This window comes from Salvelinus alpinus, chromosome 16 (genome assembly GCF_045679555.1).
Source record: "Salvelinus alpinus chromosome 16, SLU_Salpinus.1, whole genome shotgun sequence".
Taxonomy (NCBI): domain Eukaryota; kingdom Metazoa; phylum Chordata; class Actinopteri; order Salmoniformes; family Salmonidae; genus Salvelinus; species Salvelinus alpinus.
Window position 1 is genome coordinate 33,420,177 of NC_092101.1, and position 144,179 is coordinate 33,564,355.

A 144,179-nucleotide genomic window follows, 5' to 3' on the forward strand; every position below is an offset into this window, starting at 1 on the left:
TGGAAGCTGAAAATGTCCAAGTTCTTCAAGAGCCTGCATACTCAACAGACATGTCACTCATTGAGCATGTTTGGGATACTCTGGATCGACGTGTACGACAGCGTGTTCCAGTTCCTGCCAATATCCAGCAACTTCTCACAGCCATTGAAGAGGAGTGGGACAACATTCCACACGCCACAATCAACAGCTTGATTAACTCTATGTGAAGGAGATGTGCCGGGCTGCATGAGGCAAATGGTGGTCACACCAGATACTGACTGGTTTATGACCAACAAATGCATATCTGTATTCCCAGTCATGTGAAATCCACAGATTAGGGCCTCATGAATTAATTTCAATTGACTGATTTCCTTATATGAACTCTAACTCAGTCAAATATTTGAAATTGTTGCATGTTGCATTTATATTTGTGTTCAGTAGAATAATTTTCCTTAAATGAAGGAGATGGTCGATTGTTTTGATTAGTGTAGGCTACTGCACTGGGATAAATCTGCTTCTTGGCAACAGGCAGAGGATTAAATGGACTGGTGTGGAGAGAAAGTGTTGATGCTTGTGTGGTCAGAGGGGAAAACTACCGCAGACCTCTTGTGTCAACCCACTATTATTTATTTGTAGTTTAGGTTCTATCCATCACATGGTTGCCACTCTGAACTGTCCCAGTGCTTACAGCTGGCCACATCTCCTAGCTTTGCTCCTTCACACAGCGCTATGATTGACGTTTCACGAGAGGCACCTCAAGGTGGGGCTAAATGGTCTCTATTCCCAATCATGTCGCGTAGGCGGAGTCTGACTTTTATACTCTCGCTATGTGCTGCCTTCCAGTGACTGCCGTTCCGTACTGTATGCAACAAAAGCAAGCGGATGGAATAAATCGAAATAGCCTGCAATTCAGGTTTCCATAACTCACCTTAGATACGGCGCTGTCTCTCGGAGAAAAGGGGATTGTGTTTCGGGAAGACACAGGCTCTGACACGTGAAAGGAAGAAGCGTCCAGATTCATAGTTGTTGTTGAAGTCTGCTTATCTTTTACACGCAGTCTGATCTGCACAAGGCAGCATTTCAGATCAGATTTCAGATTAACTTCAGACCAGCTGGAAGAGCAGAGAGAGCGAGAAAGAGGGCTTCCCCTCTGACTCTGTGTCTTGGAGAACACCGGAGCGCGAGAGTGCGAATCAAAACGTGGAACCCCAAACCCGGGTGGGAAGGTCGGAAATTGGTCAAGGATTCTCTTTTGGGAGATTGACGCGGAGGTGAGAGTTTATAAATAGATCGGAAGAAATGGACGAGCAGCCGCGGTTGATGCACTCTCATGCGGGAGTAGGGATGGCAGGGCACCCCGGCCTGTCGCAACACATGGAAGGCACGGGAGGAACGGAAGGCGATGGGAGAAAACAGGACATTGGAGACATTTTACAGCAAATAATGACCATCACAGATCAGAGTCTGGACGAAGCTCAAGCCAGGTAAGGTGCCAGATGTGCGCAGTAGCCTACCTTGTCAACACGGACAAGGAATGTGTGGCAAACTACTGTATGCATTAAATTACGATGGATAATAAGACGTTTCAAGTCAGTCAGATTTCTAGTGAAAAATATTATATTGATGAAATGGAGAAGAATTACGCATTCGAGCCCAAGCGGGCGAGCGCGCATTTGGAGAAATAATAACATCCACAGTGTAGCAGACTACATTTCAACTTTGAAGTTATCTTATTATTAGTATAGTGGACATATCAATTTTTCCTGAATTTCCAGAAATTATATAATATTGCAGCAGTATAACGTATAACGTAGATTCAAAGTGTTTTCACTATAGATTCGAAGTGTTTTCACACTTCTGACAAATCAATAACGACGTACAAATCTGACATCTCAAGTTTGTAGATGCGATTTGTCATAAAAATAACCAGCATCACATTGATTGACAACATCATAATTTCGATGAACTTTTGTGCAAGCACAGCTCTCTCTCTCTCTCTGTCACTCCAGTCAAAATACAACAACTGATAAGGCATAGCCTACATTTTATAGAAATCTAGAATACGCTATTATAGACTATCATTTGTTATTTACATGGGCTATACAATGGGCCATTCATAGTAATTTAAGATAAATCATTTACATCCAGTTATTAGATATCCAGTTGACTCTAAAGCGAAGTGCTTTGACGCGCGGCGCGCGTAGGCTGTGTTTAGCCTTCACGGTGGAGGGCGAGCAGCAGAGAGGAATCTTTCAAAATACAATGAAACTCTATGGACAACGTTTTTCCACTGTCCTGTGTTGCACTGCGATGAACATGACTGTAATTTATACAAATTCAACAACAAACAAGACATTTCATAATTGTTGAGAATACTTAACCATTCTAAACAACAAAAATACATATGCAAAACTGTTTATAAATTATTGTACCCCTATTGTTGCTCAATCAGTCCAGAACATAAAAATGTGTTGCATTACATTTTTAGGCAGTAACAAGTAGCTATATTTATTTATTTATTTATTTTATTTAACCTTTATTTAACCAGGTAGGCAAATTGAGAACACGTTCTCATTTACAATTGCGACCTGGCCAAGATAAAGCAAAGCAGTTCGACACATACAACAACACATAGTTACACATGGAGTAAAACAAACATATAGTCAATGATACAGTGAAAAAAAACAAGTCTATATACAATGTATTCCAGTTTACTTTCTTTACTTGCTTCCAATAATAATAATATAAATATTAACATGTCATTTTAAATATTACATATGCTATCTTACTTTCGAGATTAAGCACGCATATACAAATACAGCAGGTTAGCAATAAAAGGTTGACGTGATCCGCAACATTTGCATCACATATTTGCCTGTCTACATAATTTGCGTCGTAGGCTACATGCTTCAATAAAACCATTATAACTATGTTATTAGGCTAACGCTTTTAGGATTGATGTGAATTGTTGAAGTTACTTTTTTTTGTTTTATAGGAAACACGCCTTGAATTGCCACAGGATGAAGCCTGCTCTCTTCAACGTTTTGTGTGAAATCAAAGAAAAAACAGGTAGGCCCAATGCGTTTTCTAAAGTTATCTACTGGGCTATTGAATGCACGTCAAATACAGACCTACACAATTTGAACGAAAAACTATAGGTCTACTAACTACCTAGAAATACTAAAAGTGCCTTCTTCTTCGGCTACAGAAGCCCACGTAAAGGGGACATTGTATGCGCTCTGTGTAGGACTCATTAATATCTTCAGAGAAAGCGCGTTTTAGCCTACAATTCACAGCCATTCACATAGATGAACTTGTTGCAGCCAGGGCATGCATGCATGTTTTTCAATGTGACTTGAATTACATTCTTATCTGAGAAGAGAAAAACAAATTTGCCTATTTTTCAGACCTGTGTTTTTACAATTTGCACATGTTTTGGGAGTGCAATCCATTTTGTGCTATTACACAGCGCTACAGTCAGTGCTACTTCATTGAACATCTTTTCCAATTATAGTGTCAAACATCTAAAGGTTTGATGGTGTTGATGATGGAAAGTGTTGAAAGCTAAATTACCGTCTTCATCATAATGTTTCGCCCTTGTGTGCTAGCTGTCAAACCTCTCTGCTGTGTGTCTCATTTAATTCACTTGTGTGTGTCTCTCCATTTGTCTGTGCTGTTGTGAGAGACCTTGTCGCCAGAATAATTGCACTAAGAGCAGATGTAGTGACATCAGACTTAGGGAGAGGCATAACATACCTCGTCTTTCCAGAATACAAACCCCTTTTCCCTTTGACATTTCTGAAATTGTCACAGATAGAATTCAGAGCTGCTCAGGGGCGATAGTGTGTATACATCTCCTCTATCATGTCCCCGTTCTAAGATATGGCGTGGAATGAGGACTCCTTTAAATTTGTACTTGTGAAATATTGAGATGCTATCGCTGTCTGGGTTTGATGTGGAGGTGACTCCACTGTGTTTCACAGTCATTAGTGCATGAAATAAAATGGGATAGATAGATAGAGGATAAAAGAGATATCATTTTTATTATCTCTCCGCTCTCACTTGGTCCATACTTCATGCTTCACTGCTGTGGAGCTGTGTGTGGAGGTGATGGGTTGTGTTGTATATTTTATTCCCTGTGTGTATGTAATTCTACTTTTACATGACGTTTTCATTTTCAATGAAGTTCAACCCCCCGCCACCCTCCACCTCCACTCCCCAACGACCCAGTCCTCCTGCCCCATGTAGCGCACCCTCAATTGGGCCAGTGTCTAAGGGGAGCAGGGGGCCTTTTGAAGCCCGCTGGCTCTCTTTCCTTTCTCTGTTGTCTTGGTAGGGTTTTGGAGGGGGAGTGAGTGACACAGTTATGCATAGTGTGTTACTCCCTGGCGTTTTTCAGAGTTCATCCAAAGTTTGTCTCCACATGGAGTACAAAGTCACTTGGATCTGGTCCTGTCTGGGAGTGCTGTGCTTTCTCTCTCATCTCTCTCAGCTGGCTACGACCCGACCATCCCAATAGCCTAGGTTTCTGTTTCTCCTGAAGGAGAATGTCTCTTGAGTCTGACCACCTCTTTTCAGAGGAGGTTTAGTTACACATACCTGCTGTGTTTGAAGGAAATTAAGTTCATTATATCAATTGAATATAGATGTATGATATACTACTGTAAATACAGCACATGGTTCTGAACATCTCTACCCTTTCATATACTGTATGAGACATCGTTTCATCCACCCTCTAATGTTGCTGTATAAGGTGTTAGAATTAACTTGTCAGAGGTAGTTTTGAAAATATTTTTGAAAGGGGTTCAGCTGCTGAAGTCTAGAGCACATCTCTGTTAAAGAAACCTCGACTGGGTCCTCTCGTCTGGGTGCCAAAGTATTAAAAACCTTATGATGATTCTCTCAGTAAAAAAACTTATCTGTTTTTTAAACATTATTACAACTCTGCCTGCCACAGTACAGACTACAGACTAGCCCCAGTGAAGCTGTGTTGAGTTGAGCACGGTTTCTGTTAGGTCTTAAAGTAAATAAAGCTCAGAGCAGAACTCACTGACTGCACAGACCTCTGCTGCTGCTACTGCTCTGGAATCTGTCTTGTTTTTAACCATTAAATATGTCTGAATGCACCAGAGACATTAAGGCTATTTCTAGAGTGTTTTTTACACCACATGATATTCACTTAGGATAACTGTGTTGTTAATGGCTTATTGTAACATATATGTTTTTCTTTCTGATAAGACTATCATTTGCCATTTGTATTTATTTGTATAATTTTGTCATAGCAACATTTGAGAGCTGTGAATTGATATAATAACTGCATATAGTACATTCAAATATATATATATTTTTTATTAGTAGTATTATTTTTATTAAATGAAGTAGCTTTTATTTCAAAACCTTAATTTACAGTTTTTTGTTTTTACAAATATATATTTTTTTGAATTTGGTTTTAGTAAACGGGATTATCTCTCCCCTCCATCTCCACTACGCAATTTACGTCTCTGACTGTCCCCAGTACTAGAAAAACTGACATCACCTGCGGGCGTCAGGAAATGATATAATGCCATGCTCAGGCAGGCAGGACAGGCAGGCAGCGTTGAGTAACTCCTGAACTCCTGACCCACTCTGTGTATTTGTACTGGGATACTGTGGTGTGGTGAGTGATCGGTGCCCAGCAGAACGACTACTCACTATAAACAAGCACACTGCTGTGCACTGCTCGCACCCCAGAGGAAAGGAGAAGGGACACTTTATTTCCACCCAGGGTAGGCATCTTTCTTTTCTTTTCTTATTTCAGACACTGGTTTCTTTTTTCCATCCTTGACTGCTTAGTTTCATCGCGATCATATTTTGGTTGTCTTTCTCGACTTAAAAGAATGTTACTTTTCACTCAGAGGCGTACGGTGTGTGTGTGTGTGTGTGTGTGTGTGTGTGTGTGTGTGTGTGTGTGTGTGTGTGTGTGTGTGTGTGTGTGTGTGTGTGTGTGTGTGTGTGTGTGTGTGTGTGTGTGTGTGTGTGTGTGTATAATACTTGATAAAAATAGATTTACACCTCACCTGTATGGATTATTACATTTAAAAACAGTTAGATTTTGACACACACTCCAAAGATTACTGTTGGATAAGTGGATTAGTGTTCACTGTGAGAAGAATAAGAAAGAGAAGTTGAACTCAGTGTTAAAGGTCTTGTCTGTGACAGTAGGCTACAAAGTATCAAGCCTGAGCCACATTATAAGAGGTATTGGCACAGGGTGCTTTCCAAAAATACACCCAAATAATTTGACTCCAATGCTACTGCGCCATGAAACCTTAACCTTCTGCAAACTCAACGCATTATAGAATATAGAATGTGACACAACTCAATCTTACATCATGTTTATAAAAATATTTCTAACTTTATTAATCATGAGATGAATGTGTCAAAATGGGAGATAAGTGTAATTAAACCCTAACCATATCTTCAACACAACATTATAAAACTAAATGTAAAGGATTGTAAAAAAAATATCTGTTTTAATCATGCTTTTAAAAACATTTCACAGGTGGTTTTTGGAACTGGTCTAAAGGACCTTGCTTCTCCTTTTGATGAGAAAACTGTTGACATCATCCAAAATGGTGCTTAAGAAAATTTGCTAAAATGAATTGACTTCTATAAACACCTCGTCAACATCATAAATCTCCAACAGTGTCAAACATAACCTCTCTGCGACACTGAGACACTTGCTCAGTAAATGTAGGCTATGTCCCAAATGACACCCTATTCCCTATATAGTGCATTACTTTTGACCAGAGGCCTATGTGCCCTGATCAAAAGTAGTGCACTATATAGGGAATAGGGTGCTATTTCGGACGCATTCCTGCTGCTCTGACTGGCTGTTTAGTTTTTTTTCTCTCAACCTCAACAAAAGGCCAGTTTTCTGGTGGCCTTGTTTGAATAGTGTAAGGTTTCACGCCTTGGGCATGCTCCATTTATAAAAATGACTAGCGGAGTGATGTAATGTTGTTTTTTGAATGGTGAAATGTAGTTTTTTTTCAGAGGGCAGCCGAGTAATATTTAACACGGGTGAAATTAGCCAGAGATCTGATTACAGAGGATGTGTCTCAAATGCCGACCTATTCCCTATATATAGTGCATTACTTTTGACCAGAACCATATGGCCTCTGGTCAAAAGTAGTGCACTACACAGGGAATAGGGTGCCATTTGGGATGCGTATATTGGGACGCAGTCAGAGAGATACAGTACACTACACTACATTGAGTTGTCAGTCCATTCAGATGGCTTGGAATCTGCATATTTTTACTCTAAGTCCAGTCAGAACCCTACAAACCACAGCACACCATCGTAATATAAACAATTTATGTTAGCCGTCATTATCCGCAGAAGCAAACCTGTTTTTAGAAACCCATAGGGATAGAAACCCATAGGGATTTACAGTTTGACTGTATATACAGTATATATATATTTTTTATAGATTAGCACATTAGTTTTATTTTGAGAGTGCATTGCCAATGCCAAACTGCTGGTAGTCAAAAGGCTAATATTGACATATCAGTACGCTCTCTATCTAAATCCCTCTGGTGTCACTTTAGTAGCATGATTTTTGTAAGTAGCAGGGAACATTTACTATATAGTGCACAATGGTCCCTATGGGCCCTGGTCAAAATAGTGCACTATAAAGGGAATAGGGTGCCATTTTGGGACGCAAGCATAGGCTTGGCCGGGGCCTGTTCAGAGCTAATGTAAACTATTCATTTTATTTATCCTTTATTTAACTAGGCAAGTCAGTTAAGAACAAATTCTTATTTACAATGACGGCCTACCCCGGCCAAACCCAGACGATGCTGGGCCAGTTGTGTGCCACCCTATGGGACACAAGCAGTGACACCTCTTGCACTGGGATGCAGTGTCTTAGGCCACTGCGGCACTCGGGAGCTGAGCGTAACAGCTTATTTCCATCGAATCAAAACAGGAGGAAGTCTACTCAGATATAGAATGTTGTGTCGCAGTGATATGCATCCCCCTCCTGTCCTTGTCTGTTAGTGCACTGACTGGGAGTGTTGATGTTAATACATGCAACAGCTTTTGTCTTTTATCCAGCCTGCTCCTCTATGCTGACGCAGCAGTATTCAGAGAGAGAGAGAGAGTGTGTGTGTGTGTGTGTGTGTGTGTGTGTGTGTGTGTGTGTGTGTGTGTGTGTGTGTGTGTGTGTGTGTGTGTGTGTGTGTGTGTGTGTGTGTGTGTGTGTGTGTGTGTGTGTGTGTGTGTATGTGTGTGTGCATGCGTGCGTGTGTGTGTGTGTGTATGTGTGCGTGTGTGTGTGTGTGTGTGTGTGTGTGTGTGTGGGTGTGTGTGTGTGTGTGTGTGTGTCTATGTGTGTCTCTCTGTGTGTGTGTGTGTGTGTGTGTGTGTGTGTGTGTGTGTGTGTGTGTGTGTGTGTGTGTGTGTGTGTGTGTGTGTGTGTGTGTGTGTGTGTGTGTGTGTGTGTGTGCGTGCGTGCGTGCGTGCGTGCGTATGTGTGTCTCTGTGTGTGTGTTTCTGTGTGTGTATGTATGTGTGTCTCTGTGTGTGTGTCTGTGTGTGTGTTCTCCACAGCTGTTTCCCTCCTATCTCTCTGTTTAATCATCCAAATATCTCTCTGTTTAATCATCCAAATATCTCTGTTTAATCATACCCTTGCAACCACTGCTGAAAAAATGGAAAAAATCCTGATGGTGGTGACCGTGAAATTGATCTAGCGGTTTCGCGTTGAGGTGTTGTTTTTCCCCCTCAATGTTTTCCTGTGATGTTATCCCAGTGATGATGACAGGGAGCAAGTGTCTATGTTGCGTGTGAAAGCGAGTAAGACAGAAAGACAGCGAGGACTGAGAAATAAGAAACACAAGAGGAAAGACCCATGTAAGTCAAATTCCTCTTTCATAGGCTGGTGAGCTAGCTACTAAAATTACTGTCATTTTTCCTGTTACGGCATCAGGGCAATGTTAAATGCTATTCATTAAAAATGAAGATTATGCGCTTGTGGTCTCCAAAATAAAGCATATCCCAGTCATTGTGGTGAATGAAATGTATAAAATGTATAACTGGTTGGATTTAGCCCTCATGCCTCACCAGACAGAATTAACAGACCACAGCATCCACTGCTGTAAGATGGGATATGGTGGTGTACATCTGACTCTGCTTGCTTTTTTTACTCCTTTTTTCAATAATGATCTCTGTAAAGATGTGGTCTGCCTTGGCTCTTTTTTGTGTGCTGCTAGCTTTCTCTAATATTTATTGAAATCCGCAAATGTGTTATGTACATTAAATTGAACATGCAACGGCACTTTCGAATGTGGTTGCCATACCAACCCCCCAGGAGTTAATTTTCCTTAATGCAGGGCTTTGAATCTCATTTCCTACACACTCCCCTGCTGCTCCGAGCTGCTCCGAGCAGGCGCTACCTCCAGGCTTCCCCTGTACCGCTGACAGAGCGCCGCTCCACCGACACAGCCTTCAAACGCTAGAGCTTTTATCAAGAGAGATGGAGAGAGGGAGGGAAAGAGGGAGAGTGGGAAAGAGAGGGGGAGAAAAAGAAAGCAGAGAGAGAGAAAGAGAGCAGGAGAGATTGAAAAAGGGAAAGAGAGAGCACGGGAGAGAGGTAGACAGAGAGGGAGAGGCCTCTTTCCGCGTAGTGGAAATGACACAAATTAATATACACTACTTAAACCAGACTAAGATTAATGGTTGCCTTTCGCGGCAGCTTAGTCCCACTGTCAGTTGCCGGGTGCTCGTTGGATAAAATCAACACTAATCAACATTTATTCCCCTTTTGCCCTGGGCCCTCAGGATTCTGGCGGGCGGCAGGACTGTGTTACCCCCATCCTCCTCCCCCTCTCTCTTCCCCTCGCCTCCCCCGTCTGTCTCGCTACGCTTTTCACCTCCCATCCAGCTCCTCCATACATCACCCTGCTCCCTCCCTGCCTCTTTCCGGCCCCCGGCCTGGCTCCTCACAGGGGAGAGCCCACTCCCATCAGGACACATTACAGTCATGATAGATGTTCTCTTTTCATTTGCATCTGATATTTAACACTAAAGCAGTTGCTCTGGCACTTTACAGTACAGGAGCTGCGTGTGGTCTGCGTATGGTGTGTACGGTGTGTATATTTTGTGTGTGTGGGCATTATCTGTCCTCAATCTGCTATTGCATTATCACTAACAAGATATGTGTTGTGTTGTGTGAATGCATTATGTACATATCTGAGTGGGTTTTCCTGAAAGCAGAATTATGTATGTGTGTGGCCCATTACTAGGAAACGGAGCTCTTTCTCTCCCAATAGGCTTGTATTTCCTTCAGGGAGAAAGACAAGGCAATTACCATTGTATATTTTTGTCCTCATTTCAAAGAAACATAATATATTATACATTTCTGTGAAGTTTATCAGATTATGATGCTTTTATTGTAGTGTTGACACTATTGTGTTGTACTACATATTGTACATGTATGTAGAACTAGACCAAAGATCTGGCCGTGTTTGACTAAACTGGAATTATTGTAAGATTATTGATTATTTTAGCATTCAGTAGATTAACCACAACCAGACTGCCTCTTACATCACCTGTATCATTAATCATTGTACAGATAATATTTGTACTGTTTCATCTGTGTTAATGTGTAGCAAAGATGAAGAGATTCAGCCTAAATATCCTCCTTGGAAGAACCCACCCGTCTAACGTTATGCAAATCTCATAATTATACAGTCTAATGTATGGCGGTAATCAGCTTCTGTTGCTCATTATATCTTCCTCGACTCCCACTGTGTCACTGGGAAGCATTCTCACAAGAAACATTTTATCTCTACATTTCAGTCTGTAAATATGCTGGAGGATCATTTCAGTCTCCAAATATGCTGGAGGATCATTTCAGTCTCCAAATATGCTGGAGGATCATTTCAGTCTCTAAATATGCTGGACGATCATTTCAGTCTCCAAATATGCCGGAGGATCATTTCAGTCTCTAAATATGCTGGAGGAACACTTCAGTCTCTAAATATGCTGGAGGATCATTTCAGTCTCTAAATATGCTGGAGGAACATTTCAATCTCTAAATATGCCGGAGGATCATTTCAGTCTCTAAATATGCCGGAGGATCATTTCAGTCTCTAAATATGCTGGAGGATCATTTAAGTCTCTAAATATGCTGGAGGGTCATTTGAGTCTCTAAATATGCTGGAGGAACATTTGAGTTTCTAAATACGCTGGAGGATCATTTGAGTCTCTGAATACGCTGGAGGATCATTTGAGTCTCTAATTAGGCCGGAGGATCATTTGAGTCTCTGATTAGGCCGGAGGATCATTTGAGTCTCTGATTAGGCTGGAGGATCATTTGAGTCTCTGATTAGGCTGGAGGATCATTTGAGTCTCTGATTAGGCTGGAGGATCATTTGAGTCTCTGATTAGGCTGGAGGATAATTTGAGTCTCTGATTAGGCTGGAGGATCATTTGAGTCTCTGATTAGGCTGGAGCAAAATTGTAGTCTCAGAAAATGCTGGAGGAACATTTTTGTCTCTAAATATGCTGTATTTGCTATAAAACAGAAAGGAATCCAAGTGAATTAAGGCTGATAGTACACCTGAATGTCATTTTATTTTCTTACATATTCTTTGATTACAAAATACGTTTCTCTAAGACAATGACATACAGTGAACAAAAATATAAACGCAACATGCAACATGCAATGAGTTACAGTTCATATAAGAAAATGGATTTCACATTACTGGGAATACAGATATGCATACTGTATGTTGCTCACAGATACAGTACTTAATAAAAAGGTAGGGGCATGGATCCGAAAACCAGTCAGTTTCTGGTGTGACCACCATTTGCCTCATGCAGCGAGTTCGCATAGAGTTGATCAGGCTCTTGATTGTGGCCTGTGGAATGTTGTCCCCCCTCCCATTCAATGGCTGTGTGAAGTTGCTGGATATTGGTGGAAACTGGAACATGCTGTCGTACACATTGATGCAGAGTATCCCAAACGTGCTCAATGGGTGACATGGCTGGTGAGTATGCAGGCCATAGAAGAACTGGGACATTTTCAGCTTGCAGGAATTGTGTACAGATCCTCGCGACATGGGGCTGTGCATTATCATGCTGAAACAGGAGGTGATGGCAGCAGATATACGGCACGACAATGGGCCTCAGGATCTCATCACGATATCTCTGTGTATTCAAATTGCCATCGATAAAATTCAATTGTGTTTGTTGTCTGTATCTTATGCCTGCCCAAACCATAACCCACGCCACCATGTGACACTCTGTTAACAACGTTGACATCAGCAAACCGCTCACCCACACTACGCCATACACACTGTCTGTCATCTGCCCGGTACAGTTGAAACCAGGATTCATCCGTGAAAAGCACACTTCTCCAGCGTGCCAGTGGCCACCGAAGGTGAGCATTTTCCCACTGAAGTCTGTTACAATGACGAGCTGCAGTCAGGTCAAGACCCTGGTGAGGACAGCGGACATGCAGATGAGCTTCCCTGAGACAGTTTCTGACAGTTGGTGCGTAAATTCTTCAGTTGTGCAAACCCACAGTTTCATCAGTTATCCGGGTGGCTGATCTCAGATGGTCCCGCAGGTGAAGAAGCCGGATCTGGAGGTCCTGGGCTGGCATGGTTACACGTGGTCTGCGGTTGTGAGGCCGGTTAGACGTACTGCCAAATTCTCTAAAACAACGTTGTAGGCGGCTTATAGTAAAGAAATTAACATTTAATTCTCTGGAAACAGCTCTGGTGGACATCCCTGCAGTCAGTATGCCAATTGTAAGCTCCCATTTTAGAGATGCATTTTATTGTCCCCAGCACAAGGTGCACCTGTGTAATGATCATGCTGTTAAATCAGCTTCTTGATATGCCACACCTGTCAGGTGGATGGATTATCTTGGCAAAGGAGAAATGCTCACTAACAGGGATTTAAACTAATTTGAGAAAAATACGCTTTTTGTGCGTATGGATTTCAGCTCATGAAACATGGGCCAAAACTTTACATGCTGCATTTATATTTTTGTTCAGTGTACATTTTTGTATATGAGCCTCCGTTTAGGATTGTTTCCATGTTTCCGGCAGTGTGCTGCTGGTATCTATCATTTCTATAGTCCATCAACACTACACCATACACACTCTCAGCTGTAGTGATATGATTGAATACAACCATACTCATTGTTGTGCCACCAGTTGGGATCCTTGTAGCGACACCAACCAAGCGCTTCTCTATGGATATGTCCCAAAAGGTACCCTATTCGCTATATAGTGCACTACTTTTGATGATGGCCCTGGTCAAAAGTAGTGCACTATATAGAGAATAGTGTTCCATCTGGGACACGGACACTATCTCAGGTGCCAATCTGGGCACCCAGAATAGATCAGCAAGCTTCATGGCATGGCCTCCTAGCAGGCGAGACGTTTATGTGTGTTTGTGTGTGTAGAAAAGTAGAAGGTGCATGTTGGTCCTCCTGCCCCCTGAAAGGAAACAAATGTTCCGGAGCAGAAACGCAGCGCCGTGGTGGTTTTGGATGGCTTCCCTGTACACAGACCACAGACACAAGTGACATTGCGGGTAACTTTTAGAACTGGAAGAGGGGGAGGAGGATGGGGGGGTGCTTAGTGGAAGACTGGATAATGTGGTAAAGGAGGTTTCTGAAAAGTGTGTTTGAGGATATGTAGCTCATGTAATCATAATGTGATAATAATGTAATAATAATATGATAATAATGTCATCATAAAGCTCACTGACCAGGGGAGGCATTTTGGGCATTTTAGGCTGACCAATTTTATTTTTAATAACGTATGCATGTCATTTCTGATTGTGGATTTTATCCTTAAGATTTTGACTGTGAACTTGTAGCCTTATAGAAGCCTCAGACGCCTTTTAAGAGACTCTTTACAGTAAGAGACTACGTATACTGTACATTATAACCTCTCTGATGCTATGTTTACTGTAGCTTTCTAGATTTCTCCCAGTGCTGAGGAGTAATATTTGCTTGTTTAACAGGTATTGAATGTTATGTCAGAGGCCCTATACATTTAATGACAAAACCTACAATTAATTTCTGCAATGTAGAATTTAACATTTTTACTCAGGGCTGGTGTAAGCTCTGCTTTGTCTAGAAAGCTGTTGTCTTGTTGTATTTTTCTGAACATGAGATTTTATGAAATCAAATCAAATCAAATGTTATTACCTTACGGTAAATAGTAAATAGTCCAGGTGGCCATTTGATTCATTACAAGCCAACCTTGGCCCTGTTAAATTATTTGACAGGTCTTTGTTATCCACACACGGAGGGCCTTGTACAGTAATATGACTAGTTAGTTTTACTGAAGTCCTCTTTGTGTTCTATAAATGGCCATTGTTTCCTTTCTGTGATGCTGTGCAGTAATACACACCAGCACCTTTGGCCCGGAAGGAGAAAGAAAAAAAGCGGATGTATGATTTGATTGATGACTGAAGTCACATTCAGTGCTCGTCCCAAATGCACCCTATTCCCTTTATAGTGCACAACTTTCAACCAGAGGCCCTGGACAAAATTAGTGCACTGTAGGGAATAGGGTGCCATTTGGAAGGCACTCTCAGACTTCCTTGTGGGAATGGTTGGGATGGTGTGTCATATTTGGAGACTGTCAGTTGGCACGTTTACAAATTGCAACCACTGCGGCCTCACCTCTTTTCCCCGGACATGTGGCCTTGAGCGTGTGATTCCTGTTAGAATTGAGGATAGCATCCCAAATGGCACCCTATTCCCTATATAGTGCACTACTTTTGACCACGGCCCATAGGGAATACAGTAGGTTGCCACTGAAGGTACAGGGAGTCAGACTGAGGGTCTGAAATGGAGGAAGTGTAGTTCTATAGCTATATCTATAACAATGATGGCCAAAGGACTAATCATACAGACAAAGGATAATACTGCTCTCTGTGGACTGTCTATGTACTGTACTGTATGCAACTGTACTCTATGCCACATTTCATTCTACATACATGTGAACTAGAGATCTGGTCAGGGAGGTAGACTTTTTGTTGGTATTGTATGTCATAATGTAGATTTTGTTGTTAGAGTTCAGATGGATGGATCATTGGAATTTCATCACCCCTGCATATGTCAAGACATGGCATGTGTGAGTGTGGTGAGATTCCCAATGGGTTGGACAATATTATTTTTGTCACTTATATTGAAGAAGCTATTACTTAAATACTGGAAGTCAAATCATACTCCAACGTTAAGAGAATGGAAGAATCAAACGCTTTATGATTTAAATATTGAAAAAAATCTGTCTACAGACAGAAACAACATAACACAATTTAAAGTCATATGGGGCAGAGTCCTACAAGCATTACAGACAACATTGAGTGTGGATACTGTCACGGCCCCTCCTCTGCAGTGCAGGGGGCGGTTCCTCCTGCAGGCAGAGGAGGGTCGTTAGTGATTGGAGTCACCTGGGCTCAGGGTATTTAAACTGCTGCTTCACTAATCTCTCTCTCTCTCTCTCTGCTCCTCCAGGTATGATCCTGTTTTGTTTTTTCCTTTGTAGTTTTGCATAGTTCTCATTCAGTCATATTCACACACACAGATTCACGCATCCATGCACTTTACATACACCTTACATTATGATACTTCCACACCTCATTCCTTTTTCTTTGTTTAAAGTTAATAGTTTTGTTTAGAATAAAGAACCTTTTTAATTGGCCTATACCTGTTGTTCGTGTCCCCTCATTTTTGTCACAGGCTATGAGCCGGCCTGTGACAATACCGTGGGAACATGTGGGTCTGAGCAAGTGTGATGTCATTCATGTTTGTGAAAATGTATGTAAACGTTAAGTTGTTTATGTTTTTTTTGTCTAGGTACGTTTTTTATTGTTTGTTAACAACAAAACAGTACTGCCCTGTACTGTTTGTATTAATATTGTTTCACTCAAATAAATGAAAGTGTCAATTGACAACAACATTGTCATTGGTCGTTTGCTCCTCTGACATTCATTCACATCACCACTCCAGTGTTTTCATATTTCCCTTCGCTATGTAGCAATTGTGTTGATAGCCTAATATTCTGTCAACAGAGGCGAGATAAAGAGGGTTTTAGGAGTTTGGAGGATAGGATAACCTTGATAAAACGGTCATCTCCATCTGTCTTCATCCGTTATGAAGTATGCAAATGACCTGTGGGATGGGAGCGGATGGGAGTACAGTACGGTGCTGTAAAATGGGCCATTTCAAGTGTTCTGTGTACCATGCTGACTTCCAAATTTACCACCATCCAATCCAGTGCATACTCGTGTTTTTCCCCTCTCACTCTCTCTCCTACCCCTTCACTCTCTCCTTTATCCTTTATCTCCCTCTCTCTCCCGTTCCCATGGTCCGGTCTTCTCTTCCCCCATCACTCTGTCTTTCCATTTCTCCTCCATGCTCCCCATCTTTTTCTCTCCTACTTTGCCTTGCTATACAAAATAGCAATGTACTGCACAGGTTCAGAGGGGCTAGCCATAAAATATTAACAGCATGTAGATGATTGTACATTGCCACTTACATTTTTTTTAACTGTGTCAGCACAAGCTGTGGCACAGTTATTTGTGTGTTCATCTGTTTTGATACTGGCTATATATGAGTCCATTGTTTTCTTCTACATTGTATCCATTCAGTGGTAAGACATTATATGTTATCTATTCATCAAAATGTGGGCTCACTTCAGCTTAGCTGTTTAGTATTTTAGCATTTTATTCGGATCCCCATTAGCTAAAGCAGCAGCTGCTCCTCCTTGGTGAAAATATTCCAATGCTCCCTAACTTCTGAACCGTAATAAGCTTTATCAACAGATATGAATGTGTTAACTTGTCCTTTTCATTGTACAACATCCAGTTAGTTAGCAGTTGGACAAAGAGACAGCTAATGCTATATATTCTCCAGTTATACTCCATATTTCATCACTTCTATTTACACCCATCTGATGAACATAAACGATATATATATACAGTTGTAGTCAGAAATTGACATACACTTAGGTTGGAGTCATTAAAACTATTTTTTCAACCACTCCACAAATGTCTTGTTAACAAACTACAGTTTTGGCAAGTCGTTTATTAGGACATCTACTTTGTGCATGACACAAGTAATTTTTCCAACAATTGTTTACAGACAGATTATTTCACTTATAATTGACTGTATCACAATTTCAGTGGGTCAAACGTTTACATACACTAAGTTGACTGTGCCTTTAAACAGCTTGGAAAATTCCAGAAAATTATGTCATGGCTTTAGAAGCTTCTGATAGGCTAATTTACATAATTTGAGTCAATTGCAGGTGTACCTGTGGATGTATTTCAAGGCCTACCTTCAAACTCTTTGCTTGACATCATGGGAAAATCAAAAGAAATCAGCCAAGACCTCAGAAAAAAAATTGTAGACCTTCACAAGTCTGGTTCATCCTTGGGAGCAATTTCCAAACGCCTGAAGGTACCACGTTCATCTGTACAAACAATAGTACGCAAGTATAAACACCATGGGACCACGCAGCCACCATACCACTCAGGAAGGAGACGCGTTCTCTCTCCTAGAGATGAACGTACTTTGGTGCAAAAAGTGCAAATCAATCCCAGAAAAACAGCAAAAGACCTTGAGAAGATGCTGGAGGAAACAGGTACAAAAGTATCTATATCCACAGTAAAACGAGTCCTATATCGACATAACCAGAAAGGCTGCTCAGCAAGGAAGAAGCCACTGCTCCAAAACCGCTATAAAAAAAGACAGACTACGGTTTGCAACTGCACATGGGGACAAAGATCATACTTTTTAGAGAAATGTCCTCTGGTCTGATGAAACAAAAATATAACTGTTTAGTCATAATGACCATTGTTATGTTTAGAGGAAAAAGGGCGAGGCTTGCAAGCCGAAGAACACCATCCCAACCGTGAAGCACGGGGGTGGCAGCGTCATGTAGTGGGGGTGCTTTGCTGCAGGAGGGACTAGTGCACTTCACAAAATAGATCATTAGGGAGGAAAATTATGTGGATATATTGAAGCAACATCTCAAGACATCAGTCAGGACGTTAAATCTTGGTCACAAATGGGTCTTCCAAATGGACAATGACCCCAAGCATACTTCCAAAGTTGTGGCAAAATGGCTTAAGGACAACAAGTCAAGGTATTGGAGTGGCCATCACAAAGCCCTGACCTCAATCCTATAGAAAATCTGTGGGCAGAACTGAAAAAGTGTGTGCGAGCAAGGAGGCCTACAAACCTGACTCAGTTACACCAGCTCTGTCAGGAGGAATGGGCCAAAATTCCCCCAATTTATTGTGGGAAGCTTTTGAAAGGCTACCCGAAACATTTGACCCAAGTTAAACAATTTAAAGGCAATCCTACCAAATACTAATTGAGTGCATGAAAACTTCTGACCCACTGGGAATGTGATAAACGAATTGAAAGCTGAAATAAATCATTCTCTCTACTATTATTCTGACATTTCACATTCTTAAAATAAAGTGGTGATCCTAACTGACCTAAGACAAGGATTTCTTACTTGGATTAAATGTCAGGAATTGTGAAAAACGGAGTTTAAATGTATTTGGCTAAGGTGTATGTAAACTTCTGACTTCAACTGTATATATATGTATATGTTATGGGCCCTAATAATTTTATATTTGTGGCCATTTGTGATTTAGGATACGTGTTTATTGGGAGTTTAATTATCTCCGTATTTATGCTTTTGTGAGAAAGAATAAGACCAGACCGTTTTAGAAACGTGTGGCTGGTAGTTGTTAAAACGTCTCCATGATGTGATACTGTTGAACAGATGGGATTCGACATATTATGATACACATAACCTTTAATAGCCATTATAAACAAATATATGGGCCCAATTAAAAGTTGTGCATGCATAATTGGCAACAAACCTATAAGGAGGAAGATATTACACAATATAAAGTACTGTGATGGTGCTCGATGCTCGTGGATGTTTCAGGAATTGTATTGTACTGAGCTTCAGTTTAAGCTGAGTATAAATCCCAAATGACACCCTATTCCCACAAGCCCTATTTATATAGTGCACTACTTTGACCAGAGCTCTGAGGGCCCTATGGGCACTATAGGGAATAGGTGCCATTTGGGACATATCCTGAGTGTCTGTGAGGGAGGTTGGACTTTTATAGATTTATCTGCTCAAGCTAAGATGATTGATTCAGCGTCTCTATTTTATCTCTGGTTCATGACTGGCCTTCCAGCACATTGGCCCTGTGGGCGGGTCGAGGGGATGGCCTCTGTGTCTGACTCTGCTGCTTTGTTGGATGGTGGCCTTCTGTAAAAACAGAGCTGTCAATCAAATGAAGGGATTCCCAAATCCTATATGCATTCCAAATAGCACCCTATTCAGAAAATAGTGCACTATGTAGGGAGTAAGGTTGCATTTGGGACACATCCCTAGACAGGAGTGCAGCTTTGTTCTGAGGCTGTTCATTGCTGAGGCAAGTATAGCATAATTGAGAGAAAGACTGGAACAGAACAATGACTAGTGTTGCCACCAGTGCATATCTGTATCAGTCTGATGGCTTATATGACCATGTCAGAGGGTGCTATGAATGTATCATTTCAATTCAAATGTATCATAATATCGCAAAGACAGACAAAAAGGTTGGGGGATAGAGTTACAGTATATGGATGGAGGTGATATAGCAATGTAGATTTAGTCAATACATTAAGATGTAATGACATTCATTCGTTTTTTCATTTATGTTTTTTACGGAGGAAAAGGAATGAGATTTTGTTTTTAGCCAAGGTGTGTTTAAAAATTCATAATAATGCTTGATGCTTGGTAATCAGTTGTGTTTGTGCCGTAAAAATGGCATGATTTATTTAGTCACTCCAGTGCCTGTAGTTAGTTGATGCCTGAATGGATTGCATGGCTAGAGAAGTGACCCTTTAAGCCCAAGATGTCAGAAGACATATGACCATGGCACACAATATTGCAATGGGGATGATAGGATGAACTTTAATGTCCCCAAGGGGAAAATTGCTTAGACACAGTACTGCAGTATACTTTTTCAAAAGTAGTGCACAATATAGGGCATATGTTTGGGTGGCGTAGATATCGGCAGCGCGGTGCGAAGGGGAGGCAGTGCAACATGTCTTGCTCTCTGACCTGCCACACAGAGTCACAGGAAGAGTTGTCCTTTTAATTAATCATAGATTCCTGACAGCTACCTATGCTACACATCATCATTAGCAGAGAAGAGAGAGAGGAAGACCTGTCCACACATCCAGATACGAGAGGAGGATACACCTCGTTAACTCATTCCTCTGTTTTTTGGCTTTATGTATTATTTTACAGCAACACACTAATCACAGACACAAGATTTTCTAGGGCTGCAGTGTCATTATAGCGTGTGATTTGATTAGCTTTCTTATGCATCACTGGAGAAATGTGGCTAGGTCATATGAGACCATAGCATAGCATAGCATAGCACTTATCCCACTAATTCCCACTAATCATGGGAAAAACACATACGTACAGTACCAGTCCAAAGTTTGGACACACCTACTCATTCCAGGGTTTTTCTTTATTTGTATTATTTTCTACATTGTAGAATAATAGGGAAGACATCAAAACTATGAAATAACACATATGGAATCATGTAGTAACCAAAAAAGTGTTAAACAAATCAAAATAGATTTTATATTTGAGATTATTCAAAGTAGCCACCCTTTGCCTTAATGACAGCTTTGCACGTTCTTAGTATTCTGTCAACCAGCTTCATGAGGTAGTCACCTGGAATGTATTTAAATTAACAGGTGTGCCTTGTTAAAAGTTAATTAGTAAAATGTATTTCCTTTTTAATACGTTTGAGCTAATCAGTTGTGTTGTGACAAGGTAGGGGTGGTATACAGAAGATAGCCCTATTTGGTAAAAGACCAAGTTCATATTATGGCAAGACCAGCTCAAATAACAAAGAGAAACGACAGTCCATCATTACTTTAAGAAATGAAGTTCAGACAATTCGGAAAATGTCAAGAACTTTGAAAGTTTCTTCAAGTGCAGTCGCAAAAACCATCAAGCGCTATGATGAAACTGGCTGTCACGAGGACCACCACAGGAAAGGAAGACCCAGAGTTACCTCTGCTGCAGAGGATAAGTTCATTAGAGTTAACTGCACCTCAGATTGCAGCCCAAATAAATGCTTCACAGAGTTCAAGTAACAGACACATCTCAACATCAACTGTTCAGAGGAGACTGTGTGAATCAGGCCTTCATGGTCGAATTGCTGCAAAGAAACCACTACTAAAGGACACCAATAAGAAGAAGAGACTTGCTTGGGCCAAGAAACACGAGCAATGGACATTAGACCAGTGGAAATCTGTCCTTGGTCTGATGAGTCCAAATTTGAGATTTTTCCAACCACCGTTTTTTGTGAGACGCACAGTAGGTGAACGGATGATCTCTGGGTGTGTGGTTCAAACCGTGAAGCATGGAGGAGGAGGTGTGATGGTGTGGGGGTGCTTTGCTGGTGACACTGTCAGTGATTTATTTAGAATTCAAGGCACACTTAACCAGCATGGGTACCACAGCATTCTGCAGCGATACGCCATCCCATCATCCCACTTAGTGGGACTATCTATTTGTTTTTCAACAGGACAATGAACCAACACACCTCCAGTCTGTGTAAGGGCTATTTGACCAAGAAGGAGAGTGATGGAGTGCTGCATCAGATGACCTGGTCTTCTAGGCAGAGTTGCAAAGAAAAAGCCATATCTCAGACTGGCCAATTAAAAGAAAAGATTAAGATGGGCAAAAGAACACAGACACTGGACAGAGGAACTCTGCCTAGAAGGACAGCATCCCGAAGTCGCCTCTTCACTGTTGACGTTGAGACTGGTGTTTTGCAGGGTACTATTTAATGAAGCTGCCAGTTGAGGACTTGTGAGGCGTCTATTTCTCAAACTAGACACTCTAATGTACTTGTCCTCTTGCTCAGTTGTCCACCTGGGCCTCCCACTCCTCTTTCTATTCTGGTTAGAGCGAGTTTGCGCTGTTCTGTGAATGGAGAAGTACACAGCGTTGTACGAGATCTTCAGTTTCTTGGCAATTTCTCACATGGAACAGCCTTCATTTCTCAGAACAAGAATAGACTGACGAGTTTCAGAAGAAAGGTCTTTGTTTCTGGCCATTTTGAGCCTGTAATCGAACCTACAAATGCTGATGCTCCAGATACTCAACAAGTCTAAAGAAGGCCAGTTTTATTGCTTCTTTAATCAGCACAACCGTTTTCATCTGTGCTAAGATAATTGCAAAATGGTTTTCTAATGATCAATTAGTCTTTTAAAATGATTTGAATTAGAAGTTTGAAAAACTTGAATTAGCTAACTCAATGTGCCATTGGAACACAGCAGTAATGGTTGCTGATAATGGGCCTCTGTACGCCTATGTATATATTCCATAAAAAATCAGCCGCTTCCAGCTACAATAGTCATTTACAAAATTAACACTGTGTTTCTGATCAATTTGATGTTATTTTAATGTACAAAACATGTGCTTTTCTTTCAAAAACAAGGACATTTCTAAGTGACCCCAAACGTTTCAACGGTAGTGTATATTTAACCTTTATTTAACAAGGCAAGTCAGTTAAGAACAAATTCTTAATTATAATATCGGCCTACCCCGGCCAAACCCGGACGACGCTGGGCCAATTGTGTGCTGCCCTGTGGGACTCCCAATCACAGCCGGATGTGATACAGCCTACATGCTGTTTTCTGAAGTAGTAAACGATTGTGCATACCACAGCAGTCAAATCAATAAGGATAGTTATCATCAGTGCCTATCGATGACTCATCTCAACACACACCTGATAACAATTAGTAGCCGTCCGCAGCCAGGGTCACACAGAGATGGCACTGTGAAATATGTCTGCCACGTCAGGGATGTCAAAATGAAACCAGCTATCTCACAGTAGTACGGTGGGAGGAAGGGAAACACAACCAGCTGAGATGCAAGGAACCCCGTTCTGAATCCAATTTAAACTCTCTGGAGGGGGGTGGTGGAGTACACAGAGGCACAGAGGCACTGAATTCAGATAGGGACTTGACATTGAAATATAGATGAATGGGATGCTAGCTAGTTATTTGCATAAATTCTTAAATTGAGTAGCTGGCTAGCAAAGGCAATATTTGGTTCTGGGTTCTGAGATTAGGTATTCAAAGGGATACAAATGTTGTGATCACAGTCATTGGCTAATTTAGTCCATAAGCAACACTCAGAGCAAGGCTATCAAGCTGCACAGTTTGAAGATAACTATCTAATGTTCAGCCAACAACGTCAGAAGAACAAGTCGTTTTCAGCACAGTGTTCTGCAGTTTGAAGCTAGACAACGCAGAAGGAAGGAAAATACTTCATACATCTCAGTGTTTGTCTTGGACTGCAGCGTCCTAGCTTCCCTTCTCAGCACACAGCCTGGACCCTTTCATCGGCACTGTCATATCTGTCTCAAGTCTGTTCCGATAGCCAGCGTAACGTAGGCCCCCAGCCCTCCTCCCCGGCCCCACACGTTGCAAAGGAGGACTCGTCCCAGGAGAGACAGGTGCTTGTCCCCCCCAACCACCACACTCGACCCCCCTCTGGTCCAGCCAGATGCCTGCCCTGCCGCAACAGTACTGCCACACCATTTAAAGCTGAGCTACTCTGAAAGAAAGGGTCATCTCTGTCGATGTTCCACGGAGTACGCCATATCAGAAGATGCCAGTTCCATCATTGTGTGGGACTTGCTTATGTCAAATAGGAAGATACAGAGTGTCTTGGAGATGAGAGAAGTGCTCTCTCTTCCAGTCCGAAAGCATTACGTAGCCTACATGGCAGCCATACTTGGGAACACTCTGACATTGTTTTCTTCTCCCAGACACAGACACTGTCAGAGGAGAGCAGCACTGTTGGGAAGAGCCAACGGATGCCATTGATGGCTCAGAAGACAGTGAAGGATGCAGATGAACTGTTGGACCTAGTGCTTGGATGGAGATGTTTTATTTTATTTCATTTCACTTTTCAACAACCTGCCTTTTTGTGAGGAAAAAGAAACACCCCAAAAAGGGTCCATCATTTTAGAAGCAATTTCATCCACATCTCCCTGCTGCTCCACCCGCCAGTACCTGACACGTTTATTCAAAGAGGTGACATGAAATAGTGAAAGCCAAAATGACTAATGCTATTCACCCCCTCAACCCCCTCCACAGCCACTTCATGTTTTTGATTTAACCGACCTGGAAGACCAGGTGTGTTGAATTTAGGCAATCACTGAACTGATGAATTAGCTAAGTAGCTCAGTGTGGTACCTAGTTGGGACAAAATCCTGCAATACCTGCGGCACTCCAGGAACAGGGTTGCCTACCACTGATATAGGGAATAGGGTGCCATTTAGGCCGCAGTCATACACTCACATTTTCTTATTCTGTGGCTAGTGGTCCTCTTACCTCTCCACCTATTATTTTTGGAATCATTTGAATTGATCTTTGGTGAAGCCAGACAAAGCTTGCAATACTGTATATTTAATGTCTTTGACCAGGTAGGCATGTTGAGAGCTTTCAGATGAATAGTGGGGTTACGGGACATTCATGAATTGCAGCCGTGTATCTGAATGCTGCTGGAGTGCAAAGTGATGGATATTTGTTATTATTTAAATGAAGAACGAAGGCTGAGTGGATCAATGACTGCGCATGTCAACACACACACACACGCGCACACACACACACACCACTATCGGTACATATTTAAGGGCCTGAAATATGAAGAGAAAAAATCTCCAAGAATGTATTGTTTGGGTCCTTCAGCCGTCTGCCGTGATCTTTGAGACTGATGGTCTGAAGGTCTTCAGCTCAAATGACTCTGTCCCCTTAGCTGCTGCTGTCAGAGACTGACAGACCTCATGTTTATTTCATCCTGCGTCTGCCTGGGCTGTCTCCTTTCCCTATCCTCCCATGTCATTAACGCTGGGAGCAAAGAGGATCAGGGTAGGAGGAGGAGGAGTGAGGAGGAGCAGGGTTTGAAGAGGAGCAGGGAGGGAGCGGAGGGGAGTAAGGAGGATCAGGGTCTCTGCAGTGGCTGGTCTAATGAATTCCACCCCCAACTAGTTACCCAGGCTCAAGGTGTCAAATTAAAACAGCCTGGGAAAAGAGAGAGAGAGAGAGTAGTGTGTGTGTGTGTGTGTCTGTGTGTTCACATTTGTATGTTCACATTTGTGTGAATGTATGCTTGTGTATACACCAGAAATGGTTGAACCTGTAACGGCTGTCGCTCTCCTCATCCTCGGATGAGGTGAGGAGAGAAGGATCTTCAGACCAAAATGCAGCTTGAGGGAAATAAGCCATCTTTATTATAAATACGACGATGGCAACACGAAAACACAAACACTTTCAAATTTACAAAATAACAAAACGACGTATACGAAACCTGAACATAAACTTACATAACTAATACGTAACACTTACGGACAGGAAACATACTACATCGAAACACACGAACAACCGAAACAATCCCGTATGGTGTAAGACATAACACAGACACAGGAGACAATCACCCACAACGAACACTGTGACAACGCCTACCTAAATATGACTCTTAATTAGAGGAACGCCAAACACCTGCCTCTAATTAAGAGCCATACCAGGTAACCCAAAACCAACACAGAAACAGAAAACATAGAATGCCCACCCAACCTCACGTCCTGACCAATTAACACACAAAAACTAACAGAAATAGGTCAGGAACGTGACAGAACCAAGCCGTTCCAGGGGTTAGGATTTGGATTAATAGAATGAATGGCTACAGCCTGTTGACCAGTAAGTTGGTGGGAGTGACAGAGGATATACATATATGCAGGTTAGCATATTATTCTTCTATTTTGTTTCAAATGTCTCAGTCTTACTTCCTCGTCACATGCCTGGGAGGCTGGAACACAGTCAGAGACAACATATGCAGGTTGTTATCTGTTATTTTTTGTCATCAATCTTGTTCTGGAGGCAGAGTTGTCACTAGCTGACACAGCCACAAAGTCATAAAATCTGATTTTAAACCTAACCTTAACCACACTGCTAACACTAATGCCTAACCATAACCTTAAATCAAGACCAAAAAAGCAAATTTTTGTTTTCATAAATCTTTACAATATAGCCATTTTGACTTTGCAGCTGGCCTATCTAAGGGGTAATCGCTGAAAATCTGCCTCCAGAACAAGACTCATGACAATAAACACCACCCTGCATAAAACAGTCGTGGCCAAAAGTTTTGAAAATGATACAAATATTAATTTTCACAAAGTCTGCTGCCTCAGTTTGTATGATGGCAATTTGCATATACTCCAGAATGTTATGAAGAGTGATCAGATGAATTGCAATTAATTGCAAAGTCCCTCTTTGCCATCCAAATGAACTGAATCCCCCCCAAAAAATTCCACTGCATTTCAGCCCTGCCACAAAAGGACCAGCTGACATCATGTCAGTGATTCTCTCGTTAACACAGGTGTGAGTGTTGACGAGGACAAGGCTGGAAATCACTCTGTCATACTGATTGAGTTCGAATAACAGACTGGAAGCTTCAAAAGAAGGGTGGTGCTTGGAATCATTGTTCTTCCTCTGTCCGCCATGGTTACCTGCAAGGAAACACGTGCCATCATCATTGCTTTGCACAAAAAGGGCTTCACAGGCAAGGATATCGCTGCCAGTAAGATTGCACCTAAATCAACCATTTATCGGATCATGAAGAACTTCAAGGAGAGTGGTTAAATTGTTGTGAAGAAGGCTTCAGGGCGCCCAAGAAAGTCCAGCAAGCGCCAGGACCGTCGGGATCAGGGCACCACAGGTACAGAGCTTGCTCAGGAATGGCAGCAGGCAGGTGTGAGTGAATCTGCACGCACAGTGAGGCGAAGACTTTTGGTGGATGGCCTGGTGTCAAGAAGGGCAGCAAAGAAGCTACTTCTCGCCAGGAAAGACATCAGGGACAGACAGATATTCTGCAAAAGGGACAGGGATTGGACTGCTGAGGACTGGGGTAAAGTCATTTTCTCTGATGAATCCCCTTTCCGATTGTTTGGGGCATCTGGAAAAAAAGCTTGTCCGGAGAAGACAAGGTGAGCGCTACCATCAGTCCTGTGTCATGCCAACAGTAAAGCATCCTGAGACCATTCATGTGTGGGGTTGCTTCTCAGCCAAGGGAGAGGGCTCACTCACAATTTTGCCTAAGAACACAGCCATGAATAAAGAATGGTACCAGCACATCCTCCGAGAGCAACTTCTCCCAATCATTCAGGAACAGTTTGGTGACGAACAATGCAAATTTCCAGCATGATGGGGCACCTTGCTATAAGGCAAAAGTGATAACTAAGTGGCTCGGGGAACAAAACATCAATATTTTGGGTCCATGGCCAGGAAACTCCCCAGACCTTAATCCCATTGAGACAAACAAAACCCCACAAATTCTGACAAACACCAAGCATTGATTATGCAAGAATGGGCTGCCATCAGTAAGGATGTGGCCCAGAAGTTAATTGACAGCATGCCAGGGCGGAATGCAGAGGTCTTGAAGAAGAAGAGTCAACACTGCAAATATTGACTCTTTGCATCAACTTCATGTAATTGTCAATAAAAGCCTTTGACACTTATGAAATGCTTGTAATTATACTTCAGTATTCCATAGTAACATCTGACAAAAATATCTAAAGACACTGAGGCAGCAGACTTTGTGAAAATTAATATTTGTGTCATTCTCAAAATTTTTGGCCACGACTGTATATGTGTGCAGTGGTCAGAATACACCTAAAATGAAAGATTATGGCTGTGTACTTGGACAAAGGAAAACATTTTACAGCTGAACTGAAAAGCATGAGTCTGTTGTCAGAGGCTCCTGGCATAAAATTACACTGCTTCAGATTATTTATGTATTTTTTTTAACCTTTTATTTAACATGGGATGTCAGTTAAGAACAAATTCTTATTTACATTGATGGCCTTACGCCGGCCAAACCCAGACGACGCTGGGCCAATTGTGCACCTCCCTATGGGACTCCCAATCACGTCCGGTTGACGACCTGTATTAACGTTCCCTTTATTTATGCCCTGTGTGCTTACCATCAGTTATATGATGATGAAAGCAGGGAGTTGCAACCAACAGTTGTATCTCTCAGAAAATCCCATAGATTAAATCATAAGCATCGACAGCGTCTTAATGATGGTTATTTAGATGTCATTGTGATAAGCGTAACGAGGGCAGACGTGTGTTATTGAGCTGTGAGCTGCCTGCGACAGGCGGTTCCTCTGGCTGGGACCACCTACTACAGAATAGGGTTACTTATTGGAAGGTTGCTAGTGCTTTGTACAGTACATAAGTATCTCTACTTGCACATCATCATCTGCACATCTATCACTCCAGTGTTAATTTACTCAATTGTAATTTCTTGCTACTATGGCCTATTTATTGCTTTACCTTCTCACGCCATTTGCACAGAATGTATATAGACTTTCTTTTTTTCTATTGTGTTAATGACTGTACATTTGTTTATTCCATGTGTAACTCCGTGTTGTTGTTTGTGTTGCACTGCTTTGCTTTATCTTGGCCAGGTCGCAGTTGTAAATGAGAACTTGTTCTCAACTAGCCTACCTGGTTAAATAAAGGTGAAATAAAATTTAAAAAATAAATAGTCTGTTTATGATAGGGATTGCTATTCTTATAATACCAGGTAGCGCTTGCTATTCATGATATCAATCGTTCACAAGGGAGCAAAGTTGCACAATTCTATTAACTTTCTCACAGGTTTTCCACAAATCCCAATTGGAATCAGGAGGGAAGAGGCTAACCTGGGTACCAGTCTGTTAAGATATCATTCCACTCTTTGGTATGCCAAACATGGCTTGAAAAGGAGTCGAACGTTAGCACAAACAGACTGGATTTCTGTTACCCTATAAACACATCTGGCTGCTTGTTGTAGCTACACATAAGTGAGGCTAGCTCTATGAAGTCTGTGCATTTCCCAGGCTAGCTCTGTGAAGTCTGTGCATTTCCCAGGCTAGCTCTGTGAAGTCTGTGCATTTCCCAGACTAGCTCTGTGAAGTCTGTGCATTTCCCAGGCTAGCTCTGTGAAATCTGTGCATTTCCCAGGCTAGCTCTGTGAAATCTGTGCATTTCCCAGGCTAGCTCTGTGAAGTCTGTGCATTTCCCAGGCTAGCTCTGTGAAGTCTGTGCATTTCCCAGGCTAGCTCTGTGAAATCTGTGCATTTCCCAGGCTAGCTCTGTGAAGTCTGTGCATTTCCCAGGCTAGCTCTGTGAAGTCTGTGCATTTCCCAGGCTAGCTCTGTGAAGTCTGTGCATTTCCCAGGCTAGCTCTGTGAAATCTGTGCATTTCCCAGGCTAGCTCTGTGAAATCTGTGCATTTCCCAGGCTAGCTATGTGAAGTCTGTGCATTTCCCAGGCTAGCTTTGTGAAGTCTGTGCATTTCCCAGGCTAGCTCTGTGAAGTCTGTGCATTTCCCAGGCTAGCTCTGTGAAGTCTGTGCATTTCCCAGGCTAGCTCTGTGAAGTCTGTGCATTTCCCAGGCTAGCTCTGTGAAGTCTGTGCATTTCCCAGGCTAGCTCTGTGAAGTCTGTGTATTTCCCAGGCTAGCTCTGTAAAGTCTGTGCATTTCCCAGTGGACTGAGTTAGTACCCATCAGAAATGACTGCTACTGCCATCTGAGGGGGAGGAGGCCTCCCTGTGTGTGTTTCCTTCTCTGACAGTACCAGCCGATGGACAATGGTGTCAATCAATTCAACAGAGGAGCATGGCTCTGGCTCTGTCTCTACTGGGATGTCTCTGTGCTGTGTGGAGGGGGTCATAGGAGGTGCAGATAGGACATGCCTGGCCTGCAGACTAGACCTTGGGAAGACCACTCCAAATACAACCTCAATGACCAATCCATCTTCTAAGAATGATGATACATGTGGGACTGGGGAAATAACTATTTTCCCATGACAAGTGATAATGATTTAGAGTGATTCATTGCAATGTTTTGATTGTGATCGTCACTGTTATGACTTCACCAGTATCTGTATCTGATCTGAATATGTCTTTGAGGACTGGACAAACACTGGAGCTTAGATGACATACCATTATATTTTCCTCCTGTGGACTGTCTGTGAGTAAGTTAACAACAGTTGATATTCACGAAGCACAGTAAATAGTACCAACCAGAAGAACCCATTGGCTACACATTTCTTGAGCTTTCCAGAATTAGGCTCCAGTAGGCGTGGGTGTCTGACATCCCTCCCTAGCGGTCCCCTCGTCATATTACCCAGAGTACATTGGCGTGGTGGATCACCTTGGCCATCCTATCAGCCCCACGGCTTGCTAGACTGAAAGAATGCACTGCCTTAATTAAAGATCTGTAAATATCCTTCAATGGACTGCATTTGCACATTAAGAGAGATTTGCGGAATCGGCAGTGTAATACATTTTAATTAAGGATTAATTTTAAAATGATGGGGATTTCAGTTTGCCTGGCTGGCAGTCTGGGCTGGGTGTGTACAGCTGTACTGTAGATGGGGATGCTGCCTGGCGTCTGCTGTTAGAGGAATATTGAGCACCGTGGCTTTCTGCTTAATGCTTGCTGGTGGGCTTTGACAGGAGCTGAGGGAGCATCTTAAGGTCTCCCTAAAAACAAAAAGCTTTGTCTCTCTCTCTCTCTCTCTCTCTCTCTCTCTCTCTCTCTCTCTCTCTCTCTCTCTCTCTCTCTCTCTCTCTCTCTCTCTCTCTCTCTCTCTCTCTCTCTCGCCCTCTCTCTCGCTCTCTCTCGCCCTCTCTCTCGCTCTCTCTCGCCCTCTCTCTCGCTCTCTCTCGCCCTCTCTCGCCCTCTCTCTCTCTCTCTCTCGCCCTCTCTCGCCCTCTCTCTCTCTCTCTCTCGCCCTCTCTCGCCCTCTCTCTCTCTCTCACTTTCTCTCCCTCTCTCTCTCCCCCTATCTCCCTCGCTCTCCTCTCCCACTCACTCTCTCACACTCCGAATGAAGAAAAGAAAGACACATTTACAGGAGGTGGGAGGGTCTCTCACCTTGCTTTGGCTTAATTACATTTTCTCATCCCCCATCCGCTCTCTCTCCTCATCTCCCCTTCCCTCTTTCCTGTCTCTTGTTTGCCTGGTGGAGCAGCGGAGTGGCTCTGAGACACGGAACACTAGTTGTGCAGGCAATTATGTTAATGGAATGCTATTAGACCATGATTCCGTATGAGCGATCGGGGAGAGGAAGAGCCCCGGCGGCAAAAAATGATAACAGAGCGTGCGCCTTGTTGATACCGCTCCAGCAGGATAATTTGCATAATGAACCCTCCCCACTAACGAGGGGTGTGGCCTCAACAGCAACAGCGAGCTCATCAAGATGCTGAGGAGTCTCATCGCAGCATGAGGCGAGGATAGAGGAGGATAGAGAGGAATCACAATGTGACAAACAAGATGCATGATGCACTAATTATTGTGAAATGAATGGGGGTAATGCACTATACAACTGTAGCGTGTTTTGGCCTGTTTCAGGTGATACCATCCATACAGAGGATGATACACCTCACCCAATATCTTACCTAGACAACTGTTTTGGGGGCCTGTGAAAGCTCTCTAAAAGAGAGATAAAGAGAGAAAGAGTGAGATAGAGAGAGAAACAGAGAGAGAGACATAAATACACACATGCATATTCATAATTATAGCTCCCATGGTGCTGCAGTGATATTTCTCTTCAATAATCACCTCTGGTGAATTCCAGGTATATATCTGATCCATCGGATAAATCCACAAAGCATCGTTCATCTGACTGGTATCACCCTGAGACTCTGTGGATGCCTGCCTAGCGGAAATAAAAGGAAGTTGACAGGGGAATGCTCTAATTAATGCTGCTGTGTTGAGCTCCTTTTCTCCCATCGTATTAATACTGTTGGAGGTTATGTGCTGATATTATTGATCCCAACCTTCACCATCCCAAACTTTATTCATCTGCTGGAGCCGAGCTACATCTTTATTTATGCATTGTTCATTCCTCTCTTTTTCTCTCTCCCTCTCTATCTCTCCCCCTCTTTCTCTCTCTCCCTCCCTCTCTCTGTCTTTCTCTCTCTCTCTCCCTCGTTCTCTCTTTCCCTCTCTCTCTCTCCCTCTTTTCTCTCTCTTTCTCTCTCTCTGTCTCTTTCTCTCTCTCTCTCTCCCTCTTTCGCTCCATCTCTCTCTCCCTCTTTTTCTCTCTCTTTCTCTCTCTGTGTCTCTTTCTCTCTCTCCATCTTTCTTGCTGTCTTCATGTATTATTTGTGCCTTGCTGTGTGTGTGTTTCCGCAGTCTGTAAGGCCTGTCGTCTTTAGACCCAGCCTCAGGATTTGATCAGAATGATCATGTGGTCCTGGGGAAGACATTAAACACCCAGAAGGTCCCAGGGCTATGCTCCTGCTTCTCTCTATCTGAACCTTTAATTTCCCCTTAATGAGAATCCCTCCTAATTATTTTAGTGGCTGGAACAGTGTCTGCGTATGCGTGTGCATGTGTGTATTTGTGTTTGTGTGTGTATGCGTCCATGTCTGTGTGTTTTTGTGTATGTCTGTGCGTGTCTGTGCGTGTGTGTGTGTATGTGTGCGTGTGTGTGTGGGGGGATCTGGATCCTTAGTGCTCCCTCTGCTCGGACGTGACTGCTATGCTGATGAAGGCGGGGGATCAATAATTTAGGCCTAGTCCTTAATGGTGGGGTGAAGAGAAACCGATACATCTGAGTCAGAGATTACATTTTAAAGGCACAGCCTTGCAACCAAGATCAAGTGAAACACTAGCAGGCGGCTGGAAGGATAGTTAACTGCAAAGGAAGCGTCTGACTGTGTTTTCCCGTAAAGGCCTGCACTCAGTACATTACACAAGGCTATGGCGGTCTTGGAAGTCACTCTGAATAGGAGCATCATGCAGCCAAGTCATTTGCATTAAAAGTAAATGTAGTTGATTATGGAACAGTAACATTGACTGTATATGAACATGATCATATCCAACTCAACCCGTCTCTGTGGTAAATAACTCAACCTGTCTATGTGGTAAATAACTCAACCCGTCTATGTGGTAAATAACTCAACCTGTCTCTGTGGTAAATTACTCAACCCATCTCTGTGGTAAATAACTCAACCCATCTCTGTGGTAAATAACTCAACCCGTCTCTGTGGTAAATAACTCAACCCGTCTCTGTGGTAAATAACTCAACCCATCTCTGTGGTAAATAACTCAACCCGTCTCTGTGGTAAATAACTCAACCCATCTCTGTGGTAAATAACTCAACCCGTCTATGTGGTAAATAACTCAACCCGTCTCTGTGGTAAATAACTCAACCCATCTCTGTGGTAAATAACTCAACCCGTCTCTGTGGTAAATAATTCAACCCGTCTCTGTGGTAAATAATTCAACCCGTCTCTGTGGTAAATAACTCAACCCGTCTCTGTGGTAAATAACTCAACCCATCTCTGTGGTAAATAACTCAACCCGTCTCTGTGGTAAATAACTCAACCCGTCTCTGTGGTAAATAACTCAACCGTCTCTGTGGTAAATAACTCAACCCGTCTCTGTGGTAAATAACTCAACCCGTCTATGTGGTAAATAACTCAACCCGTCTCTGTGGTAAATAACTCAACCCGTCTCTGTGGTAAATAACTCAACCCGTCTCTGTGGTAAATAATTCAACCCGTCTCTGTGGTAAATAACTCAACCCGTCTCTGTGGTAAATAACTCAACCCGTCTCTGTGGTAAATAACTCAACCCGTCTCTGTGGTAAATAATTCAACCCGTCTCTGTGGTAAATAACTCAACCCGTCTCTGTGGTAAATAACTCAACCCGTCTCTGTGGTAAATAACTCAACCCGTCTCTGTGGTAAATAACTCAACCCGTCTCTGTGGTAAATAACTCAACCCGTCTCTGTGGTAAATAACTCAACCCGTCTCTGTGGTAAATAACTCAACCCGTCTCTGTGGTAAATAACTCAACCCGTCTCTGTGGTAAATAACTCAACCCGTCTCTGTGGTAAATAACTCAACCGTCTCTGTGGTAAATAACTCAACCCGTCTCTGTGGTAAATAACTCAACCCGTCTATGTGGTAAATAACTCAACCCGTCTCTGTGGTAAATAACTCAACCCGTCTCTGTGGTAAATAACTCAACCCGTCTCTGTGGTAAATAACTCAACCCGTCTCTGTGGTAAATAACTCAACCCGTCTCTGTGGTAAATAACTCAACCCGTCTCTGTGGTAAATAACTCAACCTGTCTCTGTGGTAAATAACTCAACCCGTCTCTGTGGTAAGTAACTCAACCCGTCTCTGTGGTAAATAATTATCTTTAGAGACTTTTTCAGGCCATCTTCCTTTAGAGGAGCCACACATAATCTTCAAGTGTACAGAGCAAAGCCTTAGCTCTGAGCTTTGTGCAGTCCTCTACACGTCCCCCCAGGGAAACATCCATGCATCTTTTAAAGGTTCCCTCCACATCACATCAGCAGGGCCTAAGCAGAGTACCCTGTTCTGCTCTCTGCTGCAGTCACTCCCTCAATTATTCAAGAAAGCCTGGGTTCTGACGCTCTGTTTTAACTTATCCCTGGAACAGAGGACAGAGGAGAAAGGAGACACATGCATAGGACAGTAGCTCCAGCCAAGCATTAGTTATATCCCCCTCTCCCCAGACCCTGAGGGAAAAGACAAAGAGAGAGATGGTGACAATTTTCCATTCCCTCTGTTTCTGTGTATTAGGAGATCATATTTTTGTTGGAAACTTGGAACGGGTTTTGAAGCATTCATATGGATTTCATATTTCAGACGTTTCCCTCTTCAAACAGAATGATGTATTGTGGGTTGTGTTAAAGTTTTCCATCACTGCATGCACTGTCACTGGATGTCAGAGAAAAAAGGGCTGTATGCAAACAATTATACCAGGGACACATTTGGTCATGATGTTTTCTGTGATTGATATGTGAGGGCTGTGGTTTTAACCCTAATGAAGTCCAAATGGTTGTGATTGAAACATTTTGTTATTGAGTTGGCTCTGACAAACACTAACACTAACAGACGTCATTGTATCTTCAGTACTTCAGTCAATGGCACCCTATTCCCTCTTGAGTGCACCACTTTTGACCTGAGCCCCATAAGTAGTTATATAGGGAATAGGGTGCCATTTGGGATACAGCCTATGGTAGTGAGAGAAATTAGAGAAATGAACAATAAACAAAGAAATCATGAGACAGGATTCCACATTATTCCGGTTCTAATTTGTAATATGAGGAGGATTCAGTTACAGTATATCTTCGGTGTGTTAGAGTATTCGGGGGAAGAATCCCTCTCGGTTTGATTTGATGTGATCGTTTACTTTTTCATTAAAATACTGAAGGAAACCGACAGAAAAACTCTTCTGGCTCTAGGCAACATTATTATAAACTCCATCCATTGTCTGTCTGAATTGATGCTGTCTCAAAACTGCAATTAAATATTGATGTCCATGTAAACACACGTCCCATATTGAGCAGTATATTCAGAGTCACAGCCGTCACACTGAGTCTGCCTCCCAAATGGGACCCTATTCCCTACATAGTGCACTAGTTTTGACCTGAGCTCAAGGTTAGCCCATAGGGCTCTGTTCAAAAGTAGTGCATGATATAGGGAATAGAGTGCCATTTGGAATGTACACTGAACTGGAGTCAGGAACGACTGAGCAGCTATTAGCTTGAATAATAGGACCATTGCAGTCTCTTGACTTGGGCTTCAGTGATTTACAGCGACAAACAGAAGTGTTCAAACACCAAATTGAAATGAATATTCCTTCAATGCTGTCAATAAAATTGAATAGATAATTCTGTAAGTAGAGCTAACATACAGTATATGTTGATGTTTGGAGACGTGTATAGGAAACAATTGTTCAGTTCAGTTCAGTAAAAGTGTCAATCATTCCTTCATCCCAATAGACATGAATAATATTCCCTCGTTCAGACAGAAGACATACAGATGGATTAGCAGTGGATAGTTGATAAACAGACACAGTTAGATTTATTCAGCTTCATCCGCAATCAATCAACACAGAACTCTGAAGTGGTTTTGTTGTTTGAAAGAAACATACATCTTTGAATGTAATACAGAATCCACATGGATGTCATCAAAAATAATATGCTCTAGATAGTGATGCACCAATATGACATCTTTGACCGATACCGATATCCGATGTCAAACATTTTAGCGGCCTTTTAAGCATTCTAGTACAGTTAAATAGTTAACACACACACATGGGCACAGCGGTCTAAGGCACTGTATCTCAGTGCAAGAGGAGTCACTACAGTCCCTGGTTAGATTCCAGACTGTATCACATCCGGTCGTAAGTCCCATAGGGCGGCGCACAATTGGCCCAGCGTCATCCGGGGTAGGCCGTCATTATAAATAAGAATTTGTTCTTAACTGACTTGCCTAGTTAAATAAAGGTTGCACACACACACACACACACCACACTTACCAAAAAGTTATTTTGTTGGCATTTACGTATGTCCCCATTACCAGTAAAACATAATCAAAACCTATTTCTTTCACTTACTTGCTGTGCTGTTTGGTTGTTCATTTGTTCAGTCTCAACCAGGATTTCATCATACATGTCAAGCCGTTTCAGCTCTGTCTGTCAGTGGTCTCTCTTCCTCGGTGCGCACTGTCACTGTGTCCATTTCCATCTTGTCCAGCTGTGTCTGTAACATTTCACGTAAACCCTGTTTCTTGTCTGCATCGAAGTAGCGGTCCTTGTACCTAGCATCGAGTATGGTGGCGACATAGTAAAGAGAGAATGCCACCGAATCGCTTGTTCACAGCCTGTCGGCAGTTTTGTTGAGCAGGCGTTTCAATGCCATGACGGAGTGTATCACGTCTGCTGCAGGCGCAGTTGATGAGCTTATTTCTCCAGTCAGTTGTTCGAATGGAGCTAGGAGTGTGTTCATGTTTCCAAGTTTCAAACATGTTCTCAAATGCCATTGAAATGGCAGCAGCGGTATGACAACCAGCACATTCATGAGCATGAAATATGACTTTACTCAGTACGAAATCCTCAACGACCCACTGTGCTGTCAGACTCAGCAGGCTCATGGGGCTCATATCACTGGTCCAAATGTCAGTCGTGAAGGTAATAGCAGTGACACTATTACTGTGTAACTCCGGTAGGGCAACATCTGAAAAATAGCGCACTTGGTAGTGTGTACCGGTGCTCGACCAGTCGGCGAAAGCCAACATCACCCACGACAGAGAACGGTTGATTGTCAAGGGCAATGAATTCCATTATCTTGGCGTTAATGGATTTTGCCTTTGAGCTGTCTCGCTGAAATGTTCTTACTCTTTCAAATGACTGCTCAACTTGTTGACTGCTTGATCCACACAGCAGACATTGTGGGCTAGATTAGGTATGCTGTGTTGCACGTGTAGCGCAGAATTTTACGTGGCGTCATTATGTCATGTACCTACATTATATAGTTATGCACGGCAGCTTTGACATCGGTTTTTAACATTGGCATTAAACTACACATCAGCCAATGCCGATGTTGGCATTTTTAGCTAATATCGTCCGATTCCGATATGTTCACCGATATATCGTGCATCCCTAGTTCTAGAGTTCTGGAATTCTGGTGGAAAGAGATTATATGTACTGTCTGTGAGTCCAGTATTCTCAATCTGTCAACTAGTTTTATGAGAATGGCTATTCTCTTTGCTGAATGTATTGTTGTTGCAGTAGAACTTGGCTTGTGAGATCCTCAAGAATGTGTGAACATCAGCCACATGGGGCATTGACAGTCAGTGGCTGCATGCTAAAATGTACGAAGGAATTTCTGAGGGAATTCTTTGCTCAAAAGGAGAGGCTTCAGTCTTTTTCTTCTCTTTTTCTCTGTCGTCCCCCCCCCCCCACCCCACCCCTCTCTCTCTTTCTCTCGCCCCCCTCTTGCTCTCTCTGCTTCTCTCTGAATTATACAGTATATCTCCCGGCAGCAGCCAGGGTGGTGGGTTTTTTCATCTTCGCCTGATATCTCAGGGTCGACTCAATGGCTTTGTGGAATAGAAACATTATAGACTCTTACTGTCGGAGTGTTAACTGCGATGCATAGAACAACTAAAGGGGAGGGGAGGTGTGTTTGTGCCTGCCTCCGTGTATGTGCGTGTGTGTTTCGGTTTACTTGTGTGTGTGTGTGCCTGTGTGTATTTACCGTGAGCCGTGTCTTGAAGCTTCCATGCCACCATACTCCTGGGAGAGGGGAGCCATCCACATATAAGAAATTAATGACGTAATGTGTCGGGAGGTAATGGGCTTATGTAACCTACTGGAACAGAGGAGCTCATTAGATACTGGGGACTTAACCCCAGCGGTGCCCGACCATCCTTCCTCCTGCTTCCTTTGTCACTGCAACCCTGTGCGAAAAAGGCAGGGGATTGAAGATTTTTCCAAATTCGTACCCTGTTCCTATATAGTGCACTATGTAGGGAATAGAGTACCATTTGGGACACAACCATAGACTGGAAGGACTGTGGTTGTCTGTGGCTCAGTTGGTAAGTGTGTGGTGCTAGCAACACCAAGGTTGTAAGTTCAATTCCTTCAGGGATCACTTACATACAGTACATACATATCCCAAGTTCAAGAAACATTGGGAAACGGCGGCACTCTGAAAACTTTATTTTTAAAAAAAGGACAAAAAGACGGCTAACATATTTGGGCAGTTATGCCTTGATCAGAGCATCAAGAGATGTGCCAAAGCCATTGTTTTTTATATATAGGTGCCTAGGTGATCATTACAATTGCCCACACCTGTGGGAGGCTGGTACATAGTGGTAATAATACATTAGTGAACCAACAATTATTACAATATACAGTGCCAGACAAAAGTTTGGACACACCTACTCATTCAAGGGTTTTTCTTTATTTTTACTATTTTCTACATTGTAGAATAATAGTGAAGACATCAAAACGATGAAATAGCACATATGGAATCATGTAGTAACCAAAAAAGTGTTTAACAAATAAAAATATATTTTAGATTTTAGATTAATCAAAGTAGGCACCCCTTGCCTATTTGACAGCTTTGCACACTCTTGGCATTCTCCCAACCAGCTTCATGAGGAATGCTTTTCCAACAGTCTTGAAGGAGTTCCCACATATGCTGAGCACTTGTTGGCTGCTTTTCCTTTACTCTGCGTTCCAACTCATCCCAAACCATCTCAGTTGGGTTGAAGTCGGGTGATTGTGGAGGCCAGGACATCTGATGCAGCACTCCCATCACGCTCTTTCTTGGTCAAATAGCTCAAATAGAACATTTTAGGGATGTTACCGCCTTAATATATGTCATATATTCCAGGCCAACAAAGCCAAACACGGCCCACCGTCCTCTTTGCGCTCATCAGAACATACCATGTATCCTCTTTCATGCCTTTGTGAGGGGCAGGCTGGCAGAGACAGGCAGGCAGACTGGCAGACAGACAAACAGGCAGACAAGCAGGCAGGCAGGCTGGCAGACAGACAGATAGGCAGGTAGTCAGACAGGCTGGAGGTCAGACAGGCTGGCAGTCAGACAGACAGACAGACAGACAGGTTGGCAGGCAAAGGAGGCAGTGTGGAGGCTGTCAGTTTCCGGTCTATTTCCAGTGCTGCGCCTCATTCTACAGTAGGTGACTGGGGGGACTGTGTGTCATTAAAGGGCCGTCCTCTGCCTCTACCCAAGTGTGAAATGCAGCGCCTTAAAGAGGCTGGTCTGCTTTGTTTTGTTCCACCAGAGTGTCGCAACATGGAAATCTTGGGCAGAGAGATCAAGGATAACCATGGCAGACCTTTTTATTAAAAATTTCTGTCATGATTTGTTCATATTAAACCAGACTTTTCTGGACTGTAATAACGACTGTAATAATGATCAATAAATAGATATCATTGATAATAAGGAATCATATTTAGACAAGGACATACTACAACTTTGTGGTTTCTCTGAAGGTGGCTGACTCTGAGCCAGATCGGAGCATAGAGAACAGTCTCCCAGGACCTATAACCATAACAGTAAAACAACCTCAATTATTCCCCAGTTGACTGTTTTCAAACCATTTATAGTTGATTCAAAGATATAAAACTTTATTGGGTAAAAGGAGAAGGGACAGTTGACAGTGCGTAGTGTGGTTTTCCAGGCGCAGGTTTATGCTGTCTATGTTATAACCCCTCTTTACATTTAAAACTTTATTGGACAAGACTTCTAGAGAAAGTATAGAAAATTAGGCGTTTATTAGGTTTTGTGCCCTGTGTGTGTAGACTGCATGGTGATGGTAACCTATTCCCTACATGAATTACTTTTGACTAGGGCCAATAGGGTAGTGCACTAAATAGGGGATAGGGTGCCATTTGGGATGAAGCCCCAGTATGTGTGTCTATCTAATGTTCCAATGAGTAATTAATTCAGAACTACAGGCTGTAAATATAAATAGTTTCTCAGACAGCTGCTGAAACATGATATACAGTATCAATATTTAGCACCACAGATGTTGCTTGGTATTTTACAATGCCAATAATCTCCTGATCGACCCCTCTAAGTGGCAAACAGCTGATTCATATCCTCTAGTAAATATCCAACAACACAACAAGGCCTTGATAATAAACTACTGGTGAATATCAAGATGTCTGATTATAACTATTTTATAATTGGCTAGCCTCTTCAGTTTTTAAAACGTCCTGTGTGAATTACTATAATAGAACATTTCATATGTACTGCAGTATTCAACATTTTTTAAATCAAATCTACTGCATTTCATCTTTTGGTGGCTCTGGTGATACATACAAAAGTCATAGTTATTCAGCACATATAGTGCTGGTAGCTGTGAGGACTGGAGCATTTATAGAAGCCCTTTGCAGACAGCTGTGTGCTCCTGAGGCCACGATCGGAAGGAGAATGTAAAAGGACTGGGTATATGGTCTGCTCTACTCTGCTCTGCTCTACTCTGCTTCGCTCTACTCTGCTCTACTCTACTCTACTCTGCTCTGCTCTACTCTGCTCTATTCTGCTCTACTCTGCTCTGCTCTGCTCTACTCTATTCTGCTTTACTCTGCTCTACTCTGAGAAGAGAGAGGGAGCGGGAGAGGGAGCGGGAGAGGGAGAGGGAGAGGGAGAGGGAGAGACCTAAGAGCAGAGTGGGAGAGGGCATACATCTACATCAGATGTACCTCAGGACTCAGTAACGTACCAGTCCCTTTCTACTGCCTAGCTCGTCTTGGATTTGTGTGAATTTTAGATGATATCTTGATAGATTTCTGACAGTTAGCAAAAACCTGCAGATTGCAAATATAGTCAGGAGAGTATGTTGAAATACAACCATACATCTCACTACACACGCTACTTATTAAAACATTCCCCAACCAGAAACCATGGATTGATGGCAGCATTCGCGCAAAATTGAAAGCACGAACCACTGCTTTTAATCAGCGCAAGGTGACCGGAAACATGACCGAATGCAAACAGTGTAGCTATTCCCTCCGCAAGGCAATCAAACAAGCTAAGCGTCAGTATAGAGACAAAGTAGAGTCGCAATTCAACGGCTCAGACACGAGAGGTATGTGGCAGGGTCTACAGTCAATCACGGACTACAAAAGAAAAACCAGCCCCGTCGCGGACCACGATGTCTTGCTCCCAGACAGACTAAACAACTTCTTTGCTCGCTTTGAGGACAATACAGTGCCACTGACACGGCCTGCTACCAAAACCTGCGGGCTCTCCTTCACTACAGCCAACGTGAGTAAAACTTTTAAACGTGTTAACCCTCGCAAGGCTGCTGGCCCAGGCGGCATCCCCAGCCGCGTCCTCAGAGCATGCGCAGACCAGCTAGCTGGTGTGTTTATGGACATATTCAATCAATCCCTATCCCAGTCTGCTGTTCCCACATGCTTCAAGAGGGCCACCATTGTTCCTGTTCCCAAGAAAGCTAAGGTAACTGAGCTAAATGACTACCGCCCCGTAGCACTCACTTCCGTCATCATGAAGTGCTTTGAGATTAGTCAAGGACCATATCACCTTCACCCTACCTGATACCCTAGACCCACTCCAATTTGCTTACTGCCCCAATAGGTCCACAGACGATGCAATCGCAATCATACTGCACACTGCCCTAACCCATCTGGATAAGAGGAATACCTATGTAAGAATGCATTTCATCGACTACAGCTCAGCATTTAACACAAATACAAATGTATCACTAGCCACTTTAAACAATGCCACTTTATATAATGTTTACATACCCTATATTACTCATCTCATATGTATATACTGTACTCTATACCATCTACTGCATCTTGCCTATGCTGTTCGGCCATCACTCATCCATATATATCTATATGTACATATTCTTATTCATTCCTTTACACTTGTGTGTATAAGGTTGTTGTTGTGAAATTGTTAGATTACTTGTTAGATATTACTGCATGGTCAGAACTAGAAGCACAAGCATTTCGCAACACTCGCATTAAATCAAATCAAATCAATTTTTATTTGTCACATACACATGGTTAGCAGATGTTAATGCGAGTGTAGCGAAATGCTTGTGCTTCTAGTTCCGACAATGCAGTAATAACTAACAAGTAATCTAACCTAACAATTCCACAACTACTACCTTATACACGCAAGTGTAAAGGGATAAAGAATATGTACATAAAGATATATGAATGAGTGATGGTACAGAACGGCATAGGCAAGATGCAGTAGATGGTATAGAGTACAGTAGGGTATGTAAACATAAAGTGGCATAGTTTAAAGTGGCTAGTGATACATTTTTACATAATTTCCATCAATTCCCATTATTAAAGTGGCTGGAGTTGAGTTTGTATGTTGGCAGCGGCCACTAAATGTTAGTGGTGGCTGTTTAACAGTCTGATGGCCTTGAGATAGAAGCTGTTTTTCAGTCTCTCGGTCCCTGCTTTGATGCACCTGTACTGACCTCGCCTTCTGGATGATAGCGGGTTGAACAGGCAGTGGCTCGGGTGGTTGTTGTCCTTGATGATCTTTATGGCCTTCCTGTGACATCGGGTGGTGTGTAGGTGTCCTGGAGGGCAGGTAGTTTGCCCTCGGTGATGCGTTGTGCAGACCTCACTACCCTCTGGAGTGCCTTACGGTTGTGGGCGGAGCAGTTGCCGTACCAGGCGGTGATACAGCCCGACAGGATGCTCTCGATTGTGCATCTGTAGAAGTTTGTGAGTGCTTTTGGTGACAAGCCGAATTTCTTCAGCCTCCTGAGGTTGAAGAGGCGCTGCTGCGCCTTCTTCACAACGCTGTCTGTGTGGGTGGACCAATTCAGTTTGTCCGTGATGTGTACACCGAGGAACTTAAAACTTTCCACCTTCTCCACTACTGTCCCGTCGATGTGGATAGGGGGGTGCTCCCTCTGCTGTTTCCTGAAGTCCACAATCATCTCCTTTGTTTTGTTGACGTTGAGTGTGAGGTTATTTTCCTGACACCACACTCCGAGAGGGCCTCACCTCCTCCCTGTAGGCCGTCTCGTCGTTGTTGGTAATCAAGCCTACCACTGTAGTGTCGTCCGCAAACTTGATGATTGAGTTGGAGGCGTGCATGGCCACGCAGTCGTGGGTGAACAGGGAGTACAGGAGAGGGCTCAGAACGCACCCTTGTGGGGCCCCAGTGTTGAGGATCAGCGGGGTGGAGATGTTGTTACCTACCCTCACCACCTGGGGGCGGCCCGTCAGGAAGTCCAGGACCCATTAACATCTGCTAACCATGTGTATGTGACCAATACAATTTGATTTGATCTGATTTATGTGGAATATGATACATAACACAGGATCATTATTTTACCATTTTAGAAACCAGATGATAATGTTTAAACTTGACTGTCTCACTGTCAAAGTGTATTAAATGTGTGTGTGGCTCACCTCTAGTCTTGTGTTTCTCATGTACTGTCCTCAGGTAAAGCAGTGAGTGGTTTGCCCCATGGTCATTCATCTTTGGGGAGATATTTTTTACAGGATCCTATTTAAGCCCAGAGCCAGCCCATGAATCTAGTGCAGGGCAGCAGCAACCGCAGCCACTCTCACCTCCGGTTCTGTCAAAGGCATCTTTGATCAAGTTTTTTTAAAGGTAAATCTCCACAGTGTTTTCACAGGGTCGGAAATAGGTTTTCAACTAGATGCAGTATGTGTGTTTGTTCACTGAAGCATCTCCCATATATGAATAACAGATTCATTTTCTCCAAGTAATTGTACAGATGTTTGGTATATTGCAGACCTTACATGAATTAATACTGTACATCTTGAGAACATAGTTGTGTGCCTCTTTGCTAAGTTCAGCATTGGGAGTGTTGTCAACTCACCTGCTATGCTACGCATACATTGTTTATGCTGCAAGATCTGAACATGTTCACCTTCTGTGATCCCTGTACCTCTCTACCTGTCTACCTCCTCTCACTTCAGAAATACATCTAGTGCTTCTGTCTGAAAAACCCTGAGTTTTTGTTTTGAGAGTGTGTCTGAGTTACTGTTGTTTACCAAGCCTGGCTCTGTGGATGTTATAGCTTGGTATTGATTAGTGAGACAGAGAGAGAGTGGCTGAGAGAGAATCTTAGCTGTCGTTTCTGTGAAGTGAAGCATCTGAGTAAGAGCCATCTGTCTGCCTACAGCCAAACATATCCCATCACATCATCACCAGCCTAAAGTAATCCCTTCATACTCATAGGTGTCCTCCTCATCTAATTCACCATGCCGGTAACAAAGCAAACACATGAAACTGACACCGGATTAAAAGAAAATACCCAATGCAGACAAAAGCCAAATAACACATGGTACTGTAATTGGTGCCAGGAGGAGGTGTGACATTGAAGTGGTCCTGCTCTGCTCAGTCATGATATCTAGGAAGAGCAGGTGCAGTACAGCAGAGAGGTCAAGGTAGGTGTCTCTGAGTGTTGTGAGGCTGTGCTGGTTTGAACCAGGGCTGCACTTCTTCTCTTCTTTGTGGGGTGTTTTTCTTTTTTACTTCCTCTCTTCCCTTTTATTTTTTTCAATTTAAAGTTTTATTAAGTTTTCAAACAACCAACCAAACACATTCCACATTCACAGATGTGACAGACTTAAAAAAATAAAAAATAATAATAATAATAAAAATAAAAATAAATGTTATATATATATATATACATATATACATACCTACATATACATACATACACACATACACACAAATAATAATTATAACAACATTTAAAATGTAGAACTTGCAGCAGCACTATCAAGGTTCTTATTTGCTATTTCCAGCCTTAGCTGAGATGACGAGCCAATGATTAGTTTTTAGATTTTACAGCACCTTACACAACACGCATCTGCTCACCTCCCCGATCCCCCCATTCACTCTGTCCAATTTGAGATATAGTGGAGTAGTGGAGACCAGAGTCTATCAAACTTGGGCTGTCTCTTGTGGAGGTCATAAGTGAGCTTTTCAAGAGGGAGAAAGTCAACAATCTGGTCAATCCACATTTTAAATGTAGGAGAGGTACTAGAGGCCCACAATAGAAGGATACATTTCTTAGCAAAGTATGTAATGGTCATGAGCAAATTTTCTCTGTCAGGATCAAGAACAAAGTCCTGCTGGGCATTAAGAAGATAGAGACACGGGGTCATATCAAACTGTACATCTAGTATTTTCTGTGCAGCAGTATGTATAGATTGCCAAAATCTGGCAATCTCTCTACAGCTCCAAAATACATGCATATAGGTTCCACTTTCAGAGGTACATCTTTTACAGTTCATTTTATGGAGTCTCAAGGGAGTGTAATAAAATTTGTACAAAAATTTGTAATTCGATTCTTTCATTTTTACATTAGTAGAGGAGCAGTATACCCTGTCGCAAACCTCCGCCCATAACTCATCACTGATAGTCAGACCAAGGTCCTTTTCCCAGATTATTTTCAAAGGAGTAAAGGAGGAGCCTCCTTTCTCAGAAAGGAGTCTATAGATATAGGATATTTTGCCTTTAATGGATTGTGCTGTGACAAGAAGGGTTTCAACTTCGTTCAACTGAGTTCTAAACCTCCTCTTGGAAGTAAATGAGGAGATGACATGTCTAATTTGAAGATATTTAAAAAAATGGGATCTTGGCACATTGAATTCACTGCAGAGCTCTTGAAAGGATTTCAGTGTAGTGGTCTTCTGATGAAATAGGTCTGAAAAGGTCCTGATTCCTAGAGTATGCCAAAGATTAAAGTTGGCATCCCTCAGGGCTTTTGGCAAGTCTGGGTTGCCTACTATAGGCGAGTGAGAGCATATTTGGGAGGAGATGCCCAGGTATTTCTTACAGTCCCTCCACGCTAGTAGGGTGCTGTAAATCACAAATGTTTTGGCTATGTTGCCCACTTCACTAAAGTTATTAATGAATATAGTTGAGCTTAGTGGCAATGAACCACAGGATTGGGCTTCTATCTGGATCCACGTTGACTCTTGTCTGTTTGTGATCCATGTTAGCATGTTGCGGATTTGGGCAGACCAGTAGTACAATTGAAGGGAGGGAAGGGCAAGACCGCCCTTAGATTCAGGTTTCGATAGAGTGGAGAGCTTGATCCTAGGTTTTTTATTGCCCCATATAAATTTGGTGATGCTTTGGTTAATTGTTTTGAAAAAGGAAGCTGGGAGATAGCATGGGAGCATCTGAAATAAATAGTTCAGTCTAGGGAGGATGTTCATACGGATTACATTAATTCTTCCTACTAAGCTAATTGGGAGGGAGATCCAGGTTTGGAGGTTGTTTTTGATTCGATCCAGGAGTGGAAGATAATTCTCCTTGAAAAGCCTATTCAGATCTGGTGTTATGAATATCCCAAGGTATTGAAACCCCTGTGTCTTCCATTGGAATGGGCATAGTGTCTTCATAGAACTGGTGAGTGTAATATTGAGAGGGCAGACAGTGGATTTGTTAAAATTTATCTTATAACCTGAAAACGTGCCATACTGAGCAATTGTGTCTAAAATGGGAGGAAGGGATTTCTCAGGGTTGGATATGTAGAGCAAGACATCATCCGCGTAAAGCGAAATCTTGTGCTGCAGGCCGCCTGCAGGAACACCTGTAATACTTGAATTGCTCCTTATCAACTCTGCCAGAGGCTCCGCCCCCAACAAGTAGAGCAGGGGGGATAGCGAGCACCCTTGTCTTGTGCACCGTCCCAAAGGGAATCTGTCAGAGTTCAGTCCGTTAGTAGTCACCATGGCATTTGGATGAGAGTATAGTGATTTGATCCATTTAATAAAGTTTGGGCCCATATTGAACTTTTCTAAGACTGAGAACAAAAAGCTCCACTCCATCCTGTCGAACGCCTTCTCAGCATCCAGTGAAGCCAGCAGGACAGGGGTCTTCTGTGCGTTTACTTGATCAATAATATCAAAAAGACGGCGAATGTTATCAGAAGAGTATCTGTCTCTAATAAATCCAGTTTGGTCCGCTTTTATTATTTTGGGAAGAAGAGTGTTTAGTCTTTTGGCCAGCAATTTGGTAATTATTTTGTAGTCGAAATCCAACAAGCTTATGGGCCGGAAGGAGGAGCAGGATAGGGGGTCCTTGTCTTTTTTGAGCAACACTGTAATGCGAGCTGTGCGCATTGAGTCTGGGAGAACTCCGTTTTTGCAAAAATCCTCCAGCATTGGCATGAAAATAGGGCTAAGCTGGGGCCAAAAAGCTTTGTAGAACTCTCTGGGGAATCCATCTGGGCCTGGGGACTTGTTAGGTGGCATGGAGGTAATTGCCTCCAGGATCTCCTCAGGAGTGAAGGGTGAGTTGAGATCTTCTTGGTCAGTCTCTGATAGTTTAGGTAGCGAGATTCCCTCTAGGAAGGAGTGGAGTTCTGCTTCCGTGTGTTTTCTCTCAGAGGTATATAGTTTGCAGTAAAAATCATGAAAAGTTAAATTGATCTTTTTTGGGTCATATGTGACCTCGTCCTCTGCTGTTCGGATAGCCATAATTGTACGCTCTGACTGCTCTTTTTTTAATTGATAAGCAAGCAATCTACTAGGCCTATTGCTATACTCATGGTATTTCTGTTTAGTAAAGAAAACTTTTTTTTTAATCTCCCGAGTATAGTCCAAATTCAGTTTGGCTTTGGCTGCTTTAAGTTGACTCCAGGAGGTGCTGTCTGTGGATTGTTTATGTACTTTTTCACAGCGTTCCAGCTCCCTCTCCAGATCTAGCCTGTGTGCTTCCATTGCTTTTTTCTTAGAGGAAGCATATGCAATTAGATGACCTCTTAGTGTGGCTTTAGCAGCGTCCCACATTGTGGCCGGAGAAACAGGAGAATCTTTGTTGTCTTGTGTGTAGTTGTCTATCCATGTAGTTACCAATGTATGGAATGCTTCGTTTGATAGCATGGAGGTGTTGAATTTCCAGCTCTTTGACCTCGGGATGTTTTTGCAGAGGTCAAAGCGGAGGTGGACAAAGGCGTGATCCGAAAGCGCTATGGGTCCGATTCTACACGTGGCTGAATTTATGAAACTCTTTGGGATAAAAATGTAATCTATACGGGAGTAGGTGTTATGAACATTAGAGTAGTATGTATAGTCCATAGATGAGCTATTAGTCTCTCTCCAGATATCTATCAGTCCCATCTCTTTAGTAAGAGAGTTCAACATCTTTGCAGATCTAGGATTTGTGGTGGGGACTTGAGATGATTTGTCTATGGTTGGGTTCAGGGTACAATTAAAATCTCCGGCCAACACTCCAAAGGAAACACAATGCTCATTGAACAGGGTTATCATTTTCGACATAAAAGCAGGAGTATCTGTGTTAGGGGCGTATATGTTTAAGAGAGTAATTGGTTGCCCATACAGTGACCCAGTTATCAAAATAAATCTCCCCTCCGGATCAGATATGTTTTTGTCAATTATGAATGGAACATTCTTATGGATAAGTATGGCTGTGCCTCTACTGTTGGATTTGAAAGATGAGAAATACACCTGTCCCACCCAAGCTCTGCGGAGTTTGGCATGTTCAGCATCACAGAGGTGTGTCTCTTGCAATAGCGCGATGTCTGCTTTTTCCTTTTTTAGAGCACATAGTATCTTTTTCCGTTTTATTGCATGACCTAGACCATGGCAGTTCCATGTCAATAGATTTAAGGTACTAGTCATCGTCATCGAACAGTAATCGAACTTTAGTGCAAGTCATCTCTGGGTAAAGGTGGATAGTAGTTACAGCTGCGTTCACATAAAAGGAAAATAAATGGTTTACATAAAATAACAGTCTCTGAACACCCCAGCCGAGTTCCCAAACAACTCGACATATCCCGTTGGATCTATTACCTCCCCGCTCAGTCACAATTCTGTGTTCCAACAACAACAACAAAAAAACCGGGAACAGTTAGCAACGCACAACGTCTCCCCCTCCCCACCAAAGAAATGCCTCATCCTCTCCGCCCCGCATTGGGTAAATGACAACGTAGCCCCCGTCCAGACCACATTAAAAATGGGAGAAAATAAAATCAATAGCCCAGCCTACATATAGTAGGCCTAGGTTATAATATGGAGCCTATCCCTCTCAGCTAAAGGAACATAAATATAGATTAGACGGCTATAATGACATTTAGCAGGGCGGGTGGGTCTTTGGATATCGGCTATATGTTGTCTTACCTCCTTTAGTAATAATAGTAATCGCATTTAGTCATTGGTCCATTTCTCATTGACCGGGGTTGTCTTTCAAAAAACGTTTTGCCTCTTCGGGAGTTTTGAAGTGTCGCAGGGCTCCTTGGTAAAGAATCCTGAGCTCGTTTGGGTATTTGAATCCCCTAAAGATGCCTCGGTCAATGGAGCATTTCTTCACCTCGTCAAACTCTCGGCGCTTTCGGCGTATTCCAGCTGACAGGTCCTGGAGTAAGATGAGTTTGGCGTTTCCCACTGTAATGGTGTTGGTTTTCGCCGCCTGTAGGACTCGTTCCTTGTCGGTGAATCTCAAGAAACGTATGGTGATTGGGCGCGGTGGTTGTCTGGCTGCTGGTGGGGGCCTCAGTGCTCGGTGAGCTCTCTCGAGTTCTATGGGTCTGTCGGTGGACAGGTGGAGCCACTCGGGAAGTTTGTCTTGCAGGTAGCGGATCAGTGGCATGTTTCCCTCTTCTTTTTCGCCCAGATTTAATAGAACACAATTATTCCTTCGCCCCCTGTTTTCCAGGTCCTCTGTTTTCTCTTCCAGCTGCTCTATTTTTTTTTTAGCATATGCTATTGTTTCCATGGCGTCTGTCAATAAGTTTTCCGTGGATAGGATTCGCCCCTCTGCCTCGTCCAGGCGCCACGCGTTTATGGTTATCTTGTTGTTTATGTCAGGCAAAGCATTTTCCAGGATTGTCACCTTGCCCCCTATCGCACTGAGCTGAGCGTTAATGGCATCTAGTTTAGTGTTGAGTTCTGTACGTTGGGATCTCAGCTCAGAAAAGATGTCTTCGACAGAGTGCGAGGTTGGCCTTCGTTGGGCCTCGGGGGGGAACGGGTCCTCTTGCTCCTGGCTAATGGCGCTAGCTTTTTCTGAAGCTAGCTGCTTCTTGGAGGCTTTTTCCGTCGCTAGTGCTCGAGTCCGGGTAAAAATGTCACCTGTAGTGTCGCCTTTTGTAGCCGCCATGACTTTTTGACTAAAGCTAAATGAGTTTAAACTTGAAGTGGAGGTAAGATTAGGAATTGGAAACTACTTGTGCGGAGCTCCTAGTTCATGCGGCCATCTCGTTCAGGGGTCACGTGATCCCCCTCTCTTCCCTTTTAAAGGGAAGAGGCTACCTGTGTGTGTGTGTGTGTGTGTGTGTGTGTGTGTGTGTGTGTGTGTGTGTGTGTGTGTGTGTGTGTGTGTGTGTGTGTGTGTGTGTGTGTGTGTGTGTGTGTGTGTGTGTGTGTGTGTGTGTGTGTGTGTGTGTGTGTGTGTGTGTGTGTGTGTGTGTGTACGTGTACGTGTACGTGCATGCGTGTCAGTGTCAGTGTCAGTGTGTGTGTCCGTCAGAGGGCTATCTGTGCTCTGTGTGGCCCATATGTTTGGCTGCTGATAGAGCATGGATTACTGTGTTTGGGCCTGGGATAACAGGCTGTTTATAACCTTGGCAGAGTCTGGGGCCTAATCTGGCAGCAGCATATTTCCCCTCAGCTCCTCGATAAAGCCTGTTAGCAGCTTTATCATACGGCCAGATAGAAGCAGAGGCAGAGCGAGACGAGCAGGTTAGAGGCAGAGTACAACACGGAACCAAGCCACAATCTGGCACCGCACACACATCCTCCGCGTTTTTGCTGCACAGTTCTTTTTAGAACCCCTGTCCCCCCTTCCCTAACACACACACTGCCAGAAAGAGCAATCAATTTCTACATCTGCCTTTGGAAGCAACATGGAGACCAGCAGACAGACAAATTAAAAGGAACATGTCCTCATTTGCCATTGGGGCTTTTGTTTACAGGTTGGTAAATAATGAATGGTGGGAGCGCAACAGTACAGGTTTGTCTGAAACTAAAGACTAGGAAGTTGGAGATGATATAATACCGGCAATGAAGAACAATAAAATGTTTACTTTGCCATATTTAGTATGCTTTTAAGATATGTGACTTATTAATACTTACTTGGCAAAACAAAACTTGTGAAATGCAGTCACCATTTTCTTATTTACAAACTAAGCTTGTGTTTAGTGCGTCCACCAGATCAGAGGCAGTAGGGATGACCAGGGATGTTCCCTTGCTAAGCGCGTGAATTAGATAAGTGCGTGAATTAAACAATTGTCCTGTCCTACTAAGCAAGTGGAACGAGTACTTTTGGGAGTCAGGGAAAATGTATGGAGTAAAAAGTACATTATTTTCTTTAGGAATGTAGTGAAGTAAAAGTAAAAGTTGTCGAAAATATAAATAGTAAAGTACAGATACCCAAAAAAACGACTTAAGTAGTACTTTAAAGTATTTTTACTTTACACCACTGGATGCAGTGGAGTTAAAGTTAACTATCATACTATTGATTTTGTTTCAGAGTCTTTGTGTTTGTATTCCATCTGAGGCTGTAGGCATTATGGGTAAAGCGTATCTGCCTGGTATGCACCCCAAACCTAACTCTACCCCATCCCAGTCACGACAGCTCTGCCTCAGCACAATTATAAAGCCCTCCTTTCAGAGGCAGGGAAGAACAATTGTCAACCTTTATAAATTGCCTGTACTTTTCCTGTAGCTTAAAGATCTTCCCTTTCTTGTTCAATCGCTCTTTTGTGCCTGCTTTCTCCTTCTCTCTCTCCCTCTTTCAGGAAAATTGCTTTCCCGCAATCAACAGAGTGCTTTCTGCACTTAGGGGTAAATACAGGTAGCCTGAAGCATTAACATACCATTATTCAGACAAGTGTCAAGCCTTGAGCAGTTCCCTCTGCATTGGAGCACAGTGTGAGCTAGCAGGGTTATCAGGAATGGGAGGACTAAGGGGACTTTTACAGCAGCAAGACTTCAGTAAAGACTTTGGGAAGTTGGTGAAGAGTTTGAATTGGCTACAAATGCTAAACTGCTAAACATATGCAACCCTCACCCCTTTTCACCCCCCTCCCAGTCCCCCTCTCACCCCCCTGCCAGTCCCCCTCCCAGGCCCCCTCTCACTCTGCTTTATTATTTAATATTCTTTAGTACCTCTCTCATCAGGGACGGGCAGGCTGCGATACTGTGATGTGCAGCAGGTCTGATCTCTCACCCTCTCACCAGGGAGTCTTTCTTTCTCTTTCTCTCCCTCCCTCTCGCTTTCTCTCTCCCCTTAACTCATCTCTCCTTCCCCCTCTCTTTCCCTCCCAGCCCCCCTCTCACCCCCCTCCCAGTCCCCTCCCCTCCCAGTCCCCCTCTCACCCCCCACCCAGTCCCCCCCCAGTCCCCTCTCACCCTCCTCTCTCCCCCAAACCAGTCCCCCTCTTACCCCCCTGCCAGTCCCCCTCCCAGCCCCCTTCTCACCCGGCTTTATTATTGAATATTATTGAGTACCCCTCTCATCAGGGACGGACGGGCGGGCTGCGATGCTGTGATGTGCAGCAAGTCTGATCTCTCACCAGGGAGTCTTTCTCTCTTTCTCTTTCTCTCCCTCCCTCTCTCTTTCTCTCTCCCCTTAACCCATCCCTCCTTCCCCTCTGTCTTTATCTCTCTCTAACTTACCCCCTCCGTCCCTCACTATCTAACTTCCTCAACCCCCCACCCCACCTCTCATTCACCCCTTTCTTTTTGTCTCTTGATTGACAACAGGGGTTCGTCTTGACCTACATCTTCATCTGCTCTGTGAACCAGATAGTGTTCTGTTTTGTCCTCTCCTCTCCCCTCCCCTCATGTATTGAACCAGTCCACTCGGCCATTCAAAGTGAATCTTCACTACTTCATATTCTATTCTAATATTTGATTTGATTTAATACAGGCGGGGCCTGGGGGGTTGGGGTCTTAGAGCTGGGCTGGGTACTATTAGTATTAGTGTCCCCAGGGCCTTCTGTCTGGGACTTTGGGACAGAGAGACGGGTTCCCAGCCGTAGTGTGTGTGTGTAACCCTTTTTAGATCTAGGTTGAACTTTTTTGAGATCCATGTAAAACCCTTTCCACAGAGGGGTTCTACGTAGAATCCAAAAGGATTCTACCTGGAACCAAAAAGGGTTCTACCTGGAAAGGGTTCTCCTATGGGGACAGCCAAAGCACCCTTATGGAACCTTTTTTTCGAAGAGTATATGACTCTTAGAAACAACCCATTTTACTGCACCTGTCCCGTGTACATTATGTGACAAAACTTTTTTTATTTTTACAAAGAGACTATCATAATATTGATTTCATATTTGTGTTTGTACTCTGAGGCTGCTAGGCACTATGGATAAAGCGTTTCCTCCTGGTATACTAATCCCCCATTCCCAACACCACGGCTTCGCCTCAGCACTATTATCCTTTTTTTTAATCTAACCCTTATTTTACAGGTCCAGGTCTCCCTTGGAAAATAGGTATTTTGACCTCAGTGGTACACCACTGAGGTCAAACTACCTATTTTCAAAAGGAGACCTGGAACTGTTTGGTCATGCATGTCAGTAACAACGTCACCCCGTTTTCAAGTGTATAAAATGTTGCTATTGTCATCATTTGGTTTTGTGAATATCTGGCAGAAACTGTGCAGGTAAAATCTCCATTCTTGAGAAATAATCCAGTCAGAATGTTGTGGTACAGAGAGACAGGTCTGTAATGGCATCTTAGTGTGTTTGATGCCTTCTGTTGTTTCCCTGCAGAATGCCTGGAACAAAGTCAGCATCTTGTACACAAATGGAGGAGAGGAGGGCTCCCATGAGATCTCACTGTTAACAGACAGGCTCTCGCCTCTCACTCTCTCAATTTAATTCAATGGGCTTTACTAGCATGGGAAACATGTGTTTACATTGCCAAAGGAAGGGAAAAACACAAAAGTGAATTAAACCATCCAAAATGTACAGTAAACATTATATGCACAAACGTTTCAGAGGAATAGAGACATTTCAAATGTCATTTTATGGCTATGTACAGTGGTATAACGATGTGCAAATAGTTAATAAATAAACAATGGTGTTTGTTCTTCACTGGTGGCCATTTTCTTGTGTTAACAGGTCACACATATTGCTGCTGTGATAGCACACTGGTATTTCACCCAATAGATGTGAGTTTATCAAAATTGATTTGTTCTCAAATTCTTTGTGGGTTTGTGTAATTTGAGGGAAATGTGTGTCTCTAATATGGTCATACATTTGACAGGAGGTTAGGAAGTATAGCTCAGTTTCCACCTCATTTTGTGGGCAGTGTGCACATAGCCTGTCTTCTCTTGAGAACCAGGTCTGCCTACGGCGGCCTCTCTCAATAGCAAGGCTATGCTCACTGACTCTGTATAGTCAAAGCTTTCCTTAATTGTGCTTTCCTCCTCGAAGCCTACCATTGACAATGTAGAAAATAGATCAGGATCCTTTTCAGTAAATTTAGGCAACAACCGGAGATGGGTTGAGGTCAGTGATAAAGTAGTCTACAGTACTACTGCCAAGGAATGAGCTGTAGGTGTACCTACCATAGGAGTCTCCTCAAAGCCTACCATTGACTATGTACAGACTCAGCGTGCGACAGAGTTGCAGGAGTTTTTTTTCTTCTTTTTTTCCCCATAGTTGTGTCTAGGGGGGCATATTTGGGAGTGAATACTGTCATCTGTAGGTAGGTGAGTGTCAGATTCTTGTCCAGTTATGGCATTTAGGTGACCACAGACTAATACATGTCCCTGGGCCTGGAAATGGTTTATCTCCCCCTCTAGGATGGATAAGCTGTCATCGTTAAAGTATGGTGACAAGCAAGGGAGTCCACATGTTGGCAGTTAACTAACAAAGTATAAATCTACAAAGGAAAACTAACCTGTGAAGTGTGAAAGTGAGGGGTGTAATGGAGATGCATGGATGAAGGTAAAATGTGTGTAGGTGTTGAAGGATGCACCTAATCAAAAAACATAATAAACCAGATCACAAAACAAAATGGTGCTTGTGGAGAGCACCAGGAACTTTTATCTCCTAGTTGATCCCAAACCCAGGTGCAACTTGTCACCTTAATGACCCAATCAGCTCCACCTGTCCCCAATCTGCAAATACAAGCACAAACATAGAGAAGGAGGCAGGGAGAGTGAGGGGGGGGTGTAACAATGGGGAGTCAAGGCCTCCCGAGTGTTGTAGCCATCTACGGTATTGTAGTGCTTGAGGTATCACTACAGATCCGGGTTCGCACAATTGTCCCAGCGTTGTCTGGGTTAGGAGAGGGTTTGGCCGGTAGGGATGTCCTTGTCCCATCGCGCTCTAGCGACTCCTGTGGCGGGCCGGGCGCATGCATGCTGACACGGTCGGCAGTTGTACGGTGTTTCCTCTGACTCATTGGTGCGGCTGGCTTCCGGGTTAAGCGAGCAGTCTGTCAAGAAGCAGTGCGGCTTGGCAGGGTCATGTTTAGGAGGACGCATGGCTCTCGACCTTCACCTCTCCCGTGTCTGTATGGGAGTTCCAGCGATGGGACCAGACTGTAACTACCAATTGGATAATTATTTATTTATTAGTTATTAATTTCTAGCGAGATGTAAAATGTTTCTGTTTTGACTAATTTAATAGAGTGGGTTAAGTCTGCTCTATACCCAAATTAGCGTACCCCCTGAGTCTCTTCCCTGTTTCACACCTGGTAGTTTGGTGGATGGGACTACCAGCTCTATGTAACCTAGAGAGAAACCAGTGGGTCCGTCTCCTCTATACCATGTTTCTTGTTGGATTACAATGTCTGTATTTCCAATTTCTTTGATGAAGTCTGGGTTCCTGCTCTTTAGGCCGCTGGCAGATGACCTCAGACCTTGTATATTCCAGGATGAGATATACACTCTCTCTCTCTGTCTCTGTCTCTGTTGGTGCCTCAGCTCAGACATGCAGTTAGTTTTAGTGGAGGCAGCAGCAGCTGTCACACCCACCAGAGTTGACACAATTATCACAGCCTTAACGTGAGGAATAGTTCCCCAATAAAGATGCTCCTTAGTTAAGAGGAGTGGTACAGTAGTGATGGTGTTTGTCTGAAGGAAATATATCTCACACTTTGGTATTGCACTCCTATGGATGTTAAATCAAAAGTTTTAATATTTATTAAACTAGCCAAGTCAGTTAAGAACAAATTATTTTTTACAATGACGGCCTATCTCGGCCAAACCCTAACCTGGATGACACTGGGCTAATTGTGCACCGCTCTATATGACTCCCAATCACGGCTGGTTGTGATACAGCCTTGAATCGAACCAGGGTCTGTAGTGAAACCTCTAGCACTGAGATGCAGTGCCTTAGACCGCTGCGCCACTCAGGAGTCCTTTTGCATATTGGGTTGTAGAATATACTTAAGCTGGGACTCAAACACATTCAGACATGACCTGTGCACTACAATTAACTTTTAAAAGTGATTTCTGCTGCTTTGTCACACACTTGAATAATACACTGTAACTGAGTCAAATAGTCCTGTATGAAGTCAAACTGTTACACTGAAATAATTTTTTAAAGGGTAAAGGAATGGACCACATTATCCTGGAAATGATTGTTTCTTTTCATTCATCCACTCTGTAGTTCACTCCATTTCATTTCAGACTCTTATGTTCGTTCCTATCTACTCTGAACAATCAACAGGGGAACTTTTCCATGGCTGCACTGAACTCTCTTTCATTATCCATGGCTGCACTGAACTCTCTTTCATTATCCATGGCTGCACTGAACTCTCTTTCATTATCCATGGCTACACTGAACTCTCTTTCATTATCCATGGCTGCACTGAACTCTCTTTCATTATCCATGGCTGCACTGAACTCTCTTTCATTATCCATGGCTGCACTGAACTCTCTTTCATTTTCCATGGCTGCACTGAACTCTCTTTCATTTTCCATGGCTGCACTGAACTCTCTTTCATTTTCCATGGCTGCACTGAACTCTCTTTCATTTTCCATGGCTGCACTGAACTCTCTTTCATTTTCCATGGCTGCATGGGCCTGCAATCATAATGACATTGTCTGCATCCCAAATGGCACCTTATTCCCTATATATACATGTATTTGGTCAGAAATAGTTCACTATATAGGGAATAGGGTGCCATTTGGGATGCTGCCCCTGTCATGAACAATCCTTTGCTGAGTTTCCTGCAGGGGACTGTGTTGGATCTAGTACAGTTTATATGCTTTAAAATAAGGCCCGAGGGGGTGTGGTATATGGCCAATATACCACAGCTAAGGGCTGTTCTTAGGCACATTGCAATGCGGAGTGCCTGGACACAGCCCGTAGCCGTGGTATATTGGCCATATATCACAAACCCCCAAGGTACCTTATTGCTTTTATAAACTCGTTACAAACATAATTAGAGCAATTGTCATACATGTGGTATACGGTCAGATACCACGGCTGTCAGCCAATCAGCATTCAGGGATCGAAACACCCAGTTTATGATGTACTGACTTCACTGTGATGTGGCTAAATAACATGCAGATGTCCCAGCGGCATTGTGTTGTGTTGATGTGTGATGTTTTAATGAGAGAGAAAGAGAGAAAGAGAGAAAGAAAGATAGAGAGCTGCCTGGAAGGCCCTGCTGCCGTAGCGATGTGATGCTCAACACTGACTTTTCAGTGTTGCAAAATAAGAGACCCATTAATAATGCAGCTCATTAAAGTGTGTAATTAATCCGTGGCTGTGTAACAAGGAAAGACTGGGGCGCACCAGGGGAGAGGCAGGCAGGGAGCTAGAGTTGTGCTCTCCAAGGGTGCAAGATAGGGAGGAGGGGGAGGCACAAGGGAGGAGACAGGAGCTGTGTAACAGGGAGAGACTGAAGCCTATCGGGAAGGAGGAGGCACAGGGAGGGAAGCACACCAGGGGAGACGGAAAATAGGTTCTGGGACATGTACTAGTCTGTGGCGACCTAAATGCCAGAACTGGACAAGAACCTGACACTCTCAGCACACAGGGGGACAAACACCTGCCTGGAGGTGACAGCATGTGCCCTCCTAGGCACAACTACAACAAGATAACCAACAAAAACAGGTCACAACTCCTGCAGCTCTGTCGCACCCTGGGTATGTACATAGTCAATGGTAGGCTTCGAGGGGACTCCTATGGTAGGTACACCTATAGCTCATCTCTTGGCAGTAGTACTGTAGACTCCTTTATCACTGACCTCAACCCAGAGTCTCTCAGAGCATTCACAGTCAGCCCACTGACACCCCTATCAGATCACAGCAAAATCCCAGTCTACTTGAACAGAGCAATACTCAATCATGAAGCATCAAAGCCAAAGGAACTGAATAATATTAAGAAATACTATAGATCAGTGGTTCCCAAACTTTTTATAGTCCCGTACTCCTTCAAACATTCAACTTCCAGCTGCGTATCCCCTCTAGCACCAGGGACAGCGCACTCTTAAATGTTGTTTTTTTGCCATCATTGTAAGCCTGCCACACACACACTATACAATAGATTTATTAAACATAAGAATGAGTGTGAGTTTTTGTCACAACCCGGCTCGTGGGAAGTGACAAAGAGCTCTTATAGGACGAGGGCACAAATAATAATATAATAATAATCAATCATTTTGCTCATTATTTAACCATCTTACATATAGAACCTTATTTGTTCATTGAAAATTGTGAATAACTCACCACAGGTTAATGAGAAGGGTGTGCTTGAAAGGATGCACATAACTCTGCAGTGTTGGGTTGTATTTGCGAGAGTCTCATCATTAAATCATTTTCCACACACAGTCTGTGCCTGAGGGCCGAGAATCCACTCTCACATAGGTGCGTGGTTGCAAAGGGCATCAGTGTCTTAACAGCATGATTTGTCAAGGCAGTATACTCTGAACACAGCTCAATCCAGAAATCTGGCAGTGGCTTCTGATTAAATTCAATTTTCACAGAACCGCTTGTTGCAATTTCGATGAGGCTCTCTTGTTCAGATATCAGTAAGTGGACTGGAGGCAGGGCAAAAAAGGGATAACGAATCCAGTTGTTTGTGTCATCCGTTTCGGGAAAGTACCTGCGTAATTGCGCATCCAACTGACTCAGGTGCTTCGCTGTATCACATTTGACATTGTCCGTAAGCTTGAGTTCATTTGCACACAAAAAATCATACAATGATGGAAAGACCTGTGTGTTGTCGTTTTTAATGCAGACTTCTTAATCATAATCATAACTTCAATTTTGTCCCGCACATTAAATATAGTTGCGGAGAGTCCCTGTAATTGTAACGGCTTTCCTCCATCTCGTCATCCGAAGAGGAGTAGCAAGGATTGGACCAAAGTGCAGCGCGGCTAGTGTTCAACATGTTTAATAAAGAACAAGTGAAAACACTACAAACAACATACAAAATAACAAAATGTGCAAAAACCGAGACAGACCTATCTGGTGCAGACAATCACAGAGACAGGAAACAAACACCCACAAAATCCCAACACAAAACAAGCCTCCTATATATGATTCTCAATCAGGGACAACGATTACCATCTGCCTCTGATTGAGAACCATATTAGGCTGGACATAGAAACAGACAAACTAGACACACAACATAGAATTCCCACCCAGCTCACGTCCTGACCAACTAAACACATACAAAACAACAGAAAACAGGTCAGGAACGTGACAGTAATCCTAGATTCTGTTCATTCTGGTGAGAAAAACATCATCCAGATAGGCCAGTCGTGGAAGAATCACGTCATCATGCAAGCAGTCAGACAAGTAAAAATTATGGTCAGTAAAGAAAACTAAGCTCGTCTCTCAATTCAAAAAAACCTGTCAATACTTTGCCCCTTGATAAACAGCCCACTTCTGTATGTTGTAAAAGTGTTACATGGTCGCTGCCCATATCATTGCATAGTGCAGAAAATACATGAGAGTTCAGGGGCCTTGCTTTAACAAAGTTAACCATTTTCACTGTAGTGTCCAAAACGTCTTTCAAGCTGTCAGGCATTCCCTTGGCAGCAAGAGCCTCTCGTGGATGCTGCAGTGTACACAAGTGGCGTCGGGAGCAACTGCTTGCACATGCGTTACCACTCCACTATATCTCCCTGTCATGGCTTTTGCGCCATCAGTACAGATACCAACATGAGCAGCAGCTATGTTTGGCTACATACGGACCATTAGTGGAATTCCCGAGAGAGAGTAACGGTTAATGTAATTGGATGTTAATTATTTGACTAGGCTACCTGTATTTGACATTGTGTTGTTATTTTGCTGAACACTAGATGGTTTCATTTTATTTTTTGCAGTGAAACAAGGCTACTCAGGCGAGAGAAAAAACTCACCCAAATGTATAGCCCGTTGGAAATTATAAATGGACTGTTTGAAAATGTGAAGAAAAAAAATAATATATATATATATATATATATATATAGATTTAAAGAAAAAGTTAAACACATTTTTATTTGGCGTACCCCCAACGGCATTGCTCGTACCCCTGAAGGAATGTAGTGTGGAAACCTACCAAAAACAATTAGGCAACAATAAATTCAATCCCTTTTAGACAACTTCCTTAACAAAACGTTCCACAGTAATAGTGAAGGTGTAAACTTGGCAGTAGAAAACCTAAACTGTGCATTTGACCTCTCAGCTTCCCTATTAAATGTAAAACTGTCAAACACAAAACTGAAGACAATTAACAACAATGACAAATGGTTTGATGAAGAATGCAAATGCCCAAGAAAGTAAATGAGAAACCAAGAACTTAGAGACCCAGAAAACCTGAGTCTACGCCTTCGCTATGGTGAATCACTAAAACAATACAGAAATACACTACGGAAAAAGAAGGAACAGCACGTCAGAAATCTGCTCAATATAATTGAAGAATCCATAGACTCTAACCACTTCTTGGAAAATTGGAAAACACTAAACAAACAACAACACAAAGAGTTATCTATCCGAAATGGAGATGTATGGGTAAACCACTTCTACAATCTTTTTGGCCCTATAACAAAGAACAGCTAAAACATATACATGATCAAAGAAACATCTTAGAATCAACTACTAAAGACTACCAGAACCCACTGGATTCTCCAATTACATTGAATGAACTACAGGACAAAATAAAAAGCCTACAACCCAAAAAGGCCTGTGGAGTTGATGGTATCCTCAATGAAATGATCAAATATGCAGACAACAAATTCCAATTGGCTATACTAAAACTCTTTAACATCATCCTTAGCTCTGGCATTGTCCCCAATATTTGGAACCAAGGACTGATCACCCCAATCCACAAAAGTGGGGACAAATTTGACCCCAATTAATACTGTGGGATATGTGCCTTCACCCTGCACACCCGAATTGAAAAACAAGCAAACCCCCCCAAAAAAAGCCTTTGACTCAAATTGGCATGAGGGTCTGCTATACAAATTGATGGAAAGTGGTGTTGGGGGAAAAACATACGACATTATAAGATACATGTACACAAGCAACAAGTGTGCGGTTAAAATAGGCAAAAAAACACAAATTTCTTTCCACAGGGCCGTGGGGTGAGACAGGGATGCAGCTTAAGCCCCACCTTCTTTAACATATATATCAACGAATTCGCGAGGGCACTAGAACAGTTTGCAGCACCCGGTCTCACCCTACTAGAATCTAAAGTCAAATGTCTACTGTTTGCTGATGATCTGGTGCTTCTATCACTTACCAAGGAGGGCCTACAGCAGCACCTAGATCTTCTGCACAGATTCTGTCAGACCTGGGCCCTGACAGTAAATCTCAGTAAGACCAAAATAATTGTGTTCCAAAAAATGTCCAGTTGCCAGGGCCACAAATACAAATTCCATCTAGACACCGTTGCCCTAGAGCACACAAAAACTATACATACCTCTTCCTGAACATCAGAGCCACAGGTAACTTTTTATTTCTATTTATTTAACTATGCAAGTCAGTTAAGAACAAATTCTTATTTACAATGACGGCCTACCCCGGCCAAACTTGGGGGAAATGTGCGCCACTCTATGGAACTCCTAATGGAACTCCTAATCGTTACAGCATTGTATATAGACATAATATGACATTTGAAATGTCTTTATTCTTTTGGAACTTCTGTGACTGTAATGTTTACTGTTCATTTGTATTGTTTATTTTACTTTTGTTTATTATCTACTTCACTTGCTTTGGCAATGTTAAATCATTCCAATAAAGCCCTTAAATTGAATTCAATTGACATTTAAATAAAAATAACAGGGGGAGGAGGGGGAGGAACAGGTGGAGCTCTACCAGTCTCAGATCTACTGATTAGTCTGCAGCTTGCCCAAGGACCATGCTGTGCACATTTACATACTCACTCTTAAGGGGACTCAGGTGTAGCATGAACAGAGGCATCACAGACAATCAAGAATGCAGCATGGGCACGACAGTGCAGAGAGCGAGAGGTGTGTTTGAAAGTCTGTGTGTGTGAATGCATGCATGTGCACGTGTATGTGTGTGTGTCCTTGTTCAATAATGAATTTAGGGGAACATGCTTTGCTGTGTCTGTTTGTAATGCATGCTGAAGGTCAGTATATCATTTATAATGTGGATATGGATTTAAAGTAGTTGGGTTAAGAAAATGGGATCTCTGATGTTTTCTCACTTTGGAATCTCTAGAGATATGCTCTCTTGGGACACACAATTACAACATGTTATGTATGTCCTCTGAGTGTACAAAACATCAGAAACATCTTCCTAATATTGAGTTGTACCCCGTTTTGCTCTCAGGACAGCCTCAATTCGTCAGACATGGACTCTACAAGGTGTCGAAAGTGTTCCACAGGAATGCTGGCCCATGTTGACTCCGATGCTTCCAACAGTTGTGTCAAGTTAGCTGGATGTCCTTGGGTGGTGGACCATTCTTGATACACACAGCAACCTGGTGTGCCTGACACAAACTACTATAGGTGCCAGGAGGGAAGCAAAAGTCATTCCGCTACCTAAGAATGGTAAACCCCCTTAACTGGCTCAAATAGCCGACCAATCAACCTGTTACCAACCCGTAGTAAAGTTTTGGAAAAAATTGTGTTTGACCAGATACAATTTTATTTTACAGTAATCAATTGACAACAGACAGCACGCTGATAGGGAAGGACATTCAACAAGCACAGCACTTACACAAATGACTGATGATTGGCTGAGAGAAATTGATTATAAAAAGATTGTGGTGGCTATTTTGTTAGACTTCAGTGCAGCTTTTGACAATATCGATCATAGTCTGCTGCTGGAATAATTTATGTGTTATGGCTTTACACCCTCTGCTATATTGTGGATAAAGAGTTACCTGTCTAACAGAACACAGAGGGTGTTCAACTTAATCCAGGTCTAATCAGGAATTCCCCAAGACAGCCGTCTAGGCCCCTTACTTTTTTCAATCTTTACTAATGACATGACACTGGCTTTGAGTAAAGCCAGAGTGTCTATGTATGCGGATGACTCAACACTATACACATCAGCTACTACAGCAACTGAAATGACTGCAACACTTAACAAAGAGCTGCAGCTCGTTTCAGAATGGGAGGCAAGGAATAAGTTAGTCCTAATATTGTTCTTAAAACTGCATTGTTGGTTAAGGCTTGTAAGTAAGCATTTCACGGTAAGGTCTACGCCTGCTGCATCCGGCGCATGTGACAAATAAAATGTGATTTGATTGATTTGATTTAGTGTATAGCCTATATATAGCTAGCAAGACAATGGGATTACCTAATGCCAAAAGCAATGTGTGTCTGATTGTGTTTGAGCATATACAGTATATACACGATAGCTCATCAATATGCAGCAACACTTCCTGTACCTGATAGGCTTCATTTCAGTAAAGGCTGCAGGCTAGCCGGACTCAGACAGCACCTTAGTTTCCCTCAACTCTTGGACTCAGACAGCATCCCAGCCTGCCTCTACCCTCGGACTCAGACAGCATTCCAGCCTGCCTCTACTCTCGGACTGAGACAGCATCCTAGTCTGCCTCTACTCTTGGACTCAGACAGCATCCCAGCCTGCCTCTACTCTCGGACTCAGACAGCATCCCAGCCTGCCTCTACTCTTGGACTCAGACAGCATCCCAGCCTGCCTCTACTCATGGACTCAAACAGCATCCCAGCCTGCCTCTACTCTCGGACTCAGACAGCATCCCAGCCTGACTCTACTCTCGGACCCAGACAGCATCCCAGCCTGCCTCTACTCTTGGACTCAGACAGCCTCCCAGCCTGCCTCTACTCTCGGACTGAGACAGCATCCTAGTGTGCCTCTACTCTCGGACTCAGACAGCATCCCAGCCTGCCTCTACTCTCAGACTCAGACAGTATCCCTGCCTGCCTCTACTCTCAGACTCAGACAGTATCCCTGCCTGCCTCTACTCTCAGACTCAGACAGTATCCCTGCCTGCCTCTACTCTCAGACAGACAGTATCCCTGCCTGCCTCTACTCTCAGACTCAGTCAGCATTCCAGCCTGCCTCTGCTCTCTCTCACTCTCACTCACAGGCCCTCATCTGCTCCAGATGTGGACTAATTTACTGCGACTTGGCTAATCATGGTGATTAAGGATTAATTACTGTTAATCACTATTACATAAACTGGTTGGCAGTAAGAGAGCTGTGCTGGATGAGAAATGCCACCCAAGTGTACACATACTGCGTCCCAAATGGCACCCTATTCCCTTTATAGTGCAGTACTTTTGACCAGGGCCCATAGACATCTGGCAAAAAAATAGTGTACTATGTAACGGGAATAGGGTGCCATTTGGGACCTATCCACAGTCAGATATATATGGAATGGTCTGGAACAGATGGAGGAGAGGCAGCCTTGCTCTGCCTGCTGCCGGCGTTTCAGAGAGAGGACGGCGTCTTGTTTCCACTTTACCCATGAACACTCCCCTCACACTCGTGTGACATCTAAAAGACCCTACCCCACACACTCAGGATACCCTTGTAAACGTTATAAGAACCCCCTTACCTTGTGCAGCAGCACTGTCAGTCTGTAAGATATTGGTAATTATTCTATATCATTAGTTGCCTTCAAACCATCTATGGTGTCCTTCCTAGTATTCCTAAAGAAGGCTGATCCTTCAGTCTCTGTCATTTTGGGTGCCCAGGGTCAAAGAGACGTATACAGTGCAAGGTTTTGTGACCGTCCACTCACACTGAAGGACAGAGAGGAGAATGAACCACTTGAGCTCCATTAACTCACACTGACAAGAGGATCACAGAGATCTGGTAGAGGCCAAATATTGGCTGAGTGCTGATCTCTCTGCTTGGTCTCTTTGCTCATGGTGGCAGTGTGCACAGTCACCTTTAGCTCTCTGGCCTGGTTTGGGGCATCAGTGACAGTGACAGTGACATGCTCGTCTGATCTCCTCAAGGAATGGCTTTAATAAGGGATGGCGGTTAGGGAGGGGTGGGGAGGCCAACATGAATGACATGGCCCAGTGACATGCCCCAGTCCTACTCAACACACCCCCTCAGGCCCTTAGATCAGGGCAGGCGCCCCAGTCTGGTGCATGCTCCCTGGACGCTAACGTGGACAACACTACAGAGAGTTGACTGACTGGCTCCTCTATTCACTGGCAACTGGGATATGTTGACATGTAGAAGAGATTTGTTGTATTATATAATCTGTCATCATCATCGTTTGGCTGCAGAACAGTCGACCAACTGTCAATATCAGCTATTATGACGAATGAAAAATAATTTTCTTGATGTTTTGAACAGCCCTTATTAAAGTGTACTGATCAGCCTTTAATTGCTTCTCACTCAAAACCAGTCAACAGGACTGATCAGATGGATAGAATAGATAGTGACTCCTTGCTATTCCCTTGTTTCCTGGGCAACGTTGTCACTCTTAAACATCGCTCCATAGATGTTAACATAGCAGGACTCTCCATGAAGCCTCAGGCTTCTTCTTATTGCATTAATGGTAGCCTACACCATTAACTCAATCAGATCAGATCAAGCATCCTAAATCATATATTGAAAGCTTCTTCATAAAAGGAAGAGGAGGTAGACAGAACAAATGTATTTGGCCCAAGGCCAAATATATTGTCTCTCCTTTGAATAATGAACACCATTTTTCTTATGAATGGCTTTCACTTAAGATCCCTGCTCAGAGGAGCGGTGGGCCGAGTGTCTCTCCACTGCAGCAGGGACATCATTACTACCCTCCCTTAGGCCTGGCTACGGCTACGACTACGGCTTGTACTGATTATAATTACCATTATTAGAGGTGGCTGGGCTGTAAGGAAAGAAGAGGGGGAGCGGTCGCCCCTAACAAAGTGTAGGAATGCATCCCAAATGGCACTCTATTCCCTATATAGTGCATGACCTTGGTCAAAAGAGGTGCTCTATATAGGGAATAGGGTGCCATTTGGGACGCTCACTAAGTGTAGCTGGTGCTCGCTGCGATCCACTCACTTTGGAACTGCTGGTCACAAAGTTGTGGGACCACACTAAAGGACAAGAAGGCATCAAAGCTAATGGTTAATGCGACGCCTGTCACCTTCTGAAGAGCACAGGGGATTATTCTTGTAATTGAGCCTTTATCTTATGATACATATCACCGTTAGTTCAACACCTTTCGTGTGTCTGATCTAACATCTTCCTGGATGTGACTAATGGGCATTGAAGTTGCATGAGTAGGCTCTTTCTCTCACTGCTGTTACGTTAGGCCTACTGTACTGTATTTACAATTTAATAAAAGGTAGGCCTTTATGAATTTTAAATCAAATGTGGTACCCTGTAAAACAAATGCTATTGACTAAACATATTTGATCACGATCACAATCATAAATAGAAGTGTTTTATATGTCTGTGTATTTGTATTTTTCATGGATGTATTCTGACTAAATATACTGATGATTAATGTTTTATAAACTATTATCTGCATCACCCATGAGCTGCAGCCTCAACTCTGATAACTGGCTCAGTTTACATGCTTCAGCTTTGATAAAGGCACAGAGAGGGAACAGACCACACTACTAAAGGGTTGGCCTGGCCTGGTCATAACAGGCCTGTCGTTGTCCTCCCGGTGTGTGTTGGTTCCCTTTCCGTTCCACTACCCTCATGACTGAATAATGAATTATGCCGATGTTGAATTAGCATGTAGCTGTCGCTTCAGCTCTGCTGCCTTGTGACAGGCCCACCATAACACCCACTCCTCGCTGGCGTCGGGAGAGAGGGGGGGCTGCTGGAATTTATTAACTGTTAAAGCCACAATGAAGTGTGCCCACTGAATCACCAATGCAAACACATAGGGCACAATGTTGTCACTGTAAATTAATCTAGACAGGCTCACCACACCACAGGCCGACCACACCACAGGCCGACCACACCACAGGCCGACCACACCACAGGCCGACCACACCACAGGCCGACAACACCACAGGCCGACCACACCACAGGCCCACCACACCACAGGCCCACCACACAACAGGCCGACCACACCACAGGCCCACCACACCACAGGCCGACCACACAACAGGCCGACCACACCACAGGCCGACCACACCACAGGCCCAACACACCAAAGGCCCACCACACCACAGGCCCCCAACCACAGGCCCACCACACCACAGGCCCACCACACCACAGGCCCACCACACCATAGGCCCACCACACCACAGGCCCACCACACCACAAAGGGTTAATTATGCAAAAGACCACCATGTTGTATTTAAAAAATATATATATATACTTGATGAAACAGTGATATTTTTATGAGTTGTCTTCAGGAGGGGGAGCAACATTAGGAAACATACACATTATGCCTGTCAATTAAACATTTTTTTATTTGATCCTACATATGCTTTTTTCAAAATTATGCTGACATTTTAAATATATTTTATATTTTTTTGATCTTATCTCTTTTAAACAATTAATATTATATATTATCAAATGGAAAAATGATTTACTCAAAATCATTTGCATATGCAGTACAGTATCACTAATGTGTATAAATTATGTGTATTTACTCTAGTGAACATGACCTGCTTCTTAAACACATCCTCACCCTGTTCTCATAATGCTATCCTCAGCGCTATGTACGCTAACTGTAATGTGCCATACTATGCCCTAATCATTATTCAGTGTGAGTGGCAGAGCAGAGCATAGTCAGTGTTAAGGCCAGACCAGATGAGTATACATACTGTATATGGGGGTGTGGGTGTGTTCAGTGCATGGTGACTAGTATGGGGCGTATCTGGTCACCTGACTGGTGTTGGGTGTCAGTTCTGGCCGGCTCCCCATGCTGCCGACCCTGACGTAACACGCATATCATGTTACAGTATCTTTATGTAAAGTGGAGAGGCTCCAAAGGTGTCTGTCAGTCTGTCATTCTGTCAGTCTGTCATTCTGTCAGTCTGTCTGCCAGCTCATGCAGCTTGAGACCGCTGCACAGCGACTCATCATCTCTGTTAACAGAGGCACCCTGGTCCAGCTTGACCATGCTTCACTCTAACAGTGACTGAACGACCCAACATCATTCATTTAACATCAACGTTTCCCATATCATCAGACTGCCATGGCAGGCTTCCACGCCAACCTTCCCTGTTAACATGTCGGATAAATCTAGAATGGGATTACATATGGTAATAGCTTTTGACAGCCCCGCTCGCTGTCATTGGTGTTGGTTTGTCTCCCTCACCTAATCCGATGGATACGATATCTGGACCGCGGATGGTGGTTGGTAGGCAGGCAGGCAGGCAGGCAGGCAGGCAGGCAGGCAGGCAGGCAGGCAGGCAGGCAGGCAGGCAGGCAGGCAGGCAGGCAGGCGCTGTCCTGGAAGAGAGCTAGCTAGAGCTTAATCCCCCTTCCAGAATGCTTTGATACACTCCCAAATATTGTCCAAACACTGACAGACACAAAGCTAGTATATTTTTGGAGGATAGAAGTTATATCCTCTAATATTCATATGTATTATATTCCCCCAGTTTGTTTATGTTTTTCAATCGAACTATTTTGGATGTCTATTAACTGTTGTAACTGTGATAAAACATGTGAAGGATATTTATTTTGTCAATTACACATACAGTGGCCTATAGAGTCAAGTAAATATTTCCCTTACTGTACTAGCTGCCTGGTTATACCCTGCCTCATATAGCCTCCCACAGCTGATCTCCTCCTCTCCTCTTCTCCCCTCCTCTCTGACACGCTTCAGTCTCTCAGAAAGAGGAGGGAGATGTGTTCCTTGTCCTTGTCCAATTAAGGCTGGCCCCAAACTCAGGGTTAAGCTGAAATGATCTACCGCTCCATTCTAGCAGTTCAATTTATATTTCAACATCCAACGATGGTGTCATCACAGAAATCCACTAGCCAGTCTGCACCTGGGTCATTTATTAATGGAAAATACGGTGTTCACAAACACAAACACACCCCACAGAGCCCCAAGACAGCAACACAATTAGACCAATTGAGAAAGGCCGCCGTAGGCAGACATGGCTCTCCAGAGAAGACAGGCTATGTGTACACTGCCCACAAAATGAGGTGGAAACTGAGCTGCACTTCCTAACCTCCTGCCCAATGTATGACCATATTAGAGACACATAATTCCCTCAGATAACACAGATCCACAAAGAATTCGAAAACAAACCCGATTTTGATAAACTCCCATATCTACTGGGTGAAATAGCACAGTGTGCCTTCACAGCAACAAGATTTTTGACCTGTTGCCACAAGAAAAGGTCAACCAGTGAAGAACAAACACCATTGTAAATACAACACATATTTATGCATATTTAGTTTCCCTCTTGTACATTAACCAATTGTACATCGTTACAACACTGTATATATACATAATATGACATTTGTAATGTCTTTATTCTTTTGAAACTTCTGTATGTGTAATGTTAACTGTTCATTTTTGTTTATTTCACTTTTGTATATTATCTACCTCACTTGCTTTGGCAATGTTAACATATGTTTCCCATGCCAATAAACATTTACATTTACATTTAAGTCATTTAGCAGACGCTCTTATCCAGAGCGACTTACAAGTTGGTGCATTCACCTTATGATGTCCAGTGGAACAACCACTTTACAATAGTGCATCTAACTCTAAGGGGGGGGGGGGGGGGTTAGAAGGATTACTTTATCCTATCCTAGGTATTCCTTAAAGAGGTGGGGTTTCAGGTGTCTCCGGAAGGTGGTGATTGATTCCGCTGACCTGGCGTCGTGGGGGAGTTTGTTCCACCATTGGGGTGCCAGAGCAGCGAACAGTTTTGACTGGGCTGAGCGGGAGCTGTACTTCCTCAGAGGTAGGGAGGCGAGCAGGCCAGAGGTGGATGAACGCAGTGCCCTTGTTTGGGTGTAGGGCCTGATCAGAGCCTGAAGGTACGGAGGTGCCGTTCCCCTCACAGCTCCGTAGGCAAGTGACGTGAGAGAACTTGGGAAGGTTGAACACCAGACGGGCTGCGGCGTTCTGGATGAGTTGTAGGGGTTTAATTGCACAGGCAGGGAGCCCAGCCAACAGCGAGTTGCAGTAATCCAGACGGGAGATGACAAGTGCCTGGATTAGGACCTGCGCCGCTTCCTGTGTGAGGCAGGGTCGTACTCTGCGAATGTTGTAGAGCATGAACCTACAGGAACGGGTCACCGCCTTGATGTTGGTTGAGAACGACAGGGTGTTGTCCAGGATCACGCCAAGGTTCTTAGGGCTCTGGGAGGAGGACACAATGGAGTTGTCAACCGTGATGGCAAGATCATGGAACGGGCAGTCCTTCCCCGGGAGGAAGAGCAGCTCCGTCTTGCCGAGGTTCAGCTTGAGGTGGTGATCCGTCATCCACACTGATATGTCTGCCAGACATGCAGAGATGCGATTCGCCACCTGGTTATCAGAAGGGGGAAAGGAGAAGATTAATTGTGTGTCGTCTGCATAGCAATGATAGGAGAGACCATGTGAGGATATGACAGAAAGCCCCTTGAATTGAATTGAATTGATAGAGAGATAGAGAGAGAGAGAGATGTTTGCCCTCTAGGTTACAGAGAGCTGGTAGTCCCATCCACCAAATTACCAGGTGTGAAACAGGGAAGGGACTCGGGGGCTATACTAATTTTGTATAGAGCAGACCTACAGTTGAAGTCGGAAGTTTACATACACCTTAGCCAAATACATTTAAACTCAGTTTTTCACAATTCCTGACGTTTAGTCCAAGTAAAAATTCCCTGTCTTAGGTCAGTTAGGATCACCACTTTATTTTAAGAATGTGAAATGTCAGAATAATAGTAGAGAGAATGATTTATTTCAGCTTTTATTTATTTCATCACATTCCCAGTGGGACAGAAGTTTACATACACTCAATTAGTATTTGGTAGCATTGCCTTTGAATTGATTACTTGGGTCAAATGTTTCGGGTAGCCTTCCACATGCTTCCCACAATAAGTTGGGGGAATTTTGGCCCATTCCTCCTGACAGAGCTGGTGTAACTGAGTAAGGTTTGTAGGCCTCCTTGCTCGCACACGCTTTTTCAGCTCTGCCCACAATTTTTTTTATAGGCTTGAGGTCAGGGCTTTGTGATGGCCACTCCAATACCTTGACTTTGTTGTCCTTAAGCCATTTTGCACACAACTTTGGAAGTTTGCTTGGGGTCATTGTCCATTTGGAAGACCTATTTGCGACCAAGCTTTAACTTCCTGACTGATGTCTTGAGATGTTGCTTCAATATATTGTTATGAGAATTTTGTTATCAATGTTCATTAACTTCAATTAATCTACTCAGTCTGCAACCCAGAGTTTGTAAGATTCTGGTTGAATGATACAGACAAGAGTCCCAGTTTACAATAGTCAAAAATGTTTATTCACGTGAACGTTCTAACATCAAAAATGAAAAACCCAGTCTTTATAACACACACAAACAAGTTCAAATCTTAAGCCACGCCTTGCTCAGACAGTCTGTGTTTTTCCACTACACAGATACATTGTTTAATCTGCAACATGTTTCATAATTTTCTGCAAGCCTAACAGTTTCTCCCCTCCATGGGTAGAGACAGAATGTCCTGTAGGGAACACAGTAGTACAACTTGTCTGTCGATAGCTCCTCTTATCATTTGTTTCCCACTTGCACCCGCTTACATACTAAAAAGGAACAAAAGGTCCTTGTTCTAATTCTGACTGAAACTACACACATCATCAGATTATAGTTTTATGATTCTAATAAATTTCATACAATTATATGGTTTCAGAGTGGAATTATTTAATCATTATCTTTAGACATATAAATTATTTTATCATATATCCACATAATTTTCCCTCCTCATGATGCCATCTATTTTGTGAAGTGCACTAGTGTCTCCTGCAGAAAAACACCCCCACAACATGATGCTGCCACCCCTGTGCTTCACGGTTGGGATGGTGTTTTTCGGCTTGCAAGCCTCCCCCTTTTTCCTCTAAACATAACAATGGTCATTGTTGCCAAACAGTTCTATTTTTGTTTCATCAGACCAGAGGATATTTCTCCCAAAAGTACGATCTTTGTCCCCATGTGCAGTTGCAAACCGTAATCTGGCTTTTTTATGGCGGTTTTGGAGCAGTGGCTTCTTCCTTGCTGAGCGGCCTTTCAGGTTATGTCGATATAGGATTTGTTTTACTGTGGATATAGATACTTTTGTACCTGTTTCCTCCAGTATCTTCACAAGGTCCTTTGCTGTTGTTCTGGGATTGATTTGCACTTTTCGCACCAAAGTACGTTCATCTCTAGGAGACAGAACGCGTCTCCTTCCTGAACGGTATGATGGCTGCGTGGTCCATGGTGTTTATACTTGCGTACTATTGTTTGTACAGATGAACGTGGTACCTTCAGGTGTTTGGAAATTGCTCCCAAGGATGAACCAGACTTGTGGAGGTATAGAATAATTTTTCTGAGTTTGAAGGTAGGCCTTGAAATATATCCACAGGTACACCTCCTATTGACTCAAATGATGTCAATTAGCCTGTCAGAAGCTTCTAAAGCCATGACACCATTTTCTGGAATTTTCCAAGCTGTTTAAAGGCACAGTCAACTTAGTGTATGTAAACTTCTGACCCACTGGAATTGTGATACAGTGAATTATAAGTGAAATAATCTGTCTGTAAACAATTGTTGGGAAAATTACTTGTGTCATGCACAAGTAGATGTCCTAACCAATTTGCCAAAACTGTAGTTTGTTAACAAGCAATTTGTGGAGTGGTTGAAAAACGAGTTTTAATGACTCCAACCTAAATGTATGTCAACTTCCGACTTCAACTGTAACTCACTCCATTAATTTAATCAAAACAAGAACATTTCACATTTGGCTAGAAATTCAAAAAGGAAATGATCTTAACAGAGAAATTTCCTCCTGTGTGCTACCTATATCCCCCCACTAGAATCCCCATACTTTAATGAAGACATCTTCTCCATCCTGGAGGGGGAAATCAATCATTTCCAGGCTCAGGGACATGTACTAGTCTATAGCGACCTAAATGCCAGAACCGGACAAGAACCTGACACCCTCAGCATACAGGGGGACAAACACCTGCCTGGACACTATATATATACATAATATGACATTTGTAATGTCTTTATTCTTTTGGAACTTCTGTGAGTGTAATTTTTTCTGTTCATTTTTATTGTTTATTTCACTTTTGTATATTATCTACTTCACTTGCTTTGGCGATGTGAACATATGTTTCCCATGCCAATAAAGCCCCTTGAATTGAATTGAATGGACATTGAGAGAGAGGGCGATAGATAGATAGATAGATAGATAGATAGATAGATAGATAGATAGATAGATAGATAGATACATAGATAGATACATAGATAGATACATAGATACATAGATAGATAGATACATAGATAGATAGATACATAGATAGATAGATACATAGATAGATACATAGATAGATACATAGATACATAGATAGATAGATACATAGATAGATAGATACATAGATAGATAGATACATAGATAGATACATAGATAGATACATACATAGACAGGCAGAATATTATACTGTGCAGGTGTCACGTCCTGACCTTAGTTCCTTTTTTATGCCTGATAGGACTGTTTCGATTTTCGTTGTTTCACTTTTGTTATTTTGTATTCAGTGTTCAGTTGTAATAAATTTAACATGGACACGTACCACGCTGCAGTTTGGTCCGATCTTTCCTATTCCTCGTCAGAAGAAGATGACGATCATTACAGAACTACCCACCACAAACGGACCAAGCAGCGTGGTAAGACTTTTGGGGGGCATCGGGGAGATTGGCGGAGTCAGGCGAGAGACCTTAGCCAACTCCCCGTGCTTACCGGAAGAAGCGTAGTACTGGTCAGGCACCGTGTTATGCGGTGAAGCGCACGGTGTCGCCAGTGCGCGCTCTTAGCCCGGAGCGCTATAGGCCAGCCCCCCGCAAGTGCCATGCGAGTGTGGGCATCCAGCCAGGGTATCCTGCGCCGGCTCTGCGTGCTGTGTCTCCGGGGCGCTGGGAGGGTGCAGTTCGCCCTATGCCTGCGCTCTGCCCGTGCCGGGTGAATGTGGGCATTGAGCCTAAGGGAGAGGTGCGAGTGGTATGCACCAGATCTCCAGTGCTCCCCCACAGCCCGGTTCATCCGGTGCCTCCTCCACGCACCAGGCCTCCTGTCTCCCCAGCCTGGTGGGTCCTGTGGCAGCCCCATGCACCAGGCTGTCTCTCCGTCTCCTCCCTCCAGCTTCTCTCTCCAGTCCGGAGCTGCCAGAGCCGCCCGTCAGTCCGGAGCTGCCAGAGCCGCCCGTCAGTCCGGAGCTGCCAGAGCCGCCCGTCAGTCCGGAGCTGCCAGAGCCGCCCGTCAGTCCGGAGCTGCCAGAGCCGCCCGTCAGTCCGGAGCTACCAGAGCCGCCCGTCAGTCCGGAGCTGCCAGAGCCGCCCGCCTGTCCGGCGCTGCCAGAGTCTCCCGCCTGTCCGGCGCTGCCAGAGTCTCCGGCCTGTCCGGCGCTGCCAGAGTCTCCGGCCTGTCCGGCGCTGCCAGAGTCTCCGGCCTGTCCGGCGCTGCCAGAGTCTCCGGCCTGTCCGGCGCTGCCAGAGTCTCCGGCCTGTCCGGCGCTGCCAGAGTCTCCCTCCTATTCGGGGCCCGCTGTAAGGGTCCCCAGTCCGGGGTCGGCGGCGAGGGTCGCCACTCCAGAGGCGCCACCTAAGTGGGCCAAGACTAAGGTGGAGTGGGGTCTACGTCACGCACCAGAGCCGCCACCGCGGTGAAATGCCTGCCCAGACCCTCCCCTATAGGTTCAGGTTTTGCGGCCGGAGTCCGCACCTTTGGGGGGGGGGGGGGGTACTGTCACGTCCTGACCTTAGTTCCTTTTTTATGTCTCTATTTTGGTTTGGTCAGGGCGTGAGTTGCGGTGGCAATTCTATGTTTTTCATTCTATGTTCTGTGTGTTGTATTTCTATGTGTTTGGCCTGGTATGGTTCCCAATCAGAGGCAGCTGTCAATCGTTGTCTCTGATTGAGAACCATTCTTAGGTAGCCTGTTCCCACCTGTGTTTGTGGGTAGTTGTTTCCTGTTTTGTGTTGTGTCACCTGATAGGACTGTTTCGATTTTCGTTGTTTCACTTTTGTTATTTTGTATTCAGTGTTCAGTTGTAATAAATTTAACATGGACACGTACCACGCTGCAGTTTGGTCCGATCTTTCCTATTCCTCGTCAGAAGAAGATGACGATCGTTACAGCAGGCATAAAGGGAGACGCCGGTGGAGAGGAATGCACACACACACACAGACAAACAAACAAACACACACACACACACAAAAAAAAAGAAGAAGGAGGAGGGGAGATAGAAGGAGGGGGGACTAATTGTTTATCCCTCTGAGAACCCTCATTGGTGGCTAAGTAAGTTCAGCAGCACTATTGGACAGGGAGAGGAGAGCAGAGCAGACCCGGGTTCAAATGCTATTTGAAATCTTTCAAATACTTTTATTGTTTGCTTTAGCCTGCCGGGAGTTAGCAGTCACACAAGCTCAATCAAGCCCAGCTAAATTATTTCAAATAGTATTTTAACCCAGGTCTGAAGCAGAGCAGAACAGACCCATGGCTGGGAAACATTAGGATGAATCAATTAGCCTGCCATTAGCCAATAAAGTGGCTCTCATTGACTCGTGTAATTATAACCCACAGCAAAGACGGTTTTACAGAAGCATGTTGTTCCCCCTCCCTTCTTTCTTTTCTTTATTCATTTTATTTGTTTAAGATAATCCATTCCCTGGTTTTAATTATGTGCTTTAGGTTCAGGGCGGAATAAATAAATCACAATTTGCCTCCATCAGGGCAGCATCCTCTTCAGACCAGACAGATGCAGCCAGACACAAGGCACGTCCCAGCTCCCTGGTTCTGCCTGCTGCTCCTATGGGCTTCCTGTCTATGGAAACCAAATACCCAAATAACTCCAATATTGTCAATTATATTACACATACCTAAATATCCTCCAATATCCTTTGAGGCAGACACACACTGCAGCAGGTCCTTTGGTTCTGTCTATCATACTGCCTGATAATGCTCCTCTGGGGTTCCTGGCTGTGTTAACCAAATGGCTAAATAACTAATAAGGTGAAACCAGGAGACAGATATTAAGGGGGAATTAAGGGGTGGAACAGTGACAGTTTCTTGTAGCTATTGTATTGCTCCAAAAACAATTATGTCTTTGTAGCTAAAGGAATGTTCAGATTATGCTAACTAAATTTCACATTTTGTATTTATTCATACAAAAATAGTATTATTCATGTCTCCCTAGCCTATAACCTTCTACAAATAAATACTTTCTACTACAGTATCAACTGCATCTTACATTTTTCTGGTGCGTTTTGTTGCCAGACCGTTTTCCTTAGTTCACTCTCTAAATGTGGATCAAGTATTTCCCCTCTATCTTTTTTTTCTACGAAAAAGATCTTAGAAGCTCTGACCTGCAGTGAAACGGTCGCTATCTTATAAGACTGATGGGGGAGGTACTTCAGGCCAAGTAAAATAAACACTGTGAATGTTAAGCTCGAGACTTGGCAGATGAGAATCGAATCATTGCGTGAACGCAGGAGGGAATTCTTGGTGTGTGTCCCAAATGGCCCCCTATTCCCTATATAGTACACTACTTGTTCTGGTCAAAAGTTGTGCAGTATAAAGTGAATAGGGTGTCATTTGGGACACACCCTTTATGTTCCATTTTCATTTGACAGTCTAGACATTTTATGACTTTGGGAAGAAATCCGTAAGCCTTAGTTTTCAGCTGCAAACATCTGAGAAGTGGCAAGGAAAAGAGGTTCCTCCCTAGCTTTTGTGTGCTCTTTGAGTCCCGAAATGCTGTTAAATGTGTGATTTAGTGGGAACTCTTTATCCCTGTCCTTTAACCAAGGGACAGGGAAGATCATGTGAACTTGCAGTAAACAAAAGACTTGGTTTAGTCATCCGGGTTTACTCATATTCCAAAATGTATTTTACCTTGCACACAGTAAGTAGTAAAGTATCTATCTGTTCTCTGAATCTTTCCCACTATTCCACAAATGTATTCCTGTGGTATGATCCTATGAACAATTATAGGTGACGATATGGTACTACACATTTTTTCACCGGGTTATAATATTTTACAGTCTTTCAACCCTGTTTCACACTCACTTTACCGATTCAGTATTTATGAGGTGGTGGTAACCACAGGAAATGTGTTGCTCTAGTACACTCCTCAGTGTTACTGTAGTAGGGGAGAAGTACTTATGGTAGGGGAGTAGGACCTGTGGTAGAGGAGCAGGTCCTGTGGCAGGGGAACAGTCCCTGTGGTAGGGGAGCAGGTCCTGTGGCAGGGGAACAGTCCCTGTGGTAGGGGAACAGGACCTGTGGTAGAGGAGCAGGTCCTGTGGCAGGGGAACAGTCCCTGTGGTAGGGGAACAGGACCTGTGGTAGGGGAACAGGACCTGTGGTAGGGGGAACAGGACCTGTGGTAGGGGGAACAGTCCCTGTGGTAGGGGAACAGTCCCTGTGGTAGGGGAACAGTCCCTGTGGTAGGAGGAACAGGACCTGTGGTAGGGGAACAGGACCTGTGGTAGGGGAACAGGACCTGTGGTAGGGGAGCAGGTCTTGTGGTGGGGGGCAGGTCTTGTGGTAGGTGAGCAGATCCTGTGGTAGGGGAGCAGGTCTTGTGGTAGGGGAGCAGATCCTGTGGTAGGGGAGCAGGTATTGTGGTAGGGGAGCAGGTCCTGTGGTAGGGGAGCAGGTCTTGTGGTAGGGGAGCAGGTCCTGTGGTAGGGGAACAGTCCCTGTGGTAGGGGAGCAGGTCTTGTGGTAGGGGAGCAGGTCTTGTGGCAGGGGAGCAGGTCTTGTGGTAGGGGAGTAGGACCTGTGGTAGGGGAGCAGGTCTTGTGGTAGGGGAGCAGGTCCTGTGGTAGGGGAACAGGACCTGTGGTAGGGGAGCAGGTCTTGTGGTGGGGGGCAGGTCTTGTGGTAGGGGAGCAGGACCTGTGGTAGGGGAGCAGGTCTTGTGGTAGGGGAGCAGATCCTGTGGTAGGGGAGCAGGTATTGTGGTAGGGGAGCAGGTCCTGTGGTAGGGGAGCAGGTCTTGTGGTAGGGGAGCAGGTCCTGTGGTAGGGGAGCAGGTCTTGTGGTAGGGGAGCAGGTCCTGTGGTAGGGGAACAGTCCCTGTGGTAGGGGAGCAGGTCTTGTGGTAGGGGAGCAGGTCTTGTGGTAGGGGAGCAGGTCTTGTGGTAGGGGAGTAGGTCTTGTGGTAGGGGAGCAGGTCTTGTGGTAGGGGAATAGGTCTTGTGGTAGGGGAGCAGGTCTTGTGGTAGGGGAGTAGGACCTGTGGTAGGGGAGCAGGTCTTGTGGTAGGGGAGCAGGGCTTGTGGTAGGGGAGCAGGTCTTGTGGTAGGGGAGCAGGACTTGTGGTAGTGGAGCAGGTACTGTGGTAGGGGAGTAGGACTTCTACATATATATTAACTAGTATGGACAGGCCTATTAGAGTTTTGGATCACATCATTTGGGTTTAGAAATGCACCAGACAGGATCTGAAATTGTACGCTATTCCCTGTATAGTGCACTCCTTTTGACCAGGGCAATATGGTGCCATTCCAAATGCACACAACCAGGGGTTTCCCATTCCAGATCCCCCCCCCCCCCCCCAGCCCCTAGACCAGCGCTTCCCAATGCTCCCCCATATACTCAATCTACTAGGCAACGCGACTCAATCTACCTCCCGCTGGGCCCACGGCCTGAACCCCTGACCTCTTCTTCTCTCTCCCACTCATCAACTATCACAGCATTTGCATTTCCAGTCTAGTTAAAGGGAGTGGGTGGAGGGGGGGGGTGTAGGGGAGAGCGGCGGGGATACCCTCCCTCTGGCTGTACAGCCGGCCTCTTTCTCATCCCGCTGACACCCGACACAGCCCAGCCAGCCAGTCAGCTAGCCAGCCCATCCCAGGGCTGGGGTAGCGGTCTAGTCTGGGGTTAATGCACCAGGCTACTCCCATTGTCTCTGGATTAATGAAGTGTTCCCTGCCTGTCCCCTTTCATTCAGAGACAATGAGACATGTAAGGAGTGTTACATTTTAAATGGCAATCGACACACATTGGCCTTAAAGTCAGTAAGTCATATACACACACTGCATAAGTGGCTGTAGCCTTGGAAGTAATGACATTGTGTTTGCTGCTTTTGATGCACTTGTCTTCCCTGTTAACCATTTGAATTCATGGACAGTGAGAGAACGTGTTTGTAATTGGAATGGATAGACTCATGGCTCTTGAATAGTAGGAGTACGTAGCATCTGTGTCATTTGTGAACATGGAAGGTTGGTCATGTCTACCCTAAAGAACAGCAAGGGAGACCTCTAGAGGAAGGAAAGAGAACAGCATGAATATACCTTGGCTCTGCCACTCCACACACACTGCCAAGTCCAGTGCTCTGTTTCTGACCTCTCACTGCCCACTATCGCTCAATGACAGGTTTCAGCTGTTGCCCAGATCCTTACACAACATCGCTGTTACGGTATTGTAAGAATAGTAACCTACCACCACTGTAAGAGCATTAATTAGTGTGTGTTTGCAACGATACATTTACAGACTGAACTTGAAATCAAGTACAAAACCACCATTATCCACAGTTCATTGTGTCCCAATACTGACATATGGCGTCTAAGATACCAATGATGTCACCGACACAGAGTGTGTGTCCCACATGGCACCCTATTCCACAGGCGGCTGGTGGTACCTTAATTGGAGGGACGGTCTCGTAGTAATGGCTGGAACAGAATACATGAAATGTTATCGAACACATCAAACATGTGGTTTCCATGTGTTTGATACCATTCCATTCACTCCGGTCCAACCATTAGTATGAGCCGTCTTCCCCTCAGTAGCCTCCAGTGCCCTAGAACCTTATGGGCCCTAGCCAAAAGTAGTGCACTATAAAGTGAATGGGGTGCCATTTGGGATGCTATCTGAGTCCTCAGAGAAGATGCCTCATTCATTCTCAGAGGATAACCCCCAATTATAGTATTGGTTTATTTATTCCTCCAATATCACAAATAGTTTTATTACATACTTTATTGAACATCAAACAGAGTTGGCCTCTGCTCTGGTATTTATTATTGAAGTTGCATTTTAAGTTAATGAAATGATATAAATTGAGTTTTATTATGTGCAGTCTTGCCAGAGTCGTTAGCTACATAGCCTTTGTTCTGGCAGAGAGATGAGCCATAAAGAGGCAGGTGATTTATCAACTGGATGAACCCCGTTCAGACAGTGAGGTCCTACTGCCAGCTACACATCAGCTACACCACGTACCTCTACTGCAAGCTACACTACACACTGTACTTCAGTAGTCTCAGTCTGAGCCTGTTCTGTACCCGTTGCCACACATACTGCTGGCTTTTACAGTCCACATGGATGCACCACCAGGTGTTACTGTGGTGAAAAGAAAACCATTCTGCTGCACCGTTGCTCTTCAGGCCAGAGGAGGAGGATGTGTTAGGCGTGGTATGTGTGTGTTAGGCGTGTTAGGCATGGTGTGTGTGTGTTAGGTGTGTTAGGCGTGTTAGACATGGTGTGTGTGTGTTAGGTGTGTTAGGCGTGTTAGGCATGGTGTGTGTGTGTTAGGTGTGTTAGGCGTGTTAGGCATGGTGTGTGTGTGTGACAGGTGTGGAATCAGGCAGGACGTGGAGCGCTGCCTACAGCCGACAGCTTGTTACGGTGTTACGCTGCTGTGATTGGTGACCTGCGTGACTGACCTCTAACCTCTGACACCTTCCTGTCGTTTGTAGTGCTGAGTATCCGTGGTGCCCAGGAGGAGGAGCCTCCAGATGCCCAGCTCATGCGATTGGACAACATGTTGCTGGCGGAGGGCGTGTCTGGACCGGAGAAGGGGGGCGGTTCTGCAGCGGCAGCGGCTGCGGCTGCAGCCTCAGGAGGCGGGGCAGGAGCAGATAACTCAGCGGAACACTCGGACTACAGAGCCAAGCTCTCTCAGATCAGACAGATCTACCACACAGAACTGGAGAAATATGAGCAGGTGAGAGTGGACAGGATACACTCACCCCTCAGAGAACTACTGTCTTTGGTGCCTTTTACCATAATCACATACTCTAACCCTGTAACCCGAACACACCAGCTCCTCCATCACCATTCCCATCACAGTGATTATTTATTAACCTATGACTACCTGCCATCCACATTACTACTTCAGGCTAATGATCCTTTTAAACCCATCCAAGCTCTGCTAACCCCACTGCAACACAGTGTTGTAACCCACTGACTCATGCCCATTCATGTTGATGACATCTCACCAGTCAGAAACAATAGAAAAGCAACTTCATTTCTGATATTTACATAACAAATTCGGAGTCTTTCTACATTTATGGCATCCATCTAAAGATATATTTGACAGCTTTTCTCTCATCCCCATTGAACCCCCATGTAATGTGCAGTTTCCTTCTCTTCTCCTCCATGTCGTTATGTACCATGCCAATAAATCAGAGTGGATTTTACTGCATAGCGTTATGTCTACTTTCCAAACCAATATGCATACAGTCAAACACGAAGGCCCTGACTGGCTGGAATGAATGCATGCTCTGTTAGATGAAATGCAGATGTATTTTCCATATAGCCCTAGACACTGCTTACATTTTCATTCATATAAAAAAGCAAAGCCAGAGTGTTGTGATGTTAGTCTAGTCTATAGACAGGGTTGCCATCCTGAAACATACATACAGTGGAGTAGAGTGAAGTTCCCTCTAGACGCTGATCTTGGGTCAATTTGACATTTTCCTCACTATTCGTTAAGGTTAGGATTGGGGGAAGGAAGCGGATCCTAGATCTGTACCTAGGGGAAACTTCACCCTGGAGCCACATACAATAGGCAGGGCTGTAGCAGTCGGGAGTAGTGTGGGAAACAGTCCTGTGACTATGCCACCATCACATGCTGACAATGTACTATATAATAATATATCATATGTAATATATATGTAATATACTGTATTTAAGATGGTATCCCATGGCGGATGGAGGGGGGAGAGTTACACAGGGAGTCATGGCAACGGAAACAAGGTACTCCTCCACTGCAGACCACTGCCCTCCCATACACTAAAGAGATATACTATATTTTATAGTCATAATATCATTAATTTAACAACATTATTATTTTTTACTTTGGTTAGGTTAGGTTGTTTACCAAATAGACACATTTTATTCAGGATGTCTTGAATCAAGTACATTTTTTCACATCTGGCTAGTTTTAATAAAGTTGGATTAGTAGTAACTGAATCTATTCAGAATCCAATGTGAACTTGGCTCCTGTGATTTTATTTACAACCCAAGCTTTCAAAACTAGCACTTTATACCACACTTCCCTCCCTTTGCAATCTCAGCGATAGTGAACAGACTCCCACTGTCAGGGTCAGGATTAGAACTGGATGGCAACCCAGTCTTGTAAAGCAGTAGTGTTGCTTAGGGAGAAAAAATACTATAAATCACTCATGATTTATTACCACAATTTATTAGTAGCTTTGCTAACAGCTTTACCAGGTTTTTATTTTATTTTTAAAATGTATTTCAATAAGTTTATTTGTAATTTATGCAATGGGACAGGCCGTCAGGGGACAGAAAATGTCTGCAAGCTTTTAATACTTCCAGTAGAATCCCAAGCAGAACATTGTACAACCTCAACCATGTTTGCATGCGTTTTGTTTCAGATAAGGCCCACATACTGTTCACATGAACCAGGATATACGTTTCTGTGCTAGGTCTGTGTGTGTGTTAACCAATGTTGTTATTGTGACGTACAGTGCCTTCAGAAAGTATTCACATTTTTCCACATTTTGTTGTGTTACGGCCTGGCCTACACACAATACCCCATAATGTCAAAGTGGATTTATGTTTTTTGACATTTTTACAAAAAAATGAAAGCCTGAAATAAGTATTCAACCCCTTTATTATGGCAAGCCTAAATAAGTTAAGGAGTACAATTTCACACAATAAATTGCATAGACTCATGTGTGCAATAATAGTGTTTAACGTGATTTTTGAATGACTACCTCATCTCTCTACTCCACACATACAATTATCTGTACAGTCCTTCAATCGAGCAGGGCATTTCAAACACAGACTCAACTACAAATACCAGGGAGGTTTTCCATTGCTTCTCAAAGAGGGGCACCTATTGGTAGATGGGTAAAAAAAGCAGCCATTGAATATCCCTTTGAACATGGTGAAGTTATTAATTACACTTTGGATGGTGTATCAATACACCCAGTCATTACAAAGATACAGGCGTCCTTCCTAACTCAGTTGCCGGAGAGGAAGGAAACTGCTCAGGGATTTCACCATGAGGCCAATGGTGACTTTAAAACAGTTACAAATATTCCAAAACATGCATCCTGTTTGCAACAAGGCACTAAAGTAATTTGCAAAAAAATGTCTCAAAGAAATGTACTTTTTGTCCTGAATACAAAGTGTTATGTTTGGGGCAAATCCAATACAACACATTACTGAGTACCAGCATACAGTAGTGGTGGCTGCATCATGTTATGGGTATGCTTATAATAGTTGAGGACTGGGGAGTTTTCAGGAAAAAAAAGAAACAGAATGGCGCTAAGCACAGGGAAAATCCTAGAGGAAATGTGGTTCAGTCTGCTTTCCACCAAACACTGGGAGATGAATTCACCTTTCAGCAGGACAATAACCTAAAACAAAAGGCCAAATCTACACTGGAGTTGCTAAGAAGACAGTGAATTACAGTTTTTACTTAAATCTGCTTGAAAATCTATGGCAAGACCTGAAAATAGTTATCTAGCAAGTATCAACAACCAACTTAACAGAGCTTGAAGAATTTAAAAAATGATAATGTGCAAATATTGTACAATCCAGGTGTGGGAAAGCTCTTAGAGACTTACTCCAAAAAACTCACAGCTATCATCACTGCCAAGGGTGATTCTAACATGTATTGACTCAGGGGTTGAATACTTATCTAATCAACATATATTAGTGTTTTATTTGACAAATGTTATAATTTTTCTTCCACATTATTATGTGTCGATCGTTGACATTTTTTTTTTTTTTAAGTGGTGTGAATACTTTCTGAAGGCTGGGGCTGTGCCAGATGGCTTCACTGCTTCACTGTCATCCCCATACATCACTTTATGACACCATGACCACTCTGCACCTTACCTCTCATATCATAACCACCAATCACTGTCATTTACATTCATTGTACAATCATTTTTGTGTTTATTGTCTCTCTTCATTCACATCCCTGCTGCGTCTATTGCTTTCATGTCAATAAAGACCTTTGAGATGTGTAAAATGACAGACATATTGCATAGTGACAGGGACAGAGAGAAAGAGCGAGATAAAAAGAAAGAGAGCGGGAGAGAGCGATTAAAAGAAGGAGAATGAGAGAGACAAGGAAAGAGGGAGAGAGTTAGCGAGAAAGAGAAAAATACAGGGACCGAAAGAGGGAGAGAGACAGAGGGAGAGAGAAAGAGGGAGACAGAGGTATACTGTAATATCATGTCAGGTTCACGCCTGGTGCCACACAGGAGGATGAGTATAACATCATGGCATGTTCATCTCTCAAGCCTCTCGGCTGCGGTGAGAAGAGAAGGTGTGCTGCTCCTCAGCAGGGACTAGCAGCTGTCAGTTCCCAATGTCTCCCTTTTTTTAAAAAGACGACACTTACAGTTGCCATCGCCACTTCTGTTTAATATGAAAAATGTCACCACTTATATTCCTCCTTGGCTTCCCAACATGGAAGCATTCCCCAGAACTGCATGCATTAAACACTGCTTGATTTCCATTTCATTTTTATTTTCTGTCTATGTGCAAGACATTGATTCATTTAGAATACCATGTATAATTTCACTCTGTATGCAGACACTGGCTTTAGTCTAACAGTAAAAGATATGGCAAGGTCTTACAATAGCCATGCAGTATTTCTCCACCATGGTGAGGCTGCTATGGGCACTCTCACCAACAACAGTCTAGATAGAATAAACTGAAGTCACGCTGGATAACAGTGTCTGGTAATTGACTAAATGACCATTTATCTGTTCACCTTCTCTCTCTGTTTGTCTCTTCCCCCCTCTGCAGGCTTGTAACGAGTTCACAACCCATGTGATGAACCTGCTGAGGGAGCAGAGTCGCACACGGCCCATCTCTCCCAAGGAGATAGAGCGCATGGTGGGGATCATCCACCGCAAGTTCAGCTCCATCCAGATGCAGCTCAAACAGAGCACCTGCGAAGCAGTCATGATCCTACGCTCACGCTTCCTCGATGCCAGGTGTGTGTCTCTGTGTGTGTGTGTGTGCTTACAGCTGTACAAATGACCACATACAAAGTCACTGTACAACTGCAATGTTTTGTTGACTTGCTGTCACTCCCTGACCATAGAGAGCCCTTGGTTCTCTATGGTGTAGTAGGTCAGGGCGTGACTAGGGGGTATTCTAGGTTATATATTTCTATGTTGGTGCTCTTGGTATGGTTCCCAATTAGAGGCAGCTGATGTTCGTTGTCTCTAATTGGGGATCATACTTAAGGGTTCGCTGTTCCCACCTGCTTTGTGGGATATTGTTTTTGAGAGAGTGCATGTAGCACCTCAGTACTGCACGGTCGTTATTTGTTTCTTGGTTTGTTTAAAGTTTCACTTAATAAAGATGTGGAACTCCAATCACGCTGCGCCTTGGTCCGTCTCTCCACACGATCGTGACACTTGCGTAGCTAGCCATGTCCCTACCTGTAACTGCAATATTCACAAAGTTTTTTTTATAGTAGCATACAGAAAACAAGTAATGTCCACAGCAGGTTTTTCTACAGCTTACCACCACTCTATACAACATCACAACTGATCTTCCAAAATCTTCCAAGCCTTTGAGCCTACAGACAGTACATCTCTGGGAGCCATTTGGACCAGCACATACGAGGTTGCTGCTTGGACACTGACAATCCTCTCCTCTCTCAAGGCTCCATAACGCTAAATGTTTCCCTTTTTTAAATATAATCGCTTGTTTCTTTTGATGCATGTTTTGGATTTGCATACATTTCTCCAAGGATAAATCTAACTCAGAGTCGGAGTCAGAGGCATAACATTTAAATTAGGCTTTTGCTCTTCTCACAAAGATCCTCAACTATTATTTTGTAAATGATTGTGGCTGTGGTGCTGGTGCAGCGAGGCAAGGGAAGGGCTTTAAGTGAGAGGGTGAGAGAGACAGGGAGAGAGAGACAGGGAGAGAGAGACAGAGGGAGAGAGACAGTGAGAGAAAGAGAGAGACAACAAGAGAGAGAGAGAGACAAGAGAGAGAAACAGCGAGAGAGAGAGACAGCCAGAGAGAAAGAGAGAGAGAGAGAGGGGCACTGCTCTACCAGTCTCAGCTCTACTGATTAATCTGCAGCCTGCCCTAACACCATGCTGTGCACATTTACATATTCTCATGCAGGCTTTTGGAGTGCGGGGTGGAGATTTCAGCACAAATCTCTCTAACCAGTCAGTTGATTCAATGCACGGAGTCAAACATTTTACAGGGTTCCCTTCCCAGCTTATGTAAAACTCTCATGAGATGTGGCACATGCAGACATAACCTAATAGAGGGTGGAGATGGAGGAAGAGATGGAGGAGTCAGTGAGCTGAACGGGTCATGTTTACAGCACATTGTCTATCTTTTAATAAGGCAGTGTAGTGTTGTGTTGTTTGTCAGGATTTGCAGGCAGTGTTCATTTCTATTTGTGAACCTCTGAGAACATCTTTCATACCATCTTAGGCAGCTGTATTGAATGTATTGTATTGAATTGGGTGGCAGTTGTATTGTTACTGTATGGGGTGCCCCAGTTTAGCTTTTTACCGCAAGTGGCTTTTACGTATTTACTGTATGCAGGCATTAGATTGACCAGGCCCTATGAACAGTATGTATTGTGCATGGTGTTTCTTCTGGTTCTAACTAACCAATCTCTATCATTCTCCTTGCAGACGGAAAAGACGGAACTTCAACAAGCAGGCGACAGAGATCCTGAATGAGTACTTCTACTCCCACCTGTCTAACCCCTACCCTAGTGAAGAGGCCAAGGAAGAGCTGGCCAAGAAGTGCTCCATCACAGTTTCACAGGTACAGTACAGTACAGCACCACCTATCTGCAGGAACACCACACTACACCTAGAACAGGACTAGAGACAGTAGTGGGTTATTTATTATTATTTTATTCATTCAAAGGATACATCGCAGGGACTACATTGATAGTGTAATATGATGATTGAAATTGCACTAACAATACCAAGGTAAACAGCAGTAATGTTCTGTGTTTTTCATCCATCCTTCGGAAATGGGTAATCTCCTCAAACGGTTTCATTAAGTTTATGCAAAATTATTTTGAGGATGCATCTGGGCATCGTTTGATGAAAACAACGTGCTTCAGGGTCTGAATGATTAGTTGAGCTTTTGTCTGTGCCCCAAATTGCACACTATAATGCACTGCTTTTGACCAGAGCCCTTTTTGACCAATGCCCATAGAGAATAGGGGTCCATTTGGGACACAACCTCTGTGTTCCTTGGTCTGTAATAAAATAACCTACCTTCTGTCTGCGTTCGTTTCAAACTTTGCAACAGGATTGATTATTTTTTTCATTTTAATGTTGTTTATCATTAGCGCTAGCTGGCTTATCCTGGTAGCTTCATCGGGGAGTCCATTAGCTGTAATGGGTGTTAGCTAGCGGGTGTTGACTGATTGGTGCTAGCGTGAGCTCTGATTATAGCTGCAGTCATACTGACATAATTAGACTGTTATTGGCAATCATTCCCTTCTGCCACTAATGTGGATTCACAGCACTGGTCTATGTAGCCAGCGGGAGCACTCACTACTACCTCAAAGGCTGTCCCAAATGGCACCCTTTTCCCTTTATACTGCACTACCTTTGACCAGGGCCCATTTGGGATGCAGGAAAAGTCTTCCTTCACTGTCATATATATGATATGCCAGACAGTGGAAGGCCACGCATGCAGAACTCATTCTGATTCTAATTTCACGCTCACAATTTGCTCATTAGAAATGTGGGAAATTATTTGTGTAACAAAATAATTTACAATTTGCACATTGTTTGTACAGGTTTCCAACTGGTTTGGAAACAAAAGAATCAGATACAAGAAAAACATTGGAAAGTTCCAGGAAGAAGCCAATATGTATGCTGCCAAAACTGCAGTCAACGCGACCAACGTATCCTCACATGGAAGCCAGGCTAATTCGCCCTCCACCCCAAATTCTGCAGGTAAAGAACAATACCAATGGGTTACCATTTTACCGATAGGCTACAATATTTGGAAGGCACTGAATAAACTCTCTATATCAGACAAGGATATTTTTCTTAAAAATAGAAAAAATAGGCTTTGTCCAAGAGTAGGATACCTGGGCCCCATATCAATGCTTTCTGCCCTGTTGTTTTTCTTTTCAATTAACACAGCTTTTCTCCTATTTTATCTCAATACTCTTTTACACTGTCAGAACATTACATTTTTGTTGTACCATTTTCATTTACAAATTGAATTAATGAATTAATCTTGTTGACCATGAATAACATTTGTACAGAAACACTTAACATAACGCTAAGCATTTTGACTGTAGAAACATACTATCATTCTACTTTCATATTGACAAATGGGCACAAAAACAACAACCGCCCCTGATGTCGGTGCTTGACTCACCTTTGAACCGCCCCTGATGTCGGTGCTTGACTCACCTTTGACTCGCCCCTGATGTCGGTGCTTGACTCGCCCCTGATGTCAGTGCTTGACTCACCTTTGACTCGCCCCTGATGTCGGTGCTTGACTCACCTTTCCCTCAGCTTTATGCTGCCACTATCTAATCTGTCTGCTCACTTTGGCCCTAGCCCTAACTCTATATTCTAACTTTTTTAAATATATATATATTTTTAATTTTACCCCCTTTTCTCCCCAATTTTCGTGGTATCCAATCGCTAGTAATTATTATCTTGTCTCATCGCTACATCTCCCGTACGGGCTCGGGAGAGATGAAGGTCGAAAGCCATGCGTCCTCCGAAGCACAACCCAACCAAGCCGCAATGTGTCGGAGGAAACACCGTGCACCTGGCCCCCTCGGTTAGCGCGCACTGCGCCCGGCCCGCCACAGGAGTCGCTGGAGCGCGATGAGACAAGGATAACCCTCCCTAACCTGGCCGACGCTAGGCCAATTGTGTGTCGCCCCACGGACCTCCCGGTCGCGGCCGGCTGCGACAGAGCCTGGGCGCGAACCCAGAGACTCTGGTGGCGCAGCTAGCGCTGCGATGCAGTACCCTAGACCACTGCGCCACCCGGGAGGCCCTCTATATTCTAACTTTAGTTCTATATTCTAACTCTAGCTCTATATTCTAACTCTAGCTCTATATTCTAACTCAAGCTCTATATTCTAACTTTAGCTCTATATTCTAACTCTAGCTCTATATTCTAACTCTAGCTCTATATTCTAACTCTAGCTCTATATTCAAACTCTAGCTCTATATTCCAACTCCAGCTTTAGCTCTATTAACACTTTGCATGGTGCTTCTCCGGTTCTAACCCTGGACGGGGCCAAGTGGCTGAATCCTGCTCTGCTTGCTCCTCTTTCACTCTGCTCTGTGATTCCAGTGCTCCCTCTCTCCTCTTCCAGGTTCTGCTGGCTCTTTTAACATGTCAAACTCCGGCGACTTGTTCATGAGCGTGCAGTCTCTCAATGGGGACTCGTACCAAGGTGCTCAGGTTGGAGCCAACGTGCAGTCACAGGTAGGGCCCTATAACTAAGCAGTGCAGAAGACACTATAGTGTCTATAGTGTCTCTATACTATAGAAACAGACCCAGACCCCCTTTCCGAAGAACAGGCCTTGTAATCTATCTTAATCGCACCACAGGAATCTCAGTACTGCTCTAGTGTCTGGATCACTTTGGGCTCCTAATACCACCACTACATAGGGTTTTCAAGGTATTGTTATCCACCATTGTTACTAAAACATGCTTACAGTGAGTGTAGTGATGAAAATAATGTAATACTCTCTGCAGCTCTTTTTATATGCCACTAGTTCATCCTTTCTACAGTCTTCTAAATAGATAATAACATGTTTTGGTTATCTTGCTTTTTCTTGTCAATGGCTGGATGTAGTTCATGTGCATTTTCTCTGCCTGGACTGTATTATAATACTACTTTCCTTCTGGTCTTTCTGTTTGTCTTGTCTGCTCTGACCTTGCTTTGTCTGTGTTCCTGTGTTGTATTTCAGGTGGATACCCTTCGCCATGTTATCAGTCAGACAGGCGGATACAGTGAGGGCCTCACAGCCAGCCAGATGTACAGTCAACAGAGCATCAATGTCAGTAGAAAACAACTCTCTTCCCTACCAATTATTTCAAAGCCATAGGGCTCAGAATGACACTTAGTAGGATTTGTCTCAGCTCCACCACAGTCACCTAGTTGATTGCTTCTGTATCGGTCATGCCATGAGCAACGCGCTGGCCGGCAGAACGGTGTCGGGCTGGCCAGACACACACACACGGCACAGCCGCCTGAGCCTGTCACGTTCAATCAGCTCTCTCGCAGCACCTGCAGCCACTGACGGCCATGTAGCCGTGCAGGGACGGCACAAGCAGGTGACACCTTCTGCGACGCGCGGCTCGGGCGCCCCTCCCCCCTAACGCCCCCACCGACCACCTGACCCTGATTATCACTGCAGGTCCAGAGGCCCGGTTAAAATCCTATCAGAACAACCCCAGAGCAGTCACATTAAAAAGAAACAAACCGCTGACCCCTAGATAAAGCACTGGGGGCGTAACATGGGGGCATATTTCCATCATGTTATATTTCATTCTTATTTTTTAGGAGATGGGGAAGGCGAGTGTGTGTGTGTGTGTGTGTGTGTGTGTTTTGGTCGAGGGTGGGGGAAGAGGAGGGGAAGAAGGGGGAGGTTAGCTGGCGGCTGCAAACAGCAGGGAAATTCACAGCGACAAGCCGTGTCGTAAAAGGGGAAATCGATAAGACAGACACAAGAGAGCGGAGTGTGGACTTAGGACAGCAATCCAAGCGAATTGCTCAGATCATGCTCCCACCACTCTAATGGCCCTGACAGCAAGCTGCGGCGGCGTGCTGCGGTGAAAGCTACAACGAGGACGAGAGAGGACGGTCACAGTCACACACAGCCGCGCAGCTCGGCTGCTGGCTTCCTCTCCCGTCCCTAAGCCTCACTCGTCGTGCCTCAATGGCCGTATGATAATGAGATGAAATGTCTCCTGTGAAAAAAAACATGTATGTAGTGTATTCAAATCCCCCTCCCTGGCTCGCTCTCCGCTCATCTCCCTCCCACAGAACAGGCTGTGATAACCCTGAGAGAGCAGTACTAAAGTTTTCAAGCGCTGTTCTCAGACAGCACTCTGACCTCATTGATATCGTTATCCTTGGACTCCTGCTTGCTCCACTATATCCTAAAATGTTACAATATGTTATTTTCCACACATGTTCATAGCCTTAAAATAGCCTCTTACTGCATAATAAGAGAAGAATATCATCTTATCTGTAGGATAAGAGAAGGATATCATCTTATCTGGATGGTAAGAGCAGGATATCATCTTATCTGTATGATAAGAGAAGGATATCATCTTATCTGTATGATAAGAGAAGGATACCATCTTATCTGGATGGTAAGAGAAGGATAGCATCTTATCTCTATGATAAGAGAATGATATCATCTTATCTGTATGATAAGAGAAGGATATCGTCTTAACTGTAGGATAAGAGAAGGATATCTATCATCTTATCTGGATGGTAAAATAAGGATATCATCTTAACCGTATGATAAAAGGAGGATATCTATCATCTTATCTGGATGGTAAGAGAAGGATATCATCTTATCTGTATGATAAGAGAAGGATATCATCTTGTCTGTATGATAAGAGAAGGATATCTATCATCTTATCTGGATGGTAAGAGAAGGATATCATCTTGTCTGTATGATAAGAGAAGGATATCTATCATCTTATCTGGATGGTAAGAGAAGGATATCATCTTGTCTGTATGATAAGAGAAGGATATCTATCATCTTATCTGTATGGTAAGAGAAGGATATCAATCATCTTATCTGGATGGTAAGAGAAGGATATCATCATATCTGGATGCTAAGAGAAGCATCATCTTATCTGGATGGTAAGAGAAGGATATCATCTTATCTGAATGGTAAGCGGTTCTAACCAGTGATTTTTGGAATTAACATTTAAGAGCAGAGGACATTTTATATATATATATTTTTTCTTCTAATATAATAGCACATAAAATATGGTTCCCCGTTCTCAATATAGGATTTGGGGAGATATAATAAATGATTTACACATTTTAGTATTCTGGAGTGGGTTTGATTACTTGTTAGTTTATTTCCTTTGTCTCTCTGCAGCAATATACTTCAATAGTATTTGTGTTAAAAATGACAGATTTACCTCAGTATCAAAGCCATTCACAAAGCAAAGCCCAGGAAAGCTGTCAGCTTAGAAACAGTGAATGACCTTTGTGCTCGTCCAGCTTTACAGACGGAGAAGAGAGAGAAAGACACGAGAAAGAGAGGTCGGGAATATGTCCTATCTATCTGTTACACGATGAAAAGCCTCCCCTCCCTGTGTTGATAATGACTGAGCAGATGCATAATGTGATTTGTGGTAGACTAGAGCAGTAATTACAGGTAGGAAATAGACAGAGTGTCACCAAAGTCAGACATTTTAAGACTTTAATTTGGTCCATTTTTTATTACAGACTTTCTTCTGCCTGAAATAATGGGGTTTTAAATGAAAGGCTGTCGAGAACCATTTCCATTTTTTCTGATGGCATGAAATTTGCTATTTATATCCCAAATGCTCTTTAGCGGGCTCGTCTCCAGGACTGGAAATGGCCTACAAGTATTTCATTGTGTTTTCATTCAATCTCCCAATTTCATAATTTGCTACCATTGATTCCTCTTAGGACTGTTTTGTGACTTTTGTTTTAAGGTCCTTTTCAGATGCTGTCACTGTTATTATGTGGCAGGCATTTCTATCAATCCCAGTGATACAAGATTGCAATCATATTGGTTTTGAAGTTAAGACAAAATGTTTTCATTATAATCATTTTAGCACACTGTATGTGATCTGATAGTGATATTTGTGATTTACAGAATTTTCAGTTGCTTCAAACAATTTTTATGACAATTTCGTTCTGAAATATGAGGTCTAGTTTACTGTAATTTGAGTGAAGTAGATGTTTGTCCAATGCAGATTTGGCTTGAGGCTGTAGGGGATTATAGGTTGAGTAGTTTAGGAGTTGTTCTAGCATTAGGACTAAAGCTCATAGCGTAGTTACTACATGTGCCCTCAGGACTTCACAGATACAGCATTCAATGCTATAATAATCTTATTGAACTGCATAATGAATATGTACTCTGAAAGAAAAGAGAGAAAAAAAGCATAGAAAACCTTTTTATATTTTTTGACTTGTCCCATCGCTGAAACTCTACGGACTCGGGAGAGGCAAAGGTCGAGAGCCATGCGTCCCCCGAAACACGATCCTGACACATTACTCGCTTAACCCGTAGCCAGAGAAAACCTATGTTATGGGTATATGCCTGTACTCATATTTCCTCTCTCCTTCTGTCTCTTTTGTCTCTCTCAGGCAAACGGAGGCTGGCAGGATGCAACCACCCCCTCATCAGTGACATCACCCACAGAAGGACCTGGAAGTGTTCACTCTGACACGTCCAACTGATCCCTCCACCCTCCACCACCATCCAGACACCCCCAACCTCCACCCTCGATCAGCCAGCCCCCAGTCAGCTCCCCGCCAGAACTGGAGGTGTCACTAGACTGGTCACAGAGCAAGAGACCTCTCTCTACAGGTGGGGACTACAGGATGAAACGCCATCATCACCACAGACAGTTCTTCATGTCTTATGTCCCGTCTCTACAACCAACTATGACACAGTCAGTCAGTAGCCTGAGTAGGGCTCTGTTCTCCCATTTATCTACGACCTCATTCACTGTCTGTACAGTTTTCTTCACCAGATATCCATGTTGCCTCTGTGTGATCATCTGACTTATAACACAGTAGGCAAATAGTTACAACACGTATACACAGTATTGCCCGTATCTTGTAGATTGAAATGCTTTTCTCACTACCTCTATTGAAAATAACAACAAAACAACTTCTAAAAAAGGATCGTTTTTTTCCCCTTTGTAATTACTGACATTGACAATAGCTCCCAATCTCTCTTGTCCTGTCTCAAGGCTTGTTTTGAGGACAGTTTTGCCTCTGTGACAAGTTTTACCCTATATAATTACTTCATTCCCAACATTTGTTTTGTCCATAGTGCCAAAGTTCAACACAGGAGGGGAATTTTTATAATATGACATTGGGCTTGTGGAAAAATACATATCCATCTGACGTTTCACATCACATACTGTAGCTTAATAACATTTCTTGTTAGTAGCTAACAATGGGCTGATTTGAAAGGAGAACCTTGAGATTCAAATGTTCCTCCTCATTTTAGGCATTCTGTTTCAGAGCTTCTACAATGGTCCATAAAACATGACACATTTTTAGTGCAACAATGGCGTGTGTTCTGTTCATACTGAATGAGTGGTCGACAATGCATAAGCAAAACACAAAATGCTCCAGAATGAATGGAAAGGATGGTTTGGAAGGTTATAAAGAAATGGATCATGGTGATTCTAGCTTCATGGTGATTCTAGCTTCATGGTGATTCTAGCTTCATGGTGATTCTATCTACTGGAATTCTAATGGATTTCCTGCACTTGACATATTGTTTGTAGTGTGGACTGAGTATCAGTTAAAAAAATGTATCCGGAACACTTAATCAGTGAGTACATTAGCATCAATTAAAATATGCCAATATAATGTCTTTAAGCACAGTCACTTCCAGTGATTACCCTACGAAGGGTAACATATGTATTTGTCAAAGAGAAGAACACAGTACAGAGAACACACATTAATAATATGCTTATATCATTTTCATATTTTGAACATATGGTGTGTGTACATACACATACACTACCATGATCACTATCACTGTACATCAGTGTAATCAAAATAGCCAAATACTGCTGGTAACCAAAACCACTTGTGTAAGGTGTAAGTGCAAAAAAGGCATTTTAATGTAAATGTTCATTCTGATGTTGTGTAACCAGGTGGTAGTCATGGAATACACAACTAAACACAATTCTAAAATCTTTCTCAAAGTTACTCTTTTCCCTCATTATTTCATGCTAAATTGTTTCTTTTTTTTCAGTAGTATATTTCTGTCCATTTATTATTGTCACTGAGTTTGAACATCTATCATATCATCCTCTTTTTACATTTTGGTTATCAAGGTTGGTCTCTACTCACTCTTATATTACAGCTTTCTCCTAGCATTTGACTTGAGTCTAAATTACGCAAAAAATCCAAAATGTGATATTAGATTTATTCATTTTGTTGTAGCTACAGTATTTGCTTACACACAATTACACATTGCCTTCTTGTGCAATTCAACATATCTACCCTACCATTCCCTTGATACCAAAAAATAACTGCAGAAGCTTCAGCTCTACAGATTGGATTCAGCTTAACCAATTTAGCTTTGTTTGTTTTGTAAAATGGTGTATTATCTGAAGTATTCATCTCATAGAAATGTTCAGGTACTCTCTCTGTACTACAAAACCAAAAATACACTAGTGTTTGTTTATAGATATGACATGGAAAAGACTAACCCTGATGGCACACAGACAGATACAGAAGATGTTGGGATATATTTTTATGTCCTCGTTTTGAATAACTTGCATCATCATTTTTATGCTCTATAGAGTATAAGTAGATGTGCACCTTTATTCTGGTTTTACATTTTGGGGGGTAATTGGACAGTATCCATTTTAAAACAACGCAGCTACAGTAGGCCGTCATTGTAAATAACAATTTGTTCTTTACCGACTTGCCTAGTTAAATAAAGGTTCAATTTAATTAAAAAGTCATGTTTGACAGACACAGACCGATAGTAGGGAAGAGTTCCTCTCACATTACAGATATAATCCACTCACAGTTCACTTTGTACTTTCAGTCTAAAGCATTGACACCCAAGCTTGCTTCTAAAATGTTTACTGTCTGTTAATTAAAGGTGATGTGAAAAGTTAGTGTCCAACCAAATCCGTATACCATGGTAACAGATATACATTATACAGTGTAACTACAATACCACACAGCTGAATCCACCATAGTCCTTCTTTCAGAAACAGTACATTTTATATTTGATATCATTTTTGGAGACGTGGACGTGTACTATGATGAGTGAAGCAAAATATTTTTTCAGTTGACAGACAACATGTGTATGAGTGTACCCTGGCCTTTCCATCCAGATGTTTGTTTTTTGTTGTTGATCATTTTAGCCATGTGGCCAGCAGAACAATATATTTTGTGATGCAGTGCCCCTAAAACAAAACATCACTCTACTTTTCACATTGCCTGTCCAATATCACCGTATTATTGAAAGCTTCATGTAATGATGCTTTAAGTTTTTGAATATAAAAGGAAAAAAATTACTATAAAAAGAAATAAGAAACTAAAATTTGTCAACATAAAATGTTTTCTTTGTTGCATGTATTTTGTTCTTTAATAAAATACCGTACTGCAGTGTTTTTGAATGTTACTTATTTTTTTATAAAGATTTCAGAGTGAAACCGTGGAGCCTTTTTCTTGACAGGTTTTAACTTTTAAGATCTCTGCAAATGTAAAAAAGGTATACAAATGGAAACCGCAAAACAATTGTCTTTTTAATTCCTATTTAAAACCGTTTTTCTGTGGAGAAAAAAAATAGCTAACAAGATGTAGGTTTTATGGTCTCTTTCTTTGTCCTAGTAATGCATATTCCAAATAAATTGTTTCTTTTGCTGCATACTTTTGTATTGTCCTCATTGATTTTCCTTGTCACACAGATACTATGAAGATGTCCATACATTAAAGGCACAATCCTTAATTAATTTATCCTGCCCCATCCCTCAGCTTTATAGCAAAACCAAGTAGTGGGGCTGCAGCTGACCGAGAAACAAATCAAGGATTGTGGATTTAAGACATGTAAGACATGCCAAGAAAAAAGTTAACTGTCTTTTTATTATGTTTTTGAGCAGTTTCTCCTCCAGACTTCAGTAACAGGGTCAGGGTCATGAGTTACTGTAGGACAAAAGTTTACACGTCTCAGACTTGTCAGTCCTTCACCTCTAGATAGCATCGCACATCACACTTAAAAAACATGGTAAAGCATCGGGCATTTTCTCACTATTGACATAGCGTCAGAGCTGGGGTGAGCTAGAGAGCATGTGATGGGGACGTTTTCTCAGTTTTCTAAGTGAGTTTTCTAAAATCGGTGCGCTTACGGCCAGCAGACAGACACTCGCTCCCTTCCCCCGCTCCCATCTCTCCCCCCTCCACACATAGCAGAGGGAGCCTTCAAGGCATGGTTAATGTGCGTTCCCTGAGAGAGGCGGGGTGCTCACTTATCTCTCTCTTCCAGATAAATGAGACAGGATGTCTGATTCTACTCTTCCAATGCATCTGTTTCTTCTTCTACATACTGAAAAAAGGAAAGAGAATCAACTTTTGGATTAGGAGCTAGGAAGGGTTTCCAAAACGATCAGAGAGAGCAGCCAAATCGCAGAGCGTGACAGAGACTGTGGGAGTGACATATGCAAACATGATCAAATATAATTACATATGGATGTCTCCTTGCTTCTATCAAAGGGTTTCTTGTAGGCTCTGTTAGCAGGATGAAAGAGAGGAACTGTTGGACGTGTACTGTATGCTTTAATATATTCACCATGGCTTTACAAACCTAAAAGGCATTGTGAGTTTAAGTAATTACTGTAGGTTCTCAGCAACCTCTTGAAAAGGCATAAATCCCATACTGAGTAGCAAATCGGTTGCCCTTTCTATTGAATCATTAGCAAATAGCCTGGTTAATGGTTTTCACCTGTACTAAGCCATCCATATATTTTTTTACATTTTCCTTTATTTAACTAGGCAAGTCAGTTAAGAACAAATTCTTATTTACAATGACAGCCTAGGAACAGTGGGTTAACTGCCTTGTTCAGGGGCAGAACAACAGATTTTTACCTTGTCAGCTCAGGGATTCGATCTAGCAATCTTTCGGTTACTGACCTAACACTCTAACCACTAGGCTACCTGCCGCCCCTGAACACTTCATTCATACACTTGTTGTGCAATAAAGTGTAGTGACTAAGCAAAGCCTACTGAATGAACCAGAGGTGCACTTGCCTTTACAATTTCTTATCAATATTCTTTATTCTAGTAAGAGTAACACTTCTTATAAATATTCAGTAGCATAATCCCGTTGAAGATCATTTGGTTTTCAGGTGGCAGACGCTTGTTCTGGTATCTTGGGCAAACTGAAGGGACATATAGTGTTAAAAGCCTGTCATTTCTCTAGTTCTGTCAATACTGTATATACTGCTATTACCAGCTGCACTTCATGAATAAATTCCTTCTCAAACAAAAACTGTTTCCGCCATATTGGCTGTTTTTCTGGAAGGTCAGCAGCCACGGGACTGGTGTCTGGGAAACATATTAAGTTAGGAAGAAGAACAATGCAAATGAAAGATGTGCTGTTAATTCAGAGATAACAAAATATTAATCTGGTGAGAAAACTGTGGTGACATCACAAAAGATGTTCCCAAAACACAAAAACTGTCCAGTTGTGCGAATGATTCTACAATGTTCCTTTTAGAGTGCAAAAAACATTCACCTGATGTTACAGGAATGTTCCCAGAACACTGTTCTTTAAAGGTTTCCAGAATGTTTAATTAGGTTTTGGTAACATTGTGGGGACATGACAATAAATATTTTGGCAAAACACAGAAACTGTCCAGTTGTGCTGACATTCAAATGATGTTTGTATCAGGGTGCACAAAACATTCCTTTTATGTTGCAAGAATGTTTACAGAACAGCCTTTCAAATATATTTAAAGGTTACCAGAACATGTAATTAGGTTGTGGGAACAGTGTGGTTACATTAGAAGAGATAGGTTCCCAAAACACAAAATATGCTCAGTTGTGATGGCATTCATGCAATGCTTAAGTTAAGTTGCACCGAACATTTCTTTAATGTTGTAAGAATTAAATAAGTACATTTTTATGATGTTCAATATCATAGCTTATTTGTTTTAGGTTTAACATAATATTCCATTGATGTTCACGCAATATACATTTTACCTTGTCTTGGAGATCTTCAGAACATTTCAAGAACATTTAAAAATATATATATTTAAGTTTGACCTAATATTACCACAACATTCTCAGCATAGCAAATGAAAACAGATAAGAATACATCCCCACTATTTCTCTCCAGATTTAATGGCAATTCTTATTTGAGGACTGCATTGTAGGTGATATAGAAACACATGCCATTTTAATTTCATTTATAGGACATTTGAACAGCATTTACTCACACAAACACAGCCATATATTTATGCTTCATATGTTGACAGTCTGCACATTACATTTACATTTAAGTCATTTAGCAGACGCTCTTATCCAGAGCGACTTACAACACATGTGGGGTTTAGAATCTGCAATGTTTGGGTCCCTAGCCAGGTCTTTTATCCTTTGCGCCACCAGTGAAGCTTTTTTGCATATATTTTATTTTATATATATATATATAGCCATGGCAGTATGGTCAATAAGGAATTCCAGGATTCCTTTTTAGCATTCTTAGACATACAATAACTAACCCAGGGAAATACTGGTAACTGGGTTATTCACCATCCTCTTTATATACTGAGTACTTCTGGGCCCATATTTACAACATATCCAAGACTATGAGTGCTGAGCAAGGATAACTTTTGCTTTTCAGATCATGAAAATTAAGCAAGAGAGGACCATATCAAGCGTCTTAAAATACGAATTGTATCAGGTGCGTTTAAAAAAAAGTTGAACAGTCCATTTTTACACGTTTTTTAATTATTATTATTATTATTTTTACAGTTAGTCGAAATTCTGCATTTGTGACTATTTATACGTCTGGACAAAATAAAGACATCGTATCTTTTAGTAGATTTTTAATAAAAAAAAATCTAACAAAACATGGAACCCACTAAGGTCGATGTCCGCACAACGTGGAAATGAAATAGCATAATACAAAATCTTCATAAAAATCTGTCAATTTAAACTCGAGATATGTCCACCGCATCCGCCTAAAAACTTCTGCATTTGTAGTGAAAGGTGACAGAGCTAGAACTGTGTCAGACCACGAGACATCTCAAAAATCGGGCTTCTCACTAAATCATCTGTAGTGTCCGAAAGGTTTGGACTATAAATTATTATGACCCCTCTCTGGAAAGATGAGACTCTCATGAACACGATGGTGTCCTCTGAAGTCAGTACAGCCTCTCTGCCAACTTCTGTCTGTAGCGTCCGAACAGTTTGTGAAACACACTAATATGACCCGTGTGGAAAGGTGAGACTCTCAAGAACACATACACTATATATACAAAAGTATGTGGACACCCATTCAATTAGTGGATTCGGCTATTTCAGCCACACCCATTGCTGACAGGTGTATAAAATCGAGCATACAGCCATGCAATCTCCATAGACAAACATTGGCAGTAGAATGGCCTTTCTGAAGATCTCAGTGACTTTCAACATGGCACCATCATAGGATGCCACCTTTGCAACAAGTCAGTTCATAAAATTTCTGCCCTGCTAGAGCTGCCCCGGTCAACTGTAAAACTGCCAAACATTTTTTGCTTTGTCATTATGTGGTATTGTGTGTAGATTGAAGAGGAGAAAAAAACTATTGAATCCATTTCAGAATTATGCTGTAACGTAACAAAATGTGGAAAAAGGGGACTGAATACTTCCAACATAGTATAATGCACGATGCACACAAATATCCCTTGCCAATGCCCACATTGACTGTCTCAATGGCAAAACAATAAACAATGCACACTCCTCATATCAAGGTTAGTGTTATTCAGAGTGCATATTGTGTGTTAACAAAACCCATGCCTGCCAGCACAATTGACATACACTGAATGAATACAATAACCATCGTACACCGTATGAAGGGCTGCAATGAAAGCCTGAGGGAATGGCTGAGGAAGCAGAGACATGGCAGGCTCTAAGGGGCTGCAGTCTGATTACATGGACTGAGGTGCTGAAGGGTTGTGGTCCTGGAAGACAGGAGATAATAGAGCCCCTTTTTTTCTAGGAGAAGAGATCGCTAAGGGAATGGCCTCTCTCTGGGTCCTGCTGGGAAGGAGTTGATATGATGATGGGCAGTTGGAGATGGACACATCATGGTGAGGGAGATACTGCAGTGTTGACCAGGGTTGGGGTCGATGCCATTTTAATTCAGTCAATTTAGGAAAGAAACTGAAATTCATTTTTTTCCCCCTCCTGAATGAGTTGAAGTCGGAAGTTTACATACACCTTAGCCAAATACATTTAAACTCAGTTTAACAATTCCTGACATTTAATCCTAGTAAAAATTCCCTGTCTTACGTCAGTTAGGATCACCACTTTATTTTAATGTGAAATGTCAGAATAATAGTAGAGAATTAATTAGTATTTCAATTAGTATTTGGTAGCATTGTTTAACTTGTGTTTCAGGTAGCCTTCCACAAGCTTCCCACAATAAGTTGGCTGAATTTTGGCCCATTCCTCCTGACAAAGCTGGTGTTACTGAGCCAGGTTTGTAGGCCTCCTTGCTCGCACACGTTTTTTCAGTCCTGCCCACATATTTTCTATAGGATTGCAGTCAGGGCTTTGTGATGGCCACTCCAATACCTTGACTTTGCTGTCCTTAAGCCATTTTGCCACAACTTTGGAAGTATGCTTGGGGTCATTGTCCATTTGGAAGACCCATTTACGACCAAGCTTTAACTTCCTGACTGATGTCTTGAGATGTTGCTTCAATATATCCACATAATTTTCCTCCCTCATAATGTCATCTATTTTGTGAAGTGCACTAGTCCCTCCTGCAGCAAAGCACCCCCACAACATGATGCTACCACCCCCGTGCTTCACGGTTGGGATGGTGTTCTTCGGCTTGCAAGCCTCGCCCTTTTTCCTCCAAACATTAAGATGGTCATTATGGCCAAACAGTTGTATTTTTGTTTCATCAGACTAGAGGACATTTCTCCAAAAAGTATGATCTTTGTCCCCATGTGCAGTTGCAAACCATAGTCTGGCTATTTTATGGCGGTTTTGGAGCAGTGGCTTCTTCCTTGCTGAGCGGACTTTCAAGTTATGTTGATATAGGACTCGTTTTACTGTGGATATAGACACTTTTGTACCTGTTTCCTCCAGCATCTTCACAAGGTCCTTTGCTATTGTTCTGGGATTGATTTGCACTTTTCGCACCAAAGTACATTCATCTCTAGGAGACTGTGTCTCCTTCCTGAGCGGTATGACGGCTGCGTGGTCGCATGGTGTTTATACTTGCGTACTATTGTTTGTACAGATAAACGTGGTACCTTCAGGCATTTGGAAATTGCTCCCAAGGATGAACCAGACTTGTGGGGGTCTACAATTGTTTTTCTGAGGTCTTGGCAGATTTCTTTTGATTTACCCATGATGTCAAGCAAAGAGACAGTGAGTTTGAAGGTAGGCCTTGAAATACATCCACAGGTACACCTCCAATTGACTCAAATTATGTCAATTAGCCTATCAGAAGCTTCTAAAGCCATGACATATTTTTCTGGAATTTTCCAAGCTGTTTCAAGGCACAGTCAATTTAGTGTATTTAAACTTCTGACCCACTGGAATTGTGATACATTGAATTATAAATGAAATAATCTGTCGGTAAACATTTGTTGGAAAAATTACTTGTGTCATGCACAAAGTAGATGTCCTGACCAACTTGCCAAAACTATAGTTTGTTAACAAGAAATATGTGGAGTGGTTGAAAAACGAGTTTTAGTGACTCCAACCTAAGTGTATGTAAATTTCCGACTGTAACTGGACTGAAATTGATTAAACTCTGGTCTAAGTGTTTATATATTCAAATTGGTTTAGGTCTACAGTTTTCATATTTGGAAACTGTTCAGTTTGGCAAAGGCACTAATTGTTGTTCGAAGGAATGCCTGCATCTTTCCTTTCCTTTCCCTCCCACATATCTGTAATAAATTCTTCTGATTCCTCTGGTACTCAAAGTTTCATAAAGGAGACATGTTTGTAAGCGTTTTAATCAGATTTCACAGACCAGTGTGTCATCATGGTCTATCATGTGACTTAAACCTTATACTTTTGGCCCGTTTTCTGGTGTGGGCGTTTGATGTTGTACTGTAGGCTATAATGTTTCTTTATGATGCTAGCCTAAAGCTTTCTTAATGAGCCAGATATGGACCTTATCCTCTTCTTCAAAGAATGTAGAGTCTATATTTCCCTCAAACTGTGCCCAAAGAAATTATTTCAAGAGAAAATTCAAAGCCAAAATTCAAATCCAACCCACAAGAAAAACCATCAATCTTCTCTGGAACATAAATTCAAACTGAACTGAGAAATGCTAAACATTCTCCTCTCTAGATGATCAAGGACATAGATATACTGGCATTGCAATCACCTCGCAGACAAAGCCAGAACCAAGTGAGCATTGCGAGACTATCTTGCTGGGCTAGCTACATACATTCACAAAAATGGCCTTTGTATCTACAGAGGTGTTTTCAGGGGAATCTGGGATTTTCAGAGAGGATCGTGGATATGGAGGAAGCTGTCACGTTAAGTATTCATGCACAAATCTCAGGGTAAAGAAATTTGTAATTATCATGTAACATATGTAAGTATCACGATAATTGTCAGAGAAAATATGTATGTTTGGAACTTGCATCCTAAAGACTGAAGGATTTACTGTAGAATGTGGAATATTGTCACAAAAGACTCAGCTGTGAAACACTGCTGACCCCTCATGGTCAGTTCAAAGTTCAACACCATGTCTATGAAGACTAATCCAAAAGGAAGATGGCCTGACTGACACACCAGCGACGCCACATACATTTACATATTAGTAATTTAGTAGACGCTCTTATCCAGAGCATTTTACAGGAGCAATTAGGATGAACCGTCTTGCTCAAGGGCACAACGGATCGGGGATTTGATCCAGTGATCTTTTGGTTACTGCTCCAACACTATTAACTGTTAGTCTACATGCCACTACCTAGAGATAATGGGTTTATGTTAGGTGGCATTCAATGACATCCTGAAGCTCATTGCATCCTAGAAAAGACGAAACACTTTCTCTTAAATGGAAATTGCAGATTTCACCCTATCATTAAAGATAAGAATCAATTATCGGAGGATGAATCCGAATCAGATTGAGCATGTGATTGAGGAAACACGAGCAAATTATGAATCTAAAAAACAATCAATAGGAGAATGATAAGAACAATGCACCCTCTCTCTAAATTCACCACATGACCATTTCATGGCTTATTTTCCACAAAGGCACTTCTGGTGCACCATGCAATTAATCTTGTGACAAATGTTCCATACACATTATTACTGAAATATTTAACAGGAGAATTCATCTTTACACATATTATCCTCCAGTAAGTGCTAATTGAATGTGGGTAGAGGTCAGCCCAACCCTCAAACCCACTTCATTATCGCCACACTTCTCACGCTCTACTGGGACAAACAAAAAAAGGGAAAGTACAAAATATGTAATTTGACAAGGGACTCACATCTCTGGGAAACCATTTTTTTATTGTATAAAGAGTTGTAGCCCTAAATTTATTTCACATAGAGGGAGCTGCAGTAGGGTCAAAACAAGGCAGTAACAGCCTGTTCAGGAGTCTCTCTCAGTTAGGCCAAATGGACACAGGCGGGACAATGTCCATCTGCCTATAGTCCATTGTTTATAAGACATCTATAGAAAGTCTGACCCTGTGCATCTTCTAGCTGTCTCAGCTGACTCTCCTTTCTTACCAGGGCATTGAGGCAGACACAGCGAGACGTCAGGCCGGCAGAGGACATTGTGTATGTAGGTCACCCAGCGACCTGTGTCGTATCGTGTGACAGCCACAGCGGTCACTGTCTCTGCGCTGTGGTGCCGGCCGCCCAGCGGGAGGTGGGATAGGGATTGGAGTGGACAGACCACGGTGGGGCAGAGCACAGAGGCCCCCAACACGTCAGCATGAACTTTCTCATTTCCTCCCTTAACGACTTTGACATTATCAGGCCAGGCAGTGCAATGTCCAGCCGCATTACTCTCACCGGGCCTACATTATTCATAATGGCCGGAATGGTGAAGGGATACTGTAAGAGGCAGTGCTAGGGTTCAGATGACTGGAGAGACAACATGGTAAAGGGATAGGAGGCAGTACTAGGGTTCAGATGACTGGAGAGACAACATGGTAAAGGGATAGGAGGCAGTACTAGGGTTCAGATGACTGGAGAGACATGGTGAAGCAGTTGAAGTAGGTTTTAAATACACTGCTCAAAAAAATAAAGGGAACACTAAAATAACACATCCTAGATCTGAATGAATGAAATATTCTTATTAAATACTTTTTTCTTTACATAGTTGAATGTGCTGACAACAAAATCACACAAAAATTATCAATGGAAATCAAATTTATCAACCCATGGAGTTCTGGATTTGGAGTCACACTCAAAGTTAAAGTGGAAAACCACAGTACAGGCTGATCCAACTTTGATGTAATGTCCTTAAAACAAGTCAAAATGAGGCTCAGTAGTGTGTGTGGCCTCCACGTGCCTGTATGACCTCCCTACAACACCTGGGCATGCTCCTGATGAGGTGGCGGATGGTCTCCTGAGGGATCTCCTCCCAGACCTGGACTAAAGCATCCGCCAACTCCTGGACAGTCTGTGGTGCAACGTGGCATTGGTGGATGGAGCGAGACATGATGTCCCAGATGTGCTCAATTGGATTCAGGTCTGGGGAACGGGCGGGCCAGTCCATAGCATCAATGCCTTCCTCTTGCAGGAACTGCTGACACACTCCAGCCACATGAGGTCTAGCATTGTCTTGCATTAGGAGGAACCTAGGGCCAACCGCACCAGCATATGGTCTCACAAGGGGTCTGAGGATCTCATCTCGGTACCTAATGGCAGTCAGGCTACCTCTGGCGAGCACATGGAGGGCTGTGCAGCCCCCAAAGAAATGCCACCCCACACCATGACTGACCCACCGCCAAACCGGTCATGCTGGAGGATGTTGCAGGCAGCAGAACGTTCTCCACGGCGGCTCCAGACTGTCACGTCTGTCACATGTGCTCAGTGTGAACCTGCTTCCATCTGTGAAGAGCACAGGGCGCCAGTGGCGAATTTGCCAATCTTGGTGTTCTCTGGCAAATGCCAAACGTCCTGCACGGTGTTGGGCTGTAAGCACAACCCCCGCCTGTGGACGTCGGGCCCTCATACCACCCTCATGGAGTCTGTTTCTGACCGTTTGAGCAGACACATGCACATTTGTGGCCTGCTGGAGGTCATTTTGCAGGGCTCTGGCAGTGCTCCACCTGCTCCTCCTTGCACAAAGGCGGAGGTAGCGGTCCTGCTGCTGGGTTGTTGCCCTCCTACGGCCTCCTCCACGTCTCCTGATGTACTGGCCTGTCTCCTGGTAGCGCCTCCATGCTCTGGACACTACGCTGACAGACACAGCAAACCTTCTTGCCACAGCTCGCATTGATGTGCCATCCTTGATGAGCTGCACTACCTGAGCCACTTGTGTGGGTTGTAGACTCCGTCTCATGCTACCACTAGAGTGAAAGCACCGCCAGCATTCAAAAGTGACCAAAACATCAGCCAGGACGCATAGGAACTGAGAAGTGGTCTGTGGTCACCACCTGCAGAACCACTCCTTTATTGGGGGTGTCTTGCTAATTGCCTATAATTTCCACCTGTTGTCTATTCCATTTGCACAACAGCATGTGAAATTTATTGTCAATCAGTGTTGCTTCCTAAGTGGACAGTTTGATTTCACAGAAGTGTGATTGACTTGGAGTTACATTGTGTTGTTTAAGTGTTCCCTTTATTTTTTTGAGCAGTGTATATTCCTTTTCTGACTGACACTAAACCCCACAAATGTATTATACATTTCTGAAAGACATAACATAATGCAGACTTGTTTACATTTTTGTTATTTAGCAGACACTCTTATCCAGAGCAACTTACATGAGGTATTAGGGCTAAGTGCCTTGCTCAAGTGCACAATGAGATTTTCACCTAGCCGGCTCGGGGATTCGAACCAGTGACCATTCCGTTACTGGCCCAACGCTCTTAGCCAGCAGATTTTCTGTGTGTGACAAATTAACATATATGGATAAAGAAATCTTAAAATAAAAGCTCTGATATGCCCTTTATTCAATACTAACATCAAATCTCATTTAAGTTTTCTGCAACAATGACCAAGTTCTCAAACTGTCTTGTCCCTTGAATATAAATGGAAAGACAGTGCTATCTAGTGTTCACAAATGGAAGCACATCTGACAAATTTCTGCACTTTCACAGTATGATACTTTCTTCTCAAAATGATGTATTTAATCAAAAGATAACATAGCATATATCATATGAATACTTGCATTGCTGTACATGGCTCACTCTGTAGGCTTCCTAAAGGCTTTCTATCAGAATGGGATAGAGAGGATCTTATCGGTTGTAAGGGTGCATTGAGGAGGCAGCCTTGATGTTTGTCTTGATGTTGCATGGCATTTTCCCTGAAAAATGTAATAAACAAATCAGTTACAGACCAGTCTTTTTCTCAATACCTGAATGGCCTGGTACATTTAAAGTAACTTTTTGTCCAGCACTAGAAATAATCTGTGTCTGAGAAACCAACTGCCCTTATTATTCAAGTCTATAGAACCTTGAGTTATGGCCTTAAAGTGAATAAACCACTTAACTGTAGCAAAGCAAGACTCAGGTCTATATGACATACAGGATCTTCATACCTGGCTGTCCTTGCTGCTGAGGAGCACCAGGCCCCATGCCTTGCTGCTGGCCTGAACCCCCACCGATGGTGACCTGCTGTAAGGTGGGACCTCCGCTCATTATGGGCCCTTGTCCTGTGTGTCCAGGGGCCACAGGACCAGGGGGCCTGCACTTCGAAAGCCCCTTCCCAAATCCCACCGCTGCCACCAGTGCATTGGTGTCAGCAGGGTTGAAAGATGGTTTGTTCTGCCGTATGGCTAAAACAGAGAGTAGAGCGCATAAGTATAAACTCCATACCATGGATTTTAGATTAGACCGCCTGTACATCTTGAGTACATAAGCATCAATAAACTCCATAACAGTTCTTACTTAACTTATCTGTAAATGTTCTCAGGAAAAAAGGGAACCTTGGTTCAATCAGTGTACCTGCACTGTCTGCATCTCTGTCATCGCGAGGATTGTTCAGTTTCTCCAGTAGATTTGAACAGAGTTTGTTCAGTGTCTGGATTTGTTTCTGTTGGGAGAAAAACAAGGCATTATTTTGTTACTCATTGCTTCCAACTTGAGTTGTTGGATAGCTAGACTACAATGTGCATGAGTGCATTACATGACAAGCACCATTTTACTTGGAATTGTGTCTTCCCACCACACAACATGAGGTTGTGTTCATTAGGGCATATGTAACAAAACTGTTATAGTACCGTAACCTCACTCCACAGCTTGAAATGTACGCACATACGTTCGCAAACAGTCACGTGTGTTTGAGAGGCAGATGACCCTGGTATGAGCCGTTGTACGGCCAGTGTGCCGAGAAAGGGAGGAAGCTCACCTGCTAAGCAAGCACAGTAACATCCGTCACGCTGGCTTGAAGTGGCTTCAATATTTTATTATCCTTTTCAGCAACGGGTGGATGTATAATTTCACTCAGTAGTATGAAAATTATACAGGTTTCCTTATGTGAACCAGGGAGCTGCTTTCCTCTCAAACTGCGGTATGATTAGATGAAGACCAAGTCGGTTTACCTGTGCCACCTCAGGTCCTATCCGGGCAGCTTCCGCACTCAGCTGTTTCTCCTGCTCCTCCACCTCAGGATCAGGCTTGGTGCGCAGGTGATCCGGCACAATCTCATGGCTGAACACAGGCACGCGTTGCTCTGTCAGTTTCTGGAGAGAGGGGGCAGTGTGTACGGCGGTAAGCAAAGACTAGGGTATGTCACAACCGATAAATCCATGATAATCGAAAATTTCAATAAGCATTTCTCTACGGCTGGCCATGCTTTCCTCCTGGCTACCACAACCCCGGCCAACAGCTCCGCACCCCTCGAAGCTACTTGCCCGAGCCTCCCCAGCTTCTCCTTCACCCAAATCCAGATCGCAGATGTTCTGAAAGAGCTGCAAAACCTGGACCCGTACAAATCAGCTGGGATAGACAATCTGGACCCTCTCTTTCTAAAATGATCCACCGCCATTGTTGCAACTCCTATTACCAGTCTGTTCAACCTCTCATTTCGTCCGAGATCCCTAAAGTTTGGAAAGCTGCCGCGATCATCCCCCTCTTCAAAGGGGATAACACTCTAGACCCAAACTGTTATAGACCTATATCCATCCTGCCCTGCCTTTCTAAAGTCCTTCAAAGCCAAGTTAATAAACAGATCACTGACCAATTTGAATCCCACCGTACCTTCTCCACTGTGCAATCCGGTTTCCGAGCTGGTCACGGGTGCACCTCAGCCACGCTCAAGGTACTAAACGATATCATAACCGCCATCGATAAAAGACAGTACTGTGCAGCCGTCTTCATCGACCTGGCCAAGGCTTTTGACTCTGTCAATCACCGTATTCTTATTGGCAGACTCAATAGCCTTGGTTCTGACTTCCGGCGCCGACCGAGATGGCCACCTCGCTTCGCGTTCCTAGGAAACTATGCAGTATTTTGTTGTTTTATGTGTTATTCCTTACATTGGTACCCCAGGTAATCTTAGGTTTCCTTACATATATTCAGTAGTTCCTCCCGACTGTAAGAGCAACGTCAACTCACCATCGTTACAACCAGGAATATGACTCTCCCGAAGCGGATCCTGTGTTTTGCCTTCCACCCAATACAATGGATCTGATCCCAGCCGGTGACCCTAAACAACGATGCCGTAAAAGGGGCAAACGAGGCGGTCTCCTGGTCAGGCTTCGGAGACGGGCACATCGCGCTCCACTCCCTAGCATACTACTCGCCAATGTCCAGTCTCTTGACAATAAGGTTGATGAAATCCGAGCACGGGTAACATTCCAGAGAGACATCAGGGATTGTAACGTTCTTTGCTTCACGGAAACATGGCTCACTCGAGAGACGCTAACGGAGTTGGTGCAGCCAGCTGGTTTCTTCACGCATCGCGCCGACAGAAACAAACATCTTTCTGGTAAGAAGAGGGGCGGGGGTGTATGCCTTATGATCAACGAGACGTGGTGTGATCATAACAACATACAGGACCTCAAGTCATTCTGTTCACCAGATTTAGAATTCCTCACAATCAAATGTCGACCGCATTATCTACCAAGGGAATTCTCTTCGATTATAATCATAGCCGTATATATTCCCCCCCAAGCAGACACGTCGATGGCCCTGAACAAACTTTATCTGACTCTTTGTAAACTGGAAACCACACACCCTGAGGCTGCATTCATCGTAGCTGGGGATTTTAACAAGGCTAATCTGAAAACAAAACTCCCTAAATTCTATCAGCATATCGATTGTGCTACCAGGGCTGGTAAAACCTTGGATCATTGTTATACTAACTTCCGCGACGCATATAAGGCCCTCCCCCGCCCTCCTTTCGGAAAAGCTGACCACGACTCCATTTTGTTGCTTCCAGCCTACAAACAGAAACTAAAACAGCAAGCTCCCGAGCTCAGGTCTGTTCAACGCTGGTCCGACCAAACTGATTCCACGCTTCAAGACTGCTTCGATCACGTGGATTGGGATATGTTCCGCATTGCGTCCAACAACAACATTGACGAATATGCTGATTCGGTGAGCGAGTTCATTAGAAAGTGCATTGACGATGTCGTACCCACAGCAACGATTAAAACATTCCCAAACCAGAAACCGTGGATTGATGCCAGCATTCGTGTGAAACTGAAAGCGCGAACCACTGCTTTTAACCAGGGCAAGGTGACCGGAAACATGACCGAATAAAAACAGTGTAGCTATTCCCTCCGCAAGGCAATCAAACAAGCTAAGTCCCAGTATAGAGACAAAGTAGAGTCGCAATTCAACAGCTCAGACACAAGAGGTATGTGGCAGGGTCTACAGTCAATCACGGATTACAAAAAGAAAACCAGCCCCGTCGCGGACCAGGATGTCTTGCTCCCAGACAGACTAAATAACTTTTTTGCTCGCTTTGAGAACAATACAGTGCCACTGACACGGCCCGCTACCAAAACCTGCGGGCTCTCCTTCACTGCAGCCGAGGTGAGTAAAACATTTAAACGTGTTAACCCTCGCAAGGCTGCAGGCCCAGACGGCATTCCCAGCCGCGTCCTCAGAGCATGCGCAGACCAGCTGGCTGGTGTGTTTAAGGACATATTCAATCAACCCTTATCCCAGTCTGCTGTTCCCACATGCTTCAAGAGGGCCACCATTGTTCCTGTTCCCAAGAAAGCTAAGGTAACTGAGCTAAACGACTACCGCCCCGTAGCACTCACATCCGTCATCATGAAGTGCTTTGAGAGACTAGTCAAGGACCATATTACCTCCACCCTACCTGACACCCTAGACCCACTCCAATTTGCTTACCGACCCAATAGGTCCACAGATGACGCAATCGCAACCACACTGCACACTGCCCTAACCCATCTGGACAAGAGGAATACCTATGTGAGAATGCTGTTCATCGACTACAGCTCAGCATTTAACACCATAGTACCCTCCAAACTCGTCATCAAGCTCGAGACCCTGGGTCTCGACCCCGCCCTGTGCATCTGGGTCCTGGACTTCCTGACGGGCCGCACCCAGGTGGTGAGGGTAGGTAACAACATCTCCACCCCGCTGATCCTCAACACTGGGGCCCCACAAGGGTGCGTTCTGAGCCCTCTCCTGTACTCCCTGTTCACCCACGACTGCGTGGCCATGCACGCCTCCAACTCAATCATCAAGTTTGCGGACGACACTACAGTGGTAGGCTTGATTACCAACAACGACGAGACGGCCTACAGGGAGGAGGTGAGGGCCCTCGGAGTGTGGTGTCAGGGAAATAACCTCACACTCAACGTCAACAAAACAAAGGAGATGATTGTGGACTTCAGGAAACAGCAGAGGGAGCACCCCCCTATCCACATCGACGGGACAGTAGTGGAGAAGGTGGAAAGTTTTAAGTTCCTCGGTGTACACATCACGGACAAACTGAATTGGTCCACCCACACAGACAGCGTTGTGAAGAAGGCGCAGCAGCGCCTCTTCAACCTCAGGAGGCTGAAGAAATTCGGCTTGTCACCAAAAGCACTCACAAACTTCTACAGATGCACAATCGAGAGCATCCTGTCGGGCTGTATCACCGCCTGGTACGGCAACTGCTCCGCCCACAACCGTAAGGCACTCCAGAGGGTAGTGAGGTCTGCACAACGCATCACCGGGGGCAAACTACCTGCCCTCCAGGACACCTACACACCACCCGATGTCACAGGAAGGCCATAAAGATCATCAAGGACAACAACCACCCGAGCCACTGCCTGTTCACCCCGCTATCATCCAGAAGGCGAGGTCAGTACAGGTGCATCAAAGCAGGGACCGAGAGACTGAAAAACAGCTTCTATCTCAAGGCCATCAGACTGTTAAACAGCCACCACTAACATTTAGTGGCCGCTGCCAACATACTGACTCAACTCCAGCCACTTTAATAATGGGAATTGATGGAAATTATGTAAAAATGTATCACTAGCCACTTTAAACAATGCCACTTAATATAATGTTTACATACCCTACATTACTCATCTCATATGTATATGTATATACTGTACTGTATATCATCCACTGCATCTTGCCATCTTTATGTAATACATGTATCACTAGCCACTTTAAACTATGGCACTTTATATTTACATACCCTACATTACTCATCTCATATGTATAGACTGTACACTATACCATCTACTGCATCTTGCCTATGCCGTTCTGTACCATCACTCATTCATATATCTTTATGTACATATTCTTTATCCCTTTACACTTGTGTGTATAAGGTAGTAGTTGTGGAATTGTTAGGTTAGATTACTTGTTGGTTATTACTGCATTGTCGGAACTAGAAGCACAAGCATTTCGCTACACTCGCATTAACATCTGCTAACCATGTGTATGTGACAAATAACATTTGATTTGATTTGATTTGGTTTCTCAAATGACTGCCTCGCCTGGTTCACCAACTACTTCTCAGACAGAGTTCAGTGTGTCAAATCGGAGGGCCTGTTGTCCGGACCTCTGGCAGTCTCTATGGGGGTGACACAGAGTTCAATTCTCGGGCCGACTCTTTTCTCTATACATATCAACGATGTCGCTCTTGCTGCGGGTGATTCCCTGATCCACCTCTACGCAGATGACACCATTCTGTATACATCTGGCCCTTCTTTGGACACTGTGTTAACTAACCTCCAAACGAGCTTCAATGCCATATAACACTCCTTCCGTGGCCTCCAACTGCTCTTAAATGCTAGCAAAAATAAATGCATGCTTTTCAACCGTTCGCTGCCCGCACCCACCCGCCCGCCCGACTAGCATCACTACTCTGGACGGTCACTACTCTGGACGGTTCTGACCTAGAATACGTGGACAACTACAAATACCTAGGTGTCTGGCTAGACTGTAAACTCTCCTTCCAAACTTATATCAAACATCTCAAATCCAAAGTTAAATCTAGAAATCGGCTTTCTATTTTGCAACAAAGCCTCCTTCACTCACGCCGCCAAACTTACCCTAGTAAAACTGACTATCCTACCGATCCTTGACTTCGTCGATGTCATCTACAAAATAGATTCCAATACTCTACTCAGCAAATTGGATGCAGTCTATCACAGTGCCATCCGTTTTGTTACCAAAGCGCCTTATACCACCCACCACTGCGACCTGTATGCTCTAGTCGGCTGCCCCTCGCTACATAATCATCGCAAAACCCACTGGCTCCAGGTCATCTACAAGTCTATCTCACTGGTCATCCCCAAAGCCAACACCTCCTTTGGCCGCCTTTCCTTCCAGTTCTCTGCTGCCAGTGACTGGAACAAATTGCAAAAATCGCTGAAGCTGGAGACTTACATTTCCCTCACCAACTTTAAACAACAGCCATCTGAGCAGCTAACCGATCGCTGCAGCTATACATAGTCCATCTGTAAATAGCCCACCCAATCTACCTACCTCTTCCCCATATTGTTTTTATTTACTTTTCTGCTCTTTTGCACACCAGTATCACTACTTACACACCATCATCTGCTCATCTATCACTCCAGTGTTGATCTGCGAAATTGTAATTACTTTGTTACTATGGCCTATTTATTGCCATAGGTCCTCATACCATTTGCACACACTGTATATAGTAGAGGTCGACCGATGAATCGGAATGGCCGATTAATTAGGGCCGATTTCAAGTTATCATAACAATCGGAAATCGGTATTTTGGGACACCGATTTGGCCGAATATTTATGTTGAATTTTTTTACACTTTTATTTAATCTTTATTTAACTAGGCAAGTCAGTTAAGAACACATTCTTATTTTCAATGACGGCCTAGGAACGGTGGGTTAACTGCCTCGTTCAGGGGCAGAACGACATATTTTTACCTTGTCAGCTCGGGGGATTCAATCTTGCAACCTTACAGTTAACTAGTCCAACGCTCTAACCACCTGATTACATTGCACTCCACGAGGAGCCTGCCTGTTAAGCGAATGCAGTAGAAGCCAAGGTAAGTTGCTAGCTAGCATTAAACTTATCTTATAAAAAACAATCAATCATAATCACTAGTTAACTACACATGGTTGATGATATTACTAGTTTATCTAGCGTGTCCTGCGTTGCATATAATCGATGCGGTGCATATCGTTGCTCCAATGTGTACCTAACCATAAACATCAATGCCTTTCTTAAAATCAATACACAGAAGTATATATTTTTAAACCTGCATATTTAGCTAAAAGAAATCCAGGTTAGCAGGCAATATTAACCAGGTGAAATTGTGTCACTTCTCTTGCGTTCATTGCACGCAGAGTCAGGGTATATGCAACAGTTTGGCAGAGAGAGTTGTAACAGAGTTACACATGGAATAAACAATAAACAAGCCAATTACACAATAAACAAGTCAATGACACAGTAGAAAAAAGAAAGTCTGTATACAGTGTGTGAAAAAGGCACGAGGTGGTAGGCAATAAATAGGCCATAGGAGCGCATAATTACAATTTCGCAGATTAATACTGTAGTGATAAATGAGCAGATGATGATGTGCAAGTAGAGATACTGGTGTGCAAAAGAGCATAAAAGTAAATAAAAACAATATGGGGATGAGGTAGGTAGATTGGGTGGGCTATTTACAGATGGACTATGTACAGCTGCAGCGATCGGTTAGCTGCTGAGAAAGTTGGTGAGGGAAATAAGTCTCCAGCTTCAGCGATTTTTGCAATTCGTTCCAGTCAATGGCAGCAGAGAACTGGAAGGAAAGGCGGCCAAATGAGGTGTTGGCTTTGGGGATGATCAGTGAGATATACCTGCTGGAACGTGTGCTACGGGTGGGTGTTGTTATCGTGACCAGTGACCTGAGATAAGGCGGAGCTTTACCTAGCATAGACTTATAGATGACCTGGAGCCAGTGGGTCTGGCGACGAATATGTAGAGAGGGCTAGCCGACTAGAGCATACAGGTCGCAGTGGTGGGTGGTATAAGGTGATTTGGTAACAAAACGGATGGCACTGTGATAGACTGCATCCAGTTTGTGAAATGTGAAATGGCTAGCTAGTTAGCGGGGTGCGCGCTAATAGCGTTTCAAACGTCACTCGCTCTGAGACTTGGAGTGGTTATTCCCCTTGCTCTGCATTGTTAACGCTGCTTCGAGGGTGGCTGTTGTCGATGTGTTCCTGGTTCGAGCCCAGGTAGGAGCAAGGAGAGGAACGGAAGCTATACTCTTACACTGGCAATACTAAAGTGCCTATAAGAACATCCAATAGGTCAAAGGTTAATGAAATACAAATGGTATAGAGAGAAATAGTCCTATAATAACTACAACCTAAAACTTCTTACCTGGGAATATTGAAGACTCATGTTAAAAGGAACCACCAGCTTTCATATGTTCTCATGTTCTGAGCAAGGAACTTAAACGTTAGCTTTCTTACATGGCACATATTGCACTTTTACTTTCTTCTCCAACACTTTGTTTTTGCATTATTTAAACCAAATTGAACATGTTTCATTATTTATTTGAGGCTAAATTGATTTTATTGATGTATTATATTAAGTTAAAATAAGTGTTCATTCAGTATTGTTGTAATTGTCAATCTTACAAATAAATAATAAAAAAAAGAAAAATAAATAAATTCGGCCGATTAATCGGTATCGGCTTTTTTGGTCCTCCAATAAATCGGTATCGGTGTTGAAAAATCATAATCGGTCGACCTCTAGTATATAGACTTTCTTTTTTTCCTATTGTGTTGACTGTACGCTTCTTAATTCCATGTAACTCTGTGTTGTTGTTTCTGTCGCACTGCTTTGCTTTATCTTGGCCAGGTCGCAGTTGTAATTGAGAACTTGTTTTCAACTAGCCTACCTGGTTAAATAAAGGTGAAATAAAAAAAATAAAAAAATAAATGTGTGTCTGAAAAACTATCCTACTCTTGGCTGGTTAAACCAGACTCAATGCTGTTCTCACCATTGTTTCACTGCCTGAGTACAGCATTCAGTCTGGTTTAACCAGGCTAATCCTCATCCACAGAAAAGATACTCACAGCTAGTTCTTCATCCCTGTCTGGAGACAACAGCAGGGGGATGATGATCTGCTGGCGGAAAGATGGCGTCTTCTCATTCCGCAACAGTTTATTGATGGTGTTCAACTGACCGGACAAGAGGGCAAAGTTGTCCAACACAGAGGGCCTATTGTCCAAGTATAGAGAGACAACAACTTCATGAATTAACTATTAGAGTACATTTATTTTCATACAATTATATTAATTTTTCCAAATAGGTAACCAAGTCTCGCAATTACTTTCAGCAATGCCATCCAAAAGCAACACTGGGACCTAGCTAGTTTTCTCCAAATGTATCATATGCAATTTATTTACAAAGCCATTTTTACATCAGCCGATGTCACAAAGTGCTATACAGAAACCTAGTCTAAATACCCAAACAGCAAGCAATGCAGATGTAGAAGCACGGTGGTTAAAAAAACTCCCTAGAATGGAAGGAACCTAGGAAGAAACCAGGCAAGCATACGAACTAAAGTTAGCTAACGGCCAACTGCTTTCTTCTGGAAAATGTGAAGTCCAAGATGGACAAAGGGGGCGTTGTTGGAGCTGTGTTTCTGGACCTAAGGAAGGCTTTTGATACTGTTAACCATGAGATTCTCATCACAAAATTGTCCAAGTTCAACTTTTCCCCCGATGCCTTAAGATGGATGAAATCATACCTTGAAGGCAGAACTCAGTGTGTCAGAGTGAGCAATGAGCTGTCGCCCACTCTTAGCTATGATGTGGTGCGTGCCTCAAGGGTCAATACTGGGGCCCCTCCTGTTCAGCCTGTACATGAATGATCTGCCTTCTGTCTGTACTGGGTCTGAAGTTCAAATGTATGCAGATGATACAGTGATATATGTGCATGCAATGAGCAAACAACAAGCTGCACAATAACTCACTACTGTAATGGTCCAGGTTACAAAGTGGCCCAGTGACTCGTGTTTGCATCTCAATGTGAAAAAAACTGTTTGCATGTTCTTCACAAAGAGGGCAACAGATGCTACTGAGACAGATGTCTATGTGTCAGGGGAGAAGCTCCAGGTGGTATCTGATTTTAAGTACCTTGGCATCATACTTGATTCCAGCCCCTCTTTTAAAAAGCATGTGAAAAAGGTAATTCAGATAACCAAATTCAACCTAGCTAATTTCCGATTTATACGAAATTGTTTGACTACAGAGGTAGCAAAACTGTACTTCAAATCTATGATACTCCCCCACTTAACATACTGCTTGCCTAGTTGGGCCCAAGCTGGCTGTACAACATTAAAACCTATTCAGTCTGTCTACAAACAGGCTCTCAAAGTGCTTGATAGGAAGCCCAATAGCCATCATCCCTGTTACATCCTCAGAAAGCATGAGCTCCTGAGTTGGGAAAATCTTGTGCAATACACCGACGCATGTCTTGTATTCAAGATCCTAAATGGCCTGGCTCCCCCTCCACTCAGTATTTTTGTTAAACAGAAAACCCAAACATACGGCAGCAGATCCACAAGGTCTGCCATGACAGGTGACTGTATAGTTCCCTTAAGGAAAAGCACCTTCAGTAAATCCGCTTTCTCTGTGAGAGCTTCCCATGTCTGGAATACACTGCCATCAGACACACATAACTGCACCACATATCACACTTTCACAAAATGCATGAAGACATGGCTAAAGGTCAATCAGATTCGTGAACATAATCCCTAGCTGTGTATTGCCGCTTTCCATGTTGTCTGTTGCTTGTGAGGTGTGGAAACACTTTTTTGCATTTATGAATTTTGCCTGGCTGATTTTTGTTCTATGTTGCTCTATCTGTATGCTACGTCTTGCTTGTCCTATGTTGCTCTGTCTGTATGCTATGTCTTGCGTGTCCTATGTTGCTCTGCGTGTGCTCACTGCTCAATGATTGTCTATGTTGTAATTGGTTTTAATAACCTGCCATGGGACTGCGGTTGAAAATCGGCACTTTTACTGAAACGTTGATTAATGTGCTTTGTCCCTGTAAAAATAAAATAAACTCAACTAACTAACGTTAGTGTTTAGCTCGTCACTTGCTAGGTAGCAGATTGTAACCGGCTAATGTGATGCTGTCAGCCATCTGGGAACAAAGCAGCTAATTGTCTGACAAGACGATAGCAGCTAAGTTGGTCACTTACCATGTCAGTCGTTCATACTCGTTTTCCAACTTGTAGATGAAACTGTGAAGAGCGTTTTTTAGATGAGCTACGCGGGAAATAAGCGATTCCACGGATGCGTCCAGCAATTTTTCTTCCCGTTGCTTGACAGAAAAAAAAAGACAGATTTTATTAATAACGCGTTAACATTTAGCTCTTAGTAAGTCGCTAGCAGTAACTTGGGGCAACGTTAGCTGAATACAAATAAGCATGTCATGCGCTATGAGGAACTGTACTTCATTTAAGACAATTGACTGGTTCAGAATTTAACATTTTGTAGAAAAGTCACCTTACCTGCATTTTTATTAGGGTAGCGAACCTGCTGGCTAGCGAAATAAATATCTACCGGAAGTAAATAATGAGTGCAACAGTGAGCATGCTCCGCTCAGAATCATTTTGCTTTACGTTTTAAGTTCCAAACCTTTGTAATTAGCCAGACAACCGTGTGTTACTTTGAGTCGTTATGCCGTGAAATTCTCAATAAAATATGTTATACCACTTATCTGCACTCTTTTTCAGAAAGCTGGCATATTGGAATCAAAAGTAGAACTACAAAACCGTTGAAGGCCTATCTGTTGTACTCCGGTGGAGAGACGAAGACGGAAGCATCCAGGTCACGTGGGGTTTATAACTAAATAAACAAAATACAACAACGACGAGCCTGCAGTCGTGTATGAAAACGAAGTGAACAAGTCATATGTCAGCCGGTGCCTGCCGATATCCACGGACTTTCATAGAATCCGCTAACGTTGGTTATGCCATACAAGGCATGGCAGACAAACAGAACAATGAGGTAATTTACTGAGGTTCATGTGTTTGTAACTCTGAGTTGCCACTAGCTTGTTAAACTAACTAACTTCTCCAATTCATTTCAAACAGTCAGCAGAGTAACTAGAGCTAGGGGTGTTGCAAAGCGCTCGCGCCTGAACTGACCTAGCAGACTAAACTACACTCCATGGTGAAGGAAGTGGAGTTTAGTCCGCTAGAAGTGAGCATACCAAAGATGTTCCCTGTATTTGCTGTCAAATACAAGGGACAATTACAACAACTAGCTAGCCATATCAAACGTATCTTATGCATTAGCTTGACAGGCCATATAAAGCTATAGACCGGTTGTTTTGCCAGTGTCATGCCGTGCGTCACATGAGTCGAATTGGGATCCGATTGCTGCTCATTTAGCTTTGTCACCCATTTTATGGCATATGATACTGTCAGGAAGACTTCACACAGAATATACAAATTGATTTAATGTATTTTAATGTGATTAAGACGTGTTGTGACAGAAGTCAAGTATCTTGCTAATATGTAGGCTATTAAATCACATTACTGAACAAAGGGCAGAGTCCTTCCCTTGCAGACCAGATAATTGATTATTTTAGTTTCTGAGGATGTCAAAGTTCATCAATATGTTGGCAGAAGCAGGGTCCAGGACAACATCCTGACTCTTCTCAAAGGGCTCTGTCATTTTTTTCACGAGATAACACCAAATGTTCTAATTCTTTGTCTTCTTTTTCAGGTGGAGGAGGCAGACCAGGTGTACCTGCTAATGAAGGAGGAGTACCGTATCTCACGCAACGTACGTCTGGCCTGGTTCCTGGGCAAGCTCAATCAGGTCATCTGGCCGGTTCCAAAGTCTGAACTGGTGGGTTAACTAGCTCTACTGGAGCAGATGTAGCTAGACTTTTGTGCTGTCGCTCTAATGATAACGAATATAAATGTTGTCAAAACAGCGTAAACAGATCTGCGACCAGCCCAGAAATCATGTAGTAACCAAAAAGCGTTAAAATATATTTTGATTTGTTTATGAGATTCTTCAAAGTAGCCACACTTTGCCTTGATGACAGCTTTGCACACTCTTGGCATTCTCTCAGCCAGCTTCACCTGGAATGCTTTTCCAACAGTCTTGAATTGTTCCCACATATGCTGAGCACTTGGCTGCTTTTTCTTCACTCTGCGGTCCAACTCATCCCAAACCATCTCAATTGGGTTGAGGTCATGTGATTGTGGAGGCCAGGTCATCTGATGCAGCACTCCATCACTCTCCTTCTTGGTAAAATAGCCCTTACACAGCCTGGAGGTGTGTTGGGTCATTTTCCTGTTGATTTATTTATTTTTGTCCCAATAAGCTCAAACCAGATGGGATGACGGATCGCTTCAGAATGCTGCGGAGCCATGCAGGATATGTGTGCCTTGAATTCTAAATAAATCACAGACAGTGTCACTAGCAAATCACCATCACACCTCCTCCTCCATGCTTCACGGTGGGAACCAGACATGCGGAGATCATCCGTTCACCTACTCTGTGTCTCACAAACACACGGCGGTTGCAACCAAAAATCTCTAATTTGCACTCATCAGACCAAAGGACAGATTTCCACCGGTCTAATGTCCATTGCTTGTGTTTCTTGGCCCAAGCAAGTCTCTTCTTCTTATTGGTGTCCTTTAGTAGTGGTTTCTTTGCAGCAATTTGACCATGAAGGCCTGATTCACGCAGTCTCTGAACAGTTGATGTTGAGATGTCTGTTACTTAAACTCTGAAGCATTTATTTGCGACTGCACTTGAAGAAGCTTTTAAAGTTCTTGAAGTGTTCCTGATTGACTAACCTCCATGTCTTAAAGTAATGATGAACTGTCGTTTCTCTTTGCTTAATTGAGCTGTTATTGCCATAATATGGATTTGGTCTTTTACCAAATAGGGGTGGTATACAGAACTGGTACTGTATATATGCATATTAGCTCATAACTCCACCTATACAACAACAACAGGCCTAGCACTATACACCCTTTAAGCAGGGTTCATTAAGACAAGGGCATGTCAAATTCAAGGCCTTTCAGGGCCTTTTTCAATCACTTAATTGGACTCAGTGTTATACAATTTCATAATTTATATCATTGTACATATAGGACCTAATATAGACCCCCCCCCACACAAAAAAAAGAATGCAAAAAGTGTAAAAAAAAACATTCTAAAATACTGTATTTGAGAATTTAATTTTTAAATTTATTTTTATTTCACCTTTATTTAACCAGGTAGGCTAGTTGAGAACAAGTTCTCATTTGCAACTGCGACCTGGCCAAGATAAAGCATAGCAGTGTGAACAGACAACAACACAGAGTTACTCATGGAGTAAACAATAAACAAGTCAATAACATAGTAGAAAAAAAATATTCTATATACAATGTGTGCAAAAGGAATGAGGAGGAATAATGTGGACTTGCCTGACTAAATACATTGGATGCATGCATGGTGATTCTTCTGTAGCCCAAGTGGCCGACGCAGGCACACATAATAAAGCCATGAATAGCCGTAGCATTATTCTCACCATTTGAATCACACCATTGCTGTTTTTATAATCAGAAAGCAACCAAAAAAAGGTTCCTTTTGTAATGGAAGGATTTGTATGAAAAGCGAAGTTGAAGCCTGCATTAGATATATTGTCGTTCTCATAATAACCGCATGTGGTTTTACCGCAACAGAGTAGTGGTGGGAAACAAACAAAAGTGGCCACATCTCACACAAAAACAGATAAATAATGAAATCACATAACTTAAAGTGAGCAGGAGAACTTATACATTGGCTACAATAATTACAACTTCTCAAGCACCAAATTGAGTAAATGTCTGATTTTCATTGTAAGCCTATTCCAGTACTTGAATTTCTGAGCTCAGTATTCAATTTCAAGAAGCCTACTTCAAGCCCCTTGTATTGTTTGAAATTGCAGGTGTAACCAGGGGTGAAAGTAAGGTGGTATGGTCCATTACAGCGTCCCTGCAAAATATATAGTGGGGGTACGCTGTACCGGTAAAACATGAGCCTATCACAATAATGAAAACAAAATGTCAAAAAATCTATAGGCTATTACACCACTATTTATCATTACCGCATGCCAGAGGCATGATGAATTTGCGAATGGACTTGAAAACAGGTGGTATAACCTACACACCCAAATGTGGTGGTTCGACGAGAACACTGACATTTTGCCAAGGCAGAGATGAGTGGTCGACAATGAGACGCGCGTGGACAGCAGTGGAGGCATAAGTTCTGTGAAATATGTCGCTTTCTATTCACCACTGTTTGGATATAGGAAATATGTTGCGAGTGGATGAATTTGCACGGGTAGCCTAGTAAAGGAGGCCTTTGAAGTGATTGTTTGACAATCAGATGAAAACATCATGACTGGTAGTGTTTATGCCACAATAAAAGGTAATACATTGAAAAAATTTGAAATTACAAATCTTTACGACTAGGTCCTATTGTATATGTCATTCTATGATTAGGCTCATAAAAAGAGTTTTACCGGGAAGAAATTCAATCTACTTTCACCCCTGGGTCTAACATAAAAACCAAAATGTATGTGTCATGCTATTTCATTACCAGATAATATTGTGAATAAGTCCATTCGGCTATGTAATTTGTTGTCATTATATCCAGAATAATTAATAGGAATAGTGTTGGGTGTTGCACAATAGTCTATCCTACACAATTGTGTACAGTAAACTCTGTGTCCAATCTGAGGCTAAAAAACATATGAAAACATGAACTCATTACCTTGATGCTTTCTCTGTTAAATCTTGCGAGACCCTGCTGTAAATCAAGCAAACAACTGATGAACATCAATTCACTAGGAATATTAGATCCAACGTGGATCCAGGCACAACTGTCTTCACCGTCATAAAAAATGAGACACCAAAATATTCTAGACGTTCCTCACCAACACTTTTTTACAGCACGTGGGCTGTTGTTGCATCGCTTGAGCGATCACAACAGCTGTTCTTCACTTGACTGTCATTCAGAAAATTCCTTCCTGGATCAGATGATGATGTGTGAAAATATGGCATAATTAAACAGCTCGACACCCAAATGCGCATCCAAAAAGTATAATGCATAATTATGTAAGAATCAATCAATCAAATGTATTTAAAGCCCTTTTTACATCAGCAGATGCTTATACAGAAACCCAGCCTAAAACCCCAAAGAGCAAGCAATGCAGATGTAGAAGCACGGTGACTAGGAAAAACTCCCTAGAAAGGTAGGAACTTAGGAAGAAACCTAGAGAGGAACCAGGCTCTGAGGAGTGGCACTTCTGGCTGTCCCGGGTGGACATAAGAGTACGTGGCCATTAATGCCAGATTGTTTTTTAAAGATGTTCATAGATGACCAGCAGGGTCAAATAATGGTCAAAATGGTTGTAGAGGGTGCAACAGGTCAGCACCTCAGGAGTAAATGTCAGTTGGCTTTTCATAGCCAAGCATTCGGAGGTTGAGACGGCAGATGCGGTGGAGGGAGAGAGAGTGTCGAAACAGCAGGTCCGGGACAAGTTAGCATGTCCGGTGAACAGGTCAGGGTTCCATAGCCGCAGACAGAACAGCAGAAACTGGATCTGGGACGGTGACAGCCAGGAGTCGTCAGGCCGTGTAGTCCTGAGGCATGGTCCTAGGGCTCTGGTCCTCCACGAGGGGAGAGAGCCAGAAAGAGATGGGAGAATTCGAGGGAGCATACTTGAGATCACACAGACACCAGACAAGACAGGAGAATTTCACCAGATAGGACAGATTGACCCCAGACTCCCAGCACATAGACTATTTCAGCATAGATACTGGAGGCTGAGACAGGGATGGTTGGGGGACACTGTGGCCCTGTTCGACGATACCCCCAGACAGGGCCAACCAGGCAGGATATAACCCCACCCACTTTGCCAAAGCATAGCCCCCACACCACCCGAGGGATATCAACAGACCACCAACTTACTACCCTGAGACAAGGTGGCGTATAGCCCACAAAGATCTCCATAAAAATTTAGCTCTATAGGCGAAAGTCCTTCCTCCAGTTGTTTGCTTAGAAATTCTAGGAACAATAAGGAAGCCTGCGTCTTGTTATCGTAGCGTACGTGTAGGTACAGTGCATTCGGAAAGTATTCCGGCGCCTTGACTTTTTTCACATTTTGTTACGTTATAGCCTTTTTCTAAAATGGATTAAATAGTTTTTCCCCCTAATCAGTCTACACAATACCCCATAATGACAAAGCGAAAACAGGTTTTTAGAAAATGTTTGCAGCTGTATTACAAAAAAGATATACCTTATTTACATAAGTATTCAGACCCTTTGCTATGAGACTCGAAATTGAGCCCAGATGAATTATTTTTCCATTGATTACCCTTGAGATGTTTCTACAACTTGATTGGAGTCCACCTGTGGTAAATTCAATTGATTGGACATGATTTGGAAAGGCACACACCTGTCTATATAAGGTCCCACAGTTGACAGTGCATGTCAGAGCAAATACTAAGCCGTGAGGTCGAAGGAATTGTTCTTAGGGCCTCGAGAGAGGAATGTGTTGAGGGACAGATCTGGGGAAGGGTACCAAAACATTTCTGCAGGATTTAAGGTCCGCAAGAACACAGTGTCCTCCATCATTCTTAAGTTTGAAGCCACCAAAACTTTGTCTTGAGCTGGCTGGCTGGCCGGCCAAACTGAGCAATCGGGGGAGAAGGGCCTTGGTCAGGGAGGTGACCAAGTACGCGAAGGTCACTCTGACAGAGCTCTTGAGTTCCTCTGTGGAGATGGGAGAACCTTCTAGAAGGACAACCATCTCTGCAGCAAATCCACCAATCAGGCTTTTATGGTAGAGTGGCCAGACGGAAGCCACTCCTCAGTAAAAGGCACATGACAGCTCACTTGGAGTTCGCCAAAAGGTATCTAAAGAACTCTAAGACCATGAGAAACAAGATTCAACTCTTTGGCCTGAATGCCAAGCGTCATGTCTGGAGGAAACCTGGTACCAACTCTACGTTGAAGAGGAGAGGATCTGCAGAGAGGAATGGGAGAAACTCCCCAAATACAGGTGTGTCAAGCTTGTAGCGTCATACCCAAGAAGATTCTAGGCTGTAATCACTGCCAAAAGTGCTTCAACAAAGTACTGAGTAAAGGGTCTGAATACTTTTGTATATGTGATATTTCCATTTTTTATTTGTAATACTTTTACAAACATTTAGAAAAAATCTGGATTTCTTTGTTATTATGGGCTATTGTGTGTAGATTGATGAGGGGAAAAAACTATTTCATGCATTGTAGAATAAGGCTGTAACATCAAAGTGGAAAAAGTCAAGGGGTCTGAATACTTTCAGAATGCACTGTATGTACGGCAGGACCAAATTGGAGAGGTGGGTAGGAGCAAGTCCATCTAGGATAGCAGTAAACCTTGAATCAGCCCTAGCCTTAACATGAAGCCAGTGTAGAGAGGCTAGCACCGGAGTAATATGATCAAACTTTTTGGTTCTAGTCAAGAGTCTAGCAGCTGTATTTAGCACTAGCTGAAATGTATTTAGCGCTTTATCTGGGTAGCAGGAGAGTAGAGCATTGCAGTAGTCTAATCTAGAAGTGACAAAAGCATGGATGAGCTTTTCTACATAATTTTGGGACAAAAAGTTAGAGATTTTTACAAAGGTGAAAAAAAGCTGTTATTGAAATATAATTTTTTCAATATAGTATGTTTGTCAAGAAGAGAGATCAGGGTGCAGACTAACACCGAGGTCCTTCAGTTTTATTTGAGATGGCTGTACAACCATTGAGATTAATTGTCAGATCGAACAGCACATCTCTTTGTTAAAAAGGTTTTAAATCAACTCGTGAATTTTATTGAATGCCTTATGTTCCCCCTTATATCTTAATGTAATGACATGAAAACAATTGGCAGATTATTATCAATGACTTATCAACGGCTGGAACAAGTTGTCCAGCACAGGAAATTCTCACTGTTACCCTAGTTTTTAATAAGTCCAACATACTGAATTTATGTGTCACTGGCAATGCTAACGATTTTTTAAGTTGCTTTGGATAAAATGTAGCATCTGTTAAATGACCATATTTCCATAGGGTTGTTGATGATTGTTGTGGTTCCACCTCCTGTGTAGCTGAACTCAGAGAATGAGCTGGACCTGCTCAGCATCCTGCCCAAGGGATGGCAGCCAGATTTCTCCCCCTCCACCCTGCCCTACCTGCTGGTACCCTCCACCCGTGTCACCTTCCTGTCCCGCAGGTACCGCTTCATCATCGAGCTGGACCTCAGCCCCTCCACTGGCATTGTGGTGAGTAAAGTGGCTTCTTCAGCAAGATATCTAGTACTACACAAGATACCTGGCCAAACAGTATCACCACCAGATTCTTGCACTAACTGTAAGTATCTCTGGATAAGAGCGTCTGCTAAATGACCAAAATATAAATGTAGCTCCAAATTATAATGTGTGCTTTTTAAGTATTTAACAATCTATGAATATATACTTTTATTGTGTGGATGCTTTTTTTTGGCAATAATTAGGCTAACAACGAGGAAGTTTACAATCCCTTGTGACAATCATGCGCTGCATATCACACTTTCATAACACTGCTATTTTGGTAGATTGTCAAGAGCAGACCAAACCAAGCTACTAATTGTTCTTCCTCCTGATCTGTTGTTTGATGTGTTATCTACAGCAGGCTAGTTTTGCCCATAGAAATCAAATTACTAGAAAAGACATCCCCAATGTTCAGTGATGGGTAGACCGGTGTACATATTGAGTGTGCTCATGAGTGTTTAAGTTAAACTGGGGCTTCTTCCCTTATAGTAATTCTATGTACACTACCATTCAAAAGTTTGGGGTCACTTAGAAATGTCCTTGTTTTTAAAGAAAAGCATTTTTTTTTGTCCATTTTAAAATAACATAAAATTGATCAGAAATACCGTGTAGACATTGTTAATGTTGTAAATGACTATTGAAGCTGGAAACGGCTGATTTTTTTATGAAATATCTACATAGGCGTACAGAGGCCCATTTTTAGCAACCATCACTCCTGTGTTCCAATGGCACGTTGTGTTAGCTAATCCAAGTTGATCATTTTAAAAGGCTAATTGATCATTAGAAAACCCTTTTGCAATTCGGTTACCACAGCTGAAAAGTGTTCTTCTGATTTAAAGAGGCAATAAAACAGGCTTTTAATGTTTTTTTTTGACTAGTTGGAGCATTAGAGCATCAGCATTTGTGGGTTCGATTACAGGCTCAAAATGGCCAGAAACAAAGAAACTGAAGATGTCGTACAATGCTGTGTACTACTCCCTTCACAGAACAGCGCAAACTGGCTCTAATTAGAATAGAAAGAGGATTGGGAGGCCCATGTGCACAACTGAGCAAGAGGACAAGTACATTGGAGTGTCTAGTTTGAGAAAAAGATGCCTCACAAGTCCTCAACTGGCAGCTTCATAAAATAGTACAGCTGTGCTAACATAATTGCAAAAGGGTTTTCTAATGATCAATTAGCCTTTTAAAATTATCAACTTGGATTAGCTAACACAACATGCCATTGGAACACAGGAGTGATGGTTGCTGATAATGGGCCTCTGTACGCCTATGTAGGTATTCCATTAAAAATCAGCCGTTTCCAGCTACAATAGTCATTTACAACATTAACAATGTCTACACTATTTCTGATACATTTTATGTTATTTTAATGAACAAAAACACTTTTTGTTTCAAAAACAAGGACATTTGTAAGTGAACCCAAGCTTTTGAACGGTAGTGTATATTATTTCCCTTTGCTCACAGGATGACAGCACAGGGGAGATGATATTTGACGAGGTGTTCCATGCCTTGTCACGATGCTTAGCTGGACTGGTCCGACCCTTCAAAGTTCCAGGCACAGATCTATTATTTCAGCCTGAAATCTTCATCACTATCCTGGCTTATTCCTCCATCATCGGGCTCAATACACACCAGGTGATCATAATACTAGTGTTCATATCAATATTAATGTGTTTCTTGTTTAGTTAGTCTTCTTTGTCAAGCTTCTTATCTTATGTAGTGGATCTTAGACCATTCTTGTTGATTGAATGATGGAAAGACTATGGTCGCCTTCATGTGCAGTAGACAATGCCACCACATTGATGGTTGGACACTCACCGAGCAGTTGAAATAATAACAAAGCGTTCTCCATGTTTCTGTAAAAAATCTGAGGGGTGTGGCTGGAGAAATGCAACCACTCTCAAATGCATAGATGGCGCTATGGGTGCTAGGACTGACCATCTGTGTTTTCAGGCTATATATAGTGTTTGTTTATATTAACTTTGTGTTTTGATGGGGTATGACAGTTGAACTAAGCTCATGAGGAATGTATAAGTTATATTCTTCAAGAATCAATGGGTACATATCATTAATTTATAAGTCCAAAAATGGATATAGCAACTGCAGATTGTCCCTTTTAAAGGGAAAGGAAACTGTACTGTACGTTCTAGTTATATGTGCCTCTAATCTAATGAGACTGTTGTGTCTGCTCTTCTGTGTAGGTGCTGGTGCAGGGTTGTCAGCTGGATCGTACAGACCTGGACAGTTTCCTACACCAGATCTATCAGCAGCTTCGGTCAGTGGAGAACAACATAGCAGAGGTCCTACAACAACATCACGGCCATCTTCAACAGCAGCATGACCAGGCAAGGGAACGCATGCTTATTACAGTACTGTGACCACCACTTGAACTAGTGACAACCTTTTAGGTCATCTTTCAATCTTTTTACACTTGACCAGAACCAAACAGTGTCTTCAGAAAGCATATACACCCCTTGACTTATTCCACATTTTGTTGTTACAGCCTGAATTTAACATCTATTAAATTGAGATTATTTGTCACTGGCCTACACACAATACCACATAATGTAAAAGTGGAATTATGTTTTTAGAAATGTATACTAATTAATAAAAAATGAAAAGCTGAAATGTTAATAAGTATTGTTATGGCAAACCTAAATAAGTTCAGGAGTAAAAATCTGCTTAAAAAGTCACAAGTTGCATGGACTCACTCTGTGTGCAATAATAGTGTTCAACAGGATTTTTTAATGACTACCTCATCTCTGTACCCCACAAATACAATTATCTGTAAGGTCCCTCAGTCGAGCAGTGAATTACAAACACAGATTCAACCACAAAGACCAGGTAGGCTTTCTAATGCATCGCAAAGAAGGGCACCTATTGGTAAATGGGTAAAAAAAAGCTGACATTGAACATGGTGGAGTTATAAATAACACTTTGGATGGTGTATCAATAAACCCAGTCACTACCAAGATACAGGTGTCCTTCCCAACTCATTTTCCAGAGAGGAAGGAAACCGCTCGGGGATTTCACAATGAGGCCAATGGTGACTTTAAAAGGGTCACAAAATGTAATAGCTGTGACAGGAGAAAACTGAGGATGAATCAACAACATTGTAGTTACTCCACAATACTAACCTCATTAACAGAGTGAAAAGAAGGAAGCCTGTACAGAATACAAATATTATATACAAATAAGGCACTAAAGTAATATTGCAAAAAATGTGGCAAAGCAATGAACTTTTTGTCCTGAAATACGAAGTGTTATGTTTGGGGAAAATCCAATACAACACATTACTGAGTACCACTCTCCATATTTTCAAGCATAGTGGTGGCTGCATCATATTATGGGTCTTGAAAAACAGGGGTAGGGTTGTAGAGGAATTGAAAGACCATGAATGTAATAAGAAACCTTAGGTGCTAGCTTAAGACCGATAGTAACCACTACAGAATGTCAGAACAAGAATTAGGTGGATGTCCAGTTTAAGGGGAGTTTAATGGAAGAAGATGTCCTCACACACACATCTGACCACTCATGGTTCAGATAACTGAGAATCATATACAGTGAGAACTGACATTAACTATGTGGTTGTTTAGATGCACGCACAATTAAACATCAGACATACAGGGATTAAGTCCACAGGAGAAAAAGTTCAGCAGGAGGGAAACTGGGGAAGTGCTCATCAGGATGGGGAAAGCATGTTTTTGACCACACAGCATGCTGGGTCATAGACTAACTGAAACTGAAGTCCCGGGAATCAAGGCCACTGATGGGCTGAACGAGATGTGGTGATAAGTATTTGGCGTGACCTTGACCAATAAGACACTGACAAAAGTGGGGGTCCTCTGAATGGGAGCCTAAGCTGCCCGGCTAGAACTAACCAGAAGGGATGGCTAGAATCAGCTGGCTGCTTTAACAGGTATGCTAAAGCAAAGGAGAAAATCCTAGAGGAAAACCTGGTTCAGTCTGCTTTCCATCTGACACTGGGAGATGAATTCACCTTTTACCAGGACAACAATCTAAACACAAGGCCACATCTACACTGGAGTTGCTTACCAAGATGCCGACTTTCAGTTTTGACTTACATCTATGGCAAAACCTTGACATGGTTGTCTAGCAATGATCAACAACTAATTTGAGAGGTTGAAGAATAAAAAAATATATAAATAGGCAAATATTGCACAATCCAGGTTAGAGACTTACCCAGAAAGACTCACAGCTGTAATCGCTGCCAGAGGTGCTTCTACAAAGTATTCACTCGGGTGTGAATACTTATGTAAATGAGATATTTCTGAATAAAATTTTCAATAAATTTGCGAACATTCCTAAAAATATGTTTTGACTTTGTCGTTATGGGGTATTAAGCAGTGCTTAATTTGAGCCGGATCCTGCTAGAACCAGATCCGGGACCTCTCTGAGTTGACTTTGTTCATTCAGACACCTTTCTCGGATCCGGTACCTCTCGCGGCATTATTTATAAATTATTTCACTGTTTGCAAATACATATATTTTATTTATTTTTTACTTTTTGCCCATTTTTCACCTCAATTTCGTGATATCCAATTGGTAGTTAGTCTTGTCTCATCGCTGCAACTCCCATATGGACTTCGTGAGAGGTGAAAGTCAAAACATGACCCTGGCAAGCCGCTTTTTGACACTGCTTGCCTAACCCGGATGCCAGCCGCACCAATGTGTCAGAGGAACACCATACAACTGGCGTCCGAAGTCAGCGTGCATGCGCCCGGCCCGCCACAAGGAGTCCGTTGGGACAAGGACATCCTGGCCGGCTAAACCTTACCCGGACAACTCTGGGCCAATTTTGCATCGCCTCATGGGTCTCCCGGTCACGGCCGGCTGCAACACAGCATGGGATCAAACCCGGGTCTGTAGTGATGCCTCAAGCACTGCGATGCAGTGCCTTAGACTGCTGCGCCACTCTTGAGGCCCTGTTCGCTTTTTTCCAAATGTTTGTAGTGCGAACAGTGAAACAATTAATAAATAATGCCGCAAGAGGTACTGTTAAATTAAGTTGGCTCCTCGTTATTTCTCCTGCCCCATCATCATGTAAAAGTGTGGTGATCCTTCTGTGTAATCATCCTATCCTGCCACACTGATTTAAACTAGCAAGAGAGTGGGTGGAATGTACAGTTAAATCCTCTGCCTCAGTTGTAAAAAAGCAAAAAAAACAAAGAGCCTTCAGAAAAAAGGTTTTTGAACATGCTTGAACCAAGGCACATTTGGTGTCAGCAAGCCTTGTAGACAAGGACACCCAGGTTATAGTTACTCTACAGACAATTTTTTTCATTTTGAGTGTTATCTTCCCAACCGCCTTAGGAGGCTAAACATCACAGCAACAGGCCCGCTCATAGCTTTGAGCAAGAAATTGACTGTCAGGAGTAAAGTGGACTTGATACGGGGATAGTCATTGTGGGAGGTTAATGTGAATATGTGCATCATATTATCACATAGGCAGGAAGCCTATATATTCTCGTGTGTTCTGCTGTAGCCTATATTGATTTATTTGATTTGAAGTTATCTTCTGATATTGTGATATTTGTTCTACTGCTACATGATGTCTGGTAAGCCCCACAGCTGACTATGTGTGTATATGGCGGGTGTTCTGCAGTGATGTCTAAAAACGTTGCTGTACATTGATGTCTAGAAAATTAGGCTATAAGAAATTTGAATTAATCAGCACCTTGGAGAGTGCTGTCTGTTTCACCACCATAGATAGTAGGCTACTTGGCTGTTTACTCTGTCTGTTGTGCTGCTATGTTGTTAGATTTTTTTTTTTTCTCTCAATGTGTTCTGGTATCTCAGAGCCCCCCGGATACCCCCCCCCCCTCCATATTCAGGTTGATCTCAGTTGATCATTCATTTTCTCTCTCATAGTTTGATGGGCCAATCACGTGCCCTGGGTTCGGCAGTGACATGATCATGGAGGAGGTGCCTGTGAGGAAACATGGCGTTTCCATGGTGACTGCAGACGTAGGGCTGGTCAGCATGGTGCGACAGGGCATCCTAGCTCTACAGCTGTTGCCCCCCAACTCCATCGCAGGTTGGTTTAGACCGTCCATACTTACTGCATTTCTCTGTTCAATCGAAAAATCAAGGTTGGTTTTCCACACTGTGCCTATTTGTCTTTGAAAGCCTAGCTTTTTACCACTGCTCCCTAGGGAAGAATGCCATTTGTTTCAGTCAGTTTTACCTGCCTTAACCTGAGCTGATCCTGTTTTGTTGTAACCCATTAAACCAAACTCTCAATCAAACTTCTCCAGGTGTAATCATAATTACAGATGGGGTGACCAGTGTGCCTGACGTGGCTGTGTGTGAGACCCTTCTGAACCAGCTCAGGAGTGGAACCATCACCTGCTCCTTCATTCAGGTACTGAAACATGCCACAACATATTTTATTTTATTTTACCTTTGGGTCAAACTGCTGTGTATATTCAGTGTACATTACAACATACGGACACACCATGAGAGCTGCTGTTTACTGTGGATTATTGTTTCTTCTCAACTGAGGCAGACAACGAGCCTGGAATCCAAACTGAGTCCATGCTCTGTTTAACAAAGTGAAACTCAGCATGGATTCAGTTTGGATTTTAGGCCAGCAGGCAACTGCCCTTCAGAGAATCCAACTACTAAATACTGTCTATCTCTCATTCAGTAACACTATTTTTGTAATCAAAGATGGTTCTGAATAAATCTTTACATATTGTGGATAATCTATAGTTGTGGTTGGTTTCATATTTTGTTTTCGTTCTCTGTTGTCAGGTGGGCGGGGCCTATTCATACGACTGTAGTTTTGGGTACATCCCTAACGTTGAGCTGATGAAGTTCATCTCCTTGGCGACCTTTGGCTCCTACCTGTCTAGCTGTCCTGAGCCTGACCTGGCCAGTCAGGACATGAACACCTACCACAACGCCTTCCTCACATACTCTTTCCTCAAGACCAGCGAGTCCATGAACCCTGAGTACTACTGTGGTAAGAAAGAGTATGGTATTTTTTAATTTTTTAAAACTTTTTCACTGTTTGCCATTACAGTTTGGCTCAATGTCCTGAGCCAAAACAGGATTTGAGTAGATCACTTTCATATTCTCAGATTGTTTTTCATATCCCACCATTAGCTTTTAAATTGCACAGCACATCATGATAATACAGGCATGTCATTACCCTTGTCACATTGTTATGCCGGCATTATGTCGGAAGTTAAACATTAGTAATTTGAATACTTTAGTTGGTGACATCCACTTAGTGGTCACTGATTATCAACTACAGATTGCGCTATGACTACGCTAATCCAGTGGTGCAAACAGGGCCGCCGCCAGGGATTTTGGGCCCCATGAAAGATATCACTTTGGGCCAACCACCACAGGCCACACCATCCTTGCGCAATTGCTGTAACCATACACCTCCAGAACCCAATCGACCCGTTCAAAGCTTTAAATAACTCTACCTTTGCAGGCTTGCAACTCTCTTGTAGTCCAATATTTACTGTACGATATTTACTGACAGAGCTGTGAAAATATAACGCTGTGCAGACATTCATGCAACACTCTGCATACAGTGGAATTCACTATTTGATGCAAGACTGATACCCTCTATAAGAAATGTGCTAAAGGACATATTTTACAGTCTAAATGTAATTTTAATGTTACAATTCTTGAATGTAAAATTCTCTTAACTTAAAATAAATATAACTTAAATATACATTAAGTAAAATTACTTTAAAGTACTACTTCAGTCGTTTTTGGGGTTATCTGTACTTTACTATTTATCTTTTTGACTACTTTTACTTCAGTACATCCCTAAAGAAAATAACACCCCTAAAGAAAAGAACATACTTTTTACTCAATACATTTTCCCTGACACTCAAAAGTACTCATTACAATTTGAATGGCTAGCAGGACAGGAAATTTGTCCAATTCATGCATTTATCAAGTGAATATCCTTGGTCATCCCTATTGCCTCTGATCTGGGGGACTCATTAAACACTGCATCTTTTGTAAATTATGTCTGAGTGTTGGAGTGTGCCCCTGGTTATCCGAAAATGGTGCCATCTAGTTTGTTTAATATAGGGAATTTGAAATGATTTATACTTTTACTTTCAATACTTAAGTATATTTTATAAATTACATACACTTTTGATACTTAAGTATATTTTGTCTGTTTTTCTGCATACACACAAATCAACAGAAAAATTGAGAGCTGAGGACATTATTTGTTCTCTTTATTTAGTTTCCGGGACATATCTATGATCATTAGTTGGCTGTCGTCTGCTGTGTACCCAATCCCCATCAGAGTGCAATTTAGGCTGAAATAAGTTATTTTATAGATAGTGTTCTTGATTGAACTCCTTAGCGCTCTCTGTGACAGTCCAAACACAGTGGCTTTTGTACGATTCTCTTGTCATTTCCAAACACCCCATCATTATCTGTGTGAATCATGATACACCCGCAGAGATGTCTGGCTGCTCTGAATAGAAGTCAATCTTTATAATGTGAGGTTTAACATGAAGAGATGCTGATGAAAGAACAGGCTTTAATGGCTGGCTAGACACCTAGACAAGATAAAATTGGTTGTCTTTTTGTCTGTTTCTGATGCTTTTCAAAGTGAGAGGTACCAGAGTTTTGGTTGAGCAAAGTTTGTCATAGTCGATATTGCAACAGGGGAAGTGAAAAAACATGATGTTGATAATAGTACTTTCTTTACCTTGCTTCTCAATAATAGTATAAGCTACTGTATATTGAATCACATGTCAGGGCCTTCTTGTTGCTGTTTCTTTAACACTGTGAATTAATGCATGCATGAATTAATGAATTCAATTATTATTTATTTGTATGTGTGCTTCACAGTGTCTCAGCACAAGCTGTTCAATGAGCACCTGGTGTCAGCCCGTGGGAACCCTGCATTAGTGATGAGGAGGAAGAAGCACACAGAGAAGGAGGTGCACGCCCATCTGGTCAGTGTGGTGTCGGTCAGACTGAGAGAGGGATACACCATCAGGGAGATCAACCTTACTAAAGGTACAGGACTCTCTGACCAGTCACATTACCTCACAGCAGTACTGTAGTCGCATCACTACACCTTGAGGTTGAGTCCCCTGTGCCCAAGTCCGAGTCCAGTCACGAGTCACTATGGCTGAAGGTAGAGTCTTAGTCTGAGTCAACAATGGTAGAGTCACGAGTCATCCATTTTTAATAGGTCTTATTCTTTTACCAAACAAATGTTCTATAGTTATAATGACTTTAGGGTCGGGGCTGGATAGTAGACCTTTAGGGTCGGGGCTGGATAGTAGACCTTTAGGGTCGGGGCTGGATAGTAGACCTTTAGGGTCGGGGTTGGATAGTGGACCTTTAGGGTTGCAGATGCTTATGCAGTAAAACAGTTGCAGTGATGTGATGTGGATGCTAGATGGTGGCTTTGAGTTATCACTGGTTTAAGAGTGTACCTTTTTGAGGTACTGTGTGGCACTGGTGAGGTACTTTGAGCCAGTGTTGTAGTGCTCGAGTTCTGAACTCATGACTTTTGACTCAACTTGGGCTCGACCATTGGTAACTCGGACTCGCTTTCTCGTGACTTGGACTGGATAGGCTGCTATGATAAGCAGAATATTAGCAGCACTGGGTGCGCAGACCAGCGAGGGTTCTGTTCTCTAGCAGGGCGAAGGATTCCCCCTCCCGCACACACAGCCTACGCCAGCTGCAGGGGAGAAAGCGATGATTGTGGGCAGGCAGGCTCCGCTCTGCCTCCGATCACAGGCTACACATCGCGCAAGTGACTCTTGCTTCCCTGTAACCACCAGTCACCAGGCTACCTGAGTCCGAGTCGAGTCCTGGTTAAGAGACACAAACAGCGTGGTGATCGTCACCTCCACGTTGAAATGGACACCAGTCCTCACGTCGTCGGGAACTAAGGTTGACTTCCGTCAACGGGCTTTTGTATTGGGGGAGGGAAGGGCGTGTTTCATAGTTCTCAACCAATGTCTGTTCACTTGGGAGTGGCTGAGTGAGCGTAGTTTACTTATGAAAACAATTCTCTCATTTAGAAGCTAAAATTACATTTCATCTTTTCACAAACAGTTTCATATTTAAACATTTAAATTGCACAACAATTCCATGTGAATCTGATAACTAGAATGTGTAGACTTTCCAAGATATATCATTTATGTCATTCTATCAGATATAATGTCCCAGACACCAATTGATCTGACATCATATTCTTTAAGTACCAACGGACACTTTCAACTGGTTGGATTACAGAAATATTGTATTTATGGGGATCATAAAGCTCATACAACGTCATGACAATGTTAAGTAGTAGTTAGCTGCTAGTTAGCTAATAGTTAAGTACTAGTTAGCTAATGCTAGCAGTGCTAGCCCACCGGTGTTTTTATCCACGGCTGGGCACAAATGCTTTAGGTGTGAGATTCTTTCCACACAATCACAAGATGAAGATAAGCTGGAACTGAAAAATGGACAGGGATTTGTCTTCCCTAAATGCACCACCATCAAGCAGCTTAGGGAATAGGTCCTCCTGGCTGCTCGCTCGGCTGTGAGAAAAAGATAACCTGCTTTCTAAGTACCATGACTTTGCTGTAGCCCAGGCAAACTGAATCGTACTTATGGTCTGGTAGTGCTCCAGTTCTCCCTGTCAGAATAAGCAACAGAGGACTTGGAAATCATATCAACTCCCGTAGAAATGGCACTATGGTTATTGTGAGTAACCTCATTTATGTATCTCTAACTCTGGCTTCTAGTGAGTTTATACAAACTGTCATATCCTACCATTCTGATAGATTGAAGACTGTCCAAAGATGTGGTTGCAACATTAATAATTTGGTTGTTATTCCATTGGTTACCTCGAGGCAGATGCCCCAGGGGCAGAGTGGCACACAGTAATTTAATATGGAGCTTTTAAATGTTAGAACAATCACTGGTAAAACCTTTTTCGTGAATGGCCTCCTTACTGAGCACAAAGTTGAAAAAGCCACATCCAAACGGAGCGCCCCTTGGAGTAGTGAGGAAATAAATAAATTGCAGAAAGGCAGAGCGGAAATTGCAGGTCCATTATGATATTCTGAGGCAGCAAATGTAACAAGTCAGAATATTTTGAGAGTGCTCTTCTCGACCATTGATGGCCTGATAAATCCTACCCCCGCAAACCTCTGTGAACTTTCCTCATCTAAATGTGATGAGTTTGCAGCATATTTTTCAGAGATAAGATAACAAACATTAGGCTAGGTGTCAGTCAAGCAAGACCTGATGAGAAGTTTGATATGTTCCGTAGCCTTCCATGCAAAGGCACTATGGAGTTATTTTCCCTAGTTGATACAGACATGCTCAGGAAAGTGATATCACAACTTAAGCCTTCTACCTGCCTTCTCAATCCTATCCCCACCAACTTCTTCAAAACAGTTACTTGCATATCTGAAGAAGTGTAAGCTATTGTTAACCACTCCCTGTTTACAGGCACTTTCCTCACTGCACTAAGAATAATATAGATTCTTCATCATTAGCAATTTTCGACCAATCTCTAATCTTCCATACTTCAGAAAAATTCGGGAGAAACTGTTTTTCAAACATCTAAAATATTTTTGGGGATGTGCCAACTGTATTTCTGAAAATTCCGATCTGATTTTCATGCACACCTCATCACAGATGTTAAAGTGGTAAATTATCTTCGAGCCAACAGATGCCAAACTCTTGGATTTAAGTGCTGCATTTGACACTGTTGACCATGATGTCCTTCTGGACAGACTGGAGAGATGGGTTGACCTTTCCGGTCCTGTTCTAAATTTGTTTAGGACCTATTTAACCGGTCAATAGTTTTGTCACCCTTGGTGAACATAGCTCAGAGAAAATAGATATCACAAGTGGCTTTCCACAAGGTTCGATTTTGGGTCCGGTACTGTTTCATTTTTAAATGTTACCCCTTGGTAGTGTTATCAGAAAGCACAGCATTGATTTTCACTGCTATGCAGACCATACACAACTTTACATTTCTGAGTCACCAGAGGAGTTTAGGTTCACAGATACATTATTTGACTGTATTAGTGATTGAAATACTTGGATGGCCTCCAGCTAAATCAAGACAAGACCGAGGTACTTATTATTGGAGCCAAAGCACAGAGAGAATCTGTCCGCACATTTTAATTAATGGTCAATAAAGGTTAAACACCTTGGTGTCATTTTAGATTCTGAACTCAATTTCGAACCAAAATGGCTTTTTACCACCTGAGGAGCATTGCCAACATGTGGACGTTTCTGTCTCAGGCTGATACTCATCCATGCTTTTATTATAAGCACGCTTGACTACTGTAATGCTGTCTTGTCCTGTCTACCAAGCATGCCATTGGTCAACTACAAAACATATAGAATGCTGCAGCTCAGGTACTGACCAAGACCAGATGGAGAGCACTGACTGCCTGTGAGTTTTAGAATTCATTTGAAGTTTATTCTATTGGTTTTTAAATCAATCCACTATTGTGCACCCCAATACATATCAGACATGCTGAAAACACCTTTTTAACTTTCCTTAACCTTATGGTCCTTTTTGAGTCTTTCTATTTTTGTTATTCTTTAGTTTTTGTAACCTCTTATGTTTGTGTAGTAGTAAATATTTCTTCTTTTTTCATTGTGTTTTTAAGTATTTTTTCCCTGTAAAGCGCTTTGCGTTGCATTCATGTTTGCAATGTGCTATGTAAATGAAGTTTGATTGAGGGCAAAATGTGTAGTAGGAATACCGCTGGTAGTCATTGTGCATGTTGCTCTCAGGAACTTAATTGGCAGCTTGCGAAAATATATATATTTTTTAGTAGGGGTCCTCACCCAGGGGCTCATAACATTTGGGGGTCCTTGATGTTAAAAAGTTTGAAAACCCCTATACTATCCAGCCCCAAGTAACCTCAAGTTATCATCTACTATTCACGTAAAACCCTCCATATAGATCTGTTTTACTGCAGAAGCATTCACTAGGCCCAGTCTTCCAGACTAACTGTATACATTTCTATAAATGCTGTGTTTCAGTGTCTGTTCTGCTCCCTTTCCCACTAGGTGGCACCCAGCTGGAGGTGAAGCTGGTGTTGCTATGGAAACACAACATGCAAATAGAGTACCTAGCGGTGGCCCAGTGGCCCCTGGACCCTGTCAAGAGGACCACCTGGATAGAGGTCACCATGGAGGGAAGCTACGACATCCTCCATGATATCAGCTGTACTCTGAGGAAACCCATCACCTCTCCATACCGCACCTCTGTCATACGACGATTTTGGAACACACTGCAGAGGTCAATAGAATAGATACTCTATTGGCAATTTTGTGAGTGTGAGAAAATGAGATTTGTCTTCTGCTTATCTCAACCCTCAACTACACACGTTGAGAGGTACAGGGTCAGCCACGGAGTAGTACCTCAGGATAGAGGGTTGTTTAAAGTGCCTTGCTTCAAACAATTTTGTGAGCGTATACTGTGCATTTCTCTTGTTAACACCCATGTTATTCTGCCCTCTGTAGTATAAACCAGACGGATCAGATGCTGGTCCACTTGCAGTCCTTTAACTCTCTCCCAGAGAATTACACCATACCTGAGAGCACCAAGAACGGAGTTCCTCTCTTCTACATCCCCCCTGGATCCACCATGCCGGTATCTACTCTGTCTGGCTTTCATACAATGTATTTTCACCATTAGGGACTGAGCCTAGTTTGTTTATTTAGCCTTTATTTTACCAGTTTGGAGGTACTCTGCCTGCTCTAAGTAACATTGATTCAGCAAATAGAGGCTGTTTTGAATGTTTTACTTGCAAATATTGTCATCGTGATTTTCTGTACTGTGTTGTTACAAGCCACACCGTCTCTATTTACCTCAGGACACATAGTCACAGGCTGTATCCCAAATGCCACCCTATTCCCTACATAGTGCACTACTTTTGACCAGAGCCCTGTTTTGTCCTCCAGGTTCTCTCCCTACAGCACATTTGCTCTAAAGACTCCTCCCAGTCCCAGTTTGCCTCATACTGGAAGCCCATCCTGTCCATGGATGCAAACTTCTGGCAGAGATGGCTTCACATGCACCGCATCACCATCATCCTGGAGCACGACATGTGAGAGATGCCTTACAGTTATTGTACCTTTTTTTTAGATTTCAATAGAGTTGTCAATTTATCAATATCATCACTGGGAGCAGTCTTTACAGTCCTCTCCCAGTCAATAGTAGAGAGAGAGAACTGTGGACCTTCTCTTGTTCCGCTACTGACTGTTTCAGGTCTACGCACCAACCATTGTATAGTGGTTGCTCCACTAAAAGTTTTGTGATTATGCTGCGGTACTTAGAGGTAATTTGTGGTTTAGTACGGTACCCTGCGTCACCACTTCATTGCTCCAGACCAGCGCAAGGGGGAGTTAGAGCACTGATTATGCTTTTGGGTCCTACTGTGTCTCTAACTGACAATTAATGGGCGACCTAAATAGAAACTGATAATTGTGCAGACTTCAGTATTACTTACTAAAACTGTTGTTACACTAAGGTTTTTACTATTCTATTTTGTTAGGATTATCTTGCTCTTACTGTAGTACTGTAGGCCACTGCCAACCGGTCACATTGTACAGCGCCTGAGTGGAACAACGGTCTAAGACACTGCATAGCAGTGCAAGCTGTGTTGCTACAGATGCTGGTTCAATACCTGTGCCGGCCTCGACTGGGAGACCCATGAGATGACTAGGTTTTTGTATTTTCTCCCTCTAAAAACAGAAATCAATAATTCTAAATAACAAACTGGCTTTATTTACAAATTAGTAACAATGTCTCACCGCATGTTCAAGAATAGCCTTTTTCTCACTAATTTTAAGTTTGAAAATGAAATCATCTCCAAAATATTGTTATTTTTTAAACAAAGGCGTTGTTATTATTATTATTAATTTAGAATTATATAAAAGCCCTTTGGATATTCTCAGATATATTATTAACAAGACAATACATATTGGTCATGGATCCCGAGTGGCGCACAATGGGACTGCCTTGCAGTTCTCCAGCTGTATCCACCGAAAGCGCGCAAGGTTCAAGGCATGAGAGCAGGGGGCATGGGATGGACCGCAGAGCCGCGCGCAGAAGAGCGACCTAGCCCATGGGGAGGGGGAGGACCCCCACCCCGCCACACTGGCAAAACTTTAAGTGGCATTGCACTAATAATGGAGCTGACTACGGAAACGTTCCCGCTGTTCTGTTCTTAGTGCCAGTCTGCACGTTCAAACTAAAACAATGTAACTAATAATGGCATCTTTATGCTTTCATTAATAAAATAATGATAAAAATACTCTTTCAAAATGCAGATGTTTGTTTAGTTATGGATCCATAACAAATTAATATGGCAATAAATATCACTGAATTACAGAAATATCCTCCAATCCTCTGTATTTAATTATTGGCAGAGAGTCACGTCATACTTTTTGATATACTGTAGGCCTACCGTAAGCGACATGGGCCTCACTAGTGTTGAGTAATGTGCTGTTAATAGTGGTGTAGGTCTTATTTATTTAAAGAGCATATTGAAGTTAGAAGCAATAGGATTTGAAGTAATAGCCTACGACTATTTTAGCACCGCTTCGCGCTGCTCTGATACAAGCATGGGGACTGGTCTTGATAATTCAATGAGATTTTTATTTTCACTGAATCTCAGTTTGGGTATTGGTTAGACTCGAATTTGAAAATTATTGTGTAGAAATGTTATGCTCTTAGTGAAACCTTTATTTAACTAGGCAAGTCAGTTAAGAACACATTCTTATTTACAAGGACAGCCTACTCCTTCCTCCCCATCTGGGAATTGTCTCCCGTGTGCCCGCAGGACACTGGATTCTTTAACTATATAGCCTAGTACTGTACACCCGACCGTCAAGTTGTACAGCGCTATGTTTTTCGTTCCATCCTAGCACAAACTGAGGTTTTTTCTTGGAATAGAAACACCATAATATTTATCAAATTAATTAACCAACTACCAGTCAATAGTTTGGACACACCTACTCATTCCAGTTTTTTTTTAAATATATATATTTTTACTATTTTCTACATGATAAAATAATAGTAAAGATATCACAACTATGAATTAACACATATGGAATCAGTTAAGAAGAAA

General features: G+C 42.9%; 3 protein-coding genes across 7 annotated transcripts in view; 2 read left to right on the forward strand and 1 right to left on the reverse strand.

Moving 5' to 3' along the window:
* The first annotated feature begins 788 nt into the window (after positions 1-788).
* LOC139541392 (pre-B-cell leukemia transcription factor 1) lies at positions 789-97,815 on the forward strand. 4 transcript variants are annotated; one of them, XM_071345993.1, is made up of 10 exons: positions 790-1,463; positions 2,975-3,048; positions 81,669-81,916; positions 82,888-82,950; positions 85,990-86,180; positions 87,861-87,996; positions 88,991-89,150; positions 90,545-90,657; positions 91,147-91,236; positions 94,548-97,815. In XM_071345993.1, exons 1-10 carry the CDS (start codon positions 1,279-1,281, stop codon positions 94,638-94,640), a joined length of 1,353 nt encoding a protein of 450 aa, XP_071202094.1. In that variant the 5' UTR covers positions 790-1,278; the 3' UTR covers positions 94,641-97,815. The 4 variants fall into 4 exon arrangements, with proteins under 4 accessions (XP_071202096.1, XP_071202094.1, XP_071202095.1 ...); XM_071345995.1 differs by lacking the exon at positions 90,545-90,657 and having other exon boundaries at positions 789-1,463; XM_071345994.1 differs by lacking the exon at positions 82,888-82,950.
* Positions 97,816-105,619: 7,804 nt separating this feature from the next.
* LOC139541394 (mediator of RNA polymerase II transcription subunit 8-like) lies at positions 105,620-120,381 on the reverse strand. 2 transcript variants are annotated; one of them, XM_071345999.1, is made up of 7 exons: positions 120,235-120,381; positions 119,923-120,044; positions 117,785-117,929; positions 109,847-109,987; positions 109,251-109,338; positions 108,845-109,081; positions 108,234-108,610 (listed from the first exon to the last, which is right to left on the reverse strand). In XM_071345999.1, exons 1-7 carry the CDS (start codon positions 120,238-120,240, stop codon positions 108,543-108,545), a joined length of 807 nt encoding a protein of 268 aa, XP_071202100.1. In that variant the 5' UTR covers positions 120,241-120,381; the 3' UTR covers positions 108,234-108,542. The 2 variants fall into 2 exon arrangements, with proteins under 2 accessions (XP_071202101.1, XP_071202100.1); XM_071346000.1 differs by lacking the exon at positions 117,785-117,929 and having other exon boundaries at positions 105,620-108,610.
* Positions 120,382-120,549: 168 nt separating this feature from the next.
* Positions 120,550-144,179, forward strand: part of LOC139541390 (KICSTOR complex protein SZT2-like) — a 173,931-nt gene continuing 150,301 nt past the window's right edge. The window contains exons 1-12 of the mRNA XM_071345992.1: positions 120,550-120,733; positions 121,457-121,582; positions 127,852-128,025; positions 129,517-129,687; positions 130,254-130,397; positions 133,945-134,110; positions 134,331-134,437; positions 134,830-135,040; positions 136,912-137,082; positions 141,112-141,343; positions 141,568-141,697; positions 142,009-142,154. Of these exons, the coding sequence (XP_071202093.1) occupies positions 120,638-120,733; positions 121,457-121,582; positions 127,852-128,025; positions 129,517-129,687; positions 130,254-130,397; positions 133,945-134,110; positions 134,331-134,437; positions 134,830-135,040; positions 136,912-137,082; positions 141,112-141,343; positions 141,568-141,697; positions 142,009-142,154 (1,874 nt within the window). The 5' untranslated portion in view covers positions 120,550-120,637. The remainder of the gene's footprint in view (positions 120,734-121,456; positions 121,583-127,851; positions 128,026-129,516; positions 129,688-130,253; positions 130,398-133,944; positions 134,111-134,330; positions 134,438-134,829; positions 135,041-136,911; positions 137,083-141,111; positions 141,344-141,567; positions 141,698-142,008; positions 142,155-144,179) is intronic.

What these genes read in the sequence shown, in the direction of transcription:
- LOC139541392 (XM_071345993.1), top strand. Translation starts at nt 1,279, where the DNA reads ATGGACGAGCAGCCGCGGTTGATGCACTCTCATGCGGGAGTAGGGATG. An exon ending in AACTGGAGAAATATGAGCAG is followed by an intron (nt 81,917 to 82,887) that starts GTGAGAGTGGAC and finishes ACTGTATTTAAG; the next exon opens with ATGGTATCCCATGGCGGATG. An exon ending in GCTCCATCACAGTTTCACAG is followed by an intron (nt 87,997 to 88,990) that starts GTACAGTACAGT and finishes TTGTTTGTACAG; the next exon opens with GTTTCCAACTGGTTTGGAAA.
- LOC139541394 (XM_071345999.1), bottom strand. An exon ending in GAGTATGAACGACTGACATG is followed by an intron (nt 117,930 to 119,922) that starts GTAAGTGACCAA and finishes CTTGGACAATAG; the next exon opens with GCCCTCTGTGTTGGACAACT. An exon ending in TCAGCAGCAAGGACAGCCAG is followed by an intron (nt 108,611 to 108,844) that starts GTATGAAGATCC and finishes TACATTTTTCAG; the next exon opens with GGAAAATGCCATGCAACATC.